At 37.6% G+C, this 126,990-nt stretch overlaps 10 protein-coding genes and 1 non-coding gene across 21 annotated transcripts; 7 read left to right on the plus strand and 4 right to left on the minus strand.

Annotated features, from left to right (window-relative positions):
• The first annotated feature begins 29,287 nt into the window (after window positions 1-29,287).
• LOC116257860 (uncharacterized) lies at window positions 29,288-36,616 on the plus strand. Of its 2 annotated transcripts, none has more exons than XM_031634861.2 (6): window positions 29,288-29,447; window positions 29,624-29,727; window positions 29,937-29,996; window positions 30,171-30,277; window positions 31,293-31,327; window positions 36,373-36,616. In XM_031634861.2, the coding sequence occupies exons 3-6, from the start codon at window positions 29,994-29,996 to the stop codon at window positions 36,438-36,440; spliced, it is 213 nt and encodes a 70-aa protein (XP_031490721.1). In that variant the 5' UTR covers window positions 29,288-29,447; window positions 29,624-29,727; window positions 29,937-29,993; the 3' UTR covers window positions 36,441-36,616. The 2 variants fall into 2 exon arrangements, with proteins under 2 accessions (XP_031490721.1, XP_031490722.1); XM_031634862.2 differs by having other exon boundaries at window positions 29,434-29,549.
• A 603-nt stretch (window positions 36,617-37,219) lies between these two features.
• Window positions 37,220-38,489, minus strand: LOC116257859 (uncharacterized). The gene is made up of 2 exons (XM_031634860.2): window positions 38,200-38,489; window positions 37,220-38,119 (listed from the first exon to the last, which is right to left on the minus strand). The coding sequence occupies exons 1-2, from the start codon at window positions 38,363-38,365 to the stop codon at window positions 37,545-37,547; spliced, it is 741 nt and encodes a 246-aa protein (XP_031490720.1). The 5' UTR covers window positions 38,366-38,489; the 3' UTR covers window positions 37,220-37,544.
• Window positions 38,490-43,717: 5,228 nt separating this feature from the next.
• On the plus strand, window positions 43,718-43,789 carry TRNAH-GUG (transfer RNA histidin (anticodon GUG)). The gene has a single exon. It is a non-coding gene; the product is annotated as a tRNA-His (tRNA).
• Window positions 43,790-44,615: 826 nt separating this feature from the next.
• Window positions 44,616-50,583, plus strand: LOC116257592 (protein FAR1-RELATED SEQUENCE 5-like). Of its 10 annotated transcripts, none has more exons than XM_031634502.2 (8): window positions 44,617-44,936; window positions 45,245-45,727; window positions 46,012-46,120; window positions 46,211-48,632; window positions 48,701-48,883; window positions 48,954-49,183; window positions 49,383-49,491; window positions 50,282-50,583. In XM_031634502.2, the coding sequence occupies exons 4-6, from the start codon at window positions 46,225-46,227 to the stop codon at window positions 49,156-49,158; spliced, it is 2,796 nt and encodes a 931-aa protein (XP_031490362.1). In that variant the 5' UTR covers window positions 44,617-44,936; window positions 45,245-45,727; window positions 46,012-46,120; window positions 46,211-46,224; the 3' UTR covers window positions 49,159-49,183; window positions 49,383-49,491; window positions 50,282-50,583. The 10 variants fall into 10 exon arrangements, with proteins under 10 accessions (XP_031490371.1, XP_031490362.1, XP_049934794.1 ...); XM_050078837.1 differs by having other exon boundaries at window positions 46,055-46,120; XM_031634503.2 differs by having other exon boundaries at window positions 46,055-46,120; window positions 46,215-48,632.
• Window positions 50,584-54,964: 4,381 nt separating this feature from the next.
• LOC116257911 (hexosyltransferase GAUT11-like) lies at window positions 54,965-61,485 on the minus strand. The gene is made up of 2 exons (XM_031634935.2): window positions 60,931-61,485; window positions 54,965-56,676 (listed from the first exon to the last, which is right to left on the minus strand). Exons 1-2 carry the CDS (start codon window positions 61,069-61,071, stop codon window positions 55,228-55,230), a joined length of 1,590 nt encoding a protein of 529 aa, XP_031490795.1. The 5' UTR covers window positions 61,072-61,485; the 3' UTR covers window positions 54,965-55,227.
• A 7,488-nt stretch (window positions 61,486-68,973) lies between these two features.
• On the plus strand, window positions 68,974-72,363 carry LOC116257319 (GPI-anchored protein LLG1-like). Its single transcript, XM_031633935.2, has 3 exons — window positions 68,974-69,195; window positions 70,096-70,152; window positions 71,880-72,363. The coding sequence occupies exons 1-3, from the start codon at window positions 69,105-69,107 to the stop codon at window positions 72,233-72,235; spliced, it is 504 nt and encodes a 167-aa protein (XP_031489795.1). The 5' UTR covers window positions 68,974-69,104; the 3' UTR covers window positions 72,236-72,363.
• A 618-nt stretch (window positions 72,364-72,981) lies between these two features.
• On the minus strand, window positions 72,982-89,033 carry LOC116257577 (DEK domain-containing chromatin-associated protein 4). Its single transcript, XM_031634466.2, has 12 exons — window positions 88,878-89,033; window positions 86,641-87,471; window positions 86,513-86,546; window positions 77,314-77,393; window positions 77,130-77,189; window positions 76,879-76,989; window positions 76,703-76,783; window positions 76,513-76,596; window positions 75,093-75,603; window positions 74,105-74,220; window positions 73,987-74,017; window positions 72,982-73,498 (listed from the first exon to the last, which is right to left on the minus strand). Exons 2-12 carry the CDS (start codon window positions 87,346-87,348, stop codon window positions 73,335-73,337), a joined length of 1,980 nt encoding a protein of 659 aa, XP_031490326.1. The 5' UTR covers window positions 87,349-87,471; window positions 88,878-89,033; the 3' UTR covers window positions 72,982-73,334.
• A 5,495-nt stretch (window positions 89,034-94,528) lies between these two features.
• On the plus strand, window positions 94,529-97,411 carry LOC116256991 (pentatricopeptide repeat-containing protein At4g16835, mitochondrial-like). Its single transcript, XM_031633560.2, has one exon. The coding sequence runs from the start codon at window positions 94,587-94,589 to the stop codon at window positions 96,639-96,641; it is 2,055 nt and encodes a 684-aa protein (XP_031489420.1). The 5' UTR covers window positions 94,529-94,586; the 3' UTR covers window positions 96,642-97,411.
• A 9,224-nt stretch (window positions 97,412-106,635) lies between these two features.
• LOC116257808 (TPD1 protein homolog 1-like) lies at window positions 106,636-110,770 on the plus strand. The gene is made up of 4 exons (XM_031634798.1): window positions 106,636-106,788; window positions 108,327-108,523; window positions 109,274-109,354; window positions 110,020-110,770. Exons 2-4 carry the CDS (start codon window positions 108,403-108,405, stop codon window positions 110,361-110,363), a joined length of 546 nt encoding a protein of 181 aa, XP_031490658.1. The 5' UTR covers window positions 106,636-106,788; window positions 108,327-108,402; the 3' UTR covers window positions 110,364-110,770.
• Window positions 110,771-112,300: 1,530 nt separating this feature from the next.
• Window positions 112,301-116,840, plus strand: LOC116257781 (acyl carrier protein 3, mitochondrial). Its single transcript, XM_031634766.2, has 3 exons — window positions 112,301-112,438; window positions 115,013-115,217; window positions 116,438-116,840. Exons 2-3 carry the CDS (start codon window positions 115,020-115,022, stop codon window positions 116,627-116,629), a joined length of 390 nt encoding a protein of 129 aa, XP_031490626.1. The 5' UTR covers window positions 112,301-112,438; window positions 115,013-115,019; the 3' UTR covers window positions 116,630-116,840.
• A 6,171-nt stretch (window positions 116,841-123,011) lies between these two features.
• On the minus strand, window positions 123,012-125,309 carry LOC116257897 (uncharacterized). The gene is made up of 2 exons (XM_031634913.2): window positions 124,977-125,309; window positions 123,012-123,612 (listed from the first exon to the last, which is right to left on the minus strand). The coding sequence occupies exons 1-2, from the start codon at window positions 125,251-125,253 to the stop codon at window positions 123,314-123,316; spliced, it is 576 nt and encodes a 191-aa protein (XP_031490773.1). The 5' UTR covers window positions 125,254-125,309; the 3' UTR covers window positions 123,012-123,313.
• Window positions 125,310-126,990: the final 1,681 nt, after the last annotated feature.

Below are 126,990 nucleotides of genomic sequence, written 5' to 3' on the forward strand. Positions count from 1 at the left end.
TGCATGCCCACCAAGTCAGAACACTACATCTTGCATCGGCTACTATGGCCGCCTAATGCTTGAAACGAACGAAACCGGTGATGATACTTGTTGCACTCATACATCATCGTTGCCGGCGGCAGAAATGCAAATTCATTGTACTTGACATCCATGATTAGAGTTGGAGAAAGAAGCATGAAAACACCAGTTCCATTGCAAACCTCCTGAGGGATTGCCTCCATCTGTTACTCATAAAATTGAAGGAAGCTTGGGAAGACCAGCCGGTTAAGGAAGAGAAGAGTTGAAAGAGTTTGACAGATAGAGCTCTAGTGAGATTAAGAAGGACGGTAGAAGCTAGTTGCTCTTTGATTGCTTATTTGATATCTTCACTTGTATTAGTCAGTTATGCCATTATTAGTTGCTTAGATACTACATTTTGGAAGGTCTTTGTGACACTAAATTAGCAAGATAATTATAATTTCTTGTCAGTTTATGTTATCATAATAATCACATTGCTGCCCAAGCAGCTCTCTAAATGGGCTTGATGTTGATCCAAAAGTTAAGGTCATCACTTTCTTGAAGATAAAGCAACCTTAGGGCGACCACTTACCAAGAAGGCACTACATATTTACTTTAGAGGCTTGTCCAGGTTATAGATCAACAATGATAGCTAAAGGCGCATGAGATGATAACCAAAAGCTTTCTTAGTATTGGCACCACCAAATTCTCATACCCAACAGCGCAACTTATTCGGCCACTTCATGCCTGTTTTTTCTTGTTCATGATCATCAGCAGGTAGAGATAGGTTAAGGTCAATATCCAGAGGCTTCTTTATGCCTACATGGTCGGCCAACTGCCTCTACAAGGTCATATGTCCACCCAGAGACTAGCCAGTCGGGAAGCACCTTCCACAAATAGAGCACTCATGGCGGCTCACCGAGACCCGGTGCTTCTGAGCTGCACGCCCACCAACGTCAGAACACTGCATCTTGCATCGACTACTATAGCCGCCTAGTACTTGAAACGAACGAAACTGGCGATGATACTTCTTGCACTCGTACATCCTCGTCACCGAAGGTAGAGCTGCAGATTCATCGTACTTGGCATCCATCGTTGGAGTTGGAGAAGGAAGCATGGGAACGCCAGTTCCATTGCAAACCTGCCGAGGGATTGCCTCCATCTGTTACTTGTAAAAATTAAAGGAAGCTTTGGAAGACCAGTCGGTTAAGGAAGAAAAGAGTTGAAGGAGTTTGACGGCCAGACCTCTAGCGAGATCAAGAAAGACAGTAGAAACTAGTTGCTCTTTGATTGTCTATTTGATCTTTTCACTTGTATTAGTCAGTTACGCCTTTATTAGTTGCTTAGATACTACATTTGGGAGTCTCTGTGATAAATTAGCAAGATAATTTTAATCTCTTATCAGTTTATGTTACCATAATAATCACATTGCCGCCCAAGCAGCTTCCTAAATGAGTTTGATGTTGATCCAAAAGTTAAGGTGATCACTTTCTTGAAGATAAAATAGCCTTAGGGCGACCACTTTCCAAGAAGGCACTAGGTATTTACTTTAGAGACCTGTCCAGGTTATAGATCAACGATGATAGCTAGCGGCACATGAGAAGATAACAAAAAGTTTTCGGAGTATGGGCACCACCAAATTCTCATAACCAGCAACGCATCTTATTTGGCTATTTCACGTCTGTTTCTTATTCTTCATGATCATCAACTGATAGAGATAAGTTAAGGTCAATATCCAGAGGCTTCTTTGTGCCTACATTGTCAGTCAACCACCTGTACAAGGTCATATGTCCACCCAGAGCCTTATCAATCGGGAAGCACCTTCCACAGATAGAGCACTCGTGATGGCCCACCGAAACCGGCTGCCTATACAAGGTCATATGTCTACCCAGAGCCTGGTCAGCTGGGAAGTACCTTCTGCAAATAGAGCACTCACGGCGACCTACTGAGACCAAGCGCTTCTGAACTGCGTGCCCACCAATGTCAGAACACTGCATCTTGCATCAGCTATTATGGTTGTCTGGTGCTTGAAACAAACGAATCCAGCGAAGACACTTCTTGCACTTGTACATCTTCGTCGCCGGAGGCGGAACTGCAGACTCATCGCACTTGGCATCCATGCTTGGAGTTGGAGAAGGAAGCATGAGAATGCCAGTTTCGATGCAAACCTACCGAGAGATTGCCTCCATCTGTTACTCGTAAAAATGGAAGGAAGCTTGGGAAGACCAGTCGATTAAGGAAGAGAAGAGTTAAATGAGTTTGACGGTTAGAACTCTAGTGAGATCAAGAAGGACAGTAGAAGTTAGTTGCTCTTTGATTGCCAATTTGATCTCTTCACTTATATTAGTCAGTTATGCCATTATTAGTTGCTTAGATACTACATTTGGGAGGGTCTCTATGACACTAAATTAACAAGATGTTTATAATCTCTTATCAGTTTATGTTACCATAATAGCATCTTCCTAAATGGGCTTAATGTTGATCCAAAAATTAAGGTCATCACCTCCTAAACGCTCTTGATGTTTGGATGCAGTTCTAGTTTTTTTAGGTATTTATTTATTATTATTTTATTTTGGATCCAAATCCAATGATCTGTCTTTAGGCTATATAGATATGTTTGGAGATCCATTTGTAATTAGCTTTCAGTTAATAAAAACAGAAATTAGAAAACTGAAACATGAAATTCCATTTTTGCCGGCACCTGCTCTCCGCCTCCATTGGAGTAAAGATCTACACATTAGGGTAAGAGAGGACTTCTCTCTTCTGATCCCACATCAATGCTTAACTAACCTAGGAGGAATTGAAGGAGATGTAAAAGGAAAATTAAATGCAAATGACCCTTAGGGTCTTCATTAACTCAAAGCTAATTACAAATGAGGCTTTAAACATCTTTATGTAGCCTGAAAACATATCCTTGGATCTAGATCCGAAACAGAGTAAGAATAAATAAAATCTTAAAAATACAAGAACAAGATCCAAATAAAATAAAATAAAATAAAAAATAAAAACCCAAATTCAAATTTTTTTTTTGTCATGCTCTGTTTCTCTCTCAAGAGGGCATGACTGTATACGACCATGCCACTCTTGATGATTAACAAGTTCAGATGCCAACGAAAATTGGTTTGAAGGGCATTTAACTTGCTAAAACTGATTGGAGGTGAAAATATCACCATATCTTCAAATTCAAACTTATTTAAGCATTACCTGAGTTACAACAAAATTTGTTCCTAACATACATATAAGTCAGAAGGGTTCCAGATGTTGGTTGATAGGTAAATGCAAAAAGTCCGTTGCTGAAAGTACTAAAGACTGTCGCTAAACACACCTGAAAAACTTTGCTTCACCATAAAAAAAAAAAAAAAAAGAAAAAATGTTTGTTAATGCTCCTCTAACGACAATATTTTAACACCACATTTTTTTTTATTTTTAGTTGTTCGGCTAAAACAGAAATCTGCTGATGCTACTCTCACAACTGTTTTTTAGTGTTGGATATTTTATTTTTAGTCATCTGCCAAGATTATTTTTACATTTTAACTTCCTTACATACACCAACATCCAAAACTTCTATATATATATATATATATATATATATATATATATATATATATATATATATATATATATATATATATATATATATATATATATATATAAACTTGTATCTTAGTAGACATAGAGGTTCGAAGAAAGTTGCAAGCACATAGAAAGAACATCATCTACCGACCTAACCTGCCCGTCAGGCATTGCCGCGTTGCCTTGCTCATGGATTGTACTCTTAATTAAGCATCACCGAGATGTCAAACATATATATATATATATATATATATATAAGAAAGAGAGAGAGAGAGTAGTGGTTGCAACTTTCTTCGAACCTCTATGTCTACTAAGATACAAGTTTATATATATATATATATATATATATATATATATATATATATATAAACTTGTATCTTAGTAGACATAGAGGTTCGAAGAAAGTTGCAAGCACATAGAAAGAACATCATCTACCGACCTAACCTGCCCGTCAGGCATTGCCGCGTTGCCTTGCTCATGGATTGTACTCTTAATTAAGCATCACCGAGATGTCAAACATATATATATATATATATATATATATATATAAGAAAGAGAGAGAGAGAGAGAGAGAGAGAGAGAGAGTAGTGGTAGTAGTAGTAGTAGGATGACTACCTGGCTTTGTATCGACAGCATATTTATTATCAAAGTATCGTCGATCCTAAGTAGTTGCAAGCTGTTTGTTGAAGACCACACACTCCAAAAGGTAGGAAGGTGCAACACCACTTGGTTGAGGAGTATTTCATCTTAGTACCCAAATGAAAACCAAAACTCCTACTCAAATCTTTGTCCCCGTATGGTACATTGCCTTGGAGGCATCAGATATTCCTATATCATAAGACCTTATATCCTATGATTTCTATATGTGATTTGAAACAAGTACTTAAAATATATTTTAAAGATTACACCATGGATTTGTGGAAAGTGAGACTTGAAATCTATGCATTGCAAGTGAGATTCATTGATTTAACAAGTTGATAAATTAAATATATTTCATCTTACCACTTACATGAAAGCCAAAATTCTTAACTTAAATTCTTAACTTAAACCCTTGTCTCTTTACGATACATAGCCTTGGGGGCACAAGATATTCTGACATTATAAGACCTTATATCCTAAGATTTCGTACATGTTATTTATAACAAGTATTTAAAATATATTTTAAAGATTACACCATGGATTTGTGGAAGGCGCGTCTCGAGATCTATGCATAGCAAGTCAAAGCCGGCTTTGACTTGCCGTTCACTAATTTAAGACATGACGGTGGTCTTAGATCTACTGTCCTCAACTCCACAATTTGTTACAACAAGAGATCTTAGATCCACTGTTCTTCAATCCATAATTTATTATAAAAATATATTTAAATCCATGCTTATCGGCAGTGGCGGAACCAAAAAATTTTGGTGGACGAGTATTAAGTGTAAAATTTTAAACCTTTTAAAGAACAACAATATGTAAATGAGACAAATTGCTTCAAAATACCAATATAAAACTGAGAGGATTTTTGAAATTTGTGTGGGCAATTGCCCACATGCAGCCCACACCGACCAGGCCGTTGCTTATCGATTATTCGAAACAGCAAAAGGAGCTGAAAACTGTGTTGAGTAAGAAGGTGTGGGGATTTGTGTCGCAAAAGGAGCTGAAAACTGTGTTGAGTAAGAAGGTGTGGGGATTTGTGTCGCAAAAGGAGCTGAAAACTGTGTTGAGTAAGAAGGTGTGGGGATTTGTGTCGCAAAAGGAGCTGAAAACTGTTGAGTAAGAAGGTGTGGGGATTTGTGTCGCAAAAGGAGCTGAAAACTGTGTTGAGTAAGAAGGTGTGGGGATTTGTGTCGCTAGTCGGTGGGTGACTGGATCTGAATGATCGAGAAGCTATGTAGATATGGACATCAGTGGCAGAGCGAGAAACATTTTCTGCCCTTCACAAATTTTCATAAAGGGGCACACAAAATATTTAAAGTTATTGATTAAAAAAAAAGAAAAAAGAAAAAAAAAAGAACGTCTAGTCACATGGTTTCTATGGCAACAACCAAGGTAATCATGTTGCTCATACGTATTACATCATAAAAAATGGTCCCATTTTTAGGAGGTCATCTCTCTCTTGATATTTATCGACATATCAAGTACAAGTTGCTTACTTCTTATCGGGAACACCTTGAGAAAATGATCATATATTTGCCAACTCTAACTATCAGTAACGCTGGTGTGGGCCACTGCCCACACGGACCTTTGAAATTTTATATTATGATGGAGTTGAGCCCGCGTCCAACTACATGCGGTGTCCACACCAGACCCGGGTTAGTGCTCCATACGTATCCAACCCATTAAATTTTAAATGTTTAAATTTAAAATTTTTGAGGAGCATTAATATGTAAATGAGAAAAATTACTCATGAATAAAAATATAGAAACAAAAAGCCTTTTGGAGTTAGAGTAGACAATTGGCCACATGTAACTCGCACCTGTCTTTGCATATGATCCCAAATGAATCAACTGATTCAATTCCATAGCCGCTTCAAAGAGTGCCCACATGTCATGTCGATGATATGATATGTCCTTAAAGGGTTTGGTACACCTAATTGAGCCAGTGATTGGTAGACAGTCAGTGGCTGATTTAAGTTTTTATACGTTCAAAGAAAAACAAAAACCACCAACTCCAATCTGAATCCAAATCCAACTTTTAAGTTACATCCGAACCACATTACAATATAAACCAACTTTCAAAATGTCATGACATTGGACATAGGATATATATATATATATATATATATATATATATATATATATATATATATATATATATATATCCGATCCAAACCCAAATCCTATAGGGATATTTATTGAAATTCGAATCCAAAAGAATGTCATTTCTCAAATATGAATCGAATTTCTTAATCGGATGTTATTTTTTTTTTTTGGAACTGCTAAGTTTTTTTTCCTTTTGGAAGCAGTTGAGTCGGAACTCAGATCTGAATTGAATTTATTGACATCTTCAATGTAAGATCCAATACTTGGTGCATATGATCAGGTTTCATCATCCGATTAGTGGCTTGTCTAATCTTATCCTTTCATAAGATAATATTGTCATATCTATATGGCTATGTCACTGTCCATTAAACAAACTGATTAATTAAGAAAGCCCATGAAATTTTACCCAAATGCACACGTACATACATTATCTCCCATATCGGATAAGTTGAACCTAATTATACACATCAAAAAGCTTTGTTGTAAATAGTGTTCAAGAATATAAATACAATTATTGCTTAACTAAGTTCTGTTTCACCAACTCATTATGGATGTGTTTTTTTACTACAACTCTTTTTGGGTGAGCATGAGGAGTATTTTATCTTATCACTCAGATGAATGCCGGAACTTCTACCCAAACCTTCAAATCGTAATGGTACATAGCCTTGGAGGTAGGGATGTCAACAGATCAAATTCGGATTGGATATGTCTTTAATCATATCTGCTTTTTCAGATATTCACGAATTCGGATTCGAATAAAGAAAATTCATATCTGAATCCAAATTAGAATCCGAATTTTGAACCAGATTTTGTTAATTTTCAAAACTTAATAGCATTAGAAACATGATATTTGTCTAAAAACAAATCCAATCCGAATCCGATAGGATATTTATACATGTCTGAATCTGAATCTGAATCCAATCGAATGCCATTTATTAAATCCGAATCCAATTTGATTTCTTAATTGGATATTTTTTTTTTTTCATATTCGATTTCTTTGAATCAGATCAGTCGAATATCCAATTCAAATTGGATATATTGGCATCCCTACTTGAAGGCATCAGATTCTGATATCATAAGACCTTATATCCTATGATTTCGTATATGTGATTTAACAAGTATTTAAAATAATATTTTAAATATTACACAAGAGATTTGTGGAAAGTGCGTCTTGAAATCTATGCATCGCGAGTCAAAGTCCTTTTCCGCTTTGACTTTAAATTCATTGATTCTTTCGACTTGAGAGATCCACAGTCTTGAACTCCATAATTTGTTGCAACAATAGATCTTAGATCCACTGTCCTTAAATCCACAATTTGTTACAATGGATTTAAATCCATGCTTACCGGCAGCGGCGAAACCAGAACATTTTGGTTGAGGAGTATTAACCATAAAATTTTAAATTTTTTTAAAGGGCCTCAATATGTAAATGAGACAAATTGCTTAGAAATATCAATATAAAACTGAGATGATTTTTGGAGCCTATGTAGGCAATTGCCCCCATGTAGCCCACACCTGTGTTGAGGAAGAAGATGCGGGGAGTTGGGTTGCTAGTCGGTGGGTGACTGGATCTGAAATGACTGAGAAGCCACCGTCAAAATTAGGTCGCAACAAAATAATCATATCTTCTATGTAGATACGAGCACCAGTAGGAGAGCCAGAAACATTTTCTAGTGCATTCTTCACAGATTTTTCATCAGAAGGGGAAGTTATGTACATAACTGACCAAATATTTAAAGGTATTGATTAAAAATAAAAAAAAAAAATTTGAAGAACTGCCCACACCAGCCCATATGTAGATCGGCCTGAGGTATGAGGTGAAATTTTTTTCCCCTTGTAGGAGTATTTTTGGAGATTTTTCAGAGTATTAGCCCTTGGACATTATTTTTCGAATTGTGCCGTTTATTTTTTTAGTGCGTCTTCAATAATAATAATAAAAAAAAGAAACGAAAGGAAAAGAAAAAAAAGGACATCTAGTCACATGTTTTCCATGACAACAACCAAGGTAGTCATGCCGCTCATGCATACATTACATGATAAAAAATGGTCCCAATTTTAGGGGTCATTTCTTTGTATTTGTCCACATATCAAGTACAAATTGTAAGGCTGGTGTGGGCCACTGCCCACTGACCTTTGAAAATTTATATCATGATGGAGTTGAACCTAGGTTCAACCCATGCGGTGTCCACACCAGACCCGGGCTAGTGCCCCGTATGTACCCATCCCACTAAATTTTAAAATTTAAAATTTAAAATTTTTAAGGAGTACTAATATGTAAATGAATATCAATATAAAAACAAGAAGCTTTTCAGCGTTAGGGTAGACAATTGCCCACATGTAGCGTACACCTGTTTATGCCTCTGATCCCAAATGAATCAACTGATTAAATTCCACAGCCACTTCAAGAGTGCCCACATCTGGATGTCTTCAATGTCACCTGACCGAAGAAGGGGAAGGGGTAGAACAATTATTTTTTTAAAAATTTTTTTAAGGGAAACCAATATGTAAATGAGAAAAATTGTTCAAAAATGTCAAATATGAAAGGAAGAAGTCTTTAGGGTCGGTCAAACAATTACCCACATGCAGCAAACACCTACATGTGTCGCTGATCCCAAGTAAATCAACCGATTCAATTCCATGACCGATTCAAAAGTGCCAGATGTCTTGTTAAACTATTTATTTGATAATCCTTTAGAGATTTGTGAATAAAATATATTCTTTATTACTCTTTTTAAAAAATCAATTTACCATTATGCCCCTTATTGTAGGGGGGTAGCTGGTCTCATTTTTGAGCCACTAGACCCAACATGGAGACTGGTTCGATCCAATTTATTGGGTCGATGGTCAAAGAGAGGAATCTGCAATCACTCGTGATGGTGGATCGTCGATTAGAATTCAATTGCCCACATGTACCGCACACCTGCCTGCCTCCACCTGGTACCCCAAGTGGATTACCCCAAGTGGATCAACTGATTCAATCTCTTGGCGGATTCAAGACTGCCCCATGTCATTTTTAAACTATGTGTTTTGATAATTCTTTAGAGATTTGTAAATAATATATATTTTTCATTTATTCTTTCAAAAAATAAACAAATTTACCATCATGCCCCTAACCGCTAGTACACAAGATGAGTTTTGGAGCCACTAGACCAACTGGTATCCTGGCCTGACCCGATCCAGTTTACTGGATCCACGGCCCAAGATGGTCAAAGAGAGAAATTTGGAGACACATGGGGGGGTGGATTCTTGAGGGTTCCGAGTTCACTTGGGGAAGAAGAAGAGAGAGAAGTGCAATTAATAAGAGGAGAAAAGAAAGAATAAATAATCAATTGTTTGTTTTTGCTTATCCCAAGACCGCAAGTAATAAATAAGGCATAAATGACTTGATTTATGAAGCACCCATCAAGCTTTGAATGACTTCGTGTCAAAAAGTGGACTTTTATTAAATTCGGGGAACTGCACAGGCCCCATCCAAGGACCAAAATGGTGCCTAACATTTTCAGTATTTGGAACAACCCTGTTGTTTTTGTCTTTGTTTTTCTTTTTACCTTTGTCCTTTTTATTATTCATCGCCAAGGTGGTCAGAATTGTCGTTTCTGATCACATCTGGTTTGGTGGCTGATTCAAAACTGTTGTGTTTTCTTTTTCAACATTTAAAAAAAAAACTTTTCCTGTTTTAAATTTTTTTATTTCTATTTGTATTTTTCTCTTTATACCAGTTTCGCTGAATCGGCCCATCTATCAAACTGGCGACTTGGTTGATTTGATTCCAAAACCATTTTTTATAATATGTACTTAAGGATCAACCGGAAAGCTGTTTAATATTTTTTTTATCTACTTTTCTCAATATTCTATAGCATGTATTTTGATAAGGAAAAAGATAATGGGCATTAGGGGCCATTTGGCAATAGTAACACACGGTTAGTGTTTTATAAACCTACCTTAACAAAAGAAGCAAATTAATTGATCATTTGTTGCATCAAGGGGCATAGCATAGCTGGTCGAGCTAGGAGTAGTTCGATTCTCGTGGGCACTATGTTCCTGTGTCTTAAGGCGGTAGGGCGCGACATCCAAGCTGAAGGGTGCACCGTTGCTATCGCTGACACCGACGCAGTTCAGGACCCCAGAGGCAGGGGGAATGGGGGGGCCTTTGGGCCTTTTTCGAGCGGTGGGGTTAATACCTCTCGCTCACCCGAAATTGATCATTTGTTATGTGTTTCATGAATTTGTCTCATTTTTTTATGCAGATTCATTTGATAGTAACAATGTCACTTGGGGTCATATAGAAATAGTAACCCCTAACATAAATTTGATTAGATTCATTGAACCCTTTAAAAAGTACTCCATGAATTCGCTTCATATTTTTTAGGCATATTTATGAAATAATAACAATATCATATTGATATTAAACAACATTGGGTGAATCTGTAGCAAATTCATAAAATACTATGCTACACACATACCAATCTTTAGATCATATATATGAAATTAGTTGTTATTGAGAATTGTCAAATGTCCTCTTAAAATCCCTAAAATACATTTGATTCAAATGAAAGGAAATGAATGTATGCAACAAAAAGAGGGAGATGCATTTGGTAGGTGTCAATAAGTTATTTATGTATCATTTCATAATATAAACATAAAATGTGAAACATAGAGAGACCTTGATTGGTGTGTAAGCGCAAGTCAAAAATCACATAAGTGTCACTTCATGTGCAAGTCAAATCACTTAAAGTGTCACCTTCATGTGCAAGTTAAAGCTTGCGTGTCAGTGGTGAAGACAAAAATTTTCTTTTTAAAAGAGCAGTCATTCACTTGTTTTCATGTCTAAAATGGCTCTTACATGTATAATAAAGTAAATCTTAACCTAATAAAAGAAAATTGAGAAGCTAATGTGGGCAACTGCCCACACCAGTCTATATGTGGCTCCGCCACTATTGCGTGCACCAATTTAACACGAAAATGTGTCTTACCATTTCTCTTAACGGGGCTAGTTTTAATATTATTTATTAAGGTAGTTTGTATATATGTATTGACTGAGAAAGACATATATAATAGATTGTATGGACCACTGTCTATCATAAATCACGTGAAATTTAATTGACCAAGAAGATTTTATGAGTGAGATACAAGTAAAGGTGCATGCATTCGAACTTGTACATGCCGCAATTGCTTATATCTTTTTTATCCTACGCTCTTGATGAAAGGTAGTATGAGCATACCAAAAAGATTTTCCCCGTTCATTTTCAATGTTCAACCATCGGATCTTATTAAATGAACGATGGATAGTGGTTCATGCATGTCGTTCAGGCCTTTTTCTAGTTTCCACTAGGGATGTGGATGGATTTGATTGAAATATGATAACCCTTAACCATTTTTATTTTTATTTTTTTGACATTTAGAATACAAATAAAGAAAAGTCGCATCTGAATTCAAATCCAAAAAAATCTGATTTCAACGATTTAAATCAGATTATCCGACTTTTACATTCATATCCCAATCCGAATCTTCTAAGTATTTATGGATTTTCGAAGCTGAATTTGAATTTGATCAGACGTTACTTCTTAAATTTGAATCTGATCTATTTTTTTTAATCACATATTAATTTTTTTTTGTATCCGATTTTTTTCGAATTAATATACGATAAAATAGAAAAAAAATAGAATGTAAAAAAATAAAAAGTTGGAGAAAATAATCAAAATGTCATTTAAGACATGTTTGGATCAAAATTGGATTTATAAAAATGCCTGCACGACCAACTATGCTAAGCCCTATGAAAACATTTTGCAATTACTCCATCTACAGGAGGTTTCACGAAAAAGGAATTTTTATCAGGGGCCTGTCTCAAAGTTTCTCCCTTGCGCGTTACAGACCTTTATTCCCAAGAAGAGTAAAATGCGTAAGAAAAGGTAAGTGGAGTCCCCAGAAACCAAGACCGCACGATCTTCAACCCGATCTCCTTGACCAATTGGTAAGGAATATATTGGTAGTTCTGCTTCATGCTTATCACAATACACTTCATCAACAAATAAAATAGCCCCTCCCCACAAACAGAAACAGAGAGAGAGAGAGTAGAGAGAAAGAGGAATGGAGAAGAACAGTGAGGTTACCACCTTCCCTGGTTTCCTCAATCCTTATTCTCCTGATCATTTTGAGTACAGAAGAGCACTCAGCCGGCTGCAGAACAAGGCCCCTGCGCCGATCCAGGTGAAAACCAGGCCGCCATTGGCGATATTTGAGGACGGCGCAAAGTGGAGCGCCAAGCAAACAGATGCAACCAATGTCTGCTCGAACGAGAAGCTACCCATTCCCCTACTCTCGCCCCTTGTGCTCCCACCGGCCTGAGATCGGTTCCGGCACAGTTATCCGGCGTATCCGAACGGAACAACCTGGGCGCATCAAGAGGAATGCGGTAATTGGTTCCAAATCTTTCTTTGACATTCATGTGAGTGTCGGAGGCGTTTTGTTAAATCTTTCATTTGTTGGCCCAATGTACTGTTTTCAAGAACAAGGAGAGGATGTGGTGCTTATGTGCATTATAAGTGTATACCAATATATAGATCCAGAAGTTCAGCATTTTTGGATTGCTATCAGAGTTTATGCAAATGCCCAAATCTTAATTTTGCGCCGTCCCTGTCCCAACTTGATCTTTGATGAAGAAGATGCTTTATTGGATGGAAACTGTGGTGTAAGATGGATGCCATGTTGATATCAGATCTTGTCAACGCATGAGTTCAGTTTCTTTTGGATCCACTTTTTGCGTTTCTTTGCTTCGGATCAAAGAGACAATGCGATCAATTAATTCACAGTCACATTTAGAAGATGTTTTCGTCCAGACACGGCTGACCGAACAGGCGGTGGTTCTTCGCCTTTGATCGAAAACGCAGCGCCGTCAAATTCACGATCATGTTGTGAAGATGTTTTCATTTCAGGATCCATTTTTGCATCATGGATAGGTGGTATTTTGATTCCGATTAGACAGACAACAATGCCATTATATATATATATTGGGGCATGCGTCCTTCGCTCCATTTTAATTTTTAGTAATAGATCTCCATATGTAAGTGCCAATTGAAAATTTAAAAGGAAAGGGGTGTGTCAAGCTTTCTCTAAAATTTCTATTCGAGAAGCTTCAGAATTTTTCCGACGATATTAATTCAACTGGAAGGAGAGAGAAAGGTGCATAGGCCCCCGGTTTGTGATAACTATATGAATAGCAAAACAGTGAAGCAGCCCTTGTAAAGGTCACCAAATTTTATGGAAATTTTCACTTGTTCGAGAGAGAGAGAGAGAGAGAGAGAGAACATTGTCCTCGTGTGATTCTCCATGGAAAATAACAGGAGGAAGAGGACATGGATCCATTTGATAGTGAATTGCAATATCTAATATCAAAATGAAGACTTGCAGAAAAGCATGGCCTCAGTTCAGAAAATGCCAGGTTTTTGAATAGTGCAGAATGGGAATTGAGCCTTAAATCGGGCAATTGGATCTTCTGTTTTCATTTGTTTTCATCTCACCAAACATGGGTAGCTGGGAAACAGAAGCAAAAAATTTCCAGTTTTAATAAGCTAGACAGAGTTTGGCCTGTTTGTGAGGAAAAATTTTCATATGGAAATGGCTGCTTTCCTTGTTGGCTGGAATAAACTGCCAACCTCTTCAGCACATGGGTCCCTTCTGCTACCCACACAGCAGCAGAATCTGCATGTGAGCCACAACAAACTGCCATTATTGGTGGAAGAACCTCAGTTCATTGATAAGTGCCTTGGGAAGATGATCCAAGCTTTTGCTTTTCTGATGAAGACAAAAACTTTTCTTTTTCTTTCCTTGATTGCTTGCTTGAATGGTGATATACATTTCTTTTTCTCTCAGATGAACTACTGTTCTGGTCGCCTCTTAGCAATGTAAAACTTCGATGCGTTCGAAAACAATGACATATTTAGGAATGTGAACGGATTGGATATATCCTTAATTTGGATATTTACATATTCGGATACAAAAAAAAAAAGTCATATCTGAATCCAAATCCAAAATATGATTTTACAATCCAAATCCATATCTGAATTTTGAACAGGATTTTGCCGATTTTCAAAATTTAATAGCATTAGATACAAGATATTTGTCTAAAAATGAATCAGGTTCGAATCCTTATCCAATCGGATAAAATGAAACTGAATCTGAATCCGATCGGCTGCCATTTATTAAATCTGAATCCGATCCAATTTCTTAACAGGATATTATTTTTTTTTCCATATCTGATTGTTTTGGATCGGTTCGCTCGGATGTCCGATTCAAATCAGATATATTGACATCCCTAGACATATTGTTATTGTCTTATGAATCTTCCTCAAAAGTACAACAGATTTGTAACAACACTTGTTATAGTGTTCTCCGAGTCCGTTTCATTTTTTTGAGAAGATTCATGACATCGTAATAAAGTGTTACTACTCTCCTGTATTTTGTAAGTCCTGAAGGACCTTCAATTAAGTAAGCATTGGGAGGCCTTAGATGAGGATCCCTCTTTCGCACTTCATCTTAATAATGAGAGATGAGAAAAAAAATGGATTGATAGTTAACATTTAAGTCCACTTATATGTAATGGTTAAGACCATTTGTTTGAGAAGGTTCACTACAAAAAACAACTCTTTAGTAATTGGGTGAAAAAAATGTGAGTAAAAGAGGTTAATAAGGATGTCAATATATCCGATTTGAATTGGATATCAGACTGATTTGATAAAAAAATTGGATATGGAAAAAATAAATAACTGATTAAAAAATAAAATCAGATTCAGATTTAAGGAATGACATTTGATCGGATCATATTCAGGTCAGGTTTATTTTTAGATAAATATCTTATATCTAATGTTCTTACATTTTGAAATTGGCAAAATTTGGCTCAAAATCTGGATTTGGATATGAATATGAAAATCAAATTCGAATCAAATTCGGGTTGTGAAATTGGACTTTGAATTCAGATTTTGATTTAGATTCAGATGCGACTTTTCTTTATTCGTATAAAATCTGAATATGTGAAGAACCAACCCTGACGGGCCCGAGTTTCTGGCCCGTCGGGCCAACCCTGCCCCACCCGATGCCCACCCCTAAATAGAACATGTGACGCTCTACGTATAATAGTAACTTCTCAATATGGAGCCTTTGAGGTGAAGTAGGCTTCATGCATGTGCCTATGTAAAGATGCATATCGTTCATGCTTTTTTACATGTCATTTAATGCATATGCACGTCTCTTTGAAGCATAGCCACAAATATCATATTGAGGTCATCATTAACAAGATAAAATTTATCATCATTGTAAAAGTATCACAAAATTTTCACATTTCATGTTATTTTTATGATGATACAAGGGCACCATTTCAAAATAATGTTATATCATGACTATGGCATAGTTACAAATAACATTTTGGAGTTTTAAACAGTGAGGTTTTTCTCAAGTATAATACAACAAGTTTGAACAAAACAGGAAAAAAAAAGAGCAATATGGTAGTTCTTTGAAAATAAAAAAAACTGAAAGTGGAGAAAAATAAAATAAGTGAGAAATTAAAAACACAAACATAAAAAAAGACAAGTATATTTACAACGAATAAAAAATGAAAAAAAAAAACTGTTTGGCATAAAAAATGAAAAAACACAAAAAACAGCGTTAAATCGCATTAAAAACATGTTTTTTAGTTTTAAACGACAATTTAATTTATCATTTTTTCACTTTTTGTTGTGAAAAAAAATGTTTTTTTTTTGTGACCATGCAGTCAATTGCAATTACCATATTCAAACTCTCAATCAAGTTCATGCAAACTAGCTGAAATTGGCTGTCAAATCAAGATATCTTCCAAATGCTCTATTTGGGTCTTGAAGTAGGAACACAATACCCTCTTCTGAAAACTTGAAACTCCTAGCAAGTTTTTTGTTCAACAATACCAATTTGTATCCAACTATCATTCTTAAGCTTATTTAAACTTCTTAGATTTAGATTTGTAATTTTGTATAGAATAGTTGGTTGGCCTGAGTGTTGCGCTAATGATGGGTCCTTAATTCGATTCTTATGGGTGCTACTCTTATGTACTACAAATGGTGGTGTACATGATATTTGAGTTGGATGATGTACCATAAGACCACCCATGTCCTGAAGCAACTCTGAACCTTGAGGGTAGGACAAAGGGGAGGTGGCTTCACATTTGGGAAGCCACCATTATAAGCTACATAACATGAGGAGCGAGAAATGCAATAGTAATGAAAATTGATCTACATGATATCAAGTATGTAGTTACAATTTCTATTATAGTCAAATATGTTGCCCCAATTTAATTATTCGACCAGTCAAAGAAATTGAGAGCCCTTTTAAACATATCATATTTGAAGTTCAATGCAGATTTGTTCATGGTAGCACAAACTAGACCACTAGATTGTACTTTCTCTAGAACAAGATTCAGTTTAGCAAGAGAACAATCCACCTATTCTTGAATGTATGGGAAACACAAGTGCGAAAAGAGTTTGAGAAACTACCATGGGAACTTTGCAACCACTGGCAAGAATTAAGATACAAACCAATCACTTTCAGGAGCAGGAAAAAAAATATTAGTGAAAACTATAGAACAAACTGATGAGGGAGTAAAAAGAAAGAGTCTACAAAAAAACTATTGTTTAATGTCCAAAAAAAAATAAAAATCAGCATTTATTAGCAAATTACCTTTAGGTGATGCAAGCACAATTGAAGAATCATTGTAAAACTCATTGTTGGAGCTGTATCATGGAATAAGCATGGAACTGCAGACGCCATAAAGTTCATACTTGGCAAACTTGCTGATCCCCAAGTCGGCTAGAAATATTTTATATTAAAAATATTTTTAATTTAATCGGGTCAGGGTTGGGCTAGGATTTGAATGGACGGGCAGGGTCCGGGCCTGACTTCTTATCAGGCCCTACCTTGGCTCTGCCCTTGTCAAGACCCAGAAAAGTATGAGTTTGTTTTGTTCGAAAAATTAGCAACTATCAATCCAAGAGCCGCTTCCTCCAAAAGACCGGTTCTTTGATGCTTATAGTTTCTGGTCACAAGGAGTTGTGAATTTAGAGGTGTTTGTGACAGTAACAAGTTGTTATTGTTTCATAAATTAGAAGATAAAATTATGGTAGGTTCATGGAATAGTGTGTAGCAAAATTTCATGAAGCTGACTATTCTTTGGAGCAGATTCATCAAACAATAACAAATTGTAATTATTGTCAAATGGTTCCTTAGGGCTTATTTGATAGTGAGGACACTCTATAAGTGTCTCAAGAATCTACCCTAAAAGTTGGGTCAGATTTATGGAACATTAGTTGTAGTATGAATCTGCCCTAGTTCCATGAACCTACCGTAATCTTGTGGCAAATTCATGAAACACTCAATAGTGTCACTGCTATTTTCCATGCTTGTCCCATGGTGTTTACAATGATTCTTTAATTGCGCTTGCATCATTTGGAGGTGATTTTGTCAAGAGATGCTTATATATATATATATATAATTGTAGTTGTTGGCTTGTTGCTTTGAGCATTTTTTATTCTTTTGTGGGGATTTGTGGTGGGAAGCTTGCAAGTTTTTATTGATTTTGCGCTCTATAATTATAGAATTCTTATCTTCTAGTCATGTATTGTTATGGATCGTTGTATTCGTTTTGTTGTAGCTGCTTTCGTGTTTCTCATTCAAAAATGTATTTTATGAATATCTATTCATGAAAATACTGATCGTGGCATGTTAACAAGAAAAATGGTTTCGTTGAGATATCAACTTTCTATGCAGCAAAAAAAAAAAATTGTCTCTACAAAAGTTGAAGCATAGTAAGAGCGGCACCCTGAAACATGCACCAAAGCATACCTTGTATCTTAAGGAAACTAGGGTTTGGATTTGGGCTTTGGGTCTTTTTCTTTTCTGCCTACCCATGGAGACATTTAAAGGGACAAAAACTAGACCCTTTAAATATGATATTAAAGTGTTTATTTTTCAATCTAACTTTATCAATATCATTTTAAGGATAAGTTGATGCAAAATATATATTAAATTGATCATTTTTTTTAGTATTAATAGCAATTTTATAACAAAACAAAAATGAATGGCTCTCATAGGGTTAACACTTTGATAATAGAAAAATTAACATTTTTCTTAAAAACAACTTGATTCAAGACATGTTTTATATCAAAATAGTTTTTATAAAGATATTAGGATGTTTATATTTTATTTAAAATACTTCTTAAGCAAAAAGTTAAAGGGTTTGATTTTTATCTCTCACATAAGTGTTATTATTACCAATTTCTCTCTCTCTCTCTCTCTCTCTCTCTCTCCCTCTCTCCCTATATATATATATATATATATATATATATATATATATATATATATATATATATATATATGCATCAGTTTGATTTAGCTAAAAAACAATTGCATTTTTATTGCTTCTCCATCAAAAGAATCATAAAGAAAACATTACATCATTCTGCTTTGCATTATTCTCATGATTCGGGACACTCTAATATATTGCTCAACTTGAAGAAATTAATGAAGCAAAAAATAATAAAAAAGCAATTCAATTGGTATACATCAAACGAAAGAAAAAAAAAATAAGTTGAATCAAGAAACTGGGAGATTTGCAGACAAATTAAGGGACGGAGGTGATAACAGCATGTCCACCGCCAGGGCTGGGGCCCGAGTCCTTCACTGCGCCAAGAAACAGCGTGTCCATGATCGAGTGAGCCGCGGGCTGACCGAATCGAGGTCCCGGGACTGCCGGAGCGCCGGCCGGCATGCGCCGAGCCTGGACTGAAGAACACTCCGACAAGAAGAGGATGATGAGCAAGAGAAGAGGAAGAACCAAGCTTCTGATCATCCTGAAGGCCATTGCAAGGCAATGTCTACGTTTCTCTGCTTGTGAATGTGCTTGGCATTCTTGGTGCAGTGAGTGTATATATAGGCGTCGCCGCCATGGTGGCGATTCTTTTGAAGTTGCCAAATTGAACAGAAACGTGCTGAGGACCATCACAGTTGCTTCGTGGAATAGGGCTGCGGATCAAATTCCTTGGCGTTCTCTGCCGCCTCTGTAGCGCAACTGTTTGAAACAAAAAGACTTTATGTACCCTTTTGACCCATCTCGCCGTCTCTGACTTAGATTTCACAATAAATATGAACTAAGGTTCTATAGTAACAGAAAACGCTTTTTAAAAAAAAAACTAAAAAAAAAGATGATAAATTAACTAGCCGTTTAGAACTTACATGTATTTTTTGGAAAAAAGAAATTAGAAACGAAAAAAATGTAGTTTTAAGGCGTTTTTTCGTGTTTTTTCAGTTTTTTTATTTTCTCAGGTTTTAAATGTCAAACAGATTTTCTTTTTGCAAATCTAATAATCTTTTGATGTTTGTGTTATTAGTTTCTCACTTATTTTTTTTATTTTTTATTTTTTAAAATTTTTAAAAAATTGCTACAATTTTCTAATTTTTTTGTTTTTTTAAGCTCATTCTATTATGTTTGAGAAAAACTTTGCCATTTAAAACTCCGAGAAGTTATTTATGATTATGATCTAAACTATGGTGAACACCTCCGGCGAGACCTAAATTTTTCAAGATGAAGCTGAATCAAAATTTTGGTAAGAGTCGAAGTGTCTTTTTCAAAATTTTATATAGGATACATGAAATTTTTAAAATTTTTTATTAGTTTTTGTGAAGGGGGGGGGGGGGGGGGCTAGAAAAACTTTTTAGAGATAGCACTCTTCATGATTTTCATGTTTCAAGGAACACTCATACACATGACATGACAAATATTAAAGGATATTAAATAGAAAATAAAAAAACATTTAGAGGTGCCCGCACCAACCCATACTTGACTCCAAGATCTTTAGTTTCTGCCGGCGGCCAAGATGGTTAGTTTCAGACAGTGCCGCTGGCAGGTAATGGTGCAACTGGTGGAGAAATGGTCAGGGTCGGAGAGAGGGGGGCCCACCTAGGCCGTGGCCCCACCCCAGCTAATTGAAAAAAAAAGTTACATTAAAATTTTTGAAAATTTTTAATTGCATAATGCATTTTTTGGATTTGAATTTAGTTTGACCCTACCCAGATAAGTTCGATGGACCGTTTGGCCCGCCCCTAAAAAAAATCTTCGTGCCGCCCCTGAAAATGGTGTTGCTGAAAGATACAGAGAACCAACTTGAATTGGCTGCATTGATCAATCGTGGCCGGTTTATGAATAAAATATTATAGTTTTGCGATGGTGTGCAGAAAAATAGTTTTTCTCCATTGGTGGAGCTGTCACGGGGTTGCTCACACCAAAATATATTCTGGTGCTTTATAGAATTCAGAATTTATTTAGTTGTACATTATTACTTTGAAATATTGGACTATTATATATACAAGTGCCTTCAAAAGCATTAAATAATTTTGAATTAATTCCTCTTCAACCAAAGTTTTCAGTTTTTCCAGCAAATTTTTTGCATTTTGAATGGCAATTGTTTCCTCAGGCCTGATCAGATAAGTTTGAAAAAATGAGAAAAATATGGTAAAACTACTGAAATAGTCTGGAGCAGGAAACAAAATACTACTAGTAAAAAGAAATAGTCTACAAAAACTATTGTTTAATGTCAAAAAAAAGAAATTAAAAATCAGTATCTATTGGCAAAATTACCTCTAGATGATGCAAGCACAATTGAAGAATCATTGTAAAACTCCTTGTTGGAGCTCTATCATGGAATAAGCATGAAACTGCAGATGCCCTAACGTTCATACTTGACAAACTCGATGATCCGAGTCATGAGACAGTCAACTAATTGCATGTTCTTTTTTGTCATGTGCTTGAATACTGAAGTTTGCTATTTTTTGAATTAGAATGCCTATCCTTTTACTCATTTTATTGTACGTAGGTGTTCTTGTTCTATTACCTTATGTTAGGTAAGGAGAAGGGTTTGGTCTTTCACCACTTAGATTGAAGGTTCGCATTTTCCAATTTAAATGGAGTTTATGATATATTCCAGTTTTTAATATTCTAATTGCATTCAACAATATGACTTTATGAGTTAATTATGCATAAACTTGTACGTCTCATTCGCAATCCATTTGATGCTCCAGTTCCTTTGCTTATTGTTTATGGTTGAAAGGAGTTGTGAATTTTGGAGGTGTTTGCGTCAGTAACAAGTTGTCATTGTTTCATAAATTTACTGAAAAAATTATGGTATATTCATAGAACACTATATGGCAGGATTTCATGAATCTGACTATTCTTTGGAGCATATTCATCAAGCAATAACAAATTGTTATTATTACCAAATGGACCCCTAAGGGGTCGTTCGATAGTAAGAATACTTCATAAGTGTTTCATGAATTTACCCCAAAAGTTGAGCTATATTCATGAAATATTAGTTGTAGTGTTTCATGAATCTACCTTAATGTTGGGGCAAATTCATGAGACACTCATTGAGTGTCACAACTACTAAATGACCTATTAGGGCATATACAGTTCCATGTTTGCTCCGTGGCGCTTTGTTTATGAGTTTTATAATGATTCTTCAATTGTGCTTGCATCATTTAGATATATATATATATATATATATATAATTGTTGGCTTGTTGCTTTGGGTGAAGTTATGTTGAGCATTCCTTATTTTTGTGGGGTTTTGTGGTGGGAAGCTTGCAAGTTTTTATTGATTTTGTGCTCTATAATTATAAAACACTTATTTTGTAGTCATGTTTTTATTCATGTATTTGTTAACATGAAATTTACTTTTGCTTTTTCTTAAATCATCAACTGTCTGAACTAGTTTTCTGAAAGATCCTGGATTTCATGCTTTGGTGGGTCGTCCGAGATCCTTTCGCTGATATGCTATAACTATAAATGATAGCCTAAAAGATAAATGTACAATTGATTGGAATCAAAATCTAAATAAAATCATTGTATGCATCGTTTTGATGTAGCTGGTCATAAAGTTCCCATAAGACATAGTTTCTCTAACCTTTTCTGCTTTGGTGTTTCTCATTCAAAATATATTTTATGAGTATCTATTCATGAAAATATTGATAGTGGTATGTTAACAAGAAAAATGGTTTCATTGAATCTCTGATATATCAACTTTATATGCCGCAAAAATAAAACAGGCCAATACAAAAATTGGAACGTGGTAAGGGCGACACTATGAAATATGTACCAAAGCAGGCCTTGTATCTTAAGAAACTAGGGTTTGAGTGCGGACTTTGGCTCTTTTGTTGAGCAGTATGGTGAAATAATTCTTCTGCCTACCCAATGAAACATTTAAAAGAACAAAAACTAGACCCTTTAAATATGATATTTAAAGTGGTTTTTTTTGTATTAATCTAACCTCACCAATATCATCTTAAGGATCTTAAAGATAGGTTGATGCAAAAGATATATTAATTTCTGACGTAAGTGTTGTTTTTACCAATTTCTCTCTTTTTCTCCTCTCTCTCTCTCTCTCTCTCTATATATATATATATATATATATATCAGTTGGATTTAGCTAAAAAACAATTGCATTTTTATTGCTTCTCCATCAATAGAATAATAAAGAAAACATTACATCCTTCTGCTTTGCATTATTCTCATGATTCGGGACACTCTAATATATTGCTCATCTTGAAGAAATTAATGAACCAAAAAATAATAAAAAAGCAATTCAATTGGTATACATCAAACGAAAGAAAAAAAAAAGAAGTTGAATCAAGAAACTGGGAGATTTGCAGACAAATTAAGGGACGGAGGTGATAACAGCATGTCCACCGCCAGGGCTGGGGCCCGAGTCCTTCACCGCGCCAAGAAACAGCGTGTCCATGATCGAGTGAGCCGCGGGCTGACCGAATCGAGGTCCCGGGACTGCCGGAGCGCCGGCCGGCATGCGCCGAGCCTGGACTGAAGAACACTCCGACAAGAAGAGGATGATGAGCAAGAGAAGAGGAAGAACCAAGCTTCTGATCATCCTGAAGGCCATTGCAAGGCAATGTCTACGTTTCTCTGCTTGTGAATGTGCTTGGCATTCTTGGTGCAGTGAGTGTATATATAGGCGTCGCCGCCATGGTGGCGATTCTTTTGAAGTTGCCAAATTGAACAGAAACGTGCTGTGGACCGTCACAGTTGCTTCCTCGAATAGGGCTGCGGATCAAATTCCTTGGCGTTCTCTGTCGCCTCTGTAGCCAACTGTTTGAAACAAAAGGTCTTTATGTACCCTTTTGACTCATCTCGCCGTCTCTGACTTAAGGCTTTACAGTAAATTTAATCTAAACCTCTAAACCATAGGGACAGAAAACACGTAAAAAAAAACATGATAAATTAATTATCCATTTAAAATTAAAAAAACATGTTTAAAAAGACATTAAAAATGAAAAAAAAACATTGTTTTAACGTGTTGTTTTTCAGTTTTTAATGTTAAATAGTTTTTGTTTTATTTTTTATTTGTTGCAAATTTATTTATCTTTTATGTTTGTGTTTTTAGTTTTTCAATTATTTTATTTTTCTTCTATTTTTAGTTTTTTAAAATTTTTAAAAAAATTGCCGTATATTATTTATTTATTTTTTTTCAAGCTCACCGTATTATATTTAAAAAAAACCTTGTCGTACATGCAGGCTTGACTGATTTTCCTGTGTCAAGGAACACTCATATACATACATGACAAATATTGAAGGATATTAATTTGAAAATAAAAAAGCCTTGAGAGGTGCTCATACTTGACTTGACCTTCGACACCAAGATCGTTAGTTTCTGCCGGCGGCCAAGTTTGTTAGTTTCAAACAGTGTCGCCAACAAAGAATTTTTTGAATTTGAGTTTAGTTTTTCTCAACCCGGACGAGTTTGGTGGATAGTTTGGCCCGCCCATAAAAAAAAAAAATCTTTGTTTCACTCCTCAAAATAGTGTTGCTGAAAGATACAAAGAACCATCTTGAATTCGCTGCATTGATCAGTCGCGACGGGTTTATGAATAAAATATTGTAGTTTCACAATCTTGTTAGTAAAATCATGGTAAGAAAAGACCGTTTTCCCCCATTGGTGGAGCTATAAGGGGGTTGCTCACACCAGCCCCACAAAATATATTGTGGCTGCTTCATAGAATTTACAATTTATTTAGTTGTAAATTATTTCTTTGAGATATTGGACTATTATATATACAAGCTAAAAGCATTGAAACTTTTGAATTAGTGCCTCTTCAACCAAAGTTTTCAGTTTTCCCATTAATTTTTGCATTTTGAATGGTAAAGTTTTTTTCAAGCAAGACAAGACAAGTTTGAAAAAACGAGCAAAATATGGTAAACTCTAAAAATGAAAAAAAATAAATAAGAAATTAATAGGATAGAATCCAAAAAATAAACAGATAAGCAACAAATAAAAATTTGAAAATGAAAACATGACCTTGAAAAACGTGAAAAAAACTTAATGAAAAGCAGGAAAAAAAAAGATTTAACATTTTCTTTAGAAAAAAACGACGTTCCTCCCTCCCTTAATTTTTGGCCGACTTATTTGTTATGTTTTGGACATGGTTTTCTTAAAGCACATTTTTTGTAACGGATTAAAATAAGGTTGTGTTTGACAGCCAGATCTTATATCAGAGACTGCATAAAAAGGTGTGTTTTGGGAGATCAGATCTCCGTTAATCCATGTTAGATCTCCGTTAATCCATGTTATATCTTAAAAACTATGGATTTAAGGTCGGATGAGAGGGTGGCCTGATCTTAAATTTATGGATCCGAATCTCATATCACCATGAATTTCAAATCTGTGATGAATATACGGGCTGAATCGGCCGATCCGGCAGAAGTCCGATACAGTACATATTGGCTGGTACAGGCCTATAGTGGCAGAAACTGGTGAGGTGGTGCTCATACGTTTGACTGAGATAGAAATACTGAAATAGAGAGAGAGTTGCCACTAAGACATATGTCTTGCTTTTCACCTAGGTCTTCAAACAGTTTTGAATTCAGGTGACAAAAGGAATGAAAAAGGAGCTTCGGCTTCTTCGGGATATTCATCTCTCCCTAACTCATTCTAAAACATGTAAAATGTCAACACTATTAGGTCCAAGACTAGAAAAAGTTATGCGCGGAAGAATCATATAGGGCATGGTTACCTTATTCAGGAAGAAAGATGCTCATTTATGCAAGGCTTTAAGGTCGTGTTTGTTTACCTTTGATCTCACCTTCGAGGCAGTGGCGGAACCACATATAGACTGGTGTAGACAATTGCCCACACTAGCCCCTAAATTTTCCTTTATTTTTGCATTACCGTCTTTTAGTATACTTTGTTATGTATGCAAGTGTTCCTTCAAGTATACAAATATGTAAGTTAGTGCTGCTCCGAGGTCGGATTTGCTGATAGAAGTCAAACTTAAAATAAACTACAGATCTCTAATCCGCGGATGTTGATGGCACCTCCTTCACCAAAGAACCAGCAATAACAACAATGTTTCAGAAAACAGAAAAGGAAAAGGAGAGGGAGAGATTGAAGCACGGTTGGCATACAGGAATTGTCACTTGTGGCCGGCCGGAAAAAATTTATGGCTCTGATTCCGGTGGCCAGAAGGGGTGCATGGTTTTTCAAAGTCAGCCGGAGCAAAAAGAGGTTGCAGTTCAAACAATGACACTCTGCCTTTACTTTGTTAGGTGAAGAAATTTGACTCATTGTTTGTGACACGTCTCTCTCTCTCTCTCTCTCTCTCTCTCTCTATATATATATATATATATATATATATATATATATATATATATATATATATATATATATATATATATATATAGAGAGAGAGAGAGAGAGAGAGAGAGAGAGAGAGAGAGAGAAAGAGAGAGAGAAAATTGGTAAAAACAAGACACTTAGAACAGGGATAAGAAGTTAAGAACTAGACCCTTTAATTGTTTGCTAAAAAAACTTTAAAATAAAAAAATAAACATCATAATATGTTTATAAAAACTGTTTTGATATAAAACATGCTTTGAATCAAGTTTTTTTTATAAAATATCTTTACTTTTCTATTACCAAAATGTTGATGCCATGATAGCTATTCATTTTTGCTTATCATAAAATCACTATTGAAACCCAAAAAATAATCAACTTAATATATATTTAGCATCAACAGATCCTTAAGATCATATTGATAAGGTTAGGTTTAAAAAAAAACCTTTAAATATCCTATTTAAAAAATCTGGTTTCTGTTTCTGACCTATTGGATCTGGATTTGTTATCTAGATATATGACACACGAGTTGATTAGATGAGCAGTCTCCACACCCAAATTTGAGAGGATGAATGATTTTTAAACAAAGGGTATTAGTGTAAGGGGTTTGGCCTTTATAGGTAAAACTCTATACTTGGGCTCCCAACATGGGAATGCTCATTCGGGACCAAAAATGACCAAAACTACCCTGCATGACGTAGGGGGCCGGCAGGGGCCATGGCCGCCAATCATATTTTTAGAAAATAAAAAATTCATTTGTAAATTTTAAAAAGTTTAATTTAACCTATATAAAAAGTTCTGAATATAGTATTTCGACCCTTGTTAAATTTTTGAAACTATGGTTTGGTCCCTGCAACGAAATATTTCTAACTCTTGCCTCCACTTCAAACAAGCCGGTGTGAGGAACCAGGCAAACCCACATGCCCGCTAAGCAGAGCATCAAAGGGCTTGGAGGCCATGGGTACTCACCATCCCAACGGTTAGTGTCCGAGCTGTTGGAATAGGTTTGGCGCGTCTCAGTGCCTAATTTGTAATTTACACCTTTAAAAAGAAAAAAAAAGGTTTTAGGATGGCAATTGGGGTAAAAAATAGATTAGGGTTTGAATAAGCCATTAGAAAGATAGTAGTGACAAAAGTTAGGCCGGAGGCTCTGAATTTTCTTTTGACCATAGAAAGAAAAAGAAGCCAACTGCTTGCAAGAAAAAAAATAAAACTTGGACACCAAATGTAGTTAATTTCTATTTTGTAAACATAAATGTTTAAAATGTTTAAAGGAAAAAAGAGGAAAGTTGCAAATTAATACTTTTTTCCCCTTTTGTTTTCTCATACGCGTTCATATGAACTAACTCAATGACCAAAATCATTTTGATGTGACTAGCTTTTTACAGTCACCCGTAGACCTGGGCATCGGGCTGGCCCGACCACATAAGAGTCGACCCAGGTCGGCCTGATGCTCGCCTGGGCCCAATACCTGAGTTCGATCTAGCTTAGCCTGATTAAAATAAAAAATTATTTTTTAAATATAAAACAAAATTCTTTGAATATAACATATATTTTTAATAATACAATTTATTGTTATTAAATAAACAAATAAAAAATTGTTAATCATGCTAGAGTGCCCGTTGGGTACTCGGGCACGTTGCCCATGCTTAGACACCCAACCATCTAATTAGGGTGATCCGATCCATCATATAGATGGTTAAAAGAAAACAAGGATGAAAAGTTTTTTTGTTTTTCTTTCAACTATCTGTTTGCATCGAATTGACGACCTTGTTTAGATGGTTGGATGACCTGAATCGTGACTCTAATATTTTAGAGTCACCCAACTATCGAATCTACACCGTCTGATCCAACATGATGGATGATTTAAAAAAAAATAAATAGAAAAAGATGGCATTTTCAACATTTAATATTAATATACACATTTTTTTCTTGTTTTTCTCTCAACCATCTATTTATACTTTTTTTTTGTTATTTTCTCAACCATCAATCTGTTTTAGACGAACGGTGTAGATGAATATATATATATATATATATATATATATATATATATATATATATATATATATATATATATCTATATATATATATATATATATATACACACTATGTTCATGTCTCGTGAATGTGTCATAAAGATTAAAATAATTAATTTTTATTTTTAAATATTAATTTTTAAAAAAAACCAAATTAATCCCGAAGTAGTCATCAAACAACCCTTCGACTGTTCCTAACTGGTAACCAACATGATCACATGATCGAGTTCTGGAAAAAACCCAACATAAAAAATTGGGAAATTGCATGAGGCATATGTTTTCATTGTAATTAGACAAACTATTTTCTTATAAACTTAAACGCAAATCATTTTCTCAATGTTTTAATAAAAAACGGTATTCAATATTGTTTTGTATTAATTTGATCATTTACATTTCTTTTACCTTTTAAAATTTTAATATATCTTGAGTGAGTGCTTCTTAATTTTTTTTTGTAGAAGACAATTTTTTAATATTATTTTCTGTTAGATTATAATTTTGTACTCAATCGTTTTTTACTTTAATATATCGAGAAAGAGTAAGAATTCAAATTCAATAATAAGAAATAATAAGTTGTTGTTCACTTAGCCTACTACTAAGCTGTACAACAAGTCGAGCCAATTCAGGTTTGATGCAAACTCGTTTCAAAATACTCCACTTAAGTTTAAATTTATACTTGAAACGAATCGAGTTCAAGTTCTAAGAATTTAGAAATAGACTCGTAAATGCACTTGGCTCGATTCTGTAAAATCGGTTTATTATAGTTTAATTAGCTAAACTTAAAGCTAAAAGAAACGAGAAAGGCTAGCTAAAAGAAATGAGACAGGTTAACATAAACAAGTTAAGCTAAGTCAAGAGCTCTAGTTGTGTAGCTTCCTAAGTCTGATTTTAATAAGGTGTAGAGAGGTAAGCTTGGGCATCAGGCTGGCTGGGCTCGGATGAGCCCGACATCTAAAACTAGGGCTCGAACCCAGTTTGACTAAAAAAAACTCGAACCCTGCCAATCCGATTACATTAAAAACATATTTTTAATCAGACCTATTCGGACTTATGGGTCCATTCAATCTAAATTTCGGTTTTTCAAGCCCGAGTCGAACCGAGTCCCGGGTACCCGATTCCGGTTTTTCAGGCCCGAGTCGAACCGAGTGCCGGCCCGCCGGGTACCCGACGGCGGCCCGGCCCGGTGCGGATGATTGGATTCGGGTCCATCCTTTGGACCGGGACCAAGGCCTAGTTGCCCGCAAGTCCTGGTCGGCTTCTCTCACTCTCTCTCCCTCTCTCGCTCCCTCCCCTGTGCAATCGACGGGAGGTACAACCTCTTGAATCCGACGCTCTCGCTCCCTCGTCGCTGACGTTGTTGCTAGCTATTTGTTGGTTGCCAGCTATTTCTCTCTCTGCCATCGGCAGGTGGTAAGTCTCTCTCTCTCTCTCTCCGCGTTGCTGCCATTGTTGTCAGAGACATTAACGCCCAAATCCTTTTGGGTTTCTCATCTGCCTCACTTTGCCTTCATGGTCTCTTTCTCTTTCCCCCAAATCCTCCTTTCTTATTGATGAATAGGAAATGATCTAATTTTCTCCTTTCTCAGGGTTTTCGATTGCCATTGCCCTTTTTTTTGGCCCGCCGAAGACGATGGTGATGCCGACGTCGATGAGATGAGGGCGAGGTTCTGAGGAAGAAAAAGAAGAAGAGGTAAATTTTCTTCACATAGTTTTATTTGAGAGTTTTCACGAAAAGATATAATGTCTCCCTCTCCTTCGAGCGCCCCCTTCGCGCTCCATCTTAGCCGGCCTTTCCTTCTTGCCGAAACGCTTGGTGGTGGATCTGCCTCCGGTTCTGCTTATAATCGAATTTTACTTTTCCTTGTGCAACTGCTGATATTATTCAATCAATTGGAACAGGTTTGGTGAATTTCTTGATCCCCCCACTTCGTTGCAAGGTTTAAAGATTTCGTAGTGATGGTAAGATCTTTTTGGGGTTGGTAAATCTACCTTGATTGGATTTAATGATTTCTGTAATGCCCATTATTAGTTTGTGTTATATTTCTTTAATCGATGCCAAATGATGGTGGTGATAATGATAACCACTGCTAACATCTGGATGGTAGTGATGATGGGTATTTGGTGAAATTTCAGTCGGCGCTTTTCAATTTCCACTCTTTCCTGACAGTGGTGTTGCTTGTCATCTGCACTTGCACGTATATTAAGATGCAATTCCCCACTATTCTTGCGCAGAGAACTGGGTACTCTCTCTCTCTCTGTGTGTGTGTGTGTGTGTGTTTGATTGTCTTGGTATATTCTGTTACTTTAAGTTAGAGCTCCTAAAAACGTGAAGGAATAATTCGCAAGCTAACAAGGGTCGCCAACCCCAAAAATGTGTCATTTTTGTCAAAAAATTAAATTATGTGATTTGAAGCATTATAAGTGTACACTAGGAGTGATAAGTCTTCCGAGTTACTCTTAACATATTCACATTGGAGGCACATTTGTTGATTGTAAGGAAACAATTCTAAGAAACTGAAATGCTTCAAATGTATCATTGCTCAATATTTTGTTCGACATCTAAAATCTCTGGTTAATGTTAAGTTATAAATTGAGTGTTGTCTCTTGAATATATCATTACGTTTAAGTCTTGAATACCATGCAATTATCTCTAGTTTTTAGTTTTTCAACTCATAATTCCATTAGATTTCTAGGTTATTACTATACTTGATAAGAAATAGAAAGATTGTATTTGTTCAGTTATCTCTCAGGGTTTTCATCATTGTATCGATCATCATCATTTTGTTTCTGGAACTTCTTATCTGGTATACTCTAGGTTGGTCCAACTTGATTGGACATGACATGTTTCCCTTTAGTAACCCAATAAACACTTGGCCTTCGGTTTGAAGTTTCAACTTGTGAACTTTTATAAGCTCCTTGCTTAGCAAGTTGTGATTATGCTTCCTTCACGGTATAGTGTCAAAATTTTAGACAAAATTGGACCGACTTAATCGATGAAATGGCTGTCTTCACGTGTTTGCCTTCAATATGTTTAATCAAGCTACTATGAGTCATCTGATTGTATCTGCAGAGACATAGACTGATCTGAATAAATCTGCAGAGACATATTTCTTTGAGGATGTGAGACCTCTAATTTACTGAGATGCCCAAACATGGTCAAATCGTGCAATAAGAAGTCATGGTGTTCCATCTAGTTTGTATTGAACCAATTGCTTGTATTCTGTCTCCTAACTTGATCTCTGCTTCTTTGAATAGGTTCCGAGGGTTTTTCTGGAAGGCTGCTAGGATAGGTATATCCTCTAGTCCTTCATTTGTAGGGTTGGTTAGTTTGTCTCCACTTCGTGCACAAACTAGATCTGACTTATCGCTTTTCTGACCATATAAATGTGACAAGTAAGTTTCGGATGTGGGGATCATGCCAACCATAAATGCCATTGTTGGAAATTTTTGTGTCCTAAATTAATCTCCTTCTTTCCTTGAAGAACTTGAGAAAGTATTGATCTATGCAAGATTTTTTGGTTGCAAGGGTATGTGTTATGCTCTTGCTGAAGATATTATTGTAAAATTATGATTTTCTGGTAGCACAACAATCTTGTCAATGGTTTAAACTTTAAAGGTCTTTCAAGACAACATAATTTTTTCTTAGCATATAAATCATGAAATAGTCAACATTTTGCTAAAGTTTATCGCATTGGCACAGTTTCTGTCCTTTTTCCTGATATATTCATGAGCATCCCAGGCGGTTTCTTTTTTCTTTTGTCCTGAACAAGCAGACATGGACAAGCTTTACTAATGTTTGAGCTTTTTTTTTCTTTATTACTAAAGGCATCTATAGATTCCTTTTGCTGTTGACATTTTTTTCATTAGACTGTGGCTGCCTATGTAGTAAAAATTGGTAAGGGGGTTTGCATGGGTGGTGGACCTTGGTAGAGAAAAGGTATAACTAGTCCAAGCCTGGGCACCGGGCCGAACCACCGCCGGGTACCCGGCCCGACTTGGGCCCGAGCCTGGAAAAAAGGAACCCGGGCCAGCCGGATAATTTATCGGGCCTGCCCGATGAGCCCGGGTGGGCCCAATAATGAGTTTTTTTTTTTTTACTAATATATATATATATTTATAATATTTTATTATGATTAACTATATTTATATATATTTTTATTTAAAAATATATTTTTAACTTTAATCAGGCTGCGCTCGAGTTTTGCGAGTCGGGCCGGGCCCGGGCGTGGGTTTTGAATGTCTGGCCGGCCCGGGCTCGACCGGCCCGATGCCCAGGCTTAGTAGTCAAGACTAGGAGTTTAAGAAGCAAAAAGGGCTATGAAATAATTAGGAAAATCATGATTAGATATTAAAAATAATTAACAAAATATATTTCTCAATAAAAATATGATTATACAAGTTATGTATTATATAGCTATATAATACGTATACTAAGAAAGAAAGAATATAATTCAACAAGTCTAATAAAGTGATCTGACAGTTTGAATACAATCTAGACTAATCTGAATAAGAAATTGATATATCAATAATCTATATATGTATATGCATGTGTGTGTGTATGTATATATGTATGTATAAAGCAAGAAAAATTTATTCATTGTTAAAAAATTGATCATTTAAGACAAAACGAGAGATGTTTGGACATTTAAGAATGCTTGAACAATAAACAATTCAATGAATCAACTCTCATAATTAATGTTGTCAGAATCTGCCTATTTAAATCAAACCGTTAGCAAACCGATTCGATTCTGTGGCTGATTGAAATGCTCAATTTGTAAGTATTTTCTAAAATATTTTGTTTTTTTAATTATTTGTACTTTTTTTTTTTGTGAATATGTTTTGCTGATTCACAACCAATTCAGCTGAATCATTGAATTAGCCAGCAGCTTTCGTGATTTGGTTCACTTAATAGTGAGTTTCTTACAAATATGTCGAAATTGTTCAAAGTACATTTTAAAAAATAGGAAATGAAACACTCACTAAGAGTTCATTGGATAAGTTTTTTTTATAAAGGGGGAAAGTATCTCAATAATATCATGATAATGTCACAAAAATGTTTCTTAATTTTCCCTTTAAAACAGCTTATGTTATGCATGATATTTTCAAATTATTGTCTATATTTTGACTATGGTATGCAGTTTTATGACACTGAGTGACATTGAGCAGTCTACTAAAAACTTAATGAACCACAAAGAGTGTTTGATCTGGTCACTCATTATTCGGTTATAACTAATCTTGGTATAGTTTATTTATTTTTCTGTGAAGGTTGTTAACTGAGACAAATACAAGTTATTTAAAAGAAATTCTCAGTATTTACTACATCAATGATCAATATACCTTGATCTGATCTTCCAGTTGTATTTTTCTTGAAAGTCTCTGTGCCAATTGAGTCCTTGTTTAGGTAACTAGATTACTTGCTCGTATATGAGATAGTCCTGGGTTCTTAGTTGGGTTTCATCTTGGCTTCCAAATTAAGTGTATAATGAATAGCAAAATTAAGTCTTCTCTTGTCCAATAGAAAAGGTCATGTTTCTTCCTTATAAGTGCCTACTTGAAATTTGCTGAAAGTAGGTTTTGACTTTTAAGCTCCAGATGTCTTTTCCATGTAAATTACTGTATATGGAAGTTTACTGTATGTCCTTACAAGTATATGTTAAAGATAGAGTTGCATCTTGGTGTAGTCTTTGCGTTCAGAGTATTTTCCATTTTGGAGCTGTGTGATGTGATTAACGATGTTATCGTCCATTGGTGAGCCTGTTTTCTTTTTATTTCCCTCTCTTTTTTTACTTTTCTCTTGGTAGGCTTATAAATCAACTTTGTTGAACTGGGGGTCATATATAAGAGATGTTACCCTAAAAGATAAGTGCATTAAGGGTGTTTTTATGTTCTTTAGAATCTTAGATTTCATTTTGTGATCTATGGCATTGTTCAGTTGAATAAAAGAGATGACTTGATGGCAGGAAGTACCCACTAGTATCTTTGGCTTTTGAAGTGGCTGGAGGTTTAGATTTTAGCTATGTCACACGGACGCGGCTAAAGAGGCCGCGTACCCGTGTCGACTCGCCGACACGGCGATTCTGACACGGGACTCGGCTAGGACACGGCAATAAATAAAAAATAAAAATTTAATGTTTTTTTTTTCATTTTATCAATTTTTTGTGATGCATCCAATTATTTCCATGAACAATCCTTTCAAATATTCAGTACTTTTGTGATAAAAACACATTTTCTCACAAGATTGTAAGAGTGAACTATTAATTTAATGTTTTTTTTAATCTTATCATTTTTAGAATATTTAATGTAGCCGTGTCCGCGTATCCGAAAATTTTGAAAATTGCCGTATCTGCACCTGTATCCCCGTATCCGCACCCATATCGCATCTGCACCCGTGTGACATAGGACTTTAGAGTTGTTGTTTGATACAGTTTCTGCTATACAATGTTGATTTTCTTGGCCTTCTTATGATAGTTGTAAAACATAAACTTCTCTAGGCAGTCAACCTGAAAGCAGTGTGAACCTAGTAAAGGCACCAACTATGTCCTCGGTAACTTGGAGAGCAAGCATTTTCTTTGCAGAGATTATCTGAACTTGAAGGTTGCTAACCTACTGCACTATCATTTTCTTTGTTGAACTAAAGGTGCCGGGTGTTTATGCATTAGTCACATAAGGAAGCGGATGCTCTACAATTTCACTTATCATGTGGGTGGGAATTAGTTTGGATTATTGGAAGCCACCACAAACTCCCCGATGATAAGTTATCTACTATGTTGAGTACCATACAAATTCTGGATGGTTCTGATAGCCATTTTCTTGCATATTGCTCCATGGAATGTAATAAATTTTAGTGCTAGAAATTTTAACACCTGTGTTGTACAAAAGCAAGACGCTGCATAAATCTGCCTAGGTGATTCAGCTCAAGTTACACACAAGTTGAAGGCGAAGAGTTCAATACTCGGGAAGCATCTCTTGGCATAACGTTTATGTGCCAATTGTTTGCCTCATCTACTTGCAACTCAGAGATTGGAAACAAACAATGTGGTAGAAGCAGTTCTTTTGGTCGGTTCCCTTATGCATAGGAAGGAATATAATCATCTTTCTGGTGAAAGGACGGAATGACAAATAATTAACTGTTGTTTTAAGAGAAGATTTTTTTCCCCCTATTAGATATCATCTCTCTGACTCTCTCATATGTAAAGATGCAGATGAATAGAATCATCTTGCTGAAAGTAAAGGATGACAAATAGTTGGTTTAGGAGAACATTATGTTTTTCTTGTTGGATATTATCTCCCTCACATGTAAAGCTGGAAGTTGGCTACATGAACCACATTATGTTGGTGGCATCATATTTGCATAAGCATTGCTAGTTGGTGACGAAGAAATCGACGGAATGGAATTCTCCAACCTTTTTCTTTTTATCTCAAACTTGATCATAATGCAGTCTGGTTTAGGTGATCCACTATAAATAGGAGGTTCTTAAAGTTCGATACTCGTTCATGTTTAACACCTTTTCTTGATAAACTGCTATGAGTTCTTCTCTTGCATCTCCATCTAGGCTCACACTTTCTTTGCAGTATTGGTTCTTGGACCATGCTGACAGCTGATCCTCCTATCATGAATTTAGAGGCTTGGCTAATCATGTCCTGAATTTGGCTTCTGGCAGTCAATTCTTTTGTTATTTATTTATTTATTTTTTCTCATCTTCAGTTTTTTTCTTTTGTGCTGCTTTTTTTGCTGAATTCTCCTGCTTTACATTTGATTTTACTTTCCATCACCAATAAATGGCTTGGACAGCAACTTCCCTTTGAAAAACTGCATGCTCTGGAAGTTGGATTATTTGTATATGGGGATGCCAACGGATCAGATATATCTAATTCTATAATGTACTACTCAGATGTTGCTTAATTTGACTAGGGGTGGGAATAGAATGTGGATTCAAATATACAAAATACAAAAACACATCTGAAATTTTCCCATGTAACTGGTAAGAAATACCCTATGCCTGTATCCAAGTTCTAATCGGATGTAAATCTTCTTAACGAGTTGAACTACTTGGTAAGAAATACATCTATTGGATTTGGTAAGAAACACATCTGAAAAACACATCTGTTGGATTTGGTAAGAAATACCCTATACCTGTATCCAAGTTCTAATCGGATGTAAATCTTCTTAACGAGTTGAACTACTTGAAGTTCTGGTGCATCTGAAACATTGACATCTCTATTTGTGTGTGTGCGTGCATACATATCTTTGTGTATATTTGTGCATGTGTGTGTATGAATGCAAACGCGTTTATTATGACTTTTCTTCATTCTTAAATCTTTTGTTTTTGAGCAGGTGAAAGGTTAAGCCCGTGGGTTTCTGTGGCGTGTTTGTGCATGGGTATTTCTATCATAGTCTTCTGAGGGTATCGTTGACGTCTTCTACCCAAATGTTTGCAGCTGGTCAGCTGGAGATGACTATTTTTCACTATTTTGAGCACTGCTCTCTCTTTCTTGCTTGTTCAATTGTTGTGATCAACTGTTAGCAAATTGACCGTACTTTATACAGTTTAACCATTTAATTGTCTGCGTTTTGTTCCTGGGAGTAGCAAGTGGAAGATTCTGGCACAGAATGAACAAAAGATGCACGTGAGAATTAGTGTAGCAGTCGATAAGAACTCAGGATACTTGGCTACGGGTGGTTACAACCTTTGAGTTGGAAAGAGCTCAACAGTCAAAATTGCACCAATGGGAAATTACAAGTTCGTTTTTCTTGCATGGAAATCTCACATTTACTACGAACAGCTCTTTTTCTTTTCTTTCTGTAAATAACTTAGAGCCAGAAAATTTCATAATTTTCCTTTTTGACAATTGATTTCAGCTAGAACAGTAAGTTCCCATGTTTTTCAAAGGAACGAGTATACAAGCGACTGATAGTTTAGTATCTTCCACAATGAAACTACCCAAAAATGAGGTTCTTGTGTTAAAGCATCTTAATGCGTTCGGGGTCAACATGATGTTGGGCACTTGCAACTGTGCTTCGTATCTTACATCTTACGTTATCAGTTTGAATGTCTAATTGTTTTCTTGTCAACATCCACTTCTGCATTGCAAATTAGTTTCATATTCCTTTTCAGTGTATAGATATTAATAGCACATGAGAGACAGAGAGAGAGAGAGAGAGAGAGAGAGAGAGAAAGAGAGAAAGCGCAATGAATGTTTATTCTTGTTGATCCATGGAGCCTGTACTTTATTTGTAATATAGATAAACACATGTACCAAAGGGACGGGTTTCATGGGACCCATCTTTTGCACCTCTGTGAAGGAAATATGAATCTTTTATCCCTCAATGGCGTACAGTTGCTTCATTTTTATCCCATATGAGTCCTCATGTGGGAGGGCTGGGTGGACATGCAAAGGGCTTAACTTGGTTTTAGGGAACGGAGGTGTGGAAGGATGAAGGCTATGACTGAGGTACCGGTGGTTCTACTGTAGTCGTAAAGAAGGGGGAGGATTCTGGCAATGAGTTCATGGAATTGCAGGCGGTGAACTGAAGCGATTGGAGTTTACTGACTTTGATTCTTGCCCTTCGAACTTCGTTGATGGCCTTGATGATTGTGGCTGAGGTGGGGCTATACTTATCAGCGGGGGAAGTGTCAGGTTCAGGAGTGGTGGCAAATATGGCAAGTTCAGCAATGGCGGCAAAGGGAAAGCTGGGTTCCGTGCTGCTGATGGTGGGTTTGGTTGGGGGACAAAAGGGAAACGTGGAACATCATACTTTGAGGTGGAAGTAATGGTCGGCTTCTGGTAACACAGGTCAGGCTGCTGTAGAGGCTTGAAGGTGAAGAAACCTGCAGAAAAGACATGGCGCCCTGCTTTTCTTGACTTGAGGCCGAGTGAAGAGGTGGTCGCCATGGATGCCACAGAACAGTAAGGCTCGTTGCTCTTGACTAAACTCACAGAACAGCTCCTGATTCTTGTCGTCTGATGGCTGACGGAAAACGGCAACTCCACCCTGAACTTTCCGTGCCTGTCTGTCTGCACTTCTTTTATGAAATTGAAGCTCTGTTTTTCATCACCACACTCTATTGCAACAGTTGCACCTTCAAACAGTAGAAAACGAAGTCAGTAGTCAGTAATGAGTATGGTAATAAAAGGGGAGAGTTGCTTGGTGGGTATGAACCTGAGATGAAGCGGCTGTTGCCTGAAAGTTGTTGGTGGAAACAGGTGTCACAGAGAACGGTGCCAACGACCATGGCTGCTTTCTGATTCCTTCCATGCTGAGCAGAAGAGCATTGGGAAACGACGGCAACTACGAGCAGAATGAAAGGCACCATGGAACCTGCCATTGTGATGATTCATTGTTTAACTGATTTGGTGATGGGTGGCCTTTTAAAGATGGAGAATTCATACCTTCTCATGGTTCCACCGGTCTGTTATGAATTGCATCCTCCCCTTGCAGTTACTCTCTTAATGTTACTCACACAGAAGCCAGTCAACTGTAAAAGTACCACTTTCAATTCCGCCGCTCACAGGATCTCTGCAGGAAGTGGTTTCATCCGCAAGAGATGAGAAGAGGATGAAAAAATTTGCTTGAACAATGACAATGATGACAACTTATAGCTGCTGGCGTTCATGTGAAGCATGAAACAGTTTCCACAAGAAGGGCCTTTTGCGCCACGTTAGGTCGGTTGCATTGAAGACTTCAAGTTCAAAGAGGTTTATGGTTTGGGATGCTTATTTCGGTCAAATCCAGCTTGTACCAAATTCCGCTTTATTGTCTCAAGTGGAAAATTCGAATTTGGGCTCAGATCTGGACTTATTTTCTAAAACCAATTTCAAATCCGACTTGTATAAGATCTATAGTTATATGTAACCGGTTGGATCTTTATCAGTGGTGGGGCTGCACAACAAGTTGAGCCCAACTTCAGCTCGACCCGAACTTGCTCGAATTGTGTTTAAATTTATATTTGAAACCTTAAATGAGTCGAATTTGAGTCGTAAGAACTAGACTCATTTAAACTCGATTCGACTACGTAAATCCGGTTCATCATACTTGATGAGTTAAAGTGGTTAAAAGAAACTGAGTTAATTAATGCTTTCTAATCGAGTCGTGCCTGAGACCATTCTATGAAGCTCGATTCGAGTTCAAGCCAAGCTCATGTGCAGCCTTAATTAGTGGACTCAAATTCGGTTCTATGGTATGTAGAGATGTCAATATGTCTAATTTGGACTAGATAGTCGACCGAACCATTCTGATAAAATTGTAATATCTAAACAAGAACTTGGATCGAGTTTGGATTCAGATCAGATTTACTTTTAGAATATCCTATATCCAATGCCCATATTTTTTGAAAATTGGTCAGATTTGGTTCAAAATTTAGATTTGGATGTACATGTAAAAATTAGATACTAGCCAAATTCATATTGTGAAATTAGATTTTGGATTCATATAGACTTTTCTTTGTTCATTTTTTAATCCGAATTTGCACATGTGAAGATCCAAAAAGGTGGATATGGTCAAGAGTATTTGATTTGAATCCAACTATTGACATCCCTACCAGCATGAAATTACAAATTTAATCTGAATCTACTTAGTAACTGGATCCAAATTTCTTCATTACTAGATTTGACTAAATCAATTTCAAATCAAATTGGTAATCAGATAAATCCAACTCGCTAATATCCCTATCTAAAGTTCATTACTTGGGACCTATGTGTCATATTGTATTTTAAAGCTGAAGCAAATGGGGAAATATTCTGATGGTTTTACATATAGGTAGAGTTTGAATACATCTTATTAAATACCCAAGTATTCGAATGCTGGGCATTTAATACCGGTGGCTTTTATGTGAAACAAAAGTTTTAGATCCTACATACACCGAAACTTTTGTTATAGGCATTTTAGTTTCATGTTTGTTTGTATATGAAAGTTTTGTCGATATATATCTTCATATAAGAATAAAGCCAAAAAGCAAGAGTACAAAAAAAATTACCCGGAGTTCCACCTATTTAGTCTGCCTGAGCATCGGGCCGGACCAGAGCCCAAAACCTCAGCCCGGGTCAGGCTTGTTAAAATAAAAAAAATGAAATAATATATAACTATAATTAATCTTAATAAAATATATATCATTATTAAAATAAAAATAATATTTGTTTTGATATTGTTTAGTGAAATAGTGGGTCCCACAAGATATAGATTTCAAATCAGCGTCAGATATCAGATCCAAGCAAACAGGGGTGACAGGGGCCACGGCCCCCTTTAAATTTTACACAATAAAAATTTACACATAATCTTGAAAGTTTTTCATTTGTGCTTGTAATATTTTGGAAAAATACATTTTAGCCCCCTAAAAATTTTGAAAAACATAAGGTGGCCTCCCTTTGCTAGCTCCACCCCCACTAAGTTTGACTCAAATATATGCGGGCGTGTGCAAAGTGCAACATGTACAACACTTGTTCATTCACTTGTATGTTTAAATTATAGTAATTCATATAAGTTTAGGGACAAAGTGTCAATTTAATCATTCAAAATCATTAAGTTGTGCTTATACGATCTCATGATTGTCCGAATCCAGTTTAATTATATTAAAACAAGTCCAAGCAAGTTATTTTCGTTATTAAATGACTCAACTTCGACTCATGAATGACAAACATCTAGCAACTCAATTAAAATTAGTGAACCAACCCAAAAGGTTGCTCTTCTAAAGGGCCTTGGCCGAACTTGATAAAAAAAAAAGTATGCATTAATATCTTTAAACAAATTTCAAGGGGTGAAACTGATATTTTACACATACTCTGCCCCTGGTTTTTAGGCACGTAGAAAGAGTTTTATAAGCCAAAGGAAAGGCAGTTTATTATTAACTTTTTATGAAATCTTAGCTGCCCAGTTGAAAAAACATTATTTTGAATAGATTTGTGATGTTTTGGTTATGTATATCACATCAATTTGACTGTGGATCATTAAATTTTTATGAAATCTTAGTTACCCAGTTGAAAAAAAAATATTTTGCATAGATTTGTGATGTTTTGGTAATGTATATCACATCCATATAACAGATTTTATAACAAAATGAGTGCAAAAATTAGAAAATCATTTATGACTGCAGGTCTGCGCAGTAAAATGAAAGCGGAATGGGTTCAACTCTTTTTCCTTTTTTTTTCTTTTTTTAGTGAGTGATCATTTACAAAGTTTTATCGACGTTCCTCCAATGTCAGTAAAAATTCTACATGTCCAGCTTTGTGTCGGTAAAAATTTGTTCCGACGTCCTGCCGGGTGTCGGTTAAAAGCTTATTAACAGTGCGCATTGGAGGTCAGTATAATAACCTGTTTAGCTACGTGCCACAGCATGTCGGTGATGGTGTCAACTGTGCATCGCTGAAATGTTGGTGATGGTTGATGGTTTTTACCGAGACTTTCTTCACCAATGATCGAGACAGACATCGGAAAAATCTTTACCGGCACGTGATGATGATATTTTTTGGCCGTCGCTGATTCATCAGATCTTTGTAGTGCACTCTTGCCTATGCAGTTCACAGAGTTTGTGTCGAGACCGTTTTGTAGTTGAAAAGAGTAGCATACTGAGTTGTGACAGTGATCACGTGCTTTGCTTTGTAATGTAGACCTTCTCCTTTGAGTGGACCATCTTGCGGACCCATTGCCTACATCCCTCCGGGCACAAGATATACATAATACACAATCCTTACTACCCATCTCTTAACGACCTCAACTTTCAGTTTATCTCTTTGTTTTCTTCTTTACCCATTAAATCAATAAATAAATATGGCTTAGTAAGAAAAAAGAGAAAAAGTAAAGCGCAGAGACAAACAATTGATCAGGGTTGGAGACAAGGATTTTTTTATCAGGTCGAATTATAGTTTCAAAATTTTGACAGCGGCCGACATTTTGCAAAATTTTTATATAAGATACATAAAATTTTTTAAAATGTATATGTAAATTATTATTATTATTATTTGCAGGGACCCCTGTCGGCCTCCCTTGGCTCTACACCTAAATTTGATACAGTAATTATCAAAATTATGGTTGTAAGGATGGGAAGAAGAGAGAGAGAGAGAAGATATATGCATCTGTCTTTAATTAGGACCTGCAGATAATGTGATTGTGTTCATGGTTTTTAAGCATTCCATATAATAAAGAAGGAAGAAGAAGAAAAGAAGAAAGGGGCAAGGAGCCATTGATTGGTTGCACGAGCCTTTTGCCGGTGAAGAAGAGTGTGTGATGATCTTGTTGTTGCCAAGGGGCGGCGGACGGAATATTGCTTCTAGCTCAGTCTCACGGGCACAACATGAAGTCATTTCCTGCTCAATCCATTTTCACCCCCAATCAATCACATGAAATACATGCATGTCATATATGTCTCTCTCTCTCTCTCTCTCTCTCTCTATATATATATATATATATATATATATATATATATATATATATATATATATATATATGTATATATATATAAAACAATTTAGATAACTGATAAAAACCAGATGCATTAAAATTCATCGATAAGTATGTTTCGGCAATCTAACTTTACAATTATGAACTTAAGAGTGACTTCGTGATATATATATATATATATATATATATATATATATATATATATATATATATATATATATATATATATATATATTAAGTTAGTCTTTTATTTATTTTTTTTACTGAAGGAATTCCCCAATCATTTAACAAGAAAGAATGAAAGAATGGCAGTCGTTTTTTTGCTTTAATATTGTTTTTTAATAATAGAAAAGTGAGCGACTCTATAGCATCAATTTTTTGCTAGTAGAAAGATGAATTTTTTTATAAAAAATAACTTGAAATAAAAGATTATTTAGATTAAATTAGTGTTTGTAAACATATTACGACTGTTCACATTTTGTTTAAAACATTATTTAAATACAAATTTAAGAGGTTTGGCTTTTGTCCCTTACCTAAGTTGCATGGTATTTACCAATCACTCATACTATTATATAAAAAGTTTGAAAATTTGTCATAAAAAGTCATTACATTGTGATTAATGATGGTTTATGATGACTTTAATGATAAATTTTTAAATTTTGGTCATCCAACAATTATCCAGCATAAGACAGACTTTTTTACACACACGTAGAAAGTAAAATGACAAATTGCATTTAGTACAAACAAATTTCTTGTCCATTAGTTTATTGCATCCTTAAGTACTTCTAATAATATTACTTAATATTAAAAATATGTGAATTAATTATTTCTTCTGCTGATATTAAAAATAGGAAATAAAATTTTTATTTCCTATTTATTTTTTCTTATGTGATGCCTACGAAAAAAATAAAGAAAATTTCCCTTAAACAGGCAAAATTTATCTTACAAATATTTTTTCTATTTCCATCATATACATGTGACACGTTTAGAAATTAGAATGGGATAACATGTACAAACTGTTAAAAGGACAATTTCAGGTAGGAAAATTTTTCCATGAGATTTCTTTTCTGTGTGTGGATGAGAAAGCTTGGAACTAATTTAGCAGATCTGCCATAGCTAGGATAACACATGGTAAAAGAACGCGAGACAAAAGTTGCTGGTTTTAGAATTTTATTTACCCCTTCTAGTAGAAAATTTAATATTTTAGATGTTATTGCAAAAATAAATTTAAATTTATGCCTAATATGAAATTAAAATATAAAGTGGCGTCATGAGGTCTCATAAATCGGTGGCTGTAGTTTAGTGGTAAGAATTCTACGTTGTGGCCGTAGAGACCTGGGCTCGAATCCCAGCAGCCACAGTTCATATAATTTATTTTTCTTTCTTCGTGTGCTGATAATGCTTAACTACAACCCTGTATCTTCAGTTCCTTTTTGCCAGTATAAATCCTCAGTAAATGACTATTTTAACGAAATTTTCTCATCACTAATTAAGATGCGGGGTTGAATCAGATCATAGAGAGAGGAAAAAGACGGAGAATTCTTTATCTTACCTCTAGAGGCTGAATTCAGATTTAATGAAACAAATCAAGTTCACCCAAACAATACAATTTGTTACCTAACAAATGGGCTCAAAACTCTCATCCTTACATAATTTGAACTATTCATTAATGTGGTAGTCAATAGATTCAGTTAGTTGTGCCTTAGCTTTTACCAACATCAATCAACAATTTATGCAAAGTTAGGAGAGAACTTGAAGTGTCTTTGAAGTATGTATATAATATTTGCCCATATTATATACATACATATAATATATATATATATATATATATATATATATATATATATATATATATATGTTTTAGCACGTTCTTCACTCTCATTCAGATGCAAACTTACGTGCTAAAATGTGGGTGTTTTTTAGAGAGTTATTAGTTGTAAAGAGGCCTGGGCTTGAGGCATACAACTATAAATAAATAATCTTTTGAAGTTAGATTAGATTACTTTAATGTGCAACATAATTTTTTCTCATCATAAAATGCTAAGAATCTCTTTCCTCGATTTCAGTTTTCGATATTGAGGGACTTCTAGGTGTCAGAAGTTAGAAGTCAATGAAGTGAATCGTAAATTTATAGGTTGCTTGCTCTCAATGAAAGAGGGATGAACGATACGGTTCGAGACGTGCTCACCTCTCCTCGATCTTCCCGATCCGATCCTCTCTCTCCTCCCCGATCTCTCCCACCATTGAGGTCCATCCCGCGCTTTCTCTCTCCGTCGCGCTCTCTCTCTCCCTTCCCTCCTCCTCTCCATCTCTCCCACTGTCGCACAGTTGGTCTCTCTCTCTCTCTCGCCGTTCAGCCGCTTCTCCATCCCTCGCCGTCGACCCAGACCTCGCCGTGGCGGTGACCGTCGCCGTCGCCCTCACACGTACAGGCATCGTCTCCCCACTCTCTTTCTGCCGGAGAAGTCCGTCTCTAGGTGTGCTCTTTTTGGTTCGAGATTTATGGAGTGAGTATGGGTTTCTCTATTGAATCCGTTTGTTTTTTTCATTTCGATGATTGCAGTAGCAGTTGTATATGCATGTTTTCTGTGTTTAGAACCCTGATTTCGGTCTTTGTTCTCTTGGGTTGAGGTTTCTGCACTGAATTTTGAATTGATCGAGAAGGTCGCTTGGGTTTCTGTTTACTTATAGGTAGTTGTGTTTGTTGTGCCTCCGAAATGACCACGTTCGTTATTGTCGAATTGTCTTCATGATCTATTGCGAATACGTTGTTCATTTTGGGATTCCTTGATTAGGTTCGCTTATTGCCTTTCAGGAACTGTTTTGCATGAGTATGTTATGGGCAATGATAGGTGCATTGTGATTTTTGGAATGTCCGTGGAAGAGACGGTGTTGCTGATGGGCGTAGTTCTCACTTCTCAATGCAGCTTCACCATCAAAACCATAACTTAACACCACTATGAATAGGTGGTACGCGTAGGGAGTCCTTTATAAAGCACTGTACTGTCTTCAATGGCCATGCATATCTTCAGAAACATGCTCAATTTTTTTGAGTACAATGTACGTAGAAAATCAGAAGATGTTTGTGAGCACATTGGGGTTGCGATTCTGTAAGTTCGAAACCCATGCTTTACCACATAAAAAACAATTTTACATCCGATGTGAGGCTTTCGAAACAGCTACATGGTTGTCTCCTGTCCCTTTTTGTGACACAGATGTAAACTGGCAAAAGAACAGTTGCAAAGATGGTCTACCAATGAGAGTCTCCTGCCAACCTTGGAATCTTAAGACTGCAATTGTAAGTTCTACATTGCTTTTAACTAGTATAGTTATCCTTCTAATTTTTATCATGCTATCAGTTCCTATCAATCAATGGTGCTGGGATGGACAGACTCTTAATTTATGCAAGTTTAAAGCAGAAAATTACTTTCTCCTTTTCTGTTTAAGCACAATGTTTATGCTAAGTGGGTCAGAATTTGGTATAGGGTTCGCTAGATGTTTATTTTAAGCATGTGACATTTTTGCCTTGTATCTAATGTCACTACTTCCAATGCAATGACTTTTCCGTTTTTTCATATTTAGGAGGAATAGCCATTATTGATTATTTAATATTGCTGCCATCTAGAATCCAATGCCTACTTCGAAATTGTTGATGCAACCCTTGTTTTTAATGCCTAGTTGGAAATTGAAGGTGCAATTTTTGTTTCTATATACTTTTTAGTTTTTACTACTAAAAACACTTGTGACTAAAACATGTATTTTGTTGTTTATTTTATGGTAGGAAGGTTTTCAAACATGGATCCAAGTTGCAGCTCTACAAGTTCAAATGTGTCAAGGAAGGGAGACATGTTTACAAGTGCAAATGTGCGAGAAGCTAAAGCTAATGAAATGATGACAGCATTGAACAATGTTGATGAAATAGTAGAGGACACTAATTTGCAAGGAAATGAGGATGTTGAAATTGAGAAATTTTGTGTTGAAGGAACAAACTCAAAAGAAGAGCTAGTTCCAGATGTTTCTAGTGAATATGTGCCTTATGTTGGAATGGAGTTTGACGATGAGGATAAAGCATATGAATTTTACAATACATATGCTAGGATGGGTGGATTTGATACATGTGTACGTGACTCCAAAAGGAAAAAGGGTGTTGTTTGTTGGAAACAATTTGCTTGCAAGAAAAATGGCTTTAAGAAACAGAAAGGCAATGAGAGAAAGGAATATCCAAGTACTAAATGTGGTTGCAAGGCATGGATGTCCATCGAACTCAATTTAGAGAAAAAAAAGTGGCGTGTGCATAATATTCAATATGCACACAATCATTACTTGCATTCATCATCAGAAATGTATTTTCATAAGACAGCAAAGAAGATGAATACTTCTCAAAAGAATGTAGTAGAGGCAATGATCGGATCTGGCTTGACAGCATCAGAAGTCATGGATCTTTTGGCATTTCAGATTTGGGACATGAAACATATGACATTCACTAGGCAAAAATTGGATATTCTTTTCCAAGAAATTGCAGACAGTTATCATGGAAAAGATTGTCAAACTATGGTCAATTATTTCAAGAAAAAGAAAAATGCAAATCGGAATTTTTATTATGCCATTCAAGTTGATAAGGTTGGACAATTAGGAAACTGTTTCTGGGTAGATGCAACAGCGCGTGAAGATTATCATCATTTTGGAGACGTGGTATCGTTTGATTTGATGTATAGTAGAAACAAATATGACATGATCTTTGCTCAATTTACAGGTGTAAATCATCATAACCAAAACATCATTTTTGGGTGTGCATTGCTGATTGATGAGAACAAAGAAACATTTAAATGGGTTTTTGAACAATGGCTGCGTTCAATGGGTGATCGAGCTCCAATTACATTTCTAACTGATCAAGATTTTATATTGGAGTCAACGTTAAAAGAAGTCCTTCCAAGTACAGTGCACAAGTATTGTAATTGGGACATATTTGCAAGAATGCCAAAATATATTGAAAACTTGTTTAAACAAGATCACCACTTCAAACGCCTATGGGATGCCTGGTTTTTCAAGTCAGAGACAATCGAAGAATTTGAGAAAAGATGGAATGAAATGATAAGTTCATATCCTCAATTGGAAACCATTGAATGGGCCACAATCTTATGGAAAGAAAGAGATAAATGGGCTAAACCATATTTTAATGGTACTTTGATGGTGGGAATGTCTATGGCTCAACGAAGTAAAAGCATAGATAATTATTTTAAGAATTGGGTTGGTGAAGATACAACTTTGAGTGAACTTATTGTAAAATATGATGTGACAATTGGTAGACAGCGATACAATGAGAAGGAAATGGATTTCAAAATGTACGACAAAATTGAGCCCATTAAAACACATCATCCTATGGAAGCTCATTTACGAGATACATTTACTCCAGAGATTTTCAAAAAATACTTTCAAGAAGAACTTTTGGCAACTACGACTTGCACGGCATTGCTTAATCAACCTGTTGGTGAAGTGAGAGAATATACTGTTACGCAAGTGATACAAGACTATCGCAAAGATGGAGTAGTTCCAATTTTTAAGGAATACACAATTTCATATGACGAGGAAAGTCAGAAGTTGTCAAGTTGTCGATGCACATTATGGGAATCTTTAGGTGTTGTTTGTTGTCATATGTTTACGGTATTTAATGCAGAACAAATATTCAAACTACCACCAGCCTATATACTCAAGAGATGGAGTAAACATGCAAGAAAAGGTGTTGTACAAAAATTTTCAACTTCTCAAGCATTGCCAGATCCACAATCTTCCTTATTAGTAAAGAGAAATATTCTTCATTCAAAGGCAAATATGTGCATCGATGAAGCATTGTCGTGTGATGAATGTTATGAGGATGCATTAGATGAGTTTGATAAATTGCTAAAGCATATGCAAAATGTCAAGAGTAAGGTTAATGTGTCAATCATGAATGATCGTGAAGTAGTTCAAGTCAGTGTTATCGATGATAACTGTTGCAATGAAAGTGCACATATGGAAGTGTTGCAAAGCACTAATGAAGATGAAAATCATGATGTTATCCCAAGGAGTCATGAACTAGTTTGTGCCAAAGCAAGTTCAAGGCAGATCATTGCAGACATCCATCAAACGAAACTGCAAAGGTTTTGTGCGACTTGTGGTCAACTTGGACATAATTCTCGGGCATGTAGTCGAAGCATGAAAGCAAGGTAAATTTACTTAATATACTCAGTTTACATAAAAATATAGATTTTTTACTCATTTGGGAGTTATATAGGAATACTTCAACCAATGGTGAGGTTGCGAAACAAAGAATATGCCATTATTGTCAAGGAACAGGCCATGATAAGAGAAATTGTCCAAAATTGAGAGATGCAGGTATCGAACTACAAAGATTGTGTTCAACTTGTGGTCAACATGGACATAATTCTCAGACATGTAGTCTAGGCACGAGAGCAAGGTAAAGTTGTTTACTTGATATATCCAATTTACATAAAGCTACAGTTTTTATTCATTTAACAGCTATGCAGGAATACTTCAACCGATGGTGAGGTTGCGAAACAAAGAACATGTCATTCATGTAAAGGAACAGGCCATGATAAGAGAAATTGTCCACAATTGAAAAATGCAGGCAAATATGTTTATGCATGCTACTTTTTTGAACATTGTATGTCATTTAATATAGCAGTTTTTTTTACAGGATGCACCTCTACAGGGGATACACAATGCACATAGTTCTTCTTTGTTCCATGTGACACAGGTATTTGAGTGTGTGTTGTGGTGAAATTTTGTGCAACTTGACTCTGTCATCTACTACATTTCTCACAGTTTAATTAGACAATATTACAAAACTTGTTGATTAAAAAAAAAAAAAACTCAGCTTGGATAGTCAATATTATGCATCTTTTTGAATTTATTGTTTCTACAAGGTGTTAATTCAAGTACATTTTTTATATTAGTGACAAGATTGATGCTATCATTAGTAATTGGGAGATGGACATGGTGCACATGAACCTAGTAGGAGGCTGTGTTGGATCCCAACAGCTGAAGATAGAGCTGCTTGTACAGGTAGAGGGTATTTTTCATTTTTCACATGTTTGATGTGTGCTTTATTTACAGAAATGTATTTTTAGATCTCTCATACGGTATCTTCCTTTGTAGTTCCTATATCACATGAATGCACAAAAACATTCATATCCATGCACGTGCATTTTCATCTGCATAACACACTTCTTTGTGATAATTTTTTTCACATTTTAGTATACTCCGTTAAGTTCATAAAAGGTCGTATATTTCTTTCTTGACATATTTGATCACTTAAACTATAGATGGATGGTTTAACAAGGGCTGTTTTTATTTTGACTGCAACAAACTTGCCTTGGGAACTGGATGCTCCTTTCAGCATATTAAGAAACGTGTTTCCTTCTATTGTTTATCCTCTGTAAACCAGGTTATGATGCTAAAATTTTGCTGCTACTGGACTTTGTAATGATTTTGCTTTAATTTTTTAATATCCTCTGTTAACCAGATGATGATGCTAAATTTTGGTTCTACAGGACTTTGTAATGGTTTTGCTTTATTTTTCTTTAGCACTTTTCACAAAATAGTCCAAAATCAGTTTGTTAACAATCCTGAATGGTTACAGAAAGTTTATGGTGAGTAGTAAAAGACATTCCAGCCTGATGTTTCTCCATTTGGTGAAATTTATAAAATTATTTTAGTAGTTAGCTTCCAAAACAATTTTTGTGTAATTAATGTATTTGTAATACATTAGCATATGCCTGTATGCTCATTACACTGTCAAATAATTGGAAATTCATGCTTACATTGCTGTAATTTGACTTGGCTCGCCATGAAGATTCTTGTAGTACTTCCTGAACCGGAAGTGAGAAGGGCTATCTTTGAAGAGCATTTGCCATCTACCAGTGACAATGAGCTTCCATATGATGTTATGGTAGACGGGTTAAAAGGTCATTCGTCATCAGACATCTATGGAAGGTATGATGTTGCAGTATGCATCCACTCAGGCGCTTGAGGGCCGCTATAGAACAGAAAGGCGATAGCCTTGTGGAAGGTATGATGTTGCTCAAGTTGTCTGCAAATCAATGTATTTGTAACAGTTATTTTTCTATTCCATAAACCTTGAACTCTTTTTGGATCCTTTTGTTTTCAGTCGTTTAGAGTTCTCTTTTCTAGATGCTAACTGATTTTATGAATTGTAGTATTTTTCTAGTTAAGCTATTTTTAAGAGTCAAAGTTAAAGAGAGGAAATGGGATTCGTTCAATCTCATAGATCTGCCATTCTTCCCTCAACTCCAAATGCATCAGAAAGTTGCCGTAGAAATCTTCCTTCTATTCCTCTCTCTTAAGTTATCACCTTTTTAGTTTGAAACTATGAACATGGAAATTAGGTGCTAACTGCTGTCTGACATTCTTTTACTTCATTTCTTTATATGAATTATCGCTTTCTCTTTCAACATTTTTTTTAGGTGTTCTTTTGGTAAAATAAAAACACATAATTGCCAGCGTCAGGACTTGCAGGTTTGATTGCAGTTCTGTCTGCAACCAACTGCCACTTTCTATCTTTAATTTTTCCTCTAGTTCTTCTCCAGATCACTGAATACTGTCATCAACTTGCAAAATGCATAGGTAAGAAACAATAGTCAATAAGATGTATGGATACTTTGGGCTTTTTATTTTGATAGAAACACGAAGGTTTGGTGGGAAGGATAGCCTATTTTTCTATAAAGTGATCCTTGAATATGCAAGCCAAATTTCACCAAAGGGGTGGCGTCTTTGCTAAGTTTGTGAATAAATCTAAGCCGACCAGCTTGTTTAAGTTTTTAGCAGTTCTCAAGAAGTTGGCCTGTGGTTCAAGAAGATGTGGATCTAGCTTTCAACACTAGACCTTCAGCTGATTTCATTGCACACCGTTATAAACAATTCAATAAGGACTATGGCTGACGCCATGTTCTATAGATAATCCACCTTGTTTTTTGAAAGTTAGCTCCTTTGTAAGCCTAGATCATCTTCAATCTTTCTGCGATAGACAATTATTTTGCATTCTCTGTTTGACGCATAAAGGAGTTAATTGCGGGTCTTGCTAGTGAAGTTTTACGTATTAATTGGTTACATTTCATGTCTATTATTGTTTTTTATAACGATGCTTTGATTAATGGTATGAATTTCTGCCCGTAAATGAGGGAGGCGCGTAGACGTGCCTTGTCTTTGACGTTGCCTAAATCCTTGGTATCAGAGGTAAAGCAGTAGTATCGGGGCTCACCCAAGGGTTGATCGATGCCCATTCATGTCGGAGCCGTGTTCTTTTGTTTTACTTATTAAATTTGAGTGCTAAGCACCTGAGATTTAAGAATAAAAATGTGCAGTATTAAGCTCAATAGTACAAATATATTATAACCTGTAAAACAAAGTAGAAAACTATCTATAACTATTAAATTAGTATCTTCAGCTGACTAGGTTGTGTTTGATATGTCACCGAACCAACCACATTTTCCTCCAATAAGGATGAAAAAGAGCAGCAGCGCGTGTACAAACACGACTCACACGGCATATCTTTGGGACTTGAGAATACGTTCATGTTCTGAGTTTTTTTGTTGGCTTCGTGCATTTTTCGAGCTAGTATTTCGTCATAGTCCCAGGTGAGCTGGGAGGATTATGACCTACTACCCCGCTAAGAGGGTTAAAACTTCTTTCTCATGCCTCTTCGGTTCAGTACTGCATGGGGGCTTTACTGTAGTCTGTTCATTGTCAGCTGGATGCTGCGGCCTACCCATGTGGCCCAAGGACTTTACACCCATGCAGCCTTCTATTGTGCCTCACTTGCTCTCAGCCCCTTGAGGCTTGTTCCTGCCATGGTTGAACAATAAGAGTCTGTTTGGCAAATATGGCCCAAAATGTGGAGCAGATTCATGGAAAACATTAAAAAGTATTTTATGAATCTGCCCTAAATTTTGGGACAGATTTGTGGAACAGTTAGAAACTGTTTTATTTATCAAATGAGCCTGAAGAGGAACATGACGCTGGAGACTATGATCAGCAAATGATAGAAAAGGAACCTTTTATAACTATAAATGGCCTTTACAGTGGCTATTTTGTGGAAGATGTTTTTGTCACCAAACAACAAAAGGTCATATTTAGCCTCTTTGCGAGGAACAGGCATCTTTTCACAAGCAAAGGATTGTTATCATAACACCAAAATATGAACATAAGGTGTGTTTCCTTTGAAATATGGCTGTTCATCATATAGCTCATTTCTTTTTAATGCATGTGAACTAGGAATGTATAATGAGTGAGCTGAGCTCAGGCAGCTCAAGCTTGGCTTGAGTTACATATTGCTCGGCTCGGGCTTGAGTCAAGCTTTATGAGGTGATATTGACTAATATATAATGAGTGAGCTGATTTCAGGCAGCTCAAGCTTGGCTTGAGTCGCATATTGCTCGGCTCGAGCTTGAGTCTAGCTTTATGAGGTGATCTTGATTCGGTAAACTCAGTCCAAGGTTGAGCTTGACACGTTTAAGCTCATGTCAGTAAACTCAAGGATGCTGAGATACCACCCTGCTTTCTGCCAATTGTTCCAATGATCACTTCATGAGACCCAAAACTTGTCCAAGATATAGAATATTTGTTATATCATGCACGTAAAAACTGATTTTTTTTCCTCCGATAACATTTTGAACTTAACTCCGTACTTGAAAAATAGTGCACACTGTCGAGTAGGCGGCAGAGCGGCATCATTTGTTAATAACCAGTAAGAATAATCAGCATGACTGACCAAGTCCAGCATACACTCGCAAGTTGGGTTTTTTGTAAGGATTATGACATAAACAGGTCGCAACGTAAGTAACTAAAGCTGTTTGACAACCAAAACATGTCAAAGAAAAAATGTCTCGTTACTTTTCTCTTTTCCTTGTGCAATATATCAAATACTGGTGGAATTAGTAAAATTTGAGGAAACAAGATAGTTGTAAAACAAGAAGAAATTCTGAACACTGTATCCATTGATCCTATGGTGAACTGGCAAGAGGCACTTGGCGGCTATGGCTGGCCAAAACTGCAGAAAACCAGTAAAATTCATTGTGGGCCAACAAGATCCAAAACGGATCAAAGGAGTGACAAAAAGAATCATCTTAAGGTAAGTTTATATGCTACCCAAACAGTACTTTCTACATGCATTTGTCACTTCTTCACTGTATGACAAAACAAACAGGTGATGTATATTCACCTCCTTGTTCCTGCAAATTTTGTAAGCATCAAACTAGTGCTGGCACTTACTATTGTCATGACCAAAATAACCCAAAAGGTTCATCTTCATCTAGAAGTTCAGAGAGATAAATGCACCAAACAGGCGTCATGCTCAAACGCACACCAGAACAAAGTGTACTTGTTAATACAAGTTTACACCTTGGTCTGCCGCCGTTCTTCGGTACCAAATCAACCTTTCCTACCTAAGCCTTCAAAAGCTTAACAATTTCTAGGTCGGCTTTAGCATTCAAAACAGAGAATCTGATCCTACCGAAAGACAACATATTGTTCCCAAAGCCTGTAGTTTGATTCTGCTTACATGCCCTACTTGTTGCCATCCTCATCCACCTCTCATGCATTCGCAAAAGTAACTTTAGTGTAAGGCCTTCCAAAAGAGGAAAAGTCCTCTCCCTGACTCCACTTGATCCTCCCAACCTTGATGACAGTTATCAACGAGTTTCCACAGCGAACAACTCTGATAAACCTGCTACCAATCAGAGGTTCAGACTTCAGCATTAAGGTGCCAAATGAGTACTTGTAACATGTAAGGAGCAGAATTTGGCAATAGGCGTAGTTGTTCTGGACCTGATTTTTTAAGACTTATTGCTGTACACATACAAATTGGCGAATTGTTGTACTCCGTTAGAAAGTGGTATAAATGAAACAAAGTTTTCAGTTATTTAACGTTTTGTTAAACTTCTCGAGCACATTGATAATGATTTACAGTAACTAATGCAAACATATACCACGACGAGGGTAAGGTGCCACTGTAAGTAGTGTTAGTGAACGAAACCATGCTATTGATGCTATCTATCAGTTAGCAGGAACTGCGTCATTAATTGATACAACCTTGCAGCAAATTCCATAACAAAATCATCGAGTCTATAGCCTTGTGACAAATTATGCATGTTAAACACGGTAACACCAATCAGTGAAGCAGCTGTTGTGTCATTGAATGATTTTTCATTGTGGTCTCTGGAATTCCTGTAATTTGAGTTCACCGTGATGAGCCGTATCCTGTAGGGCCTATAACTTCAATAATACAATGTGGAAGGTTTTCTGCCAAAGAAGTCTGCACAGATAAAATGGATTTATGTGTATTTGGATGATCAAAGACCCTAATTACAAGTTTTGTTGTTAAAAAGTTCCAAACAGAAAAAAGATAGTTCAAGTCTTCATAGTAATTTCAATGCTTCGCATGTTCGACACCATGGTCCAGGGATAACTACCCTCTTAGTAGCAGACCAGCACAAAAGCATTTGCATGAATAGACCAATCATACTTAACCAACCCCTTATAAGTTTCCGTTTTTCAAAGAAATTACTCAAATATCTATACTGTTACAAAAAATGGCTAATACATTTGTGCATATAACCAGAAGCAAGTTATTGCCAAAAGAATTTGCCCTCAAGCAAGAATACTTCACCCAACACGTGGTCAGGTTGCCCACTCAATAAAATCTCACAATCAATATTTTCATGGCCTGCCGTTGCAGTTCTTGAAGAGAGACCTAATTCCAGCCCCACAGAATCAGAGGATGAATCAATGAATAAGGCATTCTCGCAAAACTGGGTGTCCAAAGTTCACATATCTCTCCCATAGAGGTCTGTACCTGCTGATTGCTAATCTCATCCATGGTTTCATGTTACCATTATAGTGAATGACAGATGCACTCTCAATCAGCCGATTATCAACATTAGGGTCAAAGCCCAAACCTAAAACATGCCACCTGCGGTCCAGAGGCTCTGTCAAACCATAGAATGCAAGAAGGCCAGGCGGTAGAGTGCCCAGTTTCCAAAGCAAGTGGCCTGAGTTCTTTTCTTGCCAATAATGGTATCGGCCAGTCACATTCGCATTCTTCCATTCAATAAGGTCAAATATGTTCATACCAAATGCCCATCCACAGGCTTGCGGATCAAACTTTGAACTAATTAGCGGATTAGAGAAATTAAGGTACCTATAAAAACGATGAAATGACTCAAGGCACGTCTCCACAGCACCATTCACATTTCCATGCAAATTAACTGAGAAGAGTGGGGTCAGATCCTTTTGGACAACAACATCATCATCGAGGAACACCACCTTCTCCAAAGAAGGATGAATCTCAGGGATGTAGAACCTCAAGTGGTTTAATAAGGAAATATATTTGGGACTACGAACATTGAGCTCAGTCATGAAATCTTCAGCACCGTTATGGGAAGCCTGTACCTCTTCATTTTTGAGATGTTTTAGGACTGGAGAAAAGGAAGCATTCAACCATGTGAAGTCCTCCACATTCTGGACTTCAATGGTTGCCCCTTTGTATTCGTTGGTAAAGAACCATGCCTGCATTGCTCTGTAATTGATGCTATCTGTGACTATGTGAAACACAAGCTGCTTTGGATGGTCAGCATTGCAAACAGTAGAATTCACAACCACTGAAGTAGCCAAAACATTATCCGAAAATATGCAGAAGTGGTAAAGGTTGTTATCCACAAGCCGAGGAGAACTTTTTTGCTCTTTAGCATGTTTTTCTATTGAAGAATTTCTGGCCCATTCAAGAGTCAGTTTGATGCCAAGACAGTACAGATTCTTTGGTAATTCTTCAGCAGCTAGCTGCCCAAAAGTGACGCTCTGTGCAATAGCAGCACTGGCTCTTTCTTCAAGAGAATCAATATGGCCTTTGAGGGACACAATTGTTGTGGCACTGTCATAATGAGCGTCTTTGGCTTTGTAGATTAAAGATGCTAAACCTTTAATTATAGGCTCAGCTTCCTCCTGTGAAACTGCCGATTCGCCCTTGGCAGCTTTTGAGAGCAAAAGCTGGGCTTTTTGGATCTGCAAACTTAGCTCCCAAGCAAGTGCTAGGTTATTCTGCTCTTTTGCGATGACTATATAGGCTTTTGAAAGCGTAATCTGATCTGCCAACTGCCGTGAAAAAGAAACAGCACTTAACATCTCTTCTGTAAGATTTAAGCTTCTATGAGAAGCCTCTTTGTACTTATCTTCCACCTAGAGCACCAAAAGATGATAAATTAGAGACAGAAAAGGATAAGCTGGAAACCGTAAACAAATGGAATATTTCACCAGAGGATGAAAACTAAATTCATGAAAGGCAGAAAAAGGGATTAATTGGCACAACTAATGAAGTTTGATCTTTAAACGTCTCCTGAAGATGAGGCACATTAAGTCCGCAACCATAAACTGTAATTTGGAAAACACAAGATAAATTGTTCAAGATGCAAGTCATTCCCAACAGAATCAGAGTTATCAGAGAGGTTTATTAACTGTCACACAGATTTGCCAAATTGCCCACTGCATCCAAGTCGATTTGGGTGATGCAGGGCTGGGCCATGGGTACGGCTGTCAGTTTTTGATGTCATACTATCATTTATTTACACATAACATATTTTTTTATATAGAAATACAAGTAGCACACAGATACCATTGTCATACATACATCCAAGGTTCATTTTTCTAAAAAATGCGAGACCTGCAGTCACCACATTCATGTGGTGCAGATAAACTAATTACTTTGGGGATCACAAGAAAATACTGGTAACAGAGAATTGCCTATTTAGCATATGTAAGTGACAAAGCTCATGATAGGAAACTGGCACTTGAGGGCCACAAACTACAGAAACATCCTACTGTCATCATAAATTCTTGCAAGGTTATAAGACAGGTGATTACAGACGACAAGATGTGAAATAAGTGAAGATGTCAAGAACTATCCATAACAGCGAGGCAAAATAGAAGCATTTGCACTATATTCAGGATTGCTTTATATCAGTGGCCAGGACACCAGCCTACAGATCATTGCCATGTTGTTCATAGCCGAATCGGGGCTGACTATTTTATGAAAGGACACAGGGAATTGATCTGTACCGGCTGTACCCAGTTAGCTTGACTGGTTTTAACCTTTTTTTTAATATAAAAAATAAAAAATGTTATTATTTTACAAAAATAAATGGTCAATACAAGAAGATGTTGATGACCCAGCTTCTTCGATATTATGTATGGCCCCTGTATTGCTCCACTGAAGGTACTGATACAATTTATCTTGGCCAATTCAGGCCAGTATAACGTATACTAGCGAATTTAGACCAACGTTATATATATCACCCAATACAGGCATGTACAATCCATATTGAGCACATTGGCATCATTACTAAAAATGGAATATGAAATCCTGCTAACTTTTTAGACGGCCACAATTTGTTCAAGAGGCTGGTGCGCAATAACAAGGTCATAGTAAAAAAGCATCTTATGATATAAGGCTATAAGCAACTACTTAGTCTAACCACGTCTTAGAGCAAAGCAAGTAAATAGAACAGGGTAGTTCAGCTACACTTTTTGTGACAAGACAATAAATTGCCGTTTTCAAAAAGGGAAGAAAAAAAAACTGTAGATGAAATAGTGAATTAAAAGTTATGGTTAAACCACCAAGGAGTGAAATAGAAGCCACCAAATGCCATAAAAGGACTGATGCTAATCCATAAAGATGGCAAATCAAGAAGTGCATCCAATAGCACTTTAAAATGTAACCCAGCTGCAATTGACTGAGTTCAGAAAAAACATGCATGTGCATAAGTAGCAATACTTGTTGCAATTATAAGCTCACTGAAGCAGATGAGAACTGAAAAAAGCTTAGGCATAAGACTGTATATGAGTATCCTTCAAGCTGTAACAGCCAATTTTTACCATGTAGATGTGATCTAAATGGTTGATTTGATAAATGTTAACCTCTAAAACATGTCACTTGAGATAAAAACATGTTCTTTAATCACAAGTTTGTCATTTTTATGACTGTTAATTTGAAATGCTATAGAACATGCATATACGCTGGCTTCAAGTGATACAAATATTGAGTCTTGCCAACTCAATCACAAATTGCATTTAAAGGGCGAAGTTTAATTGAAACAGCTTAAAAGGCTAAGATTTTAGAGGTACTTGTAGATAAGCTTCAAATAAGGCTTGTATTGAACCATTACAGCATCATGGAAGTGGGAACTTATTGACTGAGGTTGTCTCCAAGATATTGATGGGTTTTATGGGTTCAGCAGAGCCTCTTTAGCAACAAAATAGAAAGAGAAAGATGAGGCAAATTTTGACTCAACCAAGCAGTTACATGGAAATTCTTTAGAAAAAACAAATGAAGGATATGGTTTACATGGTTATAGAGACTAGGACTGGAAACCTTTGCAGAAAAAGACAACTGAACCAATTTTTGAAAAGAGAACAAACAAATAGATGAAAAAGTTTAAATAAAAGTGTCTAAGCATGCACGGCAGCTACCAAATGGATTATGGACGTGTTGCTTCAATTCCACTTTGTTTTTGGACAAGATTTTTCCACATACCTCTCATACCCAAGAGCGATCAACCCTCCCTCTCTCTCACTTACTCATCTTTCCAAACACCCTAAGGAAACCACTAAATATATCAATGTTTCTTCTACGATCTTGGCCTCAACAAACAAGATGGTTTATATGTTTGAGCACAAGAGAGAGGCAACTCTATTTTCCTTATTATTTCATAAAACCCTGAAAAGATGTTTCCTAATTTCCATGTACAATCATCTCAAAGCACACAACCCACAACGAGTGCCTACAGTGGTCTACGACTCACTCTACAGCGTGTTGAATCGTTAGAACCTATAATAATAAAAATACAAACCTTACTAACTTTATTACATTCAGGACACTTTTCAGCTCTAGAAAGCCACTTGAAGAACATCAGCAAGCATAGCAAGAGAGAATTCATATTGAATGTACTTCCTGCACTAATTATTATGAAATCATGATATGAACTAAAGTATGAAATTATCATCACCAAGCGTAGTAGCAAAGATATCAACCTAATTTCCCACGATATTAGTTTATTTCTATATAATGATGAAAAAATTATAATGCAGAATCATTTAGACTAACATACAGCCTTGGCGATTTATAAAAATGGTAAGATCAATGAGTCCAAACCGTGTAAAACATCCTTAAGATTGACACTCATGCTACTGGCAGTAAATTTGCATAGACTTTTTCCTAGATAGACAAAAGTTGGAGGTTGAAGTCCATTGCAACTGACTCAGATTGTGCAGTTTACAACACATATCTTTAGCTCTGTCTTGAATCTTGATAATATAGATCACTGTGGAGATTGCTCTTGCAAACACTCGAAAAGGAAGCAATAAAACTAAAGCACAAGAAAATGGACATCGGGAGGAGGCTAGCAACGAGGGTCCTAGAGGGGTCGCATCAGAAAAGAAGAGATGCATTGTTAAGACAAAATAGTGCCTTTCAAAGATAAAAAGAACTGCAAGTTTGTTGAATGTATAGAGAAACAGGACATAATGCACATGAACGGACATAATGCACATGAACTACCTCAGGAAAAAAAAAGTCAAGATATTATGAAACTATAATCACTGAATTCTATTGAATTAGCTAAAAGTAAATAGCTAATGTAATATATACAGAAATAGACAGTTTGGAATCGGAAACCAACTCAATAGCTGAGTCATCTTGCAAATTCCTACTCAAGTTACCTGAAGTAGTGAGAAAAATTTTCCTACTTCACTTTCGTTTCAAAAGTGATAGAAAAAATGTTGATAACGAATGAAGTACCAGAAAAGAGAATAACCGACACACGCACCACTTTACTTACATCCCTTCTCCTTATGAATCAAGATACTTAGGATAAAAGTAAGTAATTCATGTTATTAGGGAGTAACTCAATTCTAGCTTCCAACATTGCATTAGAGAAATACCCGTTTCAAAGTCCATATCAGTACAAACTAGCCCCTCTAGGCATCGCAAATTCTCAGGCTAAACTTGAAAAGAAATAAGCCACAGTTGCAGATTAATTGAATTAGAGAACGAAAAATTGCAATAAAATCAGATAGACGGCAGCCATTTCAACTAATAGTCGAAGAAGTTGTGAACAAAAATGAACTCCATAGGCTGTCCAATAAAGGTACGACAAATATGTAACCAGAAAGGTTCGACAAATATGTAACCAGAAAATTCAAATTAGTCAAGGTTATTTGGATGAGTTAATTCGTTTCCTGACTCGAGATCACCAAATAAAAATCAACAGAGGCTAATTTACATATTGAATAGGCACTATGGGATTCATTCTCTACCCATGATTTCGACGAAAAACACCTTATGATAGTCAACAATTTCTCAGCGTAAATTGAGAGAAAGAGGAGGATTTCTTGTAACGAAATAAGACGGAGAGACAACAAACGTAGAAAGCAAACGACCTGGTGAGCCGCAGATCCATCCTGATGTCGGTGGTGAAAGACGAAAAGGATAAATCCCGCGATCACAAAGAACCCAAGGAGGCCCAGGACCCAATTCGAAAACCTCGCTCTACCGTGTCGTCTCGAGTCCTTCCTCCTCATCTTCAACCAAGGATCTTCTATGCACCTAGATCAAGAAAGCTGCACGACCCATTTCCCTTCTTCAATAGAAGAAAACGTGAGTCTCTCCCTCTCTCTCTCTCTCTCTCTGTGTGTGTGTGTGTGTGAAGAGGCGATCGTTTATATGGAAGTTTAGTAAATGGGTTTTAAGAGTGAACAGAAGGAGCAATGAAGCAAAAGCAGAAAGAAAATAAATCTGAAACAATCTCTCCCTTCCTCTCTCTCTCTCCCTGAAAAGACTGGAGAGAGTTTATTTTGGCAAACTAGCAAATTGGTATCGAATCTTTGAAGAGAGATAGCTCATAACATTTCAACAAAGTGCAAAGCCCAAAGATAAATTGGACCGAGACGCAGTATGAGAGAGAGAGAGATTTCTCCCGTGGTCTCCTATGGAAGAAGTTGAACGTTTCATTCTGACGGGTCCACAGTTTATTGGCTTCTCACAAATAACCGACGGCTCATTACTGCTTGTTAGATTTCAGAAATTGCCAACAATAGCGGGTTCTTTTCCTCCTTTTTACCACTAAAAGAATAGTGTAGTCAATAGTGTCTTCAAAATATTTATGTCGAGAACAAGTGACTCTGGTCCACCAAAACACAGCTCATAAACATGCTTAAGCTTGGTTATAGGATGAAATTCCAGGTCAGTGCAAGGATAAGTACTCTATCTCTCTCTCTCTCTCGGAAACTCAACTTATTTGATTGTTTTGTCTCTCATGCATTGATGGCAATTAGGTGCAGGATGCAGTGCAAGAACATGCATCTAATCTTAGATAGAGAGATAAAAGGCCATGTGAGAGCATCTGAAAAATGTCGGAAGTTTTCCCCTTTTGGACCTCTATGGTTACTTAGTGGACCTTCTCTTTCTTTCTCTCTCTCTCTCTCTACAGTGAAGAAGATATATGGTATTGAATTTAACTATTAGGCTCTTAAGCTAGTCTAAATGAAATGGCAGATTCAAATCACACTTCCACTAATGATAGCAAAAGATTCACTGCTTTCTTTCACAGCTGATTTGAATTAAGAGAGTTAAGGGAGTCCAAGCTTTGGTTATTTATGGACTTAGATTTTCTTTAAAAGCTGTTGATCATTTATTCAAAAGTTAAGCATGAGGCAAGACTGAGCTGATCCATGTATGTGAGATTTTTCTGTAATAGTCCGTATCTTATCAGCTATTTCTATGTTGGACTCTTCCAAATTCACCCTCTTGTTTTAATGGTTGAACATATTCGAAACTTAGAAAAAGAAGTAATAAATTTCATTTTCAATTTTTCAAAACATTGTGTGTGTTTATATATGTAAGTTCAAATTTACCAAATGTCGAATGTTGTTGATGGCTAACTTAAAATTCTGTCAGCAAAAAATAGTCGTCAAATGAGCATGAAGTATAATGTAGCAATGGTTCATGGTACTTGAATATTGACTTGAAAAATGAAAACTTACCATCCCTTTCTATCTCTTTCCTCATTTTTCTTTCCTCTAGCAGATATCTTGATCTTGTACCAAGATTGGTAAATTCTAGTGAAACGAAGAAATCTTTAGAGAGAGAGAGAGAGAGAGAGAGAGTTCACAGGTTTCGTTGTCTAGGGCCCTCTGACATTAGATTTTCAGAATCGTCTATTATGTACAGTATACAGGTATTTTTGTTTTTCTCTTCTTCTTTTCCTCTCCTCCTGGTTTTCCTGTTATCCTTCACCTCTAAATCAGCCCATCACCTCGTTTTATCTAGAAATACATAAAACACTTAAAAGTGAAAAAAAATTATATTTCAAAATTAATGAAAACTTGTCATGGGGCATTCTCAGATCAGCTATCCAATCGAATTGGTTTGCAACCAATTCAATTCTAATAACAAATTCTTGTGGTTCTTCAATATATCCGACTGAGCCGTTCAACCTATTCAGATATGAAAACAAAATTAATATAAATTGGAATTTAGTTTCGGATACAAATTGATATTAATATGTGATTTGTATAATATAAATTGGAATTTAGTTTCGGATACAAATTAAAAATCTGATTCAAATTGAATTCGGATTGTAAATCGAATTTCAGATTTGTATCCGAATTTTCATACATGAATATGAATATGTGAACATCCAAAAAAATAGTTATCGTTAACAATACATTTAATTTGAATATAATTCATTGACATTCCTATTCTTGAGTATTTTTCCCTCTTTTTAATTATTTATACATGTTCCTGAGCTCGAGTATTTATTTGCAGCAAAAAAAAATGCATATTGATGGTACTCATTGCTCCTTCAGAAGAGTTGTGAAATTATTTCTTGGATGAGCTTTGCTACCACACTCTCGGTTTTTTAATGTAAATATCCTGATTGAGTTCTAAATGCTTAAAATTTTGAACTTGAAATTATATAACTATATATGCCGGCCTCCTATAGCATATATACAATGTCGAAATTATATGTACTATGTTGGCTTAGCTTAATTTCCCAGTAAAACTTGGCGAGATGCCAGTTTTGCCAAGAGTGGAGGCAGGTGCGGCCACTGTGTGGGCAATCGCCCATACGAACCAAAAAATGTTTATTTTCATATTGATAAGTTAAGGGTAAATTTTCTCATGTACATATTGATACTTCTTAAAAATTTAAAATTTATAACTAATACCCCGTTAACCATATCTTATACCACATCCTAAAGATATTAAGAGAGATGTTCAGGTTTACAGTAAATCATAATTTACTTTCCATACTAACAAGAAAACTTTGGTGTTCCTAAATCGATGAGGATACCTCAAGAGGGTACAAGTTTGGTTGGCTGGGATTAGGGATGTTCACGAGTCGAGCTGAGCCAGCTCGAACTCCACTCGAGTGTCTTGAAAGAAACTCGAACTCAGCTCGAGCTTGAGTCGAGTCCGATTTCATTAGCTCGAGCTCTTAAAACTCGAACTCAGCTCGGCCGAAGATTGGCTTGAGCCGAGCCAATAATTTTTTAAAGAAAGACACAACATGTAGATTGGAACATGGAACCTCCAATAACTAGTCAGGTGCATACTCATTTGAGCAACTTCATTTTTCTAATAAATTTATGAGATGTATTTTATTTTATTTTTTTTCGAGCTTAGCAGAGCCCGCGTAACTCAAGTTCTATTCATCTATGTTGTCGAGCTCATTTCTTAACTGAACTCGAATCATTTAATAAACGAGTTGAGTTTGAGTCAGGCTTATCGAACGAGTTCGAGTAGAGCTCGAGTTAGCTCGACTCATTGAACATCCCTAGCTGGGATGGTGTGAAAAGCTCTTTTGTAAATCCTTTTGCCCTATGCATAATAGGAAAATTGATAAGTCTTAATAGCACTCAACGGCCCTCATTTTCTAAGGTCAATGGTGCTATTCTATATCCAATTTCAACTTACATCATTGTGAAAGCTTTTGTTAAAAGTTGTTACTTCTATCAATATTGTTGGTAGACTGGGGCCTGTCCTTAGTAAAATATAAACATGATATCCTTCTTCATGCTTCATTCAACCGAATCATTCTTCTTAGCCACAAACTTTTAGATTTTTCAGAATCATATTGCATCTCAATGGTTTCCAAAATTTTTACAAGCGCCAAAATAAATTCTTTTCAAAATGTTTATAGATAAAGTTTTATTTTTCAGCCCCTCCCATCATTTCAGCAACAAAGTAGAAGAGCAAGAGGTTAACAACTCACCACTCGAAAAAAAAAAATGACCTAAAGATCATCTTATTCCTCCTACCTTTAGGGTCATGAGCTGTATCGGAACAAGTTGACGGCACTGCAGTCATGCATGTTCAACTTAGGTAGCACGCTTCATTACCTTAAAAGGAAGAGAGGCATTACTGCTCCATGAGAATCAAATTAAAGACATGTCTTTTCACATGCCTCTAAGAGAAGCAGGATTTTTTAACTGAAGAGCACTTGAGTTAGCGACACAAGTTTGGTGTAGGCCATGCATGCAATTTTTGAGTCATGACAATGTGATTTTGAGAGGTTATAAGAAGATTTTTGTTGGGTTGATGTGGGCAATTGCCCACACAAGCAACATGTAGCTCCTAGTGGGATTCCCTTCCGTTCACCTGAAATCTTGCGCTTAGTGCCAATGGCATTTAAAAGATAGCAGCGGTCAGTTAATTGCTTGTCATTTTGTTTAGTCCTCTACTAGAAGGACGGTCGTGTGGTATTAACAAGTTAGAAATTTTGAAACAAGCTTTGACAGTCTTTCACTTGGGAGCTTAAGTTTTTTTGTTCATGTTTGCTTGTTCATGCCTCCAACCGAAGATCTCTTACTAGACAACCATCTTGGTAAAGGATCATAGCTTTATAGTCTTTTAGCAGTAGCAGAGCTAGAAATTTTGAATAGAAAGACACTAATTCAAAACATGCTGGATCTTTGGGAGCATCAACATGTATAAATGGGCCAATGTTGAAAGCGCTAACATGAAAATTTAAAAAAAAAAAAAATTGTGACACCAAACTTGTGCCGGCAACCAGGGGCCGAGGCAGGGGCCCTGGTCAACTATAAAAAAAGATTAAAAAAAATTTACTTATTAAGCTTAAAAATTTTCATTTATCATATATAAAAATTTTGAAAAATGATATTTTGGCCCTTTGAAACCATAATTTATCCTGTCATGAAAAATTTATGGCTCTGCACATACCAACATGTGGCTCCGCCACTACCTTTTAGATACCCAATTGACTAACTCCAAGAAATTTTAAGTGAAAGAATTGACTACTTAATGGGATTGAAGGATGGACAAAGAATAGGTCGTTGTATAGAGGGATGGAGCCAAGAGGCTGGCAAGGGCCATGACCTCCACTCATATTTTTTATAAAAAAATGTACATATACTTTTTAAAAAAAATCATTTTGCCTATAAAATTTTTTTTGAAATTTTATATTTTGACAGCTGCTAAAATTAAAATTTTGAAACTATAGTTCAATCCCCTTAATGAAAAACCAGTCTATTGATAATGATATGAAAATGAAAAGCATGAACTCAAGTTTGGTGCATGGGTCCCATCAGACTTAGATGGTCAAAGGGCATTAATGGAATTTCACTTTATTGCTCTTAGATGTGTGAGATGTGACTGAAACGGTCAAGTTCTTCAACCGTGTAGCACCTAACATGAGTTGCCAGGATTGAACCGAATCGACTTGAGTCAAGATTCGACTTGAATTGGTGCCAAACTGAGTCGATTCAACAGTCAATTCTATAGTGCCATGTGTCATTTTTAACTATTATTTTGGAATATTTTTATATTTATTTTTATATTATTCTAAGTCCACTAAAACTATGAAAATAATGTTTTAATGGTGTCAAATGATTTACTTTGAGCTTGAAGTTTAATCCATGATAATATTAAGAATAAAAAAGAGAAGGGAAGAAAATGATATATCTGTGCCTATGCTTCATACATTCCTTTCAAAAATTTGCGGTCTAATATTGACGGATGAGCAAGTACTTCATGTCAAGCTAGCTCTATTCCTCAATTAACCATATATATATATATATATATATTATATATATATATATATATATATAGTTACTCGGTTTCTTCTCATAATTCGAGTGAGCAGGAGGAAGTGAGAGTGCTGCCCACAATTTTAGCATCAGGATTTGGAATAGGGAGAGTATACCTTGGTACTGCTCATATATGACTCGAGTTCGAGCTGAGCTCAAGCTCGAGTTTTTTTATCCGAGTCGAGCTTGAACTGGCTAAAGTTTGGGCTCGACTCGGCTCGTGTGCAGCCCTACATTTGGTGGCCGGAATGCCATCATCCAGCTACTTAACTGGCCAAGAACATGACTAATCAAACAAAGGTGGCCTGAGTATGAGATTATTTTACCTTTTTTCATGTGGCAACAAGTTTCTTCTCACCTTGCTCTTAGAGAGGAACAGGTCTCCATGGTCGTCTTCCCCAAGAAGATAGGAAGCCCTACGTAAGTAACGGGGAGGTGGTCAGGATTCCATTCAAGGACTCGAGCTATAGATCGGCCTTGTCTTCACTAACCTGAAATGAATAAACACTGATTTCTCCTTTTCAAACTCATGGAGGAGATCATCTTAATCTCCAAGATAGTATTCTTGAGAGCTCTACAAATAATCATAATGCCATTGCCATAATATAAAATATAATTTATATATTTTAAAATTATCTTTTTAAAAATATAAAATAAAATTTTCTGAATATAAAATATATTTTTAATAATAAAAATATTATTTAGAAGTTATCGGGCCGAATCGAACCCCCGTCAAACCGGCCCAGGCTCAGGCTGGGTTTTTCGAGCCCGAACCCAGGCCGGATACTAGGTATCCGTTGGCACCACCTACTAAAGTCAAACAAGAGAAAAAACTCGTCTCATGGCCCTTACCCGATCAGCTACACTACGCCTCTTAAGACCTCTCTCTTGCATGAAATCATAGGCTTCATTAACAGCATATGCAGGCGGTGTGTGTGTGTGCGTGCACGCATGCCTAGGTAAATAGATTGAGTTTAATATTCAACCTTGCAACCTTACCTACCACCAAGGATGGAAACAGTTTGGATTCGGGCTAGATCTGCCATTTAACAAATTTGATCCTGAATCTATGTAATTGAACTCAGATTCAGATTGGCATAAGATCCAACATCTATTTGTGATTTGATCGGAATGCCAACAGCTTGGATTAGAACTAGATCTGCCATTTAACAATTTTGATTATGAATCTATGTAATTGAATTCAGATTCAGATCGGCATAAGATCCAACATCTGTTTGTAATCAGATCGGATCTTTTTACCGAATCCCAGTCAAATATCAGGCTAAGATTTAGATTCAATTATCATAAAGACACTGAAGCAAAAATCCAAATTTCTTAGGTTTCTGGACACATTTCAACTAAGCTTATGTCCAGGTTGGCCTGATGTCCAAAACTCAGGCTTCGGCCTACCCGAAACCTGAGCCCTGGGTTATAATAAAAAAATATTTTTTAAATATAAAAAATAGAGGTAGTTTTTTTTTTTTAAATTACTCTGCTAACTTGGAAGTTAAAAGTAAAGTTTTAGATATTGAGTGGTCTTGTGTAAAACATCCAAAGTTGAGCGGCTTTCTTGTAATCTTTCCAGATAACATAATAGGTGGACAATAGATTTGTGTGGGAATGACAGCCCAGACGTTGCATGAAGTTGGGACAAAGCTCGTTGACTGATCACAAGTCTTTTTTTCATTTAATGAAAAGTAACAATAATTGTGAAAATTAAACATAAAAATATATATGTTTTTTTAATTATAAAAACATTGTTGAAATACCTTTTCAAAATATTTACGTTGATTTTAAAAACATTGAACATGAAACTGTCTATGCAAATGCAATAGAACAGAACTTTTTTATAGTTATTGCCAAAATAATTTTTCTCTCAAGTGATAAAACAAATAACTTCTTATTTATTTTAAATTATATTAATAGTGTTCAAAAAGAAGAAAGATTATTTACAAAAAAAAAAAAACACGTTCGACTTTTGATGTGGGAAGAGAAACTTAACATCAGAAAATTACCAATTCAGAAAAATATGTGTTAGGAAATTAAAATATATTTAAAGAAACAAGTAAATGCTCGACGGCACTTTTTTTGTTGAAAGGTTTTTTTTTTACTTCTTTCAGAGTAACAAGTTATTTGTAAGGTCATTACATAGAGTACCTCATGTCTTCATGCGCCTCCCTGCAAAGTACTTGTTCAAATCGTAGACGGTTATAAGTGAATACGCTATGAATCAAAGGGCTATTTCTGAATTTTTTGAATAAGAAAAGAAAAGATTAAATTAGAAAATTTCAGAAAAAGAAAAGACAAAGGGAAGAATATCGGGATTCGATAGAGACTTCTGCGGAAAATATTTGCGCTATTTGACTCCGTCATTGACGCGGGAGCTTTCCCCGCCGCCCTCCCTCTCTTTCTCTCTGTCGCTGGATTGCTCTCTCGTTCCGAAGGAAAAGAATTCCGGCAGGCCCCCTCTCTCTCTCTCTCTCTCTCCCTCTCTCTTCTCAGAGATGGTGTCGACGAGTCGCTTCGTTGCTATTGCTCTTTCCTTCTTTGTCTTCGCCGTCTTCATGGACCTCTCGGCCGCCGAATACCTCTCAGGTGATTTCTCTGCTTCGTTTGAATTTTTCTAGTTGATGTTGGAGAAATCTCGTTTTTCCTGAGTAGCGATTGCTGTGGTTCGAGACTCCAACACATAATCAAGTTTCTCCTTCGGGAGTGGCGTATTGTTGGCTGTTTTTGGCTCGAAGTAGCTCGCCTCTCTTTCCGCACACTTTCAAGTGAGATGATTCCGCCGTTACCGCTTCTTTTGCTTGTTTCTTGCTCTTGTTTTAGAGACAGCTTAACAATTTGGAAAATTTTTCTGTTCGTTGTTCGCGAGAATTTCGTTTTACTTTTTTTACTAACTTAATTCGGCTGCTTCATACTGTCGGGGTTCTAGTTCTCTACTGCTTTGGGCGGTTCTATATAGAACTTCGCATATCTTGCTTATATCCCTGGATCATTTTATTAGTTTAGTTGTGTGCGAAAGTTAATAAGGAATTTCGATTCCTTGTGGACTTAGTCATCTTTTAAGCTTAGATGAGTTTCAAGCCAGTGGCATATTTTCAGGTTGAAATTCTTGTCATTTTCTAAAACCGCTAGCACAATGTTTTTGCCTTCCTTGGCGAAAGGTTTGTTTGACGGTTTATTATCGGGAACGCGCTGGCAATTTCTTTTCTGTTCCTTGCTATCAATGATGAGGAATCGTGCTTTCTTTTATGTTCTTTAGTTGATACATATTGTTTTTCCCATTCCTTGTGAGCCAATCTCTCTATGAACTATTGTCTAAGACGCAGTTTAAAAGAAAGCGGTATGTTCTGAGTATTGGTTCGTGTCGCAATCTTTTGTCTAATTACGCGGTGTGTTTCCTTTGTCCTGTTTCAACATGCTAGGAGATAATCTGGTTAAATTTAGTAATTTAGCGGAGAACCCGCACTTCACTAACTCTCTTGTTTGCAGACCACATCTTTGAGCCGAGACCTGCAATTGGTAGGGGGCTTCTTCAAGCAGATAAACGTGAGTATTTTTCGCTGCTTTCTGTTTCTGTATTATTTTCGTAATAAACATTGTTTAATTGGAGAATGGAATATTAAATTTGGCTATCTGGATATGAAACGGCAGATAAACTTCAGGCGATGCATTTACATAAGTTTATGTGACTCTAGAAACATCTTATGCCCTAGATGGCGTTTTTGCCATTTTTTATTCCCCATAAACTTACGCAGCCTTTTAGTTTTTAGTTTTTAATCTTCTCCTTCGTCATTTTACGACCATCGAACAGAGTCTCGGGTCCTTTTCCGTAAAAGAAATTGTTCTTTCAATTATAAAAGCCATGAGGGATTTCCATGAGCCCATGATTGAATGAAATTTTTTAGGAAAATGCTAGTATCGATTGTCTTGCTTTCCCATATCCAAGTGATGATCCCAACATCTTTCAAGGTTCCTGTTAGAACTAGATTTTTCATCCCCATTTCCATAATCAATACCTCTCCTGTAACCTCGTCATCCTTCTAGTGTGCCTCCTTCACTTTATATGTCAGGAACAAGGGGAGTTAGATGGAGTTTACAGCTGAATCTTAAAGTAAGATTAAGTCAACAGGGGAGACATTTCATTTCGAGGAATTCAGTTTGCAGAACTTTCTGCAAAATTTGTTTGTATGCTTTGGATTGGGATCCTTTTTCTATTGAAGTATGCTCTTCAAGTTGAGGAACCGAGTTGATTTTCAAAAGGGTTCAAGTGAATAATCTCTCTCTTGTCTTGAAGGCAAGCCCCATCAAATCTAGCTTGGCCTTTGAAGTCCTCTTCCTTACTGCTGTTTAATAAAATACTAGACAGGTTTTTCCTGCTTTGCATCTTCCAGCATCTCTTACTTCAATGTCTTTCTTTGGTAAGAGCAGAATCCCATAAGTGTACGAGAGAGAGAGAGAGAGAGAGAGAATGTGTTTCTAATGATTTTCCTGATTCCTTAATTTTTATAAGCTCCCCAAAGTTTGGTTCATTACCTGTGTGTTTTCAGATCATTGCGTGCACTAGGTGGAATCTGGAATACGGTCAGTGATTGGAGATATATTGGTTCTCTGACCAAGGGAAAAACTGAAAGTTTTCTTTTCATGATGGTTATACTAAAGCCAATTCAAAGCACAACCCACCCATGCGTTGGGAAACTGATTCTCAGAATATTTTGGCATGGGCTAAACCTACTGTCATTCAGCTCCTTATTGGGAGTTTGATGATGAGAAAGAGAGGGAGAGCGAACCTGTGATTGTTGGTAGGGATTCTTAATAGGAATAACCTAATCTTCGTTTGATAGTCTACCATGTTTCCAACCGACCTCATTATTTGGATTATCTCCTCGTTTGCTATAAGAAACCATATCCTATCCAACTACCAGACCCCTGCCATCCATTAATTGCATTTACCTTGACCACTTGTCATGCATTTTTACTTGTGAAAAGTGAGTACTATTTAGCAGTATCCCCACATTCATGTTCATATCTCACTGTCATGCACTGAGAAAATGGTGAAATACGTGCATAGTTGAGTGCTTAATTTCGGGCTGTCAATCCTGTCACATTTAGATGCTTCCAATTCTTTCCAGTTAGAAATTTCATATTGTTGCCCTACTTACGCTGCTTTTCTCCAAGGTTTAGGATTACCCTCCTGTTGATCATGTATTCATGTTTAATAATGCACTAGAATTTTATAATAGATTTCACTGACGTTCCTCTTTCCCTGGCCGCAGCTTGCCCGGTGGACTTTGAATACAAAAACTACACGATCATCACAAGCCAATGCAAAGGACCACTATACCTCCCATCTCGTTGTTGCAGTGCTTTTAAGCAGTTTGCGTGCCCCTATAGGGACGTACTCAATGACCTAGGAAATAACTGTGCCAAAGTGATGTTTGCATACATACACCTTTATGGTAAATATCCGGCGGGGTTGTTTGCAAATGAGTGCAGAGATGATAAAATCGGCTTATTATGCAATCTCACCTCCACAGAGAATCACCAGGTCAGCCCCAATGCCGCACACATTGCTTATGTCTCTAGCCTCTGTCTTGTTCTTGTGGCCATTGCAGCCTCCCTTGTTCTGTAAACCAGTCTGTAAGACCGGCTTGAGTATAGTGTATGATGCACACGTAGTGCGATAAGATGTATATTGAGACCTTTCTTTATATATCTATAGCTTTCATGGTCCTTTCAGAATTGGATGCTGTTGTATTATGAGATTAGAGTCCACATTATGTACGAGTTATGACAATAACATAATGAATCTCTGTTGCGACACATTTAAAGGTGAAAAAATATGTTCACCTTTTACTTCTCTCAATTTTCCGCACTTTCAGCTAAATCTGAGTTTGCCAGCTCGTACCCGCTCGACTCCTGCGTCAAATCTTAAAGGTAATTTCCAGTACATGTTATGAATATAAGAACTTCATACCCGGCTGCGGAGCCAGAAATTTCACATAAGGGCCACAAACAAGTGGCTAAAGCCAAATTCGTAAATAAACCAACAAATACAAAATAGAACAGATCCATATTTTTATTATTACTTTGACATATGCATCAATTTACGTTTATATAACCCACCTTCTCTCTAAAAATATTCAAAGGACCATGGGACTACCATGCCAGCGTTTTCAAAACTCGAGAAACTGGAAATCGAAATTTTTGTCAAACAACAAAAGCCAGATGACCATCTTTCGGAATTCTTAACCATAGAGGTCACCTGGGGATGAAAAACCAGAAGCGATAAAACTGTATAAGAATATTTAACCCATATCTGCCGCAAATCATGTGTAGAAGAATTCATAAGCCACGGACGAAGCAGCTACCCAAGCATACAACAAGACCAAACATCACATTCAGAAAGCCCGAGGCACTAAACAGCACCGAATAACGAAGAATCAGTTAAATATTTAAGAAAAAGAAAAAAAAGAAAAACAGAAAATGCATCATACAATGCTATTTATACATGACGTCAACATTTAGATGACCGGTATCCCCAATCAACTCCATCTAAATAGTCCTAGAACTGATCACCGGATTCTGAAAGGGAGATAATATAACAGGTGAACAGACAATTTGACAGCAACTACTTGCTGTTAGCGCCGTTAGATATAAGCTTAATACTAAGCTGTGAAAGAAGTGTCTTGTGCCTCTACAACACCTTGGCGACAATTAACTGGGCCGCATCAAGCACCTTCTTCACCTTCCTGCTCATCATTGTCATCTTCCTTCTCCCCGTCGCCGTCCTCTTCATCTTCATCAGCTTCGTCCGCTAGCTTGGTTAGCTCCTCCTGAATCATACCTTTTACCTCTGCTTTCCGTGGCATTAGGTCCATCTTAAAATGAGAAGCTACACCAAGTATTGATAATTTTGGCAGCGGTTAGAAAGGCAACAATCACTAATCTAAGATTTTTAACCTACTGTATAGAAAGACACATCTTGTGCATTAAGGTAATACCATACGTAAGTCAAAAGGCAAAAAATGCAGAAAAACAAACGAGAAATTGAAAAATAAAAAACAATAATAATAAAGAATGAATGAAGTTTCGGGCTGATTTTGACAACATTTGTCTGAATCACGTAGGCCAAGCTCCTTACTCGAGGGAAGTTGACATAGCAAGAGACTAAGCCATACTCGGAGGCCTTTCAAAGTCCCATCACTAAAATGTACGAGTAAGACATACTAAGCACAAGAGTGGACGGGAAAGACAACTGTCAATTGGATCTTGTGCTGTTTCACTATGCCCAAATTCTGGTGTCACGGGCCAGAAGTGATCTGACCGGAGCAGGAAAATACGCAACACACCATATTTATGAGTAAAGGAACAAGTTTGCACCTAATTGCTTGAGAATGTCCGTAAAAGTAGCCTGAAATGGAAGAAAAATAGAATATGAATGAAAACCTCAGGAAGGAACTGACAGAGGAACAAAATACTAAATTTTTAGAAAACCTACAGTGTTGAAATCAACTTCCTTCAAAATGTCACATATCGCTTTTCTCAGCTCCTCTTCAGTGGGACCAGCTTTTTCCTTCTTGCGAGGTTCATCTTTTGCTTTAGAAGCCTTCTTACCTTTCAAGGTCCAGAGAAGAGCGTGAGTTTTGAACTTCTACAGCATGAAGCAACTAGAACACAAAGTTACTTTGCAACAAATAAGATGCAGTTCATAGATCATCCACGGGGTCAGAAACAGCACCATGGTAGCTGAACCGTACATGGTAACATGGGGTGCTGACATCTTCAGAAAATTGAATTAAAAGCATAAAAACAACAAGCCATTAACTTGCGTTTAGAGACAAGTGTTGGAGTGTGGAGCCTTAATAGGCTTCCCTAATTTCCCTAATTTGTAAAGGCATTCATGTAATTTTATGTTTATAGGGGGTTGCTTCTTGTATTCTTTGATTCTTCTCTGGTAATAAAAACATTGTGCAACAACCGTGGATGTAGGAGAACCGTCTCCAAACCACGTAAAATCCTTCTCTCTTTTTCGTCCTCATTTTCTTCAGTTTCCTTCTCTTGGTGTGTTGAGAGAGGGAGACTCATTCTCAATAACAAGATGTTTAATGAGATCGTTCAAAACATCCAGAGTCTAGCCAACTTAACAAGTGCCAACAAAAATAACCAAAATTATTGAGCAAGAGTCTTACCAGAAAAAAAGAAACAATAAAAATGTGAGACATTAGTCAGGTAGAAAACAGACACAAGAGGCACCTGAAAGATTGGCTCAAACACTTCAAGCAAATATAACTCTGGTAATACTACTAGTCAATGGATCCATGATATGAGTAACAGCAGTCACAGCATATTAGTAAATCGAAACTTTCAACTTCAGCAAATGTTTGAAGAAAACAACTATGGCTCCTTTAGTATAAATCCAGAAAATACCTTTCAATTATAGTAATACTGAAAAGTTGAGCAAGAGATAACAGTATCAGCTATATTACCAGCTCTTCCTTTAGGAGTAGACTTTTCAGATGAAGATGCTTTTTCTTTCTTTTTTTCATCAATCTTCTTCTTCCTTGAGAAAACCTTTGCACTAGAGTCGGGTTTCTCTTCTGCCTTCACACGCTTTGAAGGGGATTTAGAAGGATTCCTGGTGGATTTTGGAGTGGTTTTATTAGGAGTTTCAGCTTTCTTCGTGACAACCTTCCTTGGTTGCCTCTTTTTCATGGATTTCTTAGAGGTCCTACTCTTCTTCACATCCTCATCCTCTGACTTCTCCTCTGGCTCGTCATCACTCTCATCTGATTTATCAGCATCAGTACCTTCATCAGCCACAGGGGACTCCGCTTCCTCTCCTTCTTGTTCTTCTTCCTCTTCTTCTTTTTCCACTTCCTCTTCCTCCTCTTGCTCCTGTTCCTCTTCCTCATCGTCATCATGCTCCTCTTCATCAACTTCTTCTGCGGCATTCTTCTTTCGTCTACCTCTTGGGGTGCTCTCACTCTTCCTCCGCCTCTACAGAGAAACATTTTAAATAAAACAAAATAAGCTATCACAATGTGCGGATCAAATTGGAATAACTAATACGAAGCAACATACTTCTTACAGCTATTTAATAAAAAATATCTTAGTACCAAACAAAACTACAGACAAGAACAGCCTGGATAACGTTATCATCATTAACATTTTAAGCAATAGAAAAAAATAAACCTCTGATTCATGTGATGCCTGGCATTATGATTGCACTACGATATTTCAACTTCACTAACTCAATCCATACCAAGGGCTCCAGTAGACTCAGACCAAATGGTTCGAAACATGTGACTGGAGAAATTTAGAGAGACACGGAGAGCAATTATAACCAATAGGACAAGACAAGCAAAATTTCAGAAAACAAAAAAGAACCAGAACACTTTTACCAAAAAAATTCTAATTCAAGGGAACCGCATGGAGGGAAAGATAAACATAAACAACCAACAGCTTATGCCCAACATTAAATTCAATGACAACAAAGGATAAACCTCTTGACCCCATCCAACCAGAAATCTAACCTCCAAAACATGAAGGTAGGATTGCCCAATCTGCACACGGCTAGAAATGTTTGTTTGCTGACTCTTGTTGGTACAACCGCGCAACTATTTGATATTGATCTGATGCAACATGAGGTAAAGCAATGGAAGGGAAAAGTGCATTCAAGAAAAGCTAGAAAATGATCTCCTTCTACCAGATATTCCTCTTAATTTCTTAAATTTCCTTAATCTCCAACAAGAAAATATCTTCAGCCACCCATAAAAGAAAAACATAAAGACATTGAAATTCTCGTATAAAAAGTGCCATAGACCACACCATAGATTAAGTAACAGAACAAAAAAATTAGGTCAGAAAATTACACAATAAAACATGAGAAAACAAGGTCTACAAAACCTTTGATGAGCCCTTCACCGAAGAACCAGTAGACTTTCCAGAAGATCTTCTAACAACCCTTTTACGCTTCTTGCTTTTGCTTGACTGGAAATGAAAAACCCAAATTGAGCATGAACACATGAAGAGCATAAGGAAAAGTTGTTTGAGAAGCTCCAAGCAAACTTAAAAATTCAACTTGGGCAAAGTGAACCTGCTCCTTTTCCGAAAGCAAAACATCCCTTGTAGTATGGGGCGACTCCAAAAATTCCAACAGTTTATCAACAATTTCTTCCTGAACATGAATAACCAGGCTTAGCTACAATTTTCAATAATTTACACTAAAATCCACCATCGATTGCACATAATAACATCAAGATGATCAAGAACCTTTTTATCTGTAGCCCTGGCGAAAGGCACATCGAGTAGTTCACAGAAATCTTGCAACTTGGTCTTGACACACTTGTCAAGCTTCTCTCTTATTTTGCTCCTTTGTTTTTCCTACACCAAACAGTCAGAAGAATCACAACTGCAGTGGTTGACAATGGCACATACACTTTTGGAAAACCATCTGGCAAAAATAAGAAAAGAAATAATGAAAAACGTTTCAAGAGAAAAAGTAGCCTTGCTGGCAGTTTTACCTCATTTCCACCCCAAACAAAGCCGGAAAACTGAGAAATATTACTTTTAATGTGCGGACTCTGAAATAAATTAAGCATGACAATGAGAAGTCAATCCTAGATTAGAAAAATAAATGTTGCACAATGGAATAAATTTTCAATATCATAACAACAACATAAAACATTATCCTAACAAGATCCTCACCTTCCCTCTTCTCCCATAAATGATAGCATGCAACATCTTCAATGTATCATCAGATTTTCTTTTCGACAATTTGTATGCAACTGAACCAATAAAAACAGGAAGACTCTAATGAGTACCAGAAGGATTTCTGCACCACTACACCAGTAATCATGCAGATTAGTTTAGAAAATAAGAAGTTCTATCATTCATATAAAGCTCACGTGAACTAGCATGGTGTTAAGTTCCATTCCAAATGGAATATGTTGATCACAATAGAACATAGAAGAAATACTGTTCTTTCTTGTATCCATGTCAGTTTAAAGCAGCAGAGCAATATCATGTACATGTAGATAGATGAAGCTAGTCCAGTTAATCACATAACCATAGGAATGGAGAAAACCAAGAAAGACAAAGAAATAATAAACACAAAATAGAAAAAAGTATCTTTTGTTTACATTTTTACTTGGGGGAAACCATGAGAGACTTGCTCACTTGCCCATGCTGTAAAACCCCAAGGCCATTCGCCTTTCCCTAAAGTCCTGGCTTACATCAGGCCCTGGGCATGGGGACAGTGCACTGTCAACCAGGTGCCTTACCCCACCCATCAAACCATGCATGACCACAGAACTTCCAAAAGTCTTGCTTTGAGAAACCAAGTACAGTCGAAGGAAAAATTGTAAAAGAGTTTAATATAGGCACCTAGCCTTGAAGCAAATTGGGATAGTGGAACCAGGAAAAAAATTACTACATCCAGCCAAAACTGTGAAACAATGATAATGGTGATTCTTTCTCATTAGTTTTCTGCTCTGGCAGATTTGCCTGAAAACTGCATCTTCTATTTCAATCTCATGGTTATTTAAAACATATCAAAACATGAATCTAAGAAAACAAAAACTAAAGACTGATATATCTTTTCTCCACAGGGGCGAGGGCCTGTGTCAAGCAGACCACCAAGGTTTGCCACTGCAACTTTGCGGTCTCAATCAAATACAGGACAGCAAGAATAAGACAAAAACAAATAAAAACATGAACCCAGGAAAAGAAAATCAAAAAAATCGCTAGATCCTTTCTTAGTTGGGGCCAAGGCATCCATTACTAAGACAATCAAATGATAATTAAAACCCCCTCATCCATTAAAGAGGCCTCTCACTTCTCTCACAGATGCACACACAAATCCAATGACAGTGTCCCACTCAAATGCAAAAGGAAAGAAGGTATTGCATAGAACAAATCAAAACATGAACCTAGGGAAGAAGAAAATGAAAAACTTGTTCAACTTCTCTTAACTAGAACCTATGTCACCAAGACCATCAAGTTCTCTCTCTCTCTCTCTCTCTCTCTCTCGCTGACAATTGAAGCTTTGTGTAGAAACACGAACCACAAAGAGAGAGTAGAGAACGAACACACAATATACGTGGAAAACCTCAGAAAGAGGTGAAAAACCACGGGAAAGCTCTGACCTAGGGGCTCACCGCAACCCTAGGAGAGAGAAAAATCTATTTCGCTTAATTCAACACTTAAACATAAGTGACAATATAAAGAGGGAGAGAGGAGAAGCCGCCTAGGGTACCGAGCCCGCCTAGGTACCCGCGCCCCATAGAACCGGGTCCAGATATGGACCCGGTTCCCACAACAACATATTCTAACACTCCCCCTCAAGCTTGGCATACATGTCAAACATGCCAAGCTTGCTAACATTCTTTTCGAATGAAGAAGTACACAGCCCTTTAGTTAGGACGTCTGCAATTTGATCTTCAGACTTCATATATGGCAGAATCAGCTCCTTTGAGACAATGCATTCCCGGATAAAGTGACGGTCAATCTCCACATGTTTGGTCCTGTCATGTAGAACTGGATTATTGGCAAGATTAATTGCAGACTTGTTGTCACAGTACAAATTCATTTTATCTCTCAGTTCCACACCAATATCAGTCAAAAGAATCTTCAGCCACAGCATCTCTGTAACCCCCATTGCAACAGCCCTGTACTCAGCCTCAGCACTAGACCTCGAACATACTTCTTGCCTCTTACTTCTCCAAACAACTAGGTAACCTCCAAGAAAGATACAATACCCTGTAGTGGACCTCCTTGTGTCAGTGCAACCTGCCCAATTTGCATCTGAGTAGCCCTCAATAGTAAGTTTGTCTTGTCGAGTATACAGCAGTCCTTTTCCTGGGTCATTCTTTAGATATCCCAACACTCTTTCTGCACTCTTCCAGTGACAATCCGTGGGAGCATGCATAAATTGACTTAGCACATTTACCGCATACGTGATATCAGGGCGAGTTAGAGTAAGATAGATAAGCTTACCGACTAGCCTCTGATATCGCCCTTTTCCTTCCTCATCCAGAATAGTGCCCGTCTTGATACTTATCTTAGTCCCCGACTCCATAGGAGTAAGATAGGGCCTACAACCAAGTTTACCTGTCTCCTTTAGTAAGTCAAGAGTGTACTTCCTTTGATTCATAACCAGCCCTGTCTCTGATCGAGCAATCTCTATCCCCAGAAAGTATCTCAGCTTACCTAGATCCTTGAGGTCGAATTCTTTAGCTAATCTCTCCTTCATCTTTCTGTTTTCTTCATCACTGCCAGTGACAATCATATCATCAACGTAGACAAGGAGAAGACTCACCAGACCATCTCTCTGCTTTATGAATAGGGTATGATCTCCATTTCCTTGCTTGTACCCAGTAGACTTCATAACGATCCTTAGTCTCTCAAACCAAGCTCTAGGCGACTGCTTCAAGCCATACAAAGCTTTCTTGAGGTGACAACATTTTCCCTCTTGAACATACCCGGGAGGCATGCTCATATAGACTTCTTCCTCCAGATGGCCGTTCAAGAACGCATTTTTAACATCAAGTTGGTCCATGCGCCACTTCCTGTGCACAGCAAGAGCAAGAATAACCCTCACGGTCTTCAACTTTGCAACAGGGGCAAAGGTCTCAAGATAGTCGATCCCATACTTCTGACTGAACCCCTTTGCAACCAGACGAGCTTTATATCGATCTACAGTGCCATCAGGTTTGTACTTCACGTTGTAAACCCACTTAGAGCCAACTAAGTGTGTTCCTTTAGGGATATCAACAACTTCCCATGTTTTGTTCTTAGCTAACGCACCCATCTCCTCCGTCATAGCATGTAACCACTTGGGATCATCCTTAGCATCATCCACCGACCTGGGAATAACAACTTTGGATAAGGTTGTGATAAAACATTTGTAATTTGTACTGAGCTTAGCATAAGAAACAAATCTCTGAATAGGGTGAGAAGTACATGACCTGGTGCCTTTGCGCAAAGCAATGGGGAGCTCTTCATTCGATGGACTTGGGTCATCCGGGGAGATCACAGGATTGGGATTGGTTCTATCCTCATCACCAACATCTTCCACTGTAGCTTTCCCCTTTCTGACATAAACCTGGCCAAACAAGTGATCCCAGGCAACAGTGGGCTGAGCATCCACCGTGACCCCTTCCATATGACTGCCCTTCTCATTACTAACCGTGACCGTGTCAATCACACTGGGACTAACCTTGTAATCCAAAAACTCCATAAACTGAATCAGCTGATTAGAGGAATACTCTTCCCCTTTGTTCCCAAGACACTCCCCCTGAAGAGGATTCACCGGAAAATACGACTCATGTTCATGAAATGTGACATCCCTCACATACACTTTGGAAGTAGTGGGATCCACACATTTATACCCCTTCTGAGTGGAAGAGTACCCCAAGAAAACTCCTTTAATAGACCGGGGATCAAGTTTTTTGAAAGTAGGGCTATGATTATGCACAAAACAACTGCACCCAAAGACACGAGGAGTAAGAGGCCACGGATTCTGAGTAGGCCACAGGGTAGAATAAGGAGACTGACCATCCAACACCCTAGTAGGCATACGGTTAATGAGATGTGCACTAGTGAGAAGTGCATCACCCCAATACCGCTTCGAGACATGACGTTGGAACATAATGGCCCGGGTAACATTCAATAGATGATGATTTTTACGTTCAGCTATACCATTTTGAGGAGGGGTATAACTACAAGAGGTTTCATGAACAATACCCTTGCCTTTCAAGAATTCATCAAGGGATTGGGAGACATATTCCCTTGCATTATCCGTACGGAAAGCTTGAACAGTAGTATGGAATTGAGTCTCAACAAAGGCAACAAAGTTTTTCACAACTGCTGGAACCTCACTACGTTCTCGCAACAAGTACACGAACGTACATCTAGAGTAATCATCAATAAGCGTCAAAAAATAGTGACAACCACCACACGTGGGTACTCCAGAAGGACCCCAAACATCGGAATGAACTAAGGCAAACGGATGAGTGGTTTTATTCAATGAAATAGGGTACGAAGCCCTGACATGTTTAGCCAATTGACACACTTCACAAGCGAAGGAGTCAATGGAGACAGAAGCAAACAAATGAGGAAACAACTTCTTTATTAACTGGAAGGGGAGATGTCCAAGACGCTCGTGCCATCGCAGAACAGTAGCTCTATCGTTCACACCAGACAAGTGACCACTCGTGGCAGAAATCAATGCTGAAGCAACTTGTACCGGCAGCCTGTAGAGCCCATCAGTAACCGAACCATTCCCAATCTTCTTCCCCGTCACCAAGTCCTGCAGGGAACAGTGATCAGCAGAGAAAATCAGATTACAGTTTAATTCTTTAGTAATACTGCTGACAGAGAGTAAGTTCACAAGAATATTTGGAACATGCAGGGCATTGTGGAGACGGTATTTGTTCAACAGGGACAAGCTCCCTTTCCCAGCCACAGAGATAGAACATCCATCTGCCATAGACACGCGTTGCTTGCCAGAGGAAAGTTGATATTCTTGAAAGAGTTTAGAGTCCCCTGTCATGTGGTGAGTGGCTCCACTATCAACAATCCAATCACCAAGAGAAGGGTTACCTTGATCAGTCGAGGCAACGAGGGCTTGGGCTAGCTGAGCCCCTTCAGACGTGGAGGACTCCTCAGGGGTAGTAGATAGGCGGCTGATGTACGCCTGTAGCTCCTTGAGTTGAGCAGGGGACAGCTTGGACTTTGCACCACTAGAAGAATTGCTCTGACTGGAATCAGACACAGAAGGGCTACGCTTGCCAGAGGGAGGACGACCTCTGACCAGTCTCTTCTCGAGATGAAGATCCCAACAGAAATCCACCGAATGCCCCAATTTGTGCAATGAGTGCAATGCCGAGCAGGACGCTGCCCAGTCCCTGAGGCACGGCTGACAAAGGCAGAAGGGCCATGACCGGTGTCAAGATGCATCACCTAACGACGTTGTTCTTCAGACTCAACACGAGCATATACTTCCTCTATCCCCGGAATCTCATCACCATTAAGAATCTGGCAAAGAATAGACTCAAATTCATCCCGCAGGCCTCCCAGAAACAGAAACGTACGGTCCATCCATTCCTTTTCCCAGTAGAGGGAATGATCTGAACCGCACTTCCACTCATCAATCACATGATAATCTAGCTCCTCCCATTTGGTCTTCAGGGCAGCATAGAAGGCAGCAACAGACAAATCACCCTGTGTCAGGGAGTAAATACTGCGTTTAATCTGATAGGTGCGCAGATGTCTCTTCTTGCGACCATACATCTTTGCAAGCACAGTCCACATATCAAAAGAGGTCGGCTTCCGCAGAATGAGGGGCTGGATATCAGAGGACACAGAGCTGATAATCCACACCTTCACTTGGCTGTCCTCCAACGCCCACATCACCCATTGAGGATCAGATTTGATGGGCGCAGGTTTGTCGCCAGTGATGTAAGAGAGACGCCCACGGCTAGTAATCCCAATCTCGAGAGCGGCAGACCAAGATAGGTAATTGTCCTTGGTCAGACGAATGGAAGTGAACTGGATCGGCACGTTCTCATTCTTGGAGGCGCTGCCCGCGTCAAGAACAGCATCTTTTTGAGTCCCCATCGCTTCTGCCATCACAAACAAGCACACAGCAACAAGAGGCACAGCGGTGGGAATGAGGCAGCGGCGACGGGAATGAGGCAGCGGCGGGAATGAGGCAGCGGCGACGGGAATGAGGCAGCGGCGGGAATGAGGCAGCGGCGACGAGAATGAGGCAGCGGCGACGGCGGCGGGAATGAGGCAGCGGCGACGGAAGGCAGGCGACGGCGCAACACAGAGGCCACCCACGGTGGCAGAAACCAAGAACGGGCCGAACGGAGGACTGCGGAGGCGCAACAGAGGACGGCGAAACAGAGGACGGCGGCGGAACAGAGGACGGCGACGGCGGAACAGAAGACGGCGGCGGCAGAGCAGGGCGACGTCACAAGGGCAGCAGCGGCGCCGAAACTTCAACGGCGTCGGGCGACGAAAAAACTTGACGATCCTCGGGAAAAAAAACGCTTCTCCAACTTCGCTGGCTCTGATACCATGTAGAAACACGAACCACAAAGAGAGAGTAGAGAACGAACACACAATATACGTGGAAACCCTCAGAAAGAGGTGAAAAACCACGGGGAAGCTCTGACCTAGGGGCTCACCGCAACCCTAGGAGAGAGAAAAATCTATTTCACTTAATTCAACACTTAAACATAAGTGACAATATAAAGAGGGAGAGAGGAGAAGCCGCCTAGGGTACCGAGCCCGCCTCGGTACCCGCGCCCCATAGAACCGGGTCCAGATATGGACCCGGTTCCCACAACAACATATTCTAACACTTTGAAATTTCAGGGCTTCACTCACATAAGTAAACACAATTATGTAAAACATATTAAAACATGTATCTCGGAGGAAAATTTGTTATAACCACTCTTAACAAGCGCAGCATGACTGCTGAATGATGGTTGAACCTCCATCAAGGAGACCTCTTTTTCCATGGTTATTGAGCATTTCATATTTAGGATAACAGCAATTTTATGTACTTTGACCATACCTGGCTCCAACTTCCTTTATTATCTTGCTCTAGATGGAACAGTTTTCATGTTCCCTAATGTCATCCACGAATCACTTATTCATTGGATACCAATTTGTCCAAAAATAGGTTTTTGGCAACTTGCAACTGAATGTGGATGTTTGAGAAAGATCAAAATGGTCAAGGACTATGAAGGAAGCCTCTAAAAGACTTGTGATGAATAAACACAAACAAGAGGAGCAAAAGGTTAACAAATAACAACCTTGAGATACAAATGCCGTGCAGTTCATACTAAGAACTTTTTGTCTCACGTTCCAGTAGCTATCTCAGCTCCATTTAGAGAAACTTGATCTCACCCAAATAACATTTATAAACCGATAAAAACACCAAACAGTAAGTAACAGAAAAGAGGTCAACGTTCCAGGGTATTGTTTTGTTTTGTATTAAAGTACCATCACAAAATCAAAAATTCTATATCACCAATCACAAGATGCAATACAGTGATTATACGGAGAGGAATTTCTCGGGTATAATACGGCAAAGTGGTATATCTCGCAAATAAAACGAGAAAATCTCGGCAATTTTTTAAAAAATTTAAAACATTTAATAAATCCTGAAAATTATAAAAGAATAAAAAATCATTAAAAAATATGAAAAAAAAGTATAATACGTGTTTTTTCACGTTTTTTATTTTCTGGTGCTTTCTTAAAAAAGATGCGTTTTGTACAAGTATTATACAGCTGACTATGTTTTGGCATATTATACACGTGTTTTTCCAATAAGACGTGTTTTTTGTGACAGTGCAATACACATACAATGAACCAGACTTTATTAACTTCTACAACATGGAAGGGCACAATGAGATGTGAGTCACACAAGGTGTCATTTCAGTGGACACTTATGCAGTTTGTTTGACAATGCAACAAGCGATCTTTATTTTTAATCCACAAGTTTCAAGAAACAGATAAAGCAAGAAGCCTCATCATCCATACTTTTTTGTCCACTCTCCGGGCTCTCTGTTCTCCATTTACCTAATCCACTCAACTCACAAAAATGGATAAGAATTTCTCTCCCTCCTTAATTACTACTGCTAATCTTGCATGAGGAGTTTCCTTCTTTGCATCACCGAGAGCTGTAAGTGCCACTATTGCAATAATAATTCAACAACAATCCACCAACTAACATTGAATTACCAACATAACGTGATAACGCATGAGAAAGAGAAAAATTCCACAAGAATCACAAGTTAATCTGCAAATGTGGTAACCCCCAACCCCGCAGGAAAACCCTTTCCAGAATTATAGAACCCAAGAAAATCAATTGAGACAAGTATATCAACAAATAAACTTTAATACTCGACGACCCATGCGCCATTCCTTAAGGTGGACAACTGATTTCTTCAGCCTATAGTAGCCTAAAATGATGAGTGTTCAAAGAAGGAAACACAAGAAAAGCATTTTCAGAATAAAAAATAAATAATGAAAGGATGCAGCACCAGAAAATACATCAGAATTGCATAACTTCAATACAAAACGCGCAACTTCAAGTCTTCAATACAAAGCAAAACTATGAAATTTAACGAAACATGAAACACAATTAAACACTATTTCGTACCACCATTAAGAACATGATAATAGCATGCAAGTAATAAGCCAATAAGTATGGAATCTTTTAAAACGTTCCATGGTACAGGGAAAAGATGATTCACCCACTGCATTAGCTTTGAAATCCAACCAAAATCATCTCAAGGATGCCAACATTGTCAAATCAAGAGATTCAAGACACACTCTTCGGCATGCTAGATAACATTCAAACATTCTCAATCATTGAGAGCTTGCCATCGTGTATATTTGAGCAGCAACAACAACAACATGGCACACACATCAAGAAAGAAACAAGCCATGTAATGTTCCATCATGATCAAATAGAAGCGAGATACCTTGAAATTCAGCCAAAAAAGAACACACACACACATCAAAGAGATATTATAACAGAAGCCCATTATATTTGATAGCCATTTTGAGCAGTAATAAAACCATATAGGGAACATGTAGTACACCACAATATTATAATCGAGCAATTTCAAGGGCCCTTAAAGATTAGCACATAGCCAATAAATAATTACTCATTTTCAAACATGGAAATGAGACAACATGTGAAATAAATAAGGGGCACAACCAAATGCAAATGATCATGAGATATTATTTCCAAGTTCCTTTGAAACCTTATGAATCAAGTTTGACTTGACAGTGTTTCAGCATTTAATGTGGACGACAAGTAAAAAAATTAAGATAACATAAACAATAACTATAAGTCATTTAAGTATGAAGAGATATGTACCATTTGGTATGTCTTTGAGCGGAGTTCCACGGCCCTTCCAGCATATCACAACCACCACAAGATGAATGTCAAAAAGGAAAAGAACCAGAGTATCTGAACAAAAGGGGAAGCAAACTCAAAGAAAATACCTTTTCAATGAAGAACTCTTTGGCGAGATCCCTCTCACTAGAAATTACAAACCGCTCAACAGATTTTCTTTCTCTTGTTGGGCGATCTATGGTGGCTGATGCAGCAGGTGTGCTGGGCTCTTTCCTTTTCCTACTCCTCTTGACCTTTACATCCTTATCCTTGTCTTTATCTTTTACCTTACCCTGACCATCATCTTTATCTTTGTCTTTATTCTCTTTGGCCTTCCCAGCACCACGGCCCCTTTTCTTGGTTTCTTTCTTCTCCTTGCTCTCCTCATCCTTCAATTCAACTTTAGCAGTCTCCTCTACATTCTCCCCATTCTCAGTACCCGCCTCTTCGTTCTTCTCCTCTGCCTCCTTTCTAGCATCAGCACTTTCATCATCTTTCTCCTCTTCTACCTCCTTTCTAGTATCAGCACTTTCATCATCTTTCTCCTCCTCTGCCTCCTTCCTATTTTCAGCACTTTCATCTTCTTTTGCCTCCTCTGCCTCCTTTCCATTCTCAGTACTTTCATCTCCTTCCTTTGCTGCTTCTGCTTCCTCCATTTTCACATCCTCCTCTTTTCCCTTACCCTTTTCCCCTTCCACCTCTTCTATTACTTCGTGCTCCTCCTTTTTTGAAGCCTTGTCATCACTCTCTTCTTTCACAGGGACATCTCCATTAGCTGAGGCCTCTATAACCTCTGTATCCTTCTCTTTTTCTGCCATTTTAAATCAATACAAGTACCTCAAAACCTAAACGGGGCAATAACTAACTGAGATACCACAAACCCGATGAATCAACCTTTCAATCACCCATGACAACACAGGAATCCTCCCCAAATCAACACCCTGACAAACAATCAGTTAAAAGTTAAAACTCAATTAATGCAATAAAAATACCCCAGTACAAGGCCATAAGAGAAGACTTCGATCCAATTTAAAAAAAAACCTCCCTAAATAACAAAAGATTGTAATAGTTTAGTAAAATTCAAGCAACTTTTAGTTCATTTATCATTAGCCTGAAATGATTTTGTGTGGTCTAAGAAAGGATTATGGACTCCATATGCATGGGTGTGACTCCCTCCATCATAAAACAAGACGTGGAAAGAGAAACTAACCTTTGGAAATTCTTAAAGAAGATGAAAAATGAAAATGATTCAAATGCTCAAACAAATTTTATAAGGAATTTAAAAGAAACAACTCCAGGACACAACTCGCATAAAATGTCAATTGGGATGAGACAATTTAGAAGGGAAATCCTACAAGTGAAAACGAGTACATCAACCTACGACAGCAAAAAACACGTTCTCCTTGAAGCAGCATTTGAAAACAAAAAACATACTCTACAGTTTACAACAAAAAATAGGCAGCCAATCCGTGAAGTCCATGGAGCAAACTTTATGTCAACAAAGAAAACGCTTTTGGATACAACGGAAAACATAATGTGCAACAAACAAGATCATTGGAAAGAAAGAATGAAAGCAAGAACAACTAAATTGATCCAATACCAGCACTAGAAGTCCAGAATAAAAAAAAACGAAAGGCAACATTCGTGACACAGCCATAAGTTAGAGGGAAAATCTATGAAACTAGTAAATAAGGACTCGTACTTCCAAAAAAAATTAAATAAAGCAGCAACATCTGAAAACTTTTTCCAGGTTCAAACTAAACTTCCAGCATGAAAACAGCAAGCAAAAAATGAGTTCACACAACTTAATTAATTTCAATACCGTGAGAAAAATAGAGCACCAGAGTAACGTAGCCATCAACTCAAAGCCAAAAAAGACCAATTTTAGCTAGGAAATGGAAAATTCTTTGGGATTCTCGGCAGAAACAGCTTCTCATGTTAAATGAAAAGAAAAAACTTAAATTGTGCTACGATTACTCGAACTTGCAGAGGGCAAGCTCACGGTTAAAAGCAAAACATCACGAATACAAAAATGCAACACAAAACATAATGTAACTTACCAAAACGAGCTCGCGATGTACAAAAACCCTAGAAATAGTTTAAAAGCAAGTAAAATTATAAGAACATACTACGATTTCCGCTCGAGCTCCTGGATGTACTGAAGGGGTCTCATTAGCACACTTCGAACACAGAAATCCAAACTCAAAGCTCAAAACAAGAGCTGGAAAACAGGAAAAACAAGAAACCGAAGAGAGACGGAGATATTTTAGGGAAACGAGAGCGTGAAACCCCAGAATTCGCGAAGAGGACCCCTGATATGAAAGAAGAAAGCAAGAAAACTACTCACTCGGAACGAAAGCAACAGCGGAATCCGTCGGAATCGCCATTAACGAGAGATCCCGTAGCTCGCTTCTTCTGCCCTAGCTTTTGACAGGAGGGAGAGGAAAAAATATATCGTTTCTCCCCCCGTTTTGGTTTCCCTCCTTTGGCTCGCTGAGGGTTTTAGCTTTTATAGCCCGGACTTCAAACGGGATTTCAAAATGGTTTTGACCGGGCGGGCCGGCTTCAAAAATGGGTCCGTGGGTTCGGTCTCCCTCTGATCGGACGGCCCGAGTCGCTCCTCCACTGCACTTCTCCGATCGAACGGCAGAGAAAGCCAGTAAGTGTCAAGCGCGTGGGATTTCAAATTTCGAGCCTCTGGCGTTGGGGGCTGATCGTGGTGGGAGCCACGTTGGCTACCAAGTCGTTTGGATCGGATACGTGTCTAACTGGGTCCGATATTGATTTCTTGCTGGGGACGAAGAAAGACCGAGCAAATAAAGCAACGATGCTCGTGTTGCGTGACAGTGGATCTTGGAGCCAAATCTGATAAAGACCCGGTGAAAAGGCGGCGTTGGTGAGTCGAATCGGCGGCAAACCTATTAGATTTATGGGCGACTCGAGAATGTCATGTATCGGCGTTTAATTTTTTTTTTTCTAATATTCAAAGATCTTTTACTTGTAATTGGTTTTTATATTTTCCATTAATTTTAAAATATTGCTTTTTATGTTCTTCGTCAAATTCACGAGCTAAGTAATTTTTTTATTTTTTACATAACTAACAAACAGTTGTAAGAACCACACTTTAATTTCAGTTAAGGTAGGCGCCAGGCCAAGCCACCGGTGAGGGCCCCTGAAAAACACAGCCCAGGCTTGAGCTCGAGTCCGATTTTGCCTTTAAATTTATTTTTTATTATTAATAATATATTTTATTATTAAAATATATTTTTTTATTAAACTCGGGCCATGCCGAGCCCCAACTCGGATATAAGATTCGGATATAAGATTAAATGAAGTATTTTTGTTACAAAAGATATAACAGGCAAAATATTTTTTACTTTTAGAACTTCAAGCTTACGATAAACTCATGAACAACTAAATCTCAGGCCTTTTATATCCACGGGCGGAGGGAGAGGGGGGCCCGCCTACGTGTGGCCCCACCCCAGCTAAAAGAAAAAATAAAATTTACATTAAAAATTTTAAAATTTTTTAGTTACGTAATATATTTTTTAGATTCTGATTTAGTTTGTTTCTACATAAATAAGTTCGTTGGACTGTTGGGTCCACCCTTGAAAAAAACCTGGCTCCGCCCCTGTCTATATCTATTGTTATTAGCAATCAATGAATTACAAATGAGACTTTATAGAAATCCTTATGTTTGATGACTTCATCAAAAAATCAATGTGGTGCTTTATTCATGAATGAAAAATTAGAGCTCGTTGTTGCCTGAAATGCAAGGTTCATGTTGCCATAAGAGAAGATGATAACAAGAGGAATTTGATCATTTTCAATTTTTTTAGTCATGTGGTAGAAAGAGTTTTTGTTTGTCTCCGTTTGTTATCATCAAACTGCATGCCTTTTGTAGAAAGCAAAACAAAAATGTTCATAATATTCCAAACTGATGCATCAAATTGGTTCATCATGTTGTTGCAATTGCAAGAGCCTACATATTCTGTTGTCATAAACTTAGGTCACCATTTTGTTTTTCTCTTCTATTGTCGTACTCTACATTTAATTCTGATTTAAGAGTTTCAAAACTAAATATTTTATTTTCCAAAACTCTCATTTATAAAAACGAGACTTTGAATGGGTGACATGTCCATTTCGACATTGAATTCAAATTTTGTCAAATGAACATGATTGCAGCATGAATGCCATTTTCTATGTTTATATTCAAAATCCAATTGGTTTAGGCTTAAACTCAGTTCACTTGGTATAGCATTTTATTTGAAGCTTAATATTATATTAAATATTATTGGAAATTTTCAAGGGTTTATAAAAAAGGAAAATTAAATGACATACTATTTTGCTTCATAGCATTTTTGAGTTTAGAACCAAAACTACTAAAGGGTTGGTGTGATCCACCAAACTAGGAGTCCTAACCCGAAGTAAGAATAATTATAGTTGTTACATTTGGTATATCTATATGGTGAGTTATATGTCAATTTTCGCCTTATGGATACAAGAATCAACAACTATTAGCAACATCATTAATGTTTACCAAATAAAATTGCCATGTCATGCATTGATTGAATTCCAACTATTTGACATTAACTTCCCCCAACCACATTGCTACCTCAATAAGATTTAAACACATCAAAGAGCCAACCACATTTAGTGGACCATGGATTGGTCATGACATGCAATATAAGAGCAAATATATGATTTAAGGAAGGAAGATCACTCATTTACCATGAGAATGAGCTTATCTTACACAATAATTTATTTGGAGAAATAGGCCATGAATATCTAATCTGAAATTTGCAGATCCTCTCTAAGATTCAACCCTTCTCTATTGTATTCACAAGGACTTAGGTCGTCCTTTTGCAACTTAAAACTCAACTCAAATGCCCAAATTTAACTAGAACAAAGAAAGCTAGAAATCTTTACATGAATCGTGGGACAAAATAACTTATCTGATCATAATTTGTTCATCAATCCACATCTAATTTTTTTGTTGAATTTTAAAGGCAAATTGTGTGCAACACAATCAATCATGTGGTATGACTTGTGTTCGTTGCTTTAAAATGTTGAAGCCATCACTTGTAAGTCCATTTTGAAAATTTAAAAAAAAAATCAAGCAAATAATATGTAATGCACGTTAAAAGATTTTTCATGCTAATGAATATATTGATTGTCTTAAATTGTTGTCTTCATCGTTTGTGTTATTGTGCTATCTCATATAAAATTTTGTCCTAATAGTGGAAGACTTTAGAATAAACAAATTGTTACACGATATTGAAATGTTAATTAAAGGACTCATTACTTTCCATCTTGTTGTATTATAAATTTTGCATAGTGCTTCAGCTATGAAATTCCTACTGTATAAAATATAGCTTTTGAACATGGGTTGATGCTGCTTGTATGGCAGAGACTCAAGTTTGTGACAGTTTTTTTATTGTTGAAGTTTGAACAAATAATGTAGTCCTATTATCAACAAGTTAAGAAATATTGTATTCATTCACTATGTTTATTCTAAAATCAAACGAATAAGAAACATAGGTTCCAATCTTAGTTTTTTGTTTTCAACATTTAGTAGAATCTAGAATAAATAGATTAATCAAGGGCATTGGATCATCAATTACATCTAAATACTTCCAAACATGAAAGCATTATTACACATTAATTTAATATCAGTGACACATAAAGCTCATGTATTTTCACTAGGATAACATGCCACAGCCACGTCTTTCAACCATAATCTATACATTTTCTCCTCAATCTTGGCAACTCCTGCACAATTGTTCTCATCTATTATTCACATCACCAAGTATCACAAGAGGTCGAATGATATGAAATTTTCTAAAGCGAGCCAATAATTTAGTTGGCAAATAACCATGTTAGATTCACTTAAATCAATTTTGTTAAAACTCAATAAGCGTGCATGTGGAGAAACAATGTCATGCAAAATACAAAAAAAAAAACTGTCATTACATTCAATCATTTAGTAATCAAGAGTTGGAGTCATGTTCTTGATTTATTTTTGTCAATTTATTTTTTCGAGCTAAACCATCTTTGGTGCCACAAAAGTTTCATTTGCATGGCAATGCATATTTTAAGTTCTAATTTATTTGTTTTGTACTCAAGATGTACAATCCTGCCAACAAATTTTAGTAGATTCTTATAAATAACAAACGAATCAAAAGGTTTTACCTTGAACGCAATTGAATTTAAACTGCAAATTTTCACTCTTCATGAAATTGGCCACTAGTTGATTTAATATACACATTTTCTTGTTGACATTTAGTTGTGCAGCCATTGCATCAAATTTTTTGGGTTGTTCCATAAATCACTATAAGTGGACAGTACCTTGTCTAGGTTTGCATCATGATCACTCAAGCTAGGTTTGCATCATGATCACTCAAGCTGCAAGAGCAGGTCAAGTAAACTTTGTATTAAAACTCTTATTATCACACATTTTATTTTAGTTATAACCTATCTTCCGAACAATGGCTGCTTGGGGGTTTGGCCCCCATCCTTTTATTGCAACAAAATGAGGTAACATGTATAGACAAAAAATGGGTCCACATAGGACCTCAACTCAGTGTAACGCTATCTTTGAAGGGATCTCACATGGTATTACCATGAGAATTCCATTTTGTATACAAATCATTATCCGAAATAATCATCAAAAGATTAGAACCTTTAGCTGGAGGCAATCCCTTATAGATTGTAACAGCTCAACCACAGGTTGCCCACTATGTCTGACCTGCAACCTATGTGACTGAAAAGATGCTACTTCCAATCACCATCATTGGCAAGAAGGTAGATATGCCCCAGGTTGTCCGCAATGTTCGCTAGGTGCCTGAAGCATTCGTTAAGAATCTCCATCTCCGGCCACCCAGAATTGACCTCAAACCAGCACGCAACACCAAACCAAAACCGACCTATGGCGTATCTGATGATGCCCACCACTCCTTTTCTGCCCCTCTTGTACTAGGAGGTGATGCTGATTTCCACTCACTTATCCTCAAAGCTAACTCCATCACTCCAGAGGATCCTCGAGCGAAGCCAATTACAAATTTTTGTTATCTGCGGTTCATTCTACTGAGAATTCCACCAATACTCGCTTGAGTGTGACCAAAACTAGTTTATTAATTTGCCAGTTGGGATCTACCCTTTATGCTTAAATTGATTCCTAGTATTTTCAGCATTTGTCAAGCGACTTGTCTTTGAAACCTTTTATGCTAGCAACTAAGTCCTTGCATAAGGTTTGAAGGACCTACACCATGGAGTAGCCCTCCCGAATTTACCATAAATAAAAGACCAAAGAGACTGAGCTCCCTTGCAGTCGAAGAAGAGGTGTTTGACGTCTTCAGTCACCTCATTGCAAACATAGTACCGAGACGCAAGAGAACATCCCTGCTGTTCCACTAACGCATCCGTAGGAAGGCGCCCTGAGACACCTAAGTAAATAGTCCAATAGGCCTTTGGAAGCTGTCTCCTTTGCCAAAGTAGCTTAGAATCCTTATTCAGATGGCCTTTCTTAGTTCATCAAGTTCACAAAACTATTATCTACTTGCAAGACTATTGCCAAGCATAATAATCGAGAAATACCAAGCTTTCTAAACCCAATTTGCAGGAGTTGACTAGATCTAGATCTTGAAATGTTGAGGTCGCACTCATATATACATATTTCCCGAATACATCAAAAGATAATTGAAGTATCTGCTACCATAAAAAGAGAAAATGTTCATTTACGAAACAAGTTTACTATCTTTTTATATATACCAGAAACATTTGCGTGGATGCTGTTGTTGAACATTTCTTCTTTCAATAATTAATGCATTTCTCATGAACACATTGTCATAACAATATATGAACAGGATTCACATTTATTATTCAAGTTGTTGACAATATCTTATTGATGTGTATAATATTTTCTTAAAAATATCTGTCCCAATATTTAATGAGTTAAAAACAAGCAAGAAAGAAATCTTGAAGAAAATATGTTTTAAAACGCTGTTGGGAAAGAGGGAAGGAGGGAGAGAGGGAGAGGGTGTAATGGAGGGCTGTTATGTTGATGAAAAGCAGGCTCGCTTTCCTCACAATCGGTGATGCCTCCACTTGCTATTCTCCTTTCAACCTCCCTTCCTTCTTCTCTCTCTTCCTTCATCCACTGCACCGTCACCGACACCACCGCTGCCGCTACCACCACCACCCTGCTCTACGCCAAAACCCCGGAAAGAATGAAAGCTTCATTGCTCGTATTTTTTCATCACCCACAGGAGATTCCGACCCCATTTCACCTGCCCACATGGTTCCCACCTGTAATGTGGCACCTTCGACCCTTTCTTCCAACCGGGCGATCGCAGGGCACGTGAGAAGCGGAAACGTGGACACGGCAAAGAAAGTGTTCGACGAAATGCCTGAGAGGACCATCGTGACTTGGAACTCGATGCTTGCAGGTTATGCTAAACCCGGAAGTTTGGCAGCTGCACGCGAGTTTTTTGATCGAATCCCCCATCCGGATGTCGTCTCCTGGAACACCATGATGTCTTGCTACATTCAGAACGGCGAGTTGGAAGCAGCATTTGAGGTCTTCAACCGCATGGCCGTCAAAGACACGACTTCTTGGAACACCATGATCTCAGGTTTGTCCCGAAGCCGTAGGATGGAGGACGCAGTCCGTTTATTTCAAGTGATGCCGACAAAAAACGTAGTTTCATGGAATGCCATGCTCACTGGTTACGTCCAGTGTGGTGACATGGAGAAGGCATCGAGTTTATTCAATCAGATTCCCGCAAAAAACGTGGTTTCTTGGACTGCCATGATCAGCGGGTACATGCAGCAGGGGAAAGTTGAAGACGCAATCCAATTGTTTGCTAAAATGCGTGCCCCAAATTTGGTTACCTGGAACGCCATGATGGCTGGATACGTGCAGAATGCTCGGGCTGAGGATGCGCTGAGGCTGTTCCGCTCGATGCTTGAGCGAAGAATCTGGCCAAACCAATCAAGTTTCAGTAGTGTTCTGGCTGGTTGTGGCATTCTAGCTGCACTGGGGACGGGCAGGCAGGTTCATCAATATGTTTGCAAGACTAAATTTTGCTCTGATACCACCACCGGTACATCCTTGTTGAGCATGTACTGCAAATGTGGTGAGTTGGAGGAAGCACGCAAAATGTTCGAGGAAATGCCTACGAGGGATATGGTCACATGGAACGCCATTGTTGCAGGGTATGCTCAGCATGGATTTGGTAGGGCCGCACTTTGTCTCTATGAGGAGATGAAAAGGAATGGGGTCCAAGCAGATGGTATCACTTTCATTGCGCTGTTGTCCGCCTGCAATCACGCAGGGCTTGTGGACCTTGGCCGTTCATATTTCAAGGCCATGTTACATGATCATGCCATTGAACCAAAGCCTGACCATTATACTGTCATGGTGGATCTGCTCGGCCGTGCAGGCCTTTTAAAGGAGGCCGTGGATTTGATTGATACAATACCTTTCCAACCACATTCTGCTATTTTTGCAACTTTGCTCGGCGCTTGCAGGACACACAGGAACATGGAATTCGCCAAGTATGCGGCAGAAAAGTTGCTTGAGTTAGACCCTGAAAATGCTGCGGCGTATGTGCAGCTCGCCAATGTGTACGCAACAATGGGTTTGTGGGATGATGTCTCCCGAATTCGACGGTTGATGAGATCAAATGCAGTAGTAAAGAACCCAGGATGCAGCTGGATTGAAGTAAAAAATCAGGTCCACGAGTTCAGATCGAGTGACAGGTTGCACCTGGAGTTGACATTGATTCACAAGAAGCTAGACGAATTGCAGAGGGCAATGAAGTTGGCTGGTTATGTACCTGATCTCAGCTGGGCATTGCACGACGTGAAAGACGAGCAGAAGGAGGTCATTCTCTCCTACCACAGTGAGAAGCTGGCAATTGCCTTTGGACTCCTCAAGACACCTGCTAGCACAAAGATTAAGGTGTTTAAGAACCTTAGAGTCTGTGGGGATTGCCATACCGCAACCAAGTTCATCTCTGCCATTGAGGGCAGAGAAATAATTGTAAGAGATGCGGTTCGGTTTCATCATTTCAAGAATGGTAGTTGCTCATGTGGAGATTACTGGTGAACTGTGCACGTATGCGTCTCAAGAGTGCCACAAGGACACAAATCCATGAAACTGTTATATCAGCTCATTTCTCCTTTCGGAATTAATTATCAGCCACTGAAGTCCTACGCGAGTTGCTTTGATTGAGCAATCCTTCTAAAGGCAAAGTATTCGGGGAGTCAAACAGCTTGAGTGAGAGCAAGATCTTTTCTGAAAAGATCTTTTACGTTTCAATGTCATGAGAAAACTGCACTTGGGTCAAGAGACTTTGTCGCTCTCCTGGCAGCATAAACCGCAAGGAATTGGACTAGCGACCGACCTTATACAAGCTGCTGCCAACCCCTCGGACTCCTCCTGTTGAAAATGTTTTGCTGCTTGATTTAGTGCAAACTTGTTTCTGGGTGTCAATCTGTGTCCTTCAAACATGTTGAAGTATTTGGATGGCTTCAGCTGTATCGAGATAGATCTCCTTTTGAGGGCGAGGGGGCTCCCAGAAAGTGATTCACTCCATTCATTCATCTCTGTCGGGTGAGTAGTAAGAACCCACAGTTCAGAAAAGAAGTTTGAAGGCCCCCCATTCTTCTGCCCCAGGGTCATGGGCTGCCCATTGAAACTTAAGTAGGGTACGGTACATCTGTCAGCTGGCGATCTCATTGTTTACAGTCAAGGAAGTAGCACTCATGGAAATCACAGTGATGATGTATTTTCTACCAACCGTTTGCCCGACCAGCTTTGCTATGTCTCTTGGAGCCCCATTCATGCAACTCTTAATGCAGCTTTTCCATTTTCAATTGGTTGTGTTCATCATATCAAAACCATACATTCTTTTATTCAAATGGAGAGAATGGACAGCCTCATGTTCAACCAAATGTGTAGATAGATCATTGAAATAGGAGAGGATGAAGAGGGTGCGAGCTTAAGGGAGGGGGCATAGATAAAGGAGGAGGATAATCTCTTTCTCTTCTCTCATAGTGTTTCTCACTGCCCAGGCCTATCATATATCCTATTTCACCATTCACCTAATAATCCAAGGGACAAGCGATCTCCTTCTCTAGGCTTCTCTTCATCTATATTCACCTCCCATTTCACCATTAAATTAAATAAGACGCAGTTGTGATGCAAACCATCAATTCTCTCAACCATTATTCACTTAAACTCAAGGCACAACATACCCCTTTCTAGGAAAGACCAGTTTATTCTATCATAAGCTTTTACCATGTCCACTTTTTGGCACATGGCACCGTTTTCATTACTATCTAAAATCTGAACTAATTCAATGCGCCAATATCACGTTGTTATAAAGATTTTTCCTGGAATAAATGCAGCATGCTCCTGTTCTACACCTTTCGACAAACAACCCTTCATGTGATTTGCTCTGCATCAACCTTCGTTATGGATATTCCTTGAGTTGTAGAAATTCAATGACATAACACGAATCTGTGCAGGAAAATATAAAGTGGACAAAATCATGGCTAATCTTGCTAAGGCCTACAAGAAGCTGAAGGATTAGTTATCTAAGGATCCTTGCCTCCATTATCAAAAGATATGAATGATTATTAAGAGAAGTAATTGCAATGCTTGAAAAAATAAGAAATATGGACAAAAAATTAAAATATCTCTTATGGGTGAGCGGTTTCTTACGGCCCGGTAAAAAGCCGATCCCACCTAATCCTTGCCTCCGTAGGGTGAAAGACCTTTTTTTGTGTGCCTCAGAGTACCACTCCAGTCATTTTTCAACTTACATTTCAAAAAGTTGATGTTTTGAGATTTAAAATGAAGACTGACTGCCTACCAGCTCATGTCCTGTTGCGCCAACCCGCCAACCCCCTCAAGGACAAAAATTAAAAACCACCTCGAGTTGCAAAGTACTAATAACCAAGAAGGAATTAGTTTTGTAACTATAAAATAGCATACCATGACATTGAAGGCATAAGAAACCCAACCATTACGTACAATTTCAACTCGTCTTTTTAGGCACATATTAATTTGCAAAATAATTTGCACACACCTCAATTTGTATAATGCAGCAGGTCATGGCCATGGATGTCGAACCCAATCTGAGCCAAACACCTGTCACCGGTAGGGCTGCACAACGAGCCGAGCCAACTCGGGCTCGACTCGAACTCGCCTCGAAAAAACTCGGCTCGATCTCAACTCATCTATAAACGAGTCGAGTTCGAGCATATAAAGATACTCAAAACAATAAACGAGTCGAATTCGAGTTTCAGGAATTCGACTCATTTATACTTGACTCAACTCGCAAACTAGTACTCTATATAATATTACCAAAACCAATTCACCGAATCACCGATCTTAATTTTTAGGGTAAAAACAAATTTTCACAAGTTACACAAGTTAAACGAGTTACATGAGTTAACACTTACAAGAGTTAAACAAGTTAATACTTTCACGAGTTAATGTTAAACGAGTTAATGCCTAAACGAGTTAAGTGAATTAAACGAGTCGAGTTCGAACTCGATTTTGTGTTGTCGACTTGAGCTAGAGCTTGCCACAATGAGCTCGACTCCGAGCTCAAGCTGGCCAAGCTCCGGCTTGACTCGACTCGACTCTTGTCCAGCCCTAGTGGCCAGTTGCGGTGGTCACGGTGGCGGCAATGGGCGACAGCAGCACATGCAAGTTCCAGTCATGCTGACGCAGTTGGGCAGCGCAGTGTCTAAAAGGCAATGGAGATATGTCATGCATCTTTTGGTTGTAGGATAGATCACCACAAGAAAGGAAACCAAATTGCTTTATGAGTCCGCTAAGTTTGAGGCCTAGAATTGTTGGAGCCACAATCATTGGAAAGGGGACATTCGGCGCCGTAGATCAAGCATTATAAGGCAGCATATTGTATGATCATCAATTTTCTTTTGCTTTCTCACAATCACTTTTTAGAAAAGAACGAATTATTCAAAGAAAAAGATGAAATTATTAAAAGGAAACAAAACAAAAGGTAATATGTAGCCTTTTAACAATGCGCTAAGCAAGATCGACCCAAACTGCTCTTCAATCTTCCCTGTGTGCATGTGTGTGTGTTCGAGGTGGGGAAGGTGAAATCCTTTTATTATTGGGATTTTCGTCCAATCATAGCTATCTGATGCATTATATCAGGTGGGCATGATTAAACACACGACCCGATGACATGGTTCAATCCACATGACACACACACACTATGCTATGCCACCGGGGTCTTGGATTGTGTCGGGACTTAAGTTGGATCTAACATGCACATCAATTAGAGTGTCGTGATCCCAACTTTTATGAAACAAGAGAGTAGTACCTATGAAAATTGGACCAACAATGCTCCTGCTGCTCGACTAGCTGTGCTATGCCCGTTGACTGATAATTATACAAGTAACAAAGTACTTACTAATAATTATATACGTGATTTATTGACTTTTTAAGATTTGACACCTAAATGGACCCTTATTTCGAATAGATCGATTTGCAAAAAATAATATTATCAATGGAATCAGTCTTGAATCGTGAAAAAGATAATTTTCTTCGTAGCTAAATTCAAGCTTTGTACCATTAGGAAAAAAAAAAGCATGCAAGACTGAGAAAATGAATAATATATGGCGAATGGCATGAAAATGTCTACGACGCAGATTTGTGTGAAGTTGCGTTAAGTACTTTATCGTGTAATTATCATATTTCAGTAATCATAACTAAGTTTTTAACCTATGCATGCACAGTGACAAAACTAATCACGATTATTGAAATACGATATTTAAGTAAATCAATGTGAACATAGTCAAATATGAGTATTTGCAGCTATCACAAATTCAACTTGTATGATTTAGTGGTTTATAAATAGGTACGCGTAATATTATTTTTCAAAAAGTTTAATACTACTTATCTGTTTTAGTTGTCAATTCGCCTTTAAATTGGGGTTCTTTAAAACCAATCTAACATGATCAATAATAGCGATTTAATATATATATATATATATATATTAAAGATTGTGAGGGATCTTCAAGAGTTTATAAAGTGAGTTATCGGGTAGATGGTTGTTCTGGTTCTTACCATTTTTGGGGTTGAAAGAGATGGGTTGGGATCCATCGAACAAGGGGCTCGAGCTTAAAAGTCGGTCAAGTTGTTGCCGTCCATATAAATATGAATGATCGAAAAAAAACAAGTAAAAAAATGTGTTGACTAATACTAGATAGCAAAAACACCCCTCACATTTTTTTCTTAATCGTCCATCACGATGGATTAGATAACTAAATTATTCTAAAAATTTAGAGTCACCATTTAATATATATATATATATATATATATATATATATATATATATATATATAACTGAATAATGATTCTAATTTTTTAGCGTCACCTAACCATCTAATATGTATTGTTCAATTTAAGATAATGGAATATATATATATATATATATATATATATATATATATATATATATATATGTCATTGAAATGTATAAACTAATATTAAATGACGAAAATACTCATTATTCTTTTCTCTTTATTTTTCTATTCACCATCTATCATCTTAAAATGAACAATACACATTAGATGGTTGGGTGACTCTAAAAAGTTAGAATCACTATTCAGTTATATATAATGACGAAAATACTTATTATTCTTTTCTCTTTATTTTTCTATTCACCATCCATCTTCTTAAATTGAACAATATAGATTAGATGGTTGGGTGACTCTAAAATATATATATATATATATATATATATATATATATATATATATATATATATATATATATATATATATATAGAGAGAGAGAGAGAGAAAGAGAGAGAGAGAGAAAGAGAGAGAGGTAGGTGGCATTTAACTAATTCACTTAACAATTTAATTGTATAAATGAATGAGAAATATTTGGTGATTAGGAATCAAAATATGCAAAAGTAATGTGTAGGTTCCATTTCACAAGAATGGCAAGACATTGATTTTAAAAATCATTTTCTAAAATTTGATACACACCTCGTGTTTCGTGATGGCATTTAACTAATTCCCTTAAACAATTTAATTAAATAAATGAATGAGAAATATTTGGTGATTAGGAATCAGAATATGCAAAAGTAATATGTAGGTTCCATTTTACAAGAATGGCAAGACATTGATTTTAAAATCATTTTCTAAAATTTGATATACACCTCGTGTTTCGTGATGGCATTTAACTAATTTCCTTAACAATTTAATTGCATAAATGAATGAGAAATATTTGGTGATTAGGAATAAAAATATGCAAAAATAATACGTAGGTCCCATTTTACATGAAAGGCTTGATTTTAAAATCATTTTCTAAAATTTGATCTACACCTCGTGTTTGGTGATTTCTTTTTTGCAGTCAAAGTTTAATATATAAGAGATTTTTATGCTGCCGTGTATCAGATGTAATCGACTAACTAAAACCTAAAAACATATAACCAAAAAACAGTAAGAGCATGAATAACGGTACATAATGCAACGACCATTCATGGTGTTTTTAATAAGGATTCATTGCGCTTTCTGTGACAGGTTTTTAATATTTTTATCATCTTACAATATTTGGTATATGAGATCAAATAATATTTTATATATATATATATATATATATGTATGATTGTATGTATTATGTAAAATTGAAATGTTACGTTATAAACCATGTAATATTATCGGTGCAGTTATTTCAGCAGCAATGACTTGATAATTGAGAAACATTCATAAGGCTCTTCACTTTAATCTGCCCCACATTCAAAACCTTTTTCACCTTAAAGTGACTTGGTGCTTTCCTTATATGTATATATAACAATCCCAAACGATTGGAATTGTCGAAGGCCATTGGCAGCACCAATCTCTGGAGTACTCAATCTCTCTCTTGAAAGCCAAAAATGGAGGCACCAATACTCATGCAGAAGAGGAAGAAGCTCGAGTGCTCCCTCACAGGGATCTGCGGAGGGCAGCTATTGAGCAGAATAGCTCTGTTCTTGGTCCTAATCACAGTTCTCCCCTTCATCCTTGCCTGCCAATATCGGTTTCCTTTACTTCGTCATCTCTGCCAACCTTTGCTTGTTTCTCTCCCAGCTCTCCTTGGGAGGAATTTCATGTTCTTGCTGTGTAATCTGATCTTGGTCGTCCTGTCTGGGGACAAGAACTATCAATCCCTCTTCATGTTTAGGAGTTTTGCACCTAGAAAGGACATCTATGATGAGTACATGACCAGGAAGAGTGAGATCACTGCGACCAAGATGAGAAATTCAGAGGAGGATCGTGATTCCCATGTTGCGAAGATGAGTTATTTGGAAATGAATGAAGAAGAAGAAGAAGAAGAAGATATCCATGAAGGAGAAGAGGAACAAAAGCAAGCTGCAGAGGAAATGAACAGAATGTTTGCTGAATTCATTGCCAGAATGCGAGAGAAGATGAGAAACGAAGAGCTGTTGAGTGGCAGAGAGTGAAGAGACCATGTGGAAAATATTTGGTTCTCTTCGTTCAGACTGAAGAGTTTCACTGTAAACTGCAGGATCATTTCACCATTTTTCCGTTTTTGTTTCCTCTCTTTCGTCTTTTTCCTCATAGTTCTCCAAATGTTTGGGAAGATGAGATGCTTATGTTCTTCAGAGGAAATACACAGCTGTTGGTTTATTTAATTAGTGTAATGTTTAACTCATGTTATTGTGAAACCAGTTTTGACAATATTATGTAGAATAGTAGTATGCAAGTCTAGTCCGAGTATATAAATAAGTCGAATTCCTGAATCTCGAACTCGACTCGTTTGTCATTTTGAGTATCTTCATAAGCTCAAACTCGGCTCGTTTATAAGCAAGTTGAGTGTTTTCGAGCGTTTATAAGCAAGTTGAGTGTTTTCGAGCGAGTTTGGGTCGAGCCTGAGTTGGCTCGGCTAGTTGTGCAACCCTAGCAATGGCATAAGCACGTTTGATCTGGTGCGGTGCGTGCAATTGTCCACACCAGCCTACATAAATTGATACGTTTACTTATTAATACTGCATTAACTTTATCTATATATGGGCACACCTTGAAACTTCAAATTTAAACTATTTCGTACCTTGAAAATCAAGCTTTTTAATGAGTTTAAAAACTTTTTTTTTGTTTGTGTGATACATTTAAAACCTGGTTTTTTAGTCATCTACGGAGGGCCAGGTTTGTCACCGTTTTATAAAATCATGTTTTGTTAAAATTGGGTTTTAGTAATACCCAGTTTTGATGACACCCAAACACTCTCAAAACCTAATTTTTGTGGTGAAACCTGATTTTGCCTTCAAAACCTGGTTTTTAATTATCATCCAAACGCTTCCTTTATTTTTAAGAGATAAGTATTTAGAAAACTGGGTTTTTAAGACTGTCATTCGTTTGCCCCATTAATGTAAGCTTACTTCCTTCATACTTTGGATAATTTTATCTCATTTTTCGGATCTCACTTTTAAGTGCGAGACGGGGCAGCAGGAACAACCAATCTTAAACAGAACGTCTTAGACAAAGTTGTGCTCCCACACACGGTCATGGACGGGACTCGTACTTCCATGACAAAATTTAGAGGAAAAATTTATCCGAGATTCGCAAACAAGCTCTTGGAACACAAAACCTACTAGTCCGGACAGTCAAACTGGAAACTCGAGATCTGGAACTTAGTTTCAGAGAATTTGTAAATTTGAAGGAGAAGGATGAAGCAGCAAATTCATACTTCTGGGAAATTTAAATGCCTCGTCTAACTGTGCTCTAGACCTTCTCATGGGCTTAAGTTTAATTAGTGGAATTGTTATGATTATTTTTTGGGTGCACCAAGATCTGATTGAGATTCTATGAACTTTTTAACTAAAAAATGAGTTTAATAGTTTGTGGGGGCATAACTAAAACAAAGAGACTCGAGACATATAAGCAACATGTCTTATGTTTGACTCATGGGCGACTATGCCGGTGTCGGAGATGGGTGAGTTTTACATACAAGTTGAAGCATACAAGATTGGCTAGGGCACTGACTTGAGAGTCCTAGAGTCCTGTTCGGAGCAAGCCTACAACTGCTACAACACCTACAATGAGCTTACATGGCGGGTACTCGTCCTGAGTCATGCTTGGGCCCGAAAAGGTTCGATAATATTTTTTAATATATATTTTATTATTTTTAAATATAATTATAATATTTTATTATGATTAATTATAATATATATTTTTAAATTTAATTGGGTCGAGCCTGAGTTTTAAGTATGGGGCCCAGATCGAGCCCACCTAACCCGGTCCGACCAGTCGCATGCCTCCCTCTACTGCAAAAAATGTTATGACATGACTTGATTTGAGCATAAGAACATTTTTTCTAAAATAATAACGAAACAATATTTTCCTAATTACCAGATTACCCATGTTCAGGGCGACGACCCACCTACTCTGGACCTCCCAAGCGGACGCATCTCAACCGTACGATCTCAGGCGCCCGAAACGAAAGGCCTTGATTTGAGCGTACACATGTAGGGAGGGGCACTGCCGCAGGTTACGCGGCGCCGGCGATTTTGGTCCCTTCTTTCTCCTCTTTTTTTAATTAATAATTAAATAGCCGTAAAAAAGGAGAATAACGGAGGGGACAAGCGAAAACACGCGCATTTAATCGGAACAGCAAATTCAGACTAAAAAAGCAGAAAAAGAGAAAATCGGCGGCGGCGAATTAAAGCCAGAAATTAAAAAAATTATCCACCGTTCATCTCCCTTCAATTTCTCTTTCTTGCCCTTCCTTATTAATGAGGGCATGATGATAAGGGCTGTGACCGTACGGTTTCCTTGTCTTCATAATTGACAATTTTGAGCCGTCCGGATAAATACAAGGACCCGAATATCACCGCCTGATCTGGATCATGGTTCCAGCAGAAAAGTCCGTATCAGTGTTGCTCCGAATCCAAAAGACAAGTCCAGTTAATTCGTATCTGGACCATCCATTTTAGTTCGGATCAGGCACTGCCACGGGGTCCAAAACAGTTTTAGATATGGATTTGGATTAGATTCACATGGACGTGAAAATGGTGGATTTTGGACCATATCTTCTAATTGCCCAAGAATGTTTGTAAATTGCCCAAGAATCTTATAGAAGTTGTTGATTTAAGATTCAAAATTTCATAATCATAATTTCTCCTGTCAAATTTTCAAGTTTCAGTTTTTTTTTTTAATTTAAAAAACAAACCTCATCTTTTGTTCAATAACTACAATTTCTTAAAAATTGAGCATTTTTTTACTCTAAAATTTCATGATTACGGGTATATCAAAGGCCCTTAAAAAAATAAAAAAATATTTTAATAAAAGTATATTAAAACTTAGAACCTCAACTAAAAATTTCTATCTTGAGATGGATAGAGATTTTAAGTCCGACGCTATCAAACGTCTCGAAGTGAAAGGTATTCTCACAACGGATTGAAACTGAAAGGAGGTAATTAAAGAAATAGTGGAGGTTTATTTGGGAGAGATGTTAAATTTTTGGAGAGAGAGGGAGAGCGAGAAGGGAAGGGAATGTTTTTGGCAACAATGCCGCAGGTGCTGCATCTACTGCCCCTCGCCACGCCCTAAAAATTTGTTTCGATAAAATGCCAAACGCGTCCCTCCACTTTCTCGCCAGCGACATCCGGATCCCATCTATAAAATGCCCGATCCAGATTTTGTAGTCTCGATTCCAAGTTTCTAACTTCACACCAAGTTACGAACTAACTAGATTGGTGTTTCTGATAATGGATCAGAGAAGCACTGAGGAAGACCCGATCCGATTCGTTCGAACGGTGGACACACTGGGCAAGCGCCACTGCCGCTCTTACAAAAAAAAAGGGACAAATCCGTCATTTTGCACAACGTAAAGCACAAACCGGTCATGTTTGAAATTGACTAACGGGGCGAAGGGGATATCTCCTGACATGCGAGCCGAACGTGCGCACGTCACGTGACAGGCAGCAGACGTTTTCGAACCCCCGACCTCCCTCTCAGCTAACCCTGATCTTAACCATGGTTAAGTTCCCGCTCCTTTCTGCCTTTCACTTTTAACCTCTCGATCTTCCGCTCTCTCGGACTCTCACTGTCTTCTTCACCCATACGCCTCTCCTCCTCCATCTCCGTCCAGTCGCTGGAATCCGGCGAGGTGTCAGAGGCCGGGAGGCGCTTTGAGTTCGACCCGTCGTCAGCTCCTCCGTAACGCCGCCGTTCCTGGGAGATCTCTGGCTGGATTTCTGGTAAACTTTCTTTCCTGCAGCGACTTTGTTACTCACTCGTCCGGATCCTCGCGGGACCTCGTTTCCCGTTTGGACCTGTCTATGCCGGCGATGAAGAGCGACGATTTTTGTCGTTTGGATGAGCTGCGCCTGGTTCTCTTTTCGGGCGAAATTCTGGATCCAGGTGCAGCGAGCCTGTCGGTCGAATTGACGGAACGAGTTCCCGAATGCTCGGGCGAGCATCTGTTTCGCGAGGGCGCGGATGTTAGAGATGCTCGTCGGACATAGTTGTCGCTGGCCGGAACACTGTTCCGCGGCTGGATGAGGCGCTCCGTGCGACGCGACTGCGGTTCTCGGACGCCCGTCCGGAACCGGCATGTTGCACCGTGGAAGGAGCATCGTCTCCTTCCGCAAAGTGCGTTGGGAAACGATCGTCTATTCTATGATCGTTGTGCCTGTTTCGTCGGAAAAATTTCTCTTCCTCTCGTGCATACTTTGGTCCTAGAACAGTATGAACTCTCGCAGATCGATTGCGCTTCCAGCCTGTATCATGTCATTTTATATATGAAGGATTTGCTGTTGCATATACAAGAAGATATTTATCTATTCAGTTGCCTGTTAGTCTGACTACATTGGAAAATCTCTCTCTATTCCGAAATTTGGAGGCAGGAACCTATTTCTGCGATCCGATCAATGAGTTTTAGGTGTCTGGTGGTGAATTAAGTCACATCATTTGGAATTCTCTAGCTGTTGGTGTGCGTCAATAAGACTCAGAAAACCTTTATGTCTACGTGTTGCTTTTCCGCTTTATGCGCCTCTTGGTTCCTGCTGTTTCTTGCTTTGTTTTCTCTGGGGTGTTTTATACGTGCTTTTAGTTTTTACGAGATGAATTTCTTTTCCTTGGTCGGTTAAAGTCTCTGTTCTTCACTGGTTTGAGAACTTTGAATTGGGTTTTCTTGAGCTCATTTTTATGTTATTATGTTTTTCTATTAAAAAGATATCAGATCGGTTCCCAGAGATTAAGCGAGAAAGTGGAGCGTCGTCAGAAACTGCTTTTGAGCTCTCGCTGCACGTTGCCCTTCGTTTTGCTTTCCACCTTGATTTGGTCAGGATTGTCCAACTTCGCGCTCGGCTTCGAGGGATGATTTTGCGATATGTGAAATCGCCAAGGACAGAATGGTCGTTGCAATTGCGACATGGCACGTTCACTGAGTCCTCCTTCCGCCGGTGCTTCGACCTAAGAACGGAAGGATGAGACATGAGCGTACCATTGTGATGCGACGTAGTGGATTTTGGGGGGAACATTCTTTTTCCATATGACCAATATACCCTTCTTTTCTTCCCTTTCTCGTATTCCTTGTTCGGCCATCGCTGACCTATATATGGTGATCTGGCGCTTTTGTTCTTCCTCGCATAACAATTTTTGGGTGGTGTAATAAATGCTGGTCGTCTTGTGTTGCATGAAGAAGATTTTCTGAGAACTTGCTTTCCTCATGAACCGTCCCCGCCGCCTCTGAGAATTTGGTTTCGCTTTTTGTCGCTGTTTTCATTGTTTTTAGGTGGTAGACAGAGAGAAAGGAAAAGCTGCGCGTGGTGTGGCCGCCACAGGAACTCTGGAAAGGAGGGATTTGAAGGATGGTTGAAAGAGGGCAACTGCCGTCGTTCTCGGGGAGAGGAGGCTGCCGTCGCACGATTTCCAGCTCTATCGCTGCTGCGGCTGCTTTAATGATCAGTTCTTTCCTCTGCGCATTTAATGGTATTTGTCCCTGATCGACTCTCTCCTTCACTCTTTTTCTCTCTAAATTGTATTTGAAAATGGTATCCATCAATCTGAATGTTCCCGATTTAATGCTTCCATATAGATACTTCGTCTGACTTTTTTAGGCATGCAGTTGACCACTCTTCAATTGGTCACTGCCTTCTAGCCTTCAAGGTGAAGTGGGTTTAGGATAACCACTTTATATATATGCAAGAACACGCGCTAAAGTCTATACTGGTTGATGTGTTGTAGTCTTGAGCGTCTTCTTGCCTCAAATTCGTTGACATTTGTCAGATATATCTCGTTGGCTATCTCTCCTTGAAACGAGCTAACTGCGTTCGGGGGATATGTGATTTGAATTGTGTCCATCCGGTTTGTGTGAAGATCCTCTGATCCTTTATCTTCACACCATCTAGATCTTTTCATACTAGCATGTTATTCAAGTAAGGATCGATTCATCTTAGTTTATTTACTTGAGATTCGTGCCAAATCCTTCAAATTTGATCTCTATGTTTTTTCTTTGATTTGGGGATTGACCATTCCTATTTATTTGAAAGTGGTGCACGGTTTTGAATGGAATGAATGAGAATTTGGCATAATGGGATTCATCTCCCCTCGAACAGCTTCTCCCTTGCAACTAAAAGTTACTAAACCAGTAGAATCAAATCATTTCTCTTCCAGAATAGTTCTGTGTGGGTGACTTTTTCGTCTGGCCACTGAATACGCAGTTTCTTGTCTTGTGTGCAGGCGTCGAATGCAAGGGGGAAGGAGTCCCATTCGGTTCCAGCGCCAGAAATTTCTCCGTCAACCGCAGATTCTTGGCATTAGGTGAGAATCTCTGGGGGCGTTTCGTGGACAGCTTAGTTGCCTCCAAGATACCATTTCAGGAGCATGTGGATGACATTAATATTCGGTCTTGCCAAAACCCAGTTTTGATAAATCCTGGTTTGGCATGAAAAATTTGCTTCCCTCCGTTTTTTTAGGAAAAACTGATCTTTGGCACATCCCCAACTTTTTGGTTTTTACCGATTCAAGTTTTTTGAATCCAAATGCTTCCTAAGATTTTCTAGGGAAGCAAGTTAGGGATTATTTCTTTTGACGCACTCTAGACCTTGAAACATCCGTCCTTGTGTTCATGAGCTCAGATTCTGATTCCAGGCACAGACTCGGTCTACACCTGGATCTGCCGGTCCTAGTTAAGCTTCTAACATTCGGAGTAAGAGTGTCAAACCAACTAAGGTCGTCGCCACCTGGTTCTAGTCCCGAAGGGAGTTGATCTGGGTCTCTTACCTGAGGTCTCAACTAGAATGTAACTACTTGGTTCCGAAACCAACCACAGGCCAGCGTTCTCCGTCGCCATTGATAAGAACAGCAATGTTTTAAATCACCATTTTCGTACATTCTAGTTGAGACCTCACGTTTGTTAGGTTACTGATCCTTCTCTGCCGTTTTTTCATTTTATTTATCGTCTTTCCTTTTGTTGCGAAACGCAGGTGATGCGGAGGACTCGAAGCCTCAGACCATCGACGAGCTGTGTTCGAAGTCGGCCATCGTGTTGTACCAAGGGGATGGAGCGCCGCTGCCCAACGGGATCCCGACGTATACGGTCGAGATCCTGAACACGTGCCCCAGCGGCTGTCACATCTCGAGCATCCACGTTGCCTGCGGCTGGTTCAGCACCGCGCGGCTGATCAACCCGGCCATCTTCCGGCGCGTCGGCTACAACAACTGCCTAGTCAACAATGGCCGGGTTCTGCTCCCTGGCCGCAGCGTTACCTTTCAGTACGCCAACACTTTCCGGTATCCCATGTCCGTATCTTCTGTCGCCTGCGCCTGATCATCTTCTCCTCCCTCCATCGGAAGCCCGCCGCCGTTCTTACTCTGCGGTCTCCTTCGACCATCCTGGCCCTTTTGACTTCTTACAGATCCACGGCAAGGACGTGATGTTGCGTTCTTGCATCGCAATGAAGCTGTGACGACCATGCTCTTCCTTTCTACGTCGTAACGGCATTTTTGTCCCTTAACGAAGTCGGGGGTCTATGTGGTTTGCCTTTTCCTTGTTTTACGTGCCGATGACCAGGAGTTGTTCGGGTTGGATGTCAGGAAAGTAAGTGTGAGTAAATTATTGAGAGGAAAAGGTTGGTTTTGTTGGTAGATCGATACAAGCTTATGGGGTGACGAGAAAGTATATATAGAATTAATACAAATGAGCATTTCTGGTTGAGACTGGGGAATGAAATCTTTTGGCAATTAATACAAATGAGAATTGTTTTGCTGTTGATAGTTTATATATATATATATATATATATATATATATATATATATATATAATGCCGTGGTCTCCTTTTGTTTCTTTTTGGATCTTCCTTTTCACAATAATTTTAAGATCGGCAAGTTTAAATGGAAAAAACAGGTTGAAAAATCTAGACTCCTTTGGAACTGCTTACCACTTGATACTTTAAAGAACTGTTCCTTAAAGATTAGTACCATTTATCATGTTTTATAGCCATTCTTGGGTGCCAGCTAAAGTTGGCAATGGAGGGTTGGAATCCTCAAAAAGATGTTGAAGCGAATTAGTTTTGGGATTGATTGATCTTGATTAGTATCAAGTTATTTTCAATAAGGTCCAATTCCGAACACATGTTTGTTAAAGGAGTAGATCGTAATATCTTCCATTTGAAAATGACATGTCTAAAATTATGAGAAAATAATAACGGTCATATGATCCCTTTTTTTTTTTTCAGATGCGAACCAAAGTTGGCCTTGAAGCAGGTGATTAAGTTTCAATTATACTATTCATTAATGGTTTACTGTTTCTAAAGGTATGGCGAGCCGGATTTGGGCAAAGTTTCTGGTTCATGTTGTCAATAGTTAGGTTTAAGTGGTTTGGTCATTCCAACTAGGCAGAAATTTGAGGCGATATAACTGTGGTCTGAAGATTTGACTTGATTTGATTTGCATCGATTGAGTTTTCAAGCAGGGGATCCGGAAATGATGCAAGTATTCCATGCCCTTCTGAATTGCGGTAAAAAATGTCTGAGATAAAGCGTCTCAGTAGCATTTCATCATTTTCTTTTCCTCTCCCCCTCCTGGTGTGTAGTCAGTTTTTAAAAAGATTCTGATACCAAACAAAGAAAACAAAGCAGGCTATATGTTATGAAATAAGAAGGGAGGGAGTCTTATGCTTCCTTCCTTTTACACACACACACACACACACACACATATATATATATATATATATATATATATATAAACAAATAAATAAATAAATAAATAAATAAACAAACAAACAAATATATATATATATATATATATATATATATATATATATATATATATATATATATAAGATTTGAACACAATTTTGAATAAAGAAGTCAATTCTGCTAGAAATTGTCACATGCATAAGATTCTACACCAGAACTGTGCCTATTATTTGCCCAATCAAGTTTCTTATAAAGATCAATCACCATGAATTTGCTAATTCAAATCCAATTGGTGGCAAAAAGGTCTATTTGATTTTAAGAGAGCAATGTATCATTTCTTATACTATTATTTTAAATATTGTACATTCTTTTTTATTTTTTAAAAATTATTTTGTATATATTTGTATTAGTATTTATTTTTTTTAAAACAATTTTTTATGAATTTTGCCAATTCGCCCGACTCAACGGAACTGCTGAATCGCCGGTTCAGTCCAAATTGGCAGCTTGATCGTTTCGATTTTAAAACTTGACAAGGCCGACTGAAGCAATAAACCGGTTCGGGTCAAATGTCGAATTAAAACCCACCCTGTTGACGTCTCTCAGATTTTTAGGGGCACTATCTCAACAGCGGAGACGCAGCTAAGACGGTCGCGGAGCTTCGGGTGAGTCAACCAGCAGCCAGAATCCGGCCATCACTCCGTCCGGCGTGAGTTCTTTGTTTCTCTCTCTCCCTCTCTCCTCCTTTGTCACTTCTACTGGTTTTTTATTTCTTTTTTTTTCTTTCGGCAATGGCCTCTTTGCTGGTTGTGTCTCTTGTCATCAGAAAAAGGCCGAGTTACAGTTTTAATCTATTTCACTTTCTATGGATGCTTTCTTCTCTTTTGCTGAATCGTATTCTAGTGTCTAATTGGATCTCTTACTTCCAATTTTATCTTAGAGACCACAGCCCTAGCTGTAAATGTCTGTTGCTTATCCAGAAGATTTCTGTTATTGAGCGTATGTGTAATCCTTGTTGTTTTGATGATACATTACAAGCGTGTTTTTGAGTCGGTCAAGTGTAGACAGTGTTGATTATCCTGTAATTGTCTTTGCCTAGTACATTCTTGATTCTTCTTCCAGTGGTAAAGGTTTTGATAATGCTACTTTGGTATTGTTAAGTCCTACATTGTTTTTTGCCTTTGGTTTGTGTTGGCAGGGCTTCTATGAAGTTGGGACTTGGTAGCCTCAGCCTAATGGTTCTCTGTGTTGATAACTTGATTCCCTCATAGTTATGTATGCCTACTGATTGTTGGCTGTTGCGCTGTCCTGATTTATGTCAAGCTTTTCCTGTGGTGGCCCGATTTAGAAGCTTTTTTCCCCGTTGGGTTGCGTTGAGCCGGTTAGGATTTGTTTGGTTGTTGTTAGGTTTTTGATTTCCTCCATCCTCAACCTTTTTGTTTCGAAAATTTTTGAGTCTGAATACTGCAAATCTTATTTTATGTTTGCTGGTATTCCAGATTCTATCTTAGACATTGGTTACTTAGACATGGTTTGTGTTTCCTTTTACCTTGTTCTCCTGTCCGGAATCATCATGGTTGTAGAAGTATTTGTAAAACATGCATATGCTTATCGATTACTTGCAGATGAATATATCCTGTTTGATTCATTATGATATTAATTGGATTCTGATATTCTCTAGATTGTCTCAAAGACAGAATAAGAGTGCACCGGATTATAGGTGTTGTGAACAGAGCGAGACATTTTAGTTTAGGTATGAGGTATTGAATTCCTGCCAGGATGGGTTTATATGCACCGTAAATAGATAAATAAATGTTAGATGGATAAATTAAGAAAAATCATTGTGTATGTGATGCAGATGTAAAAAATTAATAAATCTAATCTTTATTTGGTGTTGCATAATCAAATTTAGATTTGGGGTGGCTTGTATGGGATAACATAATTGATCTTCCTGGTCTAGTTCAGACTTCAGAGTAAACGGTTTTAGACACATTCAGATTTTGGATTGATTGTTGGTTTTAGGCTGAAATCTAAAACTGTATGTTACTGCAATTTTGATGATTATTTAAACAAAGTTGGTTCTTGAATTACTGGGGAAAAGCTTCTATTCTCTATGACAAAAAGGTGCAATGTAGGTTGAGTTTCGAGTCTGACTTCTTGTTGAGCATCAGCATAGTTCCTCCATTCCTTCATGTAGAATATCCCAATCGAACTCTATGGCAAGGTCTGTGAACCCCTGTTTTCAACCAGTTTTCGCAAGCCACTCTGTGGCCGGTTTATTGTTTTCCCTTGAAGGCACTGCATGTTACATGCTTTGACTACAGATTCTGATTCAGTGGCATTTTCAATGTATAAGTATAACTGATCAAGATTAACCAACAACAAACATCGTAAGTGGTTTTTCTGAAAGAACACCAGTTTATTTTGTAGAACTGGAATTACCATGGAGAGTCAAATATTCGGATCAGACCTTGCTATGGATTTTCATGGTTTGCCAATGAAACTAACTCCAGTTCCATCATACTGGTGCCTTTGTTACTTGTGAATGGGGTCATAGCCCTAGAGTTGGTCTGACTAACTGAACAAGATCAGCTAGTCATGATATTATCCGATTGTGCTTAACCTGTGGGCAGAAAAGGAATCAATTTGATTTTTTTTTTTGCTTATATTTTGGATATAGAACTCTTCATTCCTTTCTCTGATATATTTTTCCATCTCCCTCTCTCTCTCTTCCATGTTTTTATCTTGGCACTGGTTGAGGTTTGTCTTTTACTCCATTCTTTCTCGGACATTTATGCAAATGTAACAGAATGCCGGATTTCAATTTTGAAAATTTTGATGTGTTGTTTTTATTTTTCCTTTAATTTTTTAAGGTAATAAAAGTTTTGACCTTAATGCCTTGTTTTCATTTCCTTGATGTTAGGCTATCTAGAAATTTTAACCAAACAATTTCTCCCTCGTTATGTAGGACCTATCACCTTGACAAAGCGGAAACTGTTGGCAGCATCAATTTGATCAACATTTTTTGCCTTTTCCCATATGCTGTATAGTATTAGTGTATACTCATGTGGACCATAGCAATTCTTTCACCCATAACAATAAGTGTTTTCTCATTTGATCCAAATCATTGGCATCATCCTAGATTTTTTTTTTTCAGTGACGTCAGTTCAATGTCATATTATTTATGATGTGATTTCTAGTTTTTGTTGTTCACCCGCTTTAAGTACCCGATTTTGTCAATTTGCTTTGCTGATGTAATCTGGTGGTGTTTTTTTGGTTTCAGATTGAAAATGCATCATGTTCAGGCATCGATTTTAAAGTATGTGAGGCTTAGGAATTGGTCTCATGCTCAGTGTCTTATCAAGAACAGCGGGCCATTGATTACATCAGTGAGACATATGTGTGGGCCAACAATCCCACTGTCAGACAATCTCATGTCTCGTGTACTTGGTCTGGTCAAGAAGTTCGACAAGATTGATGCAGCGAAGGTAGATTCCATGTCTTGAACCATCTAACAATAAATACTTATTTTTCATGATCATGTTAACTTGCACTATTTCATGCTTTCAATGCTCATAGAGTTTCTGGATAGTGAAATGCAAGAGGGCTGTTCAAAGCACTCTGAAAGCAATGTTGAACCAAAGTACTTAAATTGTATCATGAACCCTAGAATGCTAAAAGAGTATCTTTCATGATTCTAGATAATCTGATTCATTTCACGTGTAGTTTACTATCATATATTAAACTGTAATTTATATTTTGATTTTGAAATGTGCTCTCAAATTAATTTTCCTACTTGAGGATATAGATGATTTTGATTGAAAATATCTTGCCCTGATTGTGCGACTGCTTGTTGTGTTTCATAAATTATTTCAGTTTGCTGCTTGTCCATGACAACAATAATAATGTTAGGCATGTGACGGGCTATGTAGCACGGACACTTTCCGGTGGGTGTCACACTGCCTGCATTTGGGTGTTGGGGCTGCCTCAACTCACCAATTTGACCATGTCAAGTGCACTCAACTATATGTATGCACATGGACTCCAGCTTGGTGCTGTTAAATGAGTGATAGATTCTTTAGTAGAATTTCAAACCTTTGTTTTGATATTGATATTAAATGATGCCACACACACACACACACACACACACACATTATATATATATATATGGAGAGAGAAAGCTGCATACCTGCACCTGGGTTTTCCAAAGCTGCTGCATTTCTCTCTCCACATCCACATCCATATAGAGCTGGTTAAAGGCAAGATTGTTTTTTGTCATATCACATAAGTTATCTGGGCAATTTGACCCATGGAGTTATCTGATGCTTTTTGAACTTGTGAACTGCAAATCCTGAGGTTTGGCTTTATTGGCTGCATTATGAAATGGTTACTTTTTTCCAACTTTGGGAGGATCTGAACTTTTTGGCCGGATTTCTGATTGCAGTCCTTGATGTTGCTCCTGCTAGTATAGTCATCCTTTAAAGCAAGTTGCAGAACTTACTGAAAATATTTAATGACTTCATGTCCCCAGGTTGGTTTACGTTTGCTACTTTGAACTAGAAATTTGTTGACTATGATGTTCGTGTTCGTAGTCATAGACTTTCTTGACCTCATTATGTTGGTTTAAGTACGTGGTTCTGGTGTTATTCTTGGGAAATGCCTGGTCTTCGTTGTTTATGCAGCTTTCAATTGGTTTTCCTCTTTATAGGTGACAGAGACTGCTGATTTTCAGAAGGATCTGTGCCTGGATAGTCTGGATAGAGTGGATCTGGTCATGGCATTTGAAGCTGAGTTCAACATCGAAATACCAGATGAGAAAGCAGACAAGCTCACCTGCTGTGCAGATGTTGCCAAATATATACTTAGTGAGAGTAACTATAAGATCCCAGAAGAATCGTGACTGGCATTTGTGAGTTCCCTTGTTTGATAAACTCTATGAATCTGTATTACAGTCTCACACAAAACACACACCAAAACAACATTTGTTTAGAGTCAACACCAATCTCGGGTTGTTGAACTTGAAGCCATGGAAGGCCTGGAAGAGGAAAGGGTGGTTAGACATGTTTGTAAGGAGGGTGTTCATCAAAATGTGCAATTTTCATTTGTTGATTGCTTCTGCTTTGTGAGAGTTCCATTTTAAGACCACTAGCTTTTGAGGTGACTGGGACAGTAATTCTTCTGTACCATAGCATGTACCATCCGCAATGGTTATCATCTCCAGCTAGTTAGGTCAGTTAATTGATGTGCACACTTGTGTACATAATTTCATGATCATGTTTTTGATCATAAGTTGGTAAAAAAAAAAACTTCCTGATGGGAGGCCATTTACGTCAGTTTTCAAGATTATCATGTTTAGGCTTTAGATGTCTCTTCGCTTGATTCCATTGTCTTGGACCGGACAATTTCTCTTTTGTACCATTTCTTGGAAGATTTGTTATGGTTTATAGTTTTTACATCCGAAGATGGAAAATTTTGAAATTCAGTAGAAGTTACCCAAATTCCATGTGGTAATAATGGCTTCTCCCTGTACCCTATTCCTGGTTGAAGTGTTTTGATTACATAGGTTTTCTCCTTAGGCAAAATTCAGTTTAGGAAGCAGCCAAAGCATGAAATATAATTTGTTGTCCATGATCTTAAACATTCAAAGATACTGTTAAGTCTGTGCCCTCTTTGGGGACGAGAGCAGAGAGATGAATGCTTGAAGCGGCAAACAGCACTGGGATGTCGTGTTTATCTTTTGAAGATTTAACCACGAAATACTGGACATTAGTACAAGGTACTGTAGTGCTCTTTTCTTAAAATGGTGAGTGTTCATTCATTGTGAATCTTGTCGACTCCAGATCGTCCATGCTGCAAAAATTTCAAAGTACGAAATTTGTACATAAGGTTGTCTCGAGTAACCAGTTCAATCACATGCTGCATCCATACTGCCAAATGCTTTCAAACCGAGAGAGGCACATGTGCATCAAAAGCAGAGGACCTTTAATGGCAATCCGTCTTACTGATATTGGGTGGCCTTCAAGTGTTAATACCTTAAGAGCAGTTTACAAGATGTGAAAGCCACTCCCTCCTTTCCTCACCTTCAGGGTTTCAAACTGTTTTGGGATTTAGTTGATCTTATGGTACACCCTTCAATTAAGTGTATAGTTGTTCTTATGGTGTACCATTCAATTTAAGTGTCATACACGCCACACTGAGGCGATACTCAGGCTGATCAGCTATGCTACGCTTTTTGGGAAAAAATACTTTAAGCTCGGCTGGCCAGACAAAACTCCTGTTGAGCATATGCTCATTAATGGCAGGAATCAAATGCTAAATCTTTATTCCTTCCATAATCATAACTCTTTGAAAGACATTGGCTGTGAGATTTGATGAATGCAGAGGAAAACTAGTGTTTTAATGCAAGCAATAGTTCCATCCATCCGGCTAGGTAGTTGTGCTTGAAAACTATAAAGCTTAAACAGGTCAACAACTCAATCAATGTGCGCCTTCTTCGTATCATTTCTTTGGGGGTTGACTGGGCCAACTTGCCGATGGTCGGCTGCTTTGCTTATGAGTATTATTCTACGACCGGCTTCAGCTTTTAACTTCATGGCATAAGGCGTGGCTGAACCATCTACGATGGGGGAGCAAATGAACAGGGAGGATGCATTGGTAAGAGAATACATTCTACATCGCCTTTTTTTTTTGTGTGTGTGTGTAGAAAGCTCGACCAGAGGTAAAAAGTCTTTGGCCGAAGCTCAGAGAAGTCAGTATATCCAATCTAGATATGCTGGTGAAGTTGAGGGGAAGCATATGCTGGTGATTCTGTCAGACGTGTGAGAGAAAATGGCAAGACCTTTCAGGTGAACTACTACTGCGATGCTATCAGGCGGTAGCTCAAGATTTCGTCTAGATTGAGCGGAAGTTTTTCACGATTTGCATATGCAATGGGCTATGCTAGGTGAAATCAGATTTACACTCCTTCCAAAAGGGCTTTTCCTGATCAAGGCTTCCTCAAAGCAAGATTTGGAGGAAGTTATGCAACCAGGAAAATGGCCTGTTCACGGTAGATTTTGAGTCGTGGGAGTCGGGAATGCCGCTTAGATTTGAAGCTGTCACAAGAACCCCCCTATGGATTCGTCTACTGGAGCTGCCTCTTTATATGTAGAATCGCAAGGCCTTCGTTGGTGTCGCCAAGATTCTGGGTGGTTTTTTTGTAGACGCATAGGACTTCACAAAATCAAATGTGAGGTTTGTATATGTTCGGCTTCTAATCTCGATTGCTCTTAATTTTTTCTTCCTGTGGGTTCAATTTGTATTCTTGATGGTGGTAAAGTTCTTGAACAAATGGTGGAATATGAAGCAAAAATTCGTTTTTGTACCTTATGTGGGGTTTCGTCTCATTCCATGGGAGATTGTCTTACTCGTATGTGGAGGAGCAAATGAGTACTGTACCCTCTGATGGATAGACATAGGTCATTATTGCTAATAGAAGGAGGAATCCAGGCTCTAAGCAACGTAGTCAATCTAATACTAAAGGAATCAATTTGCGTCTCTTGAAGAGGATGTGCTTCTTGTTGAGGAACTGCGATCCTTGGGCCACGAGTCTCAGGGGTTATCTCAGATGGAAATGGTAATGGAATCACCTCCATTGAAGGTTAACCATGGTAAAACTATTGCTGGGTCATGCCATGAGACCAAGAAGAAAGCCACAAAAGTTGAGGAGGAATTTCCCATTGGATTAGGTTGCTTGAACTCCATTGAGACTGTGGTAAGGGATCGGAAACAAAAAGGTAAAGGGTCTTCCATTCTTATGGAAATTAGTTAGAAAGAAATTAGCAATTTTAAGAAAAAAGCTGGCAAGACATCTTCTAAGACTATCCAAAGTTTTGACTTGAAAGAAGGGAAGTTAGCACAATAAGAACCCGACATGGACAGCCATGGAGCAGAGGGTTTCCATAACAAAGAGAATGTTCTCCCACAGGGAAAGGAGCCTACAAAGGTGTTGCCAATTTTCACCAAATGAAGTTTGACAGTTGGATGTTCGAAAGCTTGCCAATTTAGCAACCCAGAGATATTTTAGTAATTGGGTGAAATCTCATCATCTCGGGACCGTTTTCTTGTATGCTCTTGTGATTAATGACCATTAAGGTAAATGCTTTGGATGTTCTTGTGGTCGACGACAAGGAGACCCTTTATTTCCATTTTTATTCCTCATTGTCATAGAAATCTTTTCTTGTACATTGCAAGCCTCAATTTTAAAAAGAATGATTGAAGTCCTGCATATTGGGAGAGGCGTAGAAGGAGTTTTTTCTACAATGCATGCTGATGACATCTTGATTTTCTTAAAAGCATCCAAGAATGGCCTTCATCATCTATAATTTTTTTTTTCTCTGTTTGAACTCCATGCTGGAATGATAACTAACCTTCAAAAATCAGCATTCTTCCCATTCAATATGGGTCAAAGCAAAATTGCAAGTATCTATAATCAGTTCAGCTGGAGTTTGAGACAGTTTCCTACTCGATATTTGGGGCTCCCACTTAGCCCAATGAATTTGAGCACATCGTCTGGGACCCTATTCTTTTGAAAATGCAAAGTAACCTGAGCTTATGAGAAAATAGACTACTTTTCTATGTAGGTAGGATTTGCCTGATTAAATTAGTGTTAGAAACACTTCCTAGCTACTGGATGTTGGTGCTCTAGTACCCTCCTGATGTCATTAAGAAAATGGAGCAAATTATGTACAGTTTTCTATGGGGAGAGTAAGATGCAAGGGATAAGCCTCATTTAGTTGTTTGGAATGTTTTGATTCTTCCTTTATTGGAAGGTGGGTAGGGTATTAGAAAGCATAAGGAGGTCAATGAATCTAACTTCTTGTTTCTGGGATATACATTAATTTGTCACTAGGACATATGGGTCTCATTGTACAAGAAGAAATATTTTAGTAGGGAAAGTAGTTGGGATATGAAAATGGGTCTTAATCTTTTTCCTATTGGGTGGGATACAATTGCTTCATGACGAAAACTTTTCAAATCTGTTACTTGAAAGGTGATGAATGGAGAGCTTGCTAAGTTTTGGACAGACCTATGGCAAAAGGATGTCATACTCAAGCAGATTCCGTTGTATCTCGAAATTCGATTAATGGAATGCCAATGCAGCATGAGAGGGAGTTAAATCTATGGCGACATGGTGCACTGCATTGGAGACTGTCTTCAACTTAGGTTCATGCAAAGTATAGATTTTCTTTGTTTTAAAGAAAACTGTAAACTTGTGAAGCTTAGGAGCCAAGTTTGGAACCATGTAAGGGTTAAAGGAATGGTAGTTAAATGGCGCAGTAGATTATGGAATGCAAAAGCGTTACCTGGAGCCAATTGGTTTGAGTTTGTTTGCAATGAGCAAGGGTATTCATTGCTTCTGTGTGTAAGCTGTGTGGGAGGGCTTGTGAAAATCAATCTCTCATTCTTTTCTCCTGTACTTACGCTATGAACATTTGGCAGTACATTTGTTCATGGTTTGGAGTTGATAAATTCCATAGAATAGTCTTTTGCTTGTTTGGAACTGGTGGTGGAGGAAGAAGTTCTCATGTAAAGAATTCAAACGGTGTTGGCTTGCCTGCTTCAACATCAGAATCTGAAAGCTATGGTGTTTCAGAAATCAGGTGGTGCATAAAGAGATGCTTAAGCCAGCTAAGAGGGAAGTTTGGCTCTCATGTTGCAAGGTGTTCTATAAACAGGAATGGGGACAATAGGTAAAACATGCAATATATGTATCTGGCTGCAAACCAAAATTTTCAGTCCTTTTTGAAGTTGTAAAAGCAGAGAAGGGTGGGGGCTGGAAGTGGTCATGAATGTGTTGCAAATGTTTGTAAAGTGGGCTGGTTTACTCTGGTTTAGTATCTCCCCAATCAAGAAAATCAAATGGGTGTCACAGAGATTTCTTCTCTCGAACGTGATCAGAACAATGGATTCGCTTCTTACAGAGAGGATTCATGAAGATTGTCATGTTACTCTAATCACAAACTATCGTGCGCCTAGTTCTCGTGTCAAGGAATTAAGAGAGGGGCTCTGGATCATTCGTAGGCTCAATAGTGAGAAGAAGGTTTTCCCCAATGTGGTTAAAGATCTCTTGCCTTTGGAGGCTATCTCTTTGCTGAGTGAGGAAGTGAGAGTTGAAGCTTAGTTGGAGCCTAGTTCCTAGTTATGTTTCTCTGTTGATTGTATTTTTTCATTCTTTTATTCTTTCCATTATTTTTTCATCATTAATGGAAGGGGAAACACAGCCCGATTGCATCAGAATAAGAGGAATATTATATCCTACTGTCTTGATCGCTTTCTTGGAGCATAAGACACGGTCCCGACCTAACAGGTTCAATTATTAGGGATGTCATGATTTTGAATAAGAGAAAAAGTCACATCAGGATGCATACTTTTGAATGTTTACATGCGAAATTAGAAAACTTTTCTTGCACGCCGGATTTCGACTTAGATGTGCATATTTATCATGCATTTTCAAGCTGTTAGTGTGTAAAACTCTTTTAAGTGATCGCCCTGACATAAGAGTTGCATGTTCTTCATCCCCTGTTCAAGTTGTTACTTCTTCTGTAGAGCTCTCCCCTGGCTGGCCGGAAAATTATGTCTCCCCATTGCTTCGACCTTAATGAACAAGAAGACGCACACTCTAACCTTCAACTTAGTAGATTTTAAGCCAATACCGGATCCTTAAGGCGAGGGTTGGGTTGCTCATCATATTTGGACCCAGTAAGAAAGCTCCAAGTTCATCTCGGATTGGATCTCACCAGATCTGATCCAACTCGATCTAACTTCTCAAGCCAATTCTCTTCCTTTTTGATTAGTCAGTTTCAATGGGGAGTAAAATTCTAAGTCATCGGACAGAAATGTTGGAATTAAGCCGCAGGATCGATCATGGAACATTACTTTTTTTTTAAATGATTTCATTGGACATTTTGGCTTATTTCTTAACTTTAACTGTTTTTAATAAAGATAAATAGCTCTATAATTAGATAATGGAAAAGAAGTCTTCCATTTCACGTCTAAACAATTCAATGAACTTCCATCTTAAATCAACTTGAGTGGACTTCAAATCCTAATTGCTTGTTAACTAATCAACAACAAAGATATATGCAGTCCTAATTGCTCTAAAGAGTTCCATATCCTTCACATATATATATGGCGAAACAAAAAAAAAAGATTTTAAAACTGCTGACTATACATCACAATAAATAGCAGTAATTATAGTAATAATAGTAGCAATAAGCAACAATAACAGCAAGAAAACTGTAGATATCATAAATTTTCCATTCCACAACGCAGCTAAAGCCAATCTCATATTGTTTTTGAGATAATTAACTTACAAATAGAACTGAAAAGTAAAAACAACAGCTCTTGGTGACAAACTCTCACAGTGGCATTGCATGGTATTCGTCTACAATGTTTATTTACATGGTTTTTGGCATTTCAATGCCAAAAAATTTCTCCTCACCCTCAACAATGCCATGGAGGTCCCAGGCCAAGCCCTACCTTTGCTTACCAATTTGCTCTGCTTCTTGGTCCCCTTTTAGTTGTCTCATACTTGGAACCCAGTCTAGCTGCAAGCAATAGGATCACCATTGTTTTTCTTGATGGATATAACTCCGGCGTCGTATGCCCGGACTCCATTGCCGACCGACGACAGTCTCAGGGGTGTTGGTTGGCCGGAAAATCTTGGATAGCATGCCGACTTCCGGGAGAGGCGGAGGACCCTAACCCTGCATGACTTCTCTAGCCTGGGCCATGCATGCACTTCAGAAGGGAGTTCAATTGTGAAGTCGCCATACTTATCAGTAAGGGCTCTGGTTCTGATCCTTGTCTTCCCTCTTTTGCATTTCACTACAACAGTGGCCCCTGCAAATCAATGGACTCGTTAATAATTTAATTTGTCACAGTACAATAAAACAAAAAAATATAGTTTACCAAAAAAAAAAAAATGGCACTTAATTTTTAGTCAAATAATAAATTAGTGCCCAGCTTTTAAAAGTTAACAAATAGAAGGTCCAGCGGTCCAGCTTTTGAGGGGTGTCTTACTGGCAAAATAAATTAATTTTTTGATACAAATTAACAATTAACAGGACTACGCTCCTTAAATATAAAACGTATCTTCCTACAGTTAAAAGAAGAAAGGTTCTTTATGAGAAAAACCTTTTGTCATTTTATACCAAACAGATATCTGCCAATAAGCAGCTATTTGAGAATTTCTCTCAAAAATTAAGTGCCTAGTTGCCAGTCCTTAAAAGTTCAAGTTGGAGAACATTGACTGCAATTTCGTAATTTTTTCTCAAGCATTTGAAAGAACTGAAATACTGTCGCTAATATATATATATATATATATATATATATATATATATATATATATATATACTGTATCCATCGGGCTTGGATTCCATCCACCTTAGTTTTTTTTAGAGCAGCAAAAGCAAGCATGACATCATTATGAATATAGAGTCCCAAGGTATGGACCCTCAGGAACAAGGTATACTACTAACTTTAATGAAATAAGATAGCTTCCTTCCTTACCGCATATATATATATATATATATATATATATATATATATATATATATATATAACTTGAATGGTGACTTTAGCTATTTAGAACCACCTTGCTCACTCATGAAAGCCATCTAATTCATGGTGACATGTGGTTGTGAGAAAAACTAGGACAAAAAAGTGATGGTGATTTTCATTATCAAGTATTGATTCACACTTTTTTTTCTTGTTTTTATGTCAATTGTTAATAAAAACTATCTTTATAAGTGATCTAGGTGACTCTAAACAATCATAATTATATATATATATAGTTGATGCAAACTTATGTGAGATGCTTCATACATGCCTATAACATGGCTGTTAACGACATGCACATACCGGTGCACAAGCTGCTCGGGCACACAGACACACATGCACAATCAAAAGCTAAATTACAACAATAAAAACTATCTTTATAAGTGATCTAGGTGACTCTAAACAATATCGGTTGTTTACACAAACAGAAGGATAGATGACTACATACATGGCGATGAATATGAAGGCCTTTTACAAATATCGCGTGAAATCATGAATTTACAGATCCTTTCGAACACTTAAATTGCCTTGGGAGCATGGACGATAATTTCATTCTCATATTCACTTGTCTACTTCTCTGAATGTTAAGGGGGGGGGGGGGGGGAGAGAGAGAGAGAGAGAGAGAGAGAGAGAGAGAGAGAGAGAACCTGAAGCAAACTCTGAAGTGGCTCCACCACAAGACTTACAGAGGACGGAGCCCATGACGAGCACAGAGGAGAGCTTCTCCTCGCCATAACCTGCAGACCTGACGAACTCGTCCCGCTCGGTGATCGAAGCGATTAGGTGGTCTTCCTCATCGACAGCCATGGCGGAAGAATATGGCTCTGCGGAAGAAACCATGAAACTACAGAGGAGGAAGAAGAAGAAGAAGAAGAAGGAGAGGAGAGAGGAAGCCGAAGGGAGTGGAGAGGCGTTGAACTTCATCTTTGATCGTTATAGCTACCAGAGCAAACGACACACAAGGAGATTTATTGCTGGAGTTTATATATATAGACAGAGAGAGAGAGAGAGAGAGAGAGAGGAAAATTAAAGGCTGTTCAAAGTGGAGAAGAGTTTTGTTTTTCTTGTAGGTAACGGAAGTTGGCTTTGCTTTTGGTGGTGTTCATAAGTTAGTTAAAACTTGTAAGAGAGATGGAGGTAGATTTCGTGAGAGAGAGAGAGAGGGAGAGATTATTTCTTTTAGAAGAAGAATACAAAGCAATCTGGATTTTAAGACAGTTAATGGAACTATTATGAGAATTAAATTCGAAAAAATATGGGAAAATTTTTCATTTAAAGATTTGCAATTTAGCACAATATGAAGTCGAAATTCTTGATACTCAGACACGTTAGTTCACAGTTGCAAATCGATGGTCCGAGATAAAAGTCTGCCATGTCGTGTGGGATCTTCTCAAGTTCTATTAAGTCCAAAAGTTATTGCATTTACTTCTTTGGAAAGTAAAAAGATTTGGCGTCGTTTCTATATGACATAATTATCCTTTCAGCCAGGGGATCAATTAAAATGAAAAGTTCTGATCAAACAACAGTCAGTAAATATATGATCCGGTTGATCAGAAATTCAGAAATATGGAGACTGTTTATTTATTTCATTATAGCTAGAAAAAATGTCCTTAAATGGAAGTCTTCGTTAGATTTATTTAAAAAAAAGAAATCAAATCACTTTGAGGCACGACAAACATTTCAAGGTTACTAATAAATGTAAAAAAAGAAAAAAAAGAACTTCAGAAAACAATCAAAAATGGAAGAAAGGGAACCAAATTTTTGAAACTCATTGAAGTAGGCAATGTGATTCAAGAAGAACTAGTGCAAAAAATTTAGAAGAGAACTATGAAAACGGAAAATTAGGTAATTGTGGATCATACCAACCCATTTCATCCAAAATGAATTTGGATCTGTTTAAGAAACACATGCCAAATTTAAGAATATTAGGTTGCGTTTGATTACCATGGATCTAAGAACCGCAGTTTTGGGGTCCGACAACCCTTTCCTTGTGTTCGAACTCAATTCTACGCTTTTTATGTAGAATTCAGATCTTTTGGATCTAGATCTAGAACGCGTAGAGAAACAAACACAACTTTAGTAAATCTAATTAAAAGCATATCTATGTCAATCCTTGTCTGGATCTCAGCTTCATAGCGAATCTCAGCAAAATGAGATGATGAAATGATAATAATAATAATAATATAATAATAATAATACATAATAAAACTTATTTTTTCATTATTATAAATTGAGGTGACGGGGAAAGCTGAAGAAGGTCAAGGGTAGTGGCAACCGTTGGTTGGCCTAACCATCTTCCTTCATATCTTCTTCGTATTAATATATAGAGTGTTAATAACCGAAGCAGAAGAAAGATTTATTGCTCCTCCGATTGTTTTGACGAAGAAATCGAGAAAAAATACAAAGGGAAGCATCAGTTGGGTGAGAAATAAAACTATCGACGTGGAGATTTCCACGGGGCAGCCCGAAGCCAACGCCTCAAGAAAACAGAAGAAGTGAAATGAAAAAGAAGAAAGAAAAATGGCTGATAGGATGGTTGGAGTTGGTAGAGCTAAAACGGCGACTCAAACACGGCCGTTTTCTGGTTTCAATTCCATGGCATCACATATAACACCCACGTTGACTCTCTCTCTCTATCTCCTGTCTCTCTCTTACTTACTG

The sequence above is a fragment of the Nymphaea colorata genome, chromosome 7 (assembly GCF_008831285.2).
Source record: "Nymphaea colorata isolate Beijing-Zhang1983 chromosome 7, ASM883128v2, whole genome shotgun sequence".
NCBI classification, from domain to species: domain Eukaryota; kingdom Viridiplantae; phylum Streptophyta; class Magnoliopsida; order Nymphaeales; family Nymphaeaceae; genus Nymphaea; species Nymphaea colorata.

Coding starts and splice junctions, on each gene's coding strand:
- LOC116257860 (XM_031634861.2), top strand. Junction 30,278..31,292: donor ATTCTTGCGCAGAGAACTGG/GTACTCTCTCTC, acceptor TTCTTTGAATAG/GTTCCGAGGGTTTTTCTGGA. Junction 31,328..36,372: donor CTGGAAGGCTGCTAGGATAG/GTATATCCTCTA, acceptor GTTTTTGAGCAG/GTGAAAGGTTAAGCCCGTGG.
- LOC116257859 (XM_031634860.2), bottom strand. CDS start 38,365: ATGGCAGGTTCCATGGTGCCTTTCATTCTGCTCGTAGTTGCCGTCGTT. Junction 38,120..38,199: donor CAACAGCCGCTTCATCTCAG/GTTCATACCCAC, acceptor TACTGTTTGAAG/GTGCAACTGTTGCAATAGAG.
- LOC116257592 (XM_031634499.2), top strand. Junction 48,633..48,700: donor AGTCGAAGCATGAAAGCAAG/GTAAATTTACTT, acceptor GGAGTTATATAG/GAATACTTCAACCAATGGTG. Junction 48,884..48,953: donor AGTCTAGGCACGAGAGCAAG/GTAAAGTTGTTT, acceptor ACAGCTATGCAG/GAATACTTCAACCGATGGTG.
- LOC116257911 (XM_031634935.2), bottom strand. CDS start 61,071: ATGAGGAGGAAGGACTCGAGACGACACGGTAGAGCGAGGTTTTCGAAT. Junction 56,677..60,930: donor ATGGATCTGCGGCTCACCAG/GTCGTTTGCTTT, acceptor TTGGTGCTCTAG/GTGGAAGATAAGTACAAAGA.
- LOC116257319 (XM_031633935.2), top strand. CDS start 69,105: ATGGTGTCGACGAGTCGCTTCGTTGCTATTGCTCTTTCCTTCTTTGTC. Junction 69,196..70,095: donor GGCCGCCGAATACCTCTCAG/GTGATTTCTCTG, acceptor TCTTGTTTGCAG/ACCACATCTTTGAGCCGAGA. Junction 70,153..71,879: donor GCTTCTTCAAGCAGATAAAC/GTGAGTATTTTT, acceptor CCCTGGCCGCAG/CTTGCCCGGTGGACTTTGAA.
- LOC116257577 (XM_031634466.2), bottom strand. CDS start 87,348: ATGGCAGAAAAAGAGAAGGATACAGAGGTTATAGAGGCCTCAGCTAAT. Junction 76,597..76,702: donor TGCTTTCGGAAAAGGAGCAG/GTTCACTTTGCC, acceptor TTTCATTTCCAG/TCAAGCAAAAGCAAGAAGCG. Junction 74,018..74,104: donor AGGAAGTTGATTTCAACACT/GTAGGTTTTCTA, acceptor CTTCCATTTCAG/GCTACTTTTACGGACATTCT.
- LOC116256991 (XM_031633560.2), top strand. CDS start 94,587: ATGTTGATGAAAAGCAGGCTCGCTTTCCTCACAATCGGTGATGCCTCC.
- LOC116257808 (XM_031634798.1), top strand. CDS start 108,403: ATGGTTGAAAGAGGGCAACTGCCGTCGTTCTCGGGGAGAGGAGGCTGC. Junction 108,524..109,273: donor TTTCCTCTGCGCATTTAATG/GTATTTGTCCCT, acceptor TCTTGTGTGCAG/GCGTCGAATGCAAGGGGGAA. Junction 109,355..110,019: donor CCGCAGATTCTTGGCATTAG/GTGAGAATCTCT, acceptor TGCGAAACGCAG/GTGATGCGGAGGACTCGAAG.
- LOC116257781 (XM_031634766.2), top strand. CDS start 115,020: ATGCATCATGTTCAGGCATCGATTTTAAAGTATGTGAGGCTTAGGAAT. Junction 115,218..116,437: donor ACAAGATTGATGCAGCGAAG/GTAGATTCCATG, acceptor TCCTCTTTATAG/GTGACAGAGACTGCTGATTT.
- LOC116257897 (XM_031634913.2), bottom strand. CDS start 125,253: ATGAAGTTCAACGCCTCTCCACTCCCTTCGGCTTCCTCTCTCCTCTCC. Junction 123,613..124,976: donor CACTTCAGAGTTTGCTTCAG/GTTCTCTCTCTC, acceptor ATTGATTTGCAG/GGGCCACTGTTGTAGTGAAA.